General features: G+C 45.6%; 5 protein-coding genes across 8 annotated transcripts; 2 read left to right on the forward strand and 3 right to left on the reverse strand.

The window, feature by feature from the left end:
• Positions 1–4,506: 4,506 nt before the first annotated feature.
• Positions 4,507–10,065, reverse strand: LOC116948595 (uncharacterized). The gene is made up of 4 exons (XM_032965413.2): positions 9,981–10,065; positions 5,670–6,277; positions 5,339–5,501; positions 4,507–5,133 (listed from the first exon to the last, which is right to left on the reverse strand). The coding sequence occupies exons 2-4, from the start codon at positions 6,203–6,205 to the stop codon at positions 4,714–4,716; spliced, it is 1,119 nt and encodes a 372-aa protein (XP_032821304.2). The 5' UTR covers positions 6,206–6,277; positions 9,981–10,065; the 3' UTR covers positions 4,507–4,713.
• Positions 10,066–13,635: 3,570 nt separating this feature from the next.
• On the reverse strand, positions 13,636–25,714 carry LOC116948596 (uncharacterized). 2 transcript variants are annotated; one of them, XM_076071637.1, is made up of 4 exons: positions 24,416–25,714; positions 21,731–21,898; positions 20,466–20,740; positions 13,636–19,709 (listed from the first exon to the last, which is right to left on the reverse strand). In XM_076071637.1, the coding sequence occupies exons 1-4, from the start codon at positions 24,940–24,942 to the stop codon at positions 18,346–18,348; spliced, it is 2,334 nt and encodes a 777-aa protein (XP_075927752.1). In that variant the 5' UTR covers positions 24,943–25,714; the 3' UTR covers positions 13,636–18,345. The 2 variants fall into 2 exon arrangements, with proteins under 2 accessions (XP_075927752.1, XP_032821307.1); XM_032965416.2 differs by lacking the exon at positions 13,636–19,709 and having other exon boundaries at positions 20,661–21,898.
• Positions 25,715–28,917: 3,203 nt separating this feature from the next.
• Positions 28,918–45,707, reverse strand: LOC116948597 (uncharacterized). Of its 3 annotated transcripts, XM_032965420.2 has the most exons (6): positions 45,484–45,697; positions 39,106–39,752; positions 35,909–36,071; positions 35,408–35,681; positions 34,760–34,837; positions 28,918–34,626 (listed from the first exon to the last, which is right to left on the reverse strand). In XM_032965420.2, the coding sequence occupies exons 2-6, from the start codon at positions 39,639–39,641 to the stop codon at positions 34,484–34,486; spliced, it is 1,194 nt and encodes a 397-aa protein (XP_032821311.1). In that variant the 5' UTR covers positions 39,642–39,752; positions 45,484–45,697; the 3' UTR covers positions 28,918–34,483. The 3 variants fall into 3 exon arrangements, 2 of the variants coding, with proteins under 2 accessions (XP_032821311.1, XP_032821310.2); XR_012945916.1 differs by having other exon boundaries at positions 28,918–34,837; positions 39,177–39,752; positions 45,484–45,682; XM_032965419.2 differs by having other exon boundaries at positions 28,918–34,837; positions 35,593–35,681; positions 45,484–45,707.
• A 3,709-nt stretch (positions 45,708–49,416) lies between these two features.
• DNAJB11 (DnaJ heat shock protein family (Hsp40) member B11) lies at positions 49,417–59,396 on the forward strand. Its single transcript, XM_032965422.2, has 10 exons — positions 49,417–49,721; positions 49,853–50,009; positions 53,765–53,862; positions 54,991–55,126; positions 55,725–55,867; positions 56,340–56,422; positions 56,638–56,695; positions 57,693–57,804; positions 58,147–58,306; positions 58,871–59,396. Exons 1-10 carry the CDS (start codon positions 49,432–49,434, stop codon positions 58,933–58,935), a joined length of 1,302 nt encoding a protein of 433 aa, XP_032821313.2. The 5' UTR covers positions 49,417–49,431; the 3' UTR covers positions 58,936–59,396.
• A 4,235-nt stretch (positions 59,397–63,631) lies between these two features.
• Positions 63,632–95,589, forward strand: ARMC8 (armadillo repeat containing 8). Its single transcript, XM_032965425.2, has 22 exons — positions 63,632–63,848; positions 68,706–68,782; positions 70,783–70,854; positions 71,755–71,897; positions 72,659–72,756; positions 73,804–73,896; positions 74,605–74,685; positions 76,181–76,256; positions 76,876–76,966; positions 77,767–77,827; positions 78,655–78,855; positions 79,227–79,322; positions 82,425–82,507; positions 84,199–84,280; positions 85,388–85,474; positions 85,926–86,018; positions 88,829–88,978; positions 89,859–89,954; positions 90,553–90,648; positions 91,238–91,310; positions 93,400–93,493; positions 95,234–95,589. The coding sequence occupies exons 1-22, from the start codon at positions 63,762–63,764 to the stop codon at positions 95,262–95,264; spliced, it is 2,061 nt and encodes a 686-aa protein (XP_032821316.1). The 5' UTR covers positions 63,632–63,761; the 3' UTR covers positions 95,265–95,589.
• Positions 95,590–103,993: the final 8,404 nt, after the last annotated feature.

The following is a 103,993-nucleotide window of genomic DNA, read 5'->3' on the forward strand; positions in this document are numbered from 1 at the left end:
CCCACAGGTCATTAATCTGCATCTTGGCGGAGATTCAGTCCAGGTGGGTGAAGTACTCTGGGTTCCTCTAATTTGTCTCAACACTTATTCACGGAGTTTAAAGTTTCAAGGTTATTTTGTTTAACCGGATGAGAAACTCAAGATACCAGGATTGAGTCTCATCCCTGAGAGTGACCCAGACCACCAAAAATACAAAGGTAAAACAAAGAGAGTTCAGCGATGAAGCAAATATAAATCAGGACGAAAAACAATTGCGTCTTCTGATAAATCCAAAATATTGCGCGCGAACATAAATCAATGTTAATATATTTCCTGCCGCATAAGTTGGCTCTGGTATATTTTTTTCAGACTGATCATAGTACAATTACAAATAAGTTGCATTAACTTTACACATATGACTGATACTCATTTAGAAACAGAAAAGGATATGTCATACATGAGCCAAATATATATAATTCCGTTTTTTATGTGGGTGCCAGTGCCTCTGAATCTAACATAAACTGCACATTACAATTGGTGAAAATTTTTTTTATATTGTGACCTTCAACTGCTATACCATGGCCTTTTCACAGCCCGATGCACATTTTCCAATGCTGCCAACAGGTGACCCGTCAGTTCCAAGCAGAACACAGCTCGCACTTGCATAGCAGCCACCACAGTGGTGCATGGCTCTCCACTCACACAGTTTCTCAAGTCGCCACTAGCTTCCTCCAGTGCAGCGCCCTGCCACCTTCCAGGTAACCTCTCACTGCGCCTCAGGCAGCCTCTCTTCTGTCCCACATCTCTCCACGAGTGGCTCCTCACCAAGCCTCGAAACTTCTGCCCGATCCAAAGGTGGCACGCTTGGATTACGTTGCTCGGCTAACCAGCGCTTCCACAAAGCTCCAAGTTATCGCTTCTTCTCGGGTAGATCCCATGGCAGATTTTCTCCATTGGTGAGCGGCACCGCTAACTACTTACAGGGATGGGTGCTGGTCTGCTATCGCTGTGCCCAATCAATTAAATCCTCAAAACGGCCTCAGCTACAGACTCTGCAAATGAAACAGGTCGTTGATCAGCAACGCCTGTATTTCTCAGCCAAATAGCAGAGAGGACACTTGCTGTGCCCAACTCTTATTGTCAAATGGTATAAAAATGTGTTGGTTTCTGAAAAAAATCCGTATACTGTGGTTAAATTAACAGTTCGCCACAGATCCTGGGATGTCATAGAACTACCGAGCTAACATTAAAATCGTCGCTGAAACGCAATATTGTTTCTAAAACACTTTTTTTCCCCTGCAAATATTGTAGTTCTTGGCAGACACCATTGCTTTGCTGCAAAAACTGGTTTGCTATGAGCATGTGAAAGGTTTGCCTTGCAGTATTTACCATTGTGCGAAGGTGGTATGTGACTCATTGTGTCTCACATCCCAAAAACTTGGCATAAGTCTTCAAGATCCTCCGTGGACTCATCCCTGTTGACCCTCCCCTTCTCATCTCACAGCTCGTTTCCACTCTCCACCGGTACAACCAAAGATTAATGTGGAAGCCCTCAGCCAATCTTCATTCAATGGGGTATCGCTCAAGCTCTTCTGCTGCCTCAAAATTTGGAATGACCTTTCGCCAGCCATCCGTGCTTTTTGGATGCCCTGCCCATGTGAAAAGTCCAGGATTAAGATGTATTTTGTTTTCCTCTGGCTATGAATGACTGTCTATTAAAATAATACATGGCCACTGCAACTCAGTATAATTGTGAGATGCAATCACATTTAGGGAGTACGTACAGTAAATCAACTTTGTATTGGATACATTCCTTTTGTCTATTGCCATTGATAATAATTTAATGACTTTATCATCAGCAGGTCTGAGATCTTTCATATCGTCTCAGTTTATGTTTATACCTTATGAAATCTAATTTGCATAAATCATTGACTAACGTCAGTGAAATCTGATGAAAGCACCTCTGTCGAAATCCCCTTCAAATGTGAACTGTGTTACTCCATGCAATCTGCATAGCTATTCCAATTTGTTTAAATAATTTGTTTAACGGTCTTCCAAATATATTTTATTATAATTATTTAGTCCTTGAGTTTGCGAGGGGTTGAGTGACTGCATCAATGGGCCACAGTTTTTTCCCTGTGGTTTGAACATAAATCCTTAAACATTGCCTCAAAAGCTTTTCCAATAACTCCCCTTTACCTTTTCGGTTTTGAAATAAAGCAACTTTGTTCACCATGGCAACGCACGGCACGACTATTTATCCCTCTTCGAATATATTTTACAGTTTCGATTGAAAGCTTTCGTGACTGCAGGGATTCATATTCTTGGATCTTTCGGTAAAGTCACGTTTAAGTGAAATAATAAAAATAAAACATAAAATTCTCACGACGTTTCGGCCACAACACAAGCAGCCGTCCTCAGGTGAAGAACAGAGCTGTCGGAAGCTAAGCTTAGCAGTGTTCATTAGGACGCTGTCTTTCCGACAGCTCTGTTCTTCACCTGAGGACGGCTGCTTGTGTTGTGGCCGAAACGTCGTGAGAATTTTATGTTTTATTTTTATCATTTTATTATTTCCCTTTTACGTGACTTTACCGAAAGATCCAAGAATATTTTACAGTTGTTGTCAACAGCTACTTTAGGTTTTGAAGTATTTTTGATCTCAAACATCAAAGTCCAAGAAAGATATATAGGTTTTGATAGATACATATTTTTTGCCTATCGATTTACGTTCAACGTTTAGGAAAATGTAAGTGGGCCTTTTAACAACTTGTACTTTAAGTGATTTTAGCATGATCTTTAGCAGCTAGCAAATGATAAAAGATTTCTCTCCAAATGCGTAATTTTTCAACTGAATCCCTTTTTTCTGTAAAATCTGCGCAGTGGAATCTCTCAGGGATAATTGCTCGATAGGTAAGTCGAAGCGTGGTGGGAATTTGCTCTTTGATAACGGAGGAAGGGCACAGGCACAGCAAGACACAGGGCCTCTCTATGAGGTATTTGCAAAGCTTCATTCTTACATGATCGGCAATAAAATCTGGAGTCAGTATGATCAAAACTGCATCGAAGTTATTCACTATTTCTTCCATGATGTCTAGGAAAAGTGTGCCAGCAGGCTGGTCATCGAGGGTCTCGCACTCGACCTGCCCTACCTCTTTGGCCAAGCGCTGAATGTGCACAGCCAGCTGCGAGTCAGCCTTTGAATTGTTTGCATGAAATATGAATACATCTTGTGAATTCCCTTGCGGCTTTGTAGGATTTCTGAGTAGGCATTCATAAGTGTCCCGTAAGCCAATGAGTGAGAGTGTGTCCGGATTCCGCTCGGCTGCCCCAAAGCATATTTCAACTTGGAGCGCTGGATCAATCATCTCATCCGAACCTTCTGTGTGTTGTAGGATGGCCAGGTACATGCGAGCTAACTCGTATTGCTTTTCTGCAGCCAAGTTCTTGATGAGGCCGGACAGAGTATCTGGATTATCTGGGCTCTCTTTGTCTGCTTCCCACAGTAAACTGAGAGCCTCTTGGTGCCGCCCCACGAGCTGGCAAAGTTCCGATTGACTGCGAAGCTGCTCTGGTTTCGGGATCTGGGGCTCCATCATATCACGCATTAAGCACTGAAACGCTACCTTCACTGGAACTTTGGCCTTGGCCGCGTGCTCAATAGCCATTCGGAAGTAATCCTGGCTCTTTTCCTTCTCACCTCGATTTTTCATGGCAAACCCCCACTTTTCATATGTCAGGGCATAACTGAAATTACCGATGTAATTATGTTGTTGCAATGACTTAATGAAGCATTCGTCTGCTTCCTCATGTTTACCAAGTGATGTGTAAATGTCGGCCAGAGTCACGAAGAGTGGATTACCACTCTCACTTGATAATTCAACAGCATCTTTAATGCACTTTATTGCCATTTCCAAATATTCTATTATCATCGGATCATCAGTATTTGCATATACATTAAAGTAGAAATTCTGTGAATTCATTCCTGATGCCTCTCTCTGAATGACAAAAGGAGTCTCCCCTTGACTCGGTTTAGTTTTAGATGCTGCATTCTCCTTTGCAATAGTGGCACACCTCTCTCTGTATTGCCCATATTGTTCTTGGCTACTCTTTCTCCTGAACTGATCTGGAAGAGCACGGTACGTTGCGCTTCCATTGCCCTGTGTGGTCGAGGTTTTATATCCAGATGCACCATAATTGGGAGTGACGCATCCTTCCCGTTCTCTTCTTGTGTCATTCCGATCGTATCTCGGCTGACTTTGGCTCCTCCATTCCCTGGAATTTGCTAAATTGAAAACAAAAATCAGCATTGGGAAATTTGTCAAATGTTCACGATTTATTGTAAAGCCATTTCTTGCAGTATCGTTTCATGACGTTAACATTCACAAGCATTATTCTTAGTTTTTTCGGTAAAGTCACGTTGAATATATATATATTTTGTTATTTTGTTGTTTCTCTTCAACGTGACTTTACCGAAAAAACTAAGAATATGAATTACTGCAGTCACGAAAGCTTTAAATCAAAATTCACAAGCATTGTTATTTTTCCCCATTGCGAACGTTAAAATGAGTAACAATTTCAATAATTGCTTCGTCTGTCGCCAAATATATAGTGTGTCCTTTGCCACATGCAAAATATATTTTCAAGAATAGTTCACCAAGTGGCAAGTGCTGGCATGCAAACCCTGATTAATATACAAATTGTAATGTGGTAAAAATATGAAACTAGTGGAAATTATTAAAACAAGTTCAAACACAATGTGGCTGCTACGTCATAGGTGCTGCTACCCCACAACTTGTAAATTCTATTTGAAGACATTTGATATGCAAAAAATATGAAACTTCCTTTGCTATGTTGCCAAAAGGCCTCACTCTTCTTACCTGTCTTATAGGCATTCCATGCGAGGCTTCTGTAGGTCAAGCCCAGGTGGTGGAGGTTAAATGCTGTTGGGTAAAATGAGTGTGCCTTCCACAGCAGTTCCAGGGCCTTCAAAAAATCACGTCTGTGTCTCTGGTGTTTGCCGGCCCTCTCCAGCACCCAGTAGTCCGAGGAGCCCCACTCACATGCCAGTTCGAAGCACTGTGACGTAGTAATCGTCTCATCTGTCACGTCAATGACCCTGTCCATGTCATAGTTGAGTAGTCTGTGCATGAATTCCTGAAAATTAGAAATGAATTCACTCTGATGGTCCGACATATACCTGAGCTTTTCCAAAATGATGCGATATCAATCCATTAATGTAAAAAATACTGTTATTATATAAATTACGTTGCTATATACACATTTAAATATATTATTGTAATGACCACGATATTAAAGGTAATGCGATGCAGTGAATGCACAATGCAATGATGTGGTTTACCGTGAAATAGATTTTGGTCAACTCCCCCAAAACGATGTACGCTTTGGCTTTTAAGGCTCTTTTGGCTGTATTGATAACAAACAACAATGCTTGACGTCCTTTTACAAAGTGCTCATGAATGTTGAGATCTGGGAACTCTTTCACAATCTGCTTTGCCATAATCCTGCAAAAATAATTAAACAGTTATCTCTCTCATCAACACTGAAATGCTAAAAGTACTGTGTTCTATTTATTTAATATCAACCTGAAATTAATATCCACATAACGATCAACTTATTAATCTTTAATAATGAAAGAATGATACATTCTCATCGGGAAAACATAAACAAACCTGCTGCAATTTGAAGCAACGCTAAAATTCCAGGAGGCCATCTTGTCTGCAGAGCAGTGACCATGGCCCATCGTGATGGCCTGCGTGAACTTGGCGATGGCCTTCATGTAGGCAGTGGGGCCCATTCTTGAGTAGCAGTAGCCCTGCTCGGCCAGCGCTGTGACGATTGCCTCCTTGTTTTCGCTCTCCTCTTCCATGGCACACACTGCCTTCTCCGCCTCGGGGAACTTGAACTGGATCAGGAACATCTCGCACTGGTTGGCCAGGGCCGTGAGGCTGTGCGGCTCCTTGGCCAAGGCCTCCTCCACCAAGGGCTTGGCATCTTTATACTTGTTCCGACGGAGGTAGAAGTACGCTAGACTGTTGAGCAAATTCAAGTCGTTGCCAAATTCCTCGGCCAAGTTCGGGCATTCATGTTCACGCTTCAGCTTAGCAATGGCACTCTCCACTTGTATGACATCCACGGATACATCCAGGTTAAAGAGAGTTGGGAACTTCCTGCACCTCTCCCTGATCAATGCACGTTTCTTTTCCATTGGGCCGGTTTTGGAGTCACTATTCCCGAGTATCAGCTGAGTGGGTTTAGCGCATCAACTCACATAAAATAGCTGTAAGCAAACAAAATCCATCTGTTAAATGGTGACGTTGTCAACATGTAATGTATTGTAACTGGTCATATTTGTGACAGACACGTAAAAAAACATTTCAATTGTTGCCATTGTAGTTTAATAACGCTGGCTGCTGATGGAAAAGTGTTACTGACAGCAGAGGGAGTGCTGTCTATACGGGGGTGAGGGGATCTTAAAAGAAGCTCAGGAAGGGGTCCATCTGGAACCCCGGGAACCTGCTAGGAGGTTCCAAATAGGTTGGCGTGGCGAGGGCGGTGCGAGGCCACGCCGGGGAGGATAAAAGGGGGGCCCGGGGCGAGAGCTCGAGGCTGTTGCTGGAAGTGGATCCCCCCTCGCCGTGTCCCCACCTTCGTCGCCGCCGTCTCGACCACCCTGAGACGCAGCTAGCCAGTACAGCCTGCCGACTGTACTAGCTAGGCAGTGCCGTCAAAAGAGACGGATTGTGTCTAGCGTGTAAGCACGTAGAGTGTCTGCAGTTCCCTGACGTGTAGAAACACATTCCTGCGGAGGGAGTTGGTAAGAACGTTGGGTTGCTCGGTCAATGCCCAGGGTCAACGGCGACACCACGTGGTCTATTCCGCAAATATGCCCGACTGCGAGGGCGGGCACAAGCCGGCTTGAGTAGGTTAAACGTTGAGTTTTATAAGGGCACCACGGGGTGACCAGCCCCTCCCCACCCAGCCCAACCCCTCCCACCCCCCACCCAGCCCCACCCTCCCCTCTCCACCCAGCCCCTCCCCACCCTCCCCTCTCCACCCAGCCCCACCCCTCCCATGTTTGGATGCACGACGGACGGACGGACACAATAATCCCCTGTGGGCTGGTGGAACCAGGAGGTTCCTACCAGTATAAAGAAGGCGCCTTAACGAACCCTGTCTCCGAGTGAGTCACTGCACAATTATATATCAGTGACTGAAGACGCGTGTAACATGTGCATCTAGAAAGGTCCTGTTTATCTTTCATATGTGCGACAGTAAGATCGCTCACTGCCGTGGCAGTTGCAAATACAATCAAATCAAACTTTGCTTATATAGCACGTTTTGTGCAAAGAATGCAATAAAAATGTTTTACATGACTGAATAAAAGCGACTGAAAAAATGTAAACAAGAATGATACATTTAAAATGACGTAACAATAAACTAAAATCTTGATTTGAAGGCTTTCGTGACTGCAGGAATCCATACTCTTTGGTTCTTTCGGTAAAGTCACGTAGAAGGGAAAATAAAATAATAAATATATGAAACGATAAAATTCTCACGACGTTTCGACTGCAACACAAGGAATCATCATCAGGTGTGAAAACGACAGCAATAAAATTTGAAAAAAGTGGCGTTTTTTTTAACGTTAGCACCACGGATAGCGATATGGCAGTTGTTCAGATGGACGAGTCCATCTATGTTCGGAAAAGAGGAGGGGGGAGACGAAAATGATGGATGCGGTCTGAAAGCCACCGTAAACGTGAACAATCAATTAAGACCCAAAATGGTTTATCAAATCCTTCCAATGATCGTGAGAATTTTATTGTTTTATTTTTTATTATTTTATTTTTCCCTTCTACGTGACTTTACCGAAAGAACCAAGAATATGAATCCCTGCAGTCACGAAAGCATTAAATCAAAATTATTTCACGTTTTTATAACGTATGATGTATTGAAAAGAGTTTCAAATTTGAAGCCTATTTTAAGTAGGGCCCCCAAGTCCAAATACTCTAGACCAGTCACCACTGCAGTGAGAATTTTCTTTTATGTTTTCCTTCGTACAGTGAGGGAAAAAAGTATTTGATCCCCTGCTGATTTTGTACGTTTGCCTACTGACAAAGAAATGATCAGCCTATAATTTTAATGGTAGGTTTATTTGAACAGTGAGAGACAGAATAACAACAAAAATCCAGAAAAACGCATGTCAAAAATGTTATAAGTTGATTTGCATTTTAATGAGGGAAATAAGTATTTGACCCCCTCTAAATCAGAAAGATTTCTGGCTCCCAGGTGTCTTTTATACAGGTAACGAGCTGAGATTAGGAGCACACTCTTAAAGGGAGTGCTCCTAATCTCAGCTTGTTATCTGTATAAAAGACACCTGTCCACAGAAGCAATAAATCGATCAGATTCCAAACTCTCCACGATGGATAAGACCAAAGAGCTCTCCAAGGATGTCAGGGACAAGATTGTAGACCTACACAAGGCTGGAATGGGCTATAAGACCATTTCCAAGCAGCTTGGTGAGAAGGTGGCAACAGTTGGTGTGATTATTCGCAAATGGAAGAAACACAAAAGAACTGTCAATCTCCCTCGGCCTGGGGCTCCATGCAAGATCTCACCTCGTGGAGTTGCAATGATCATTAGAACGGTGAGGAATCAGCCCAAAACTACATCTTGTCAATGATCTCAAGGCAGCTGGGACCATAGTCACCAAGAAAACAATTGATAACACACTACGCCGTGAAGGACTGAAATCCTGCAGCGCCCGCAAGGTCCCCCTGCTCAAGAATGCACATATACATGCCCGTCTGAAGTTTGCCAATGAACATCTGAATGATTCAGAGGACAACTGGGTGAAAGTGTTGTGGTCAGATGAAACCAAAATGGAGCTCTTTGGCATCAACTCAACTCGCCGTGTTTGGAGGAGGAGGAATGCTGCCTATGACCCCAAGAACACCATCCCCACCATCAAACATGGAGGTGGAAACATTATGCTTTGGGGGGTGTTTTTCTGCTAAGGGGACAGTACAACTTCACCGCATCAAAGGGACGATGGACGGGGCCATGTACCGTCAAATCTTGGGTGAGAACCTCTTTCCCTCAGCCAGGGCATTGAAAATGGGTCGTGGATGGGTATTCCAGCATGACAATGACCCAAAACACACGGCCAAGGCAACAAAGGAGTGGCTCAAGAAGAAGCACATTAAGGTCCTGGAGTGGCCTAGCCAGTCTCCAGACCTTAATCCCGTAGAAAATCTGTGGAGGGAGCTGAAGGTTCGAGTTACCAAACGTCAGCCTGGAAACCTTAATGACTTGGAGAAGATCTGCAAAGAGGAGTGGGACAAAATCCCTCCTGAGATGTGTGCAAACCTGGTGGCCAACTACAAGAAACGCCTGACCTCTGTGATTGCCACCAAGGGTTTTGCCACCAAGTATAAGTCATGTTTTGCAAAGGGGTCAAATACTTATTTCCCTCATTAAAATGCCAATCAATTTATAACATTTTGACATGCGTTTTTCTGGATTTTTTGTTGTTGTTATTCTGTCTCTCACTGTTCAAATAAACCTACCATTAAAATTATAGACTGATCATTTCTTTGTCAGTGGGCAAACGTACAAAATCAGCAGGGGATCAAATACTTTTTTCCCTCACTGTACATTCTCAAATTCAGTGCTGATATTTTTTTTAAAGGACTTTTTCTTAATGGTAAAATAATATGCCTACTAGAATGAGCCAACTCTCAAATGCAGCCTTGATGTGCACCGTCAAATTAGTTGAAATACATTTGTAAGAACTCGGCCTGCTCTCCCGCAAACTGTCATCGCACATTTCAAAGCCTCATTCTCTTCATTGAACTTATAAGTTCGTGATAAAGATTCTTACTTCTATACAATCATCAATGTAAAGGTTCATCCAACTAAAAAATATCCAGCTAAAATGCTCTCAGATGCTCGACATGTAATTGTACCGTGTAACTCACGAATATGCCGTTGAGATGTCTTCCCCAAGCACCATGCTCATCAGCGCCTGATTACTACGAGCCGACCACACACCACATGAACGTGAATTCTTTAAAGGAGCCTGACCTCTTTATCTGGTCATGATGTACCTGCGTCATACAATATTCAAAAGAACCTTGACGCAAGGCTACTTACGTCATGAAACGTTTACATTCTGTAGTGAACAAAAGAACTGGTTTGACTACGTTGTTGGCCATATTTAGGTTATTGCAATAACAGCCATCGGAAAATCTGAGACGTTAACATTTTGTCCATTTACATATATGCCTTTGTTTTTCAATCCAATTTTACAGAAATATATTTTTATGTTGCCGTGAATAACTTTGGTAAAAGTGTGTCTCCCTGACTCCCAAGTAAGGCCCACTGAGCTATATAGCTCTTTTTCAGAAGCAACCTGACCACAATTGGTAGTTCAACGAAGTGGCTTACCACGTGGAAATGTATAGCAGCCGAATACTCTAAACGCGTGATTCTAAATGTGGAGGGAAAAATCCAAAGGACCTGGAAAATGTTCACACGACCACGAGGAGAACATGCAAACTCCAAATACAATATACAGACGTCAGGGTCGGGATCGAACCCACCTCCTCCTATATACCGGGCGAGGTAGTTAACATCGCTCTTAATCATACAGCAATCTTTTCTAAATCCAGCTTGCATATGGTGGTATAATGTCCGTGATGCAGTCATTTTAGTCTGTTGATGGTCGGCGATGCGGCAATCGACTCATCTCGACGAGCTGTACACGATGCAATATTCAAAGTTAAAATTTTCGATGACGGATTGCTTTTGTATGTTAATGTTCGGCGTTTCGACATCGTGGAGTGGCACTGATTTCGGATTGATTGGTACCCCAGTCACAAAGTTAAGTAACATCCCTGGGAAAAATACTGTCCCAGAAATAAAATATTTAATTGCCTCGCCCATTTTGTATAACTGTGGAACAAATATTTGTTTTTTTCCTGAGCAGTGTTATTTCCTAATTGTTTATGCCTCAAAAGTACAGAAAATGGCTATTATTTTGTGACCAGGACACAAAAGCAAAGTTAATAATCCACTCCATTAATAAAAGTTGAACAAATGTATTCATTTTTTCTTCCTGGGTAGTGTTATTTCCTAATTGCTTATGCCTCAAAAGTACAGAAAATGGCTATTATTCCCCACAAACTTTGCTTTTGTGACCAGGACACAAAAGCAAAGTTAATAATCCACTCCATTAATAATTATTTGGTACCCCGGGGTACCGACATGATGATCAAATATCCGCATAGTGCGGCCGTTATCTCCTCCCGCCCCCCATGTTACGCTTAACGTCACTCCTCTAAAATCACGATGACACTGCCACAATTTCTGGTTTCTTGACCGCAGGGCAACAGTCGCAGTAGGCGCAGGGTGTGTTCGTGCTGCCGAAAGCGCTTCCCGGCCGTCACGTGGGCAGCTGACGGCAGCCTCAGCTCGGAACGAGGAGCGGCAAACTCCTTTTTTGTTGTAAGATAAGCGTGATATGCTGGTGACAAATACCACCGCCCCCGACCCTTCCGATGTTTGAACGCCCACACACACACACAGCGCAATGGGGAGACGTTTTGTGAGTGCGCCATTTGTTTTGATGTACTGCACCGTGTACAGTCCCGCGATTCGAATGTTGGTCAAGTGGCTGCTGACCAGCACCAGGAGTCGGAGCCATTCCCTTTTCACCTTGGGGTGCGACAGGGATATCCTCTGGCTCCCACATTATTTAACATCATCTTTGACCACGTAGTTCGAGAAGTGTTCCATGCCTGTACCGAAGAAAATTTCCATCTGGTACTGATACAATGGGAGGGCTGAACGAGGTCCAAGGGCGGTTAGAACTTTTGGTCAACCATGTTACAAACCTGTCAACCCCTTGTCAGTGCCTCCCTTATTACAGACCACTTCAGATCTTACTGGTCACCCCGTGCCCTTATAAATCTCAACGTTCATCCTACAAAGTCCCATCACAAGGGAGAAGCACAAATAGACAAAACAATGTCGCCCGTATTAAAATGGCCATGCGCCTGGGTCTGTTCCGTGACCTCCTGTCAGCGAGCCTTCAACACTTCACGTTGACTCAAAGTGCACCTGGCCTGGCACAGGCGCCGTGGTGACATCACCGTCACTTGGCGGCGTATGGCGGGTATTGGTATTGGTTCTGTTTTCAGGAGAGGTTGAGACAGCATATGAATGATGATCAAGGTAAACAAGTACGAGGTACAGGTGTAGTGTCAACGATTCAGAGACAGAGTTTCTAGGAGGCACTTTCTTTATTAACAACTTCCACGGTCTCGTCCACACACTCTCCGCAGTAGTTCAGCCTAGCCTGTACACAACACTAGCCGTCTAACACTGACGGCGCTGACTGAGATAGCCAAGTACTCTCCTTCCTAACGCAATATCTAGCGGAGACGGCAGCGACGACGAGACAGGTCCACTCCCAGAACCGGCAGCCTCGAGCTCCCGCTCTCGCCTCCTTTTATGCTGCCAGCGCGGTCTGGCTCCGCCCTGACCGCGCCTCCCTTCTCGAACCTGCTAGCAGGTTCCAGTGGCCTCCAGATGGGGTCCTCCGTGACTCTTGTCCTATTTCCTCCGCTCTGCCAACACACCCTCACCGGCATGTGGACTATCTGTCCACCGCAGTTGCCGCTGCTGTACACCGGCCGGCGCTATTACACTACACGTGTATAAACAGAGGCCTTTCTACAAATTACCACGTGAACCTGAATAAGACGAGCAAAGATTCCTGGACATGCTGTACCGGGATCCACTGTCCCGTGACACTGGGAGCAACGCGACCCAGCCTCTTAGATGCGAACCTCACACACTCCTCCCCCTTCGGCCGCACCTCTTCTGGGAGTTGCCACCCCCACCCCCAGCTAGGAGGGTTTAAAACCAGGGCATTTGGGTCCACTTAGCAGACGGATTCTTATTACGCCGATCGACTGTGTGAAACTTTCCTTAGGCGCCATCATTTAAGAATAATATTCAGTCCTTGCTGGATAAATGCCTCCCCATGCTTTGAAAATCATGGGAGTTATTTGACCATACTTCTTCACAATGATCAGTACAAAACACTTTCAGCACGTGTCGTGACGGGTACGGCACGATCCAACCGTGTCCGTCCAATGTTCACCAAGCTGCATTAGCTTGCGGTTGCCGAAATAATACATTTTAAAGTCGCACTCATTACACACAAGGTGCTTTCTGACAATGAACCTCGTCAAGAAGCATAAACCATCACACGAACTCCGGTCATCCTCGCAGCGGCTTTTGGCTGACCATCGAACAAATACGGTCACTGCATCGCGCGCTTTCAGATGCGCTTCTCCGGCCGTCCGGAAAGCTCTTCCTTCCGATATTAGAAAGCCACTGGAGCTATGCACTTTTAAATCTAGATTGAAAACTCATTTTTTTAAAACTTTTTTGTGTTTATTTTATTGTCCTCCCGCACCTCCGATTTTCGTGGTTGGCTACGTACGGTGCAAAAAAAGTTCAACATACACTGCGTCAACGCCATACGCTCCAACCCCGCTTGGCTTGGGGACTTGAGTTAATGAGCAAAATATTTTCCTGAAACAAACACACTGGGGTAACAGCTCGAGTCATCAGATAGATTTTATTGCACACTTGAAAAATCATACAGCACAGTAATAACCCCCAAAAAAACATAATTGTGCATGCACCAGCAACGTCTCAACTCACACAAAGGAAATTAAATTCCACAGTGAACACTTGTAAATCAATCGTGTTTCTAATACTATATATATTTTAAACCTGATTAAAGTTCAAGAAAAATTGGCCAAAGTATTACATTTTCTTTAATGAAATCGTAACGAATTGCATCAAAAGACAATTACAGTTACACCGTGCAAACTCCTTTAAACATAAGAAAATGCTTTTATAAGTAAGCGCATGCACGCAAGATTAACAATACGTTCTTGTATGTTAAAAAGTTGAACATCTATGAAATGACGCTTAGCACAAATATCGCGCAAGGCGTGCGCGAATGTCATATACTGCAGATAATTGTCACAGATGCTCTCTTTTTAGTTAGTGATGACCTCTACATTTAATAACAAATCTCCATCTGCACTTCTTCTTGCATATGGCCGATTAAATAGCAACATGCATGCTGAGCAAAGATGAGCGTTTTGAATTATATAAATAAAAAAAAGAGGGATGACATTGTCATCCTCTCAGCCGACAAGGGCAATGCCACTGTCATCATGGATAAAATAGAATATAACAACAAAATTCAAGAATTACTCAACGATGGCAGCTATACAAAAATAAAAAGAGATCCCACCAACAGCCTCATCATACAAACCAATAAAATCATTTCTGATTCAACCGTACTAATTGCTCAAACCAAACAGTTCTCGTTGAAATCTTCTGCTGCCAGGCCACCAAGATTACCAAAACACATAAAGTAGATACACCCCTTCGTCCCATCGTCTCTACTATCAACTCCCCCACCTACAAACTGGCTCGTTTTCTGTCTGAAATCCTGCGGCCTTTCACTGGAAAAACCACCTCTGCGGTACAAAATTCTACTCACCTGGTATCGACAATCACGGGTATTTCCCTGTCCCCAGACGACCTGCTTGTCAGTTTTGATGTAGTTTCCTTATTCCCAAAGTTCCTGTACCTGACACCATCGCAATCATTGAAGACTTGGTTCATCAAGGACTAAACACTGAGGTACCCCCCCCTGGTGAAACACTGCTTAACCAATACATACTTCACTTGGAATGGAACTTTCTACAAACTGAGGGCACCCCAATGGGCTCCCCCCTATCTCCGGTTATAGCTAACATTTTCATGGAGAAATTTGAGACTGGCGCCATCCAGACTGCCACTCTGCGCCCAACCTTATGGAAGAGGTACGTGGATGACACTTTTGTCATCTGGCCACATGGCCGGCCTGCTCTAGACCAATTCCTCGACCACATCAATTCCATACACCCAGCCATCAGATTTACCATGGAAGTCGAAAAAGATGGCAAGCTACCTTTTTTGGATGTCCTAATAAAAAAGAGACCTGATGGTTCAATGAGCCACTCTGTCTACAGGAAAGCTACCCATACGGATGCTTACCTGAAACCGGATTCCCACCACCATCCATCTCAGAAGAATTCCCTCATCAAGACTCTGCACCATAGAGCCCAATGCATATCCGACCAGGAACACATAGCCAGTGTACTCAAGCACGTACATCAAGCTCTTAAGGCTAATGGTTATTCTGACTACACAATCCGCAAAGCTATCACTCCAACCATGAAGAAGGACCCTCTTGAGGAGCCTTTCAAAACCATCACTTTACCCTACATTGCGGTGATCACAAAAAAGATCTCCAAAATCTTGAATAAAGACAAGATCCAGGTCCGATTCAACACATTACATAAAATCCGTGATCTGGTTCCGTCTGTAAAAGATGTGATTCCGGACATACAGTACCCTGGCGTCTACAAACTAAGTTGCCACTGTGGTAGTAGTTACATTGGAGAAACCAAACGACATGTCTCGGATTGCATTCGTGAACACACGGTAGGACCAACACCTCCGCCGTGGCAGATCACTGTTATAATTCAGTAGGCTCACATGACATTGACTTCTCCAAGACAGAGGTTCTTTGCAAGCCATCTGGCTACCATGAGAGATTCGTTCATGAGGCTATCCACATATACAAACACAGAGACAATTTCAACCGAGAAGATGGATTCTGGCTTAGCAATCATTGGAAGGATTTGATCAACCATTTTGGGTCTTAATTGATTCTTCACGCTTATGGTGACTTTCAGACCGCATCCATTATTTTTGTCTCCCCCCTCCTCTTTTCCGAACATAGATGGACTCGTCCATCTGAACAACTGCCAAATCGCTCTCCGTGGTGCTACGTTAAAAAAACCGCCACTTTTTTCAAATTTTCTTGCTGTGGTTTTCACACCTGATGATGATTGCTTGTGTTGCAGTCGAAACGTCGTGATAATTTTATTGTTTTATATTTTTATTATATTATTGTTTCCCTTCTACGTGGTGACTTTACCGAAAGAACCAAGAATTTGTATGCCTTTGTACAGATTAGTTTGATAGAACATGGCCTCTAAGCCTCCGCTGAATGTGCAGACAGCGCAGTATTTGAATTTATTTCATTTGTTACACGAATGATCCTATCTTGATTTTAAGCTTTGGTGACTGCAGGAATCCATACTCTTTGGCTCTTTCGGTAAAGTCACGTAGTTTGTTTTATTTCTAACTACGTGACTTTACCGAAAGAATCAAAGAGTACAAATGATCCTTTTTAGCCAGTTTACCAACTATTTCGTGGTGCGTGGGCACAGCAGCAACAAAAGACAAAAAACACCAATATTGCACACAACATTGTAGATGGTGTCACAATAATCAAGTATATACAGGATGGTGGCCTAAACTATGTTCAGGTGGAGTTGAGGTCGCATACAGCGTTTGTTTCTGTAGAGGAATTCAATTTATTTTTATCTTATTGGCCACAGGATCCATGTGGGTCTTGAAAGATAGTCTTTAAGTCCACCGAGATATTTGTAGTTGTCAACCTGCTCATACGGGTGCGGGTCCAGAGGCACAGTGTACATCGGTGGCAAGAGATGTTTTGGGACCGCTGGAGAATAACATAACTTTGGTCTTTGTAGATTTGAGAGTCAGATTTAAGGCATGAAGTTTAATTAAGGCATGAAGTTGAGGACGAAGATCATTGAAGTTCTGTTGTAGATGCTGTTGAAACTCCTCCATGGAATTGGTTTTGGAGCCATCAGGGTTGTGTCATCAGCAAAATAGCTTTTTTGTGTCAGAATTATGGTTCACTTCTTGGTGTTTACAATCCCACAAACCCACGCCGGGGTTATCTATGAGTTTCTACCTGTGAAGGATGATCTGCTGCGATACACACAGATTCGATGTACAGTAATACATTGAATCTGTAACACGTGTTTGGAATGTTGATGTTTGACCAAATCTGTTTCCATTTGCATGAACTCTGGTTGTGATGAAGAACAATGTGTGATTTTTAGGCGCTGGTTCTGTAGATTTTGTAAATATTTGTGGGTGGGTAGACTTTAATTGGCTTGGATGCAGGTGTATTCATTGAAAATGTTCTCTGCTGTGTATCTCATGGGGAGGGATGCCTGATAGTACAGATAGTCAGGGTGAAGGAGTTGATATTTGAATACTGATGACAATTTAAGATGGGGCCCATTTGTTTGGTGTGGCAGCCTAGAAGCCAGTATGGGAGTGCAGTACTGTGGAGTAGTACACTTATGTCCAAGGAAGCAATATGGAATGTATTTATGTTCCCAACCGAGTCCCTGTGAGTTTCTGGATGAGGTTTGTCCTAATTTTTGTCTTTTTGCTGACCTTACATATTCCGAGTCGTTCTTGATTTGATCCGTAGTTAGTCCGAGATATATGTATGGTTCATTCTGGACTTTCTTGCCACGAAAAGGCCGGTTGTTCAAGTAGAAATCAGTAGTTTGGATGGATTTGGATGAAGTTGTCAAAATGAATCCATCACTTTTAGGTCCTTAGTGATGGCATGGCCTTTCTCGTCAAGGCATAATGCTTGGGAAGCAAAAGCAATATCATCTTCACAGAGAATTCTGCGATGTTGTGTGCGGCGTGAAATCCAAACTTGTAGAAGATGATGGCCAGATGTTAAATTACGACGATGCTTGTTGAAAATATTGTTAAACGTTTTAATGATGCAATTGTGTTGGCACTGCTAATGGTACTGAGCAAAGTGTACATTTTCAAAACATGTGTTGAGCATGCTCTTCTAAGAGCTCATGTTGAAGATATATCACTCACAATTATGTATATTATTTTAAAGAGCAGTATTTGAGACAGATTTCCACTAGGACCTTGGTCATGCTCCGCTCTTTCACGGGTTGAGGTTGACTGGGTTTGAGAGAGTGACACTTTACGAGGATGCACTCCTGCATCGCATGTCATCAAATTCTTCAATCGTAACATTTTAAGTAATGCAATTCAAATAATAGTTTTTTGTGACTTTTTGCATTGTCTAGGGAGAAGGAAGGTATAATGGGTGCTGCTGATATGTATTTTATATATAGTGGCCTTTGTTATTGTAATCTATTCATAATAACTACTGTTCTTTTTGGTTTTATTAAATTTCTGTTTCTTAAAATATATTTTTCATGAGAAATTTGGCAATGACGTAATATGTAAAATGCTTAGAAGAAATTGTGTCTTCAAGTCATGAAGATACATTTTTGTAAGCAATTAAACTCCCATGACATTGACCTTCAAGGAAAGTTATTTCACCCCTGCCTTGTCTTTGGCAACCAGCAAATGATCAAAGATCTCCCTCCACATGTGCAATTTTTCGATTGAATCTTTGTTTTTTGTAAAACCTTTACAGCTCAATCTCTCTGGGAAGGGTGCCTGATGAATATCTTGAAACTTGGGGGAAATTTGATCCTTGGAAATTGAGGTGCTCAAACACAGCAAGACACAGGGCTTCTGTAGGAGATATATGCAGAGATTCAATGTTGGTTCATGATCAACAAATTCAGGGGTTATCAGCAATACGATTGCATTGTGTGTATCAACCGCCTCCGATATTGTATTCACTAAAAAAGTACCAGCAGGTTTTTCACTGAAAAGCTCACACTGGACCCCCCCTATATTTGTGGCCAACTGCTGGAAGTGCTCAGCCAGCGTTGAGTCTTCGTCTGAGTTAATGGTGTGAAGCATTAATATGCTCTGTTGCTTCTCTTGGTTTTCCATGAGTTCCTCATACAGATCTCGTAGTACCGTTTTACTGTCCACAGAAAGCGTTTTCATGTTCACCTCTGCTGCCCCAAAGCATATTTCAACTTGGAGATCACGACTGATCTTATCGTGCCCCTCGTTAGTACTCTTCAGGATCGCCAGATACATGTGAGCCGTGCCGTAGTCCTTTTCAGCAGCCAGGCTCTTGATGAGCCGACACAGTATTTCTGGATCATTAGAATTCTGTTTGTATGCTTCTCGCAGTAGGATCAAAGCCTCTCTGTGGTTCCCTACAAGTTGGTGAAGATCCGATTGCTCCATTGTGTCATTGCACTTCACGAGCTCCTGAATCAATTTCTCAAATGCCACCTTGCGTGTCGTGTTCACCGTGGCTGCCTCTTCAATAGCCATACGTAAGAGGTGCTGGCTCTTAGTTTGGTCTCCACATGCATGCTGAGCCAAGCCCCACTTCTCCAGTGTAAAGGCACGGGAGTGATGGGTAACTTTTCGATCTTCTTGCAAAGCGTTAATGTAGCACTCATCTGCTTTTGCGTGCATGCCACATGCAGAGTACATTCCTGCCAGGTCCACGCGCAGCTTGTGGGCTGTGTCTTCGGACAGCTGAATGGCGCTTTCAAAGCAATCGATAGCCTTGCTTACATATTCATTCACTTTTGGGTTGGTGCAGTTTTCGTAAGCACCGGCATATGTTACTCTTTTACTGCTTTTCCATGAAGGTGCACAACCTTTAGTTGGAGAGCTTCTTTTCTTGCAAGTGACTGGGCATATTACTCGCAGAATGAATTTAGAGTTGTCTTCTCCGATTATAACCGACGAAGCAACATCGATATTTTGACCCTCACTTAGGGTCTTGTATTTCCTGAATCTAGGTTTTTCCTGACGACCTAGATGTAATGTACAGCATGAGAAGCGATTAGCACAAGTAACTGTTCCTGTTGTATCTGTTGTCAAATAAATATATTTACATTTTTACGATTAATAAATACATAGCATTTTACAGATTTGTATAAATTATGATGGTAGTTTAATTTCATAAGTTTTTTTGTTAAGCCGCATAATAATCTGATCATATATGTGTTGGGAAACCCTCCACCAACCCGACACAGCCAAACAAATAAAATTGCCACGTCTACACGTGTTTATATATGTAAATTATTATCGTTTCAGCTCACCGGCTTGTGGAAGAGCAATTCTCGAGACCAAATTTTAAGCGAAAGACACGTTTCATTTGAAAATACACCCAACACCACTAGGGGGCGAACCTCCACGCCTCAAAAAATGATTCTCACTTTCTGGATTTTCATTTTGAAGCCTGGAAAATCCCCCCCCCACCTCAACTTGATCAGGTTTGGCATATTTCCAAATTAAATGTCTCTTGATAAAAATTTTTTTTGAGAATTGCTTAAATGAAATCATTTTCATAATTGGCACGCTATAACGCTTTTATACGTGACATGTTTATTTGTTTGGCTATGTTGGGTTTGTGCGGGATATCCCAACACGTATATAAATAATATCATTACATAGCCTCAACCAAAACATTATATTACGAATCGTAATGTTGGCTACGAAAACCGTTTAAGTTGCTTATACACGACGCACAAAGCAATGTAAAGTGACATTCGGGTCATTGCACTCACTCTGATTGTTGGCTTCTGCTGCTGCGAGGGTACGGTAAGTCAAACCGAGGTGGTGGAGAGCAAACTCAGACGGGCAGCGGTCATGTGACTTTTGGAGCAACTCCAGGGCCCTCTCGTTCTGTTTAATGTGCCTGTAGTGGCGCCCCACGCGTCCCAGCACCCAAGGGTCATCAGGTGCCAGCTGACTTGCCCGATTAAAACAATCTGACATTGTCATCGGTTTGAACCCAGTCACCTCCAAGATCTTCGTTGTATCATAATCTACGTGACATTTCCTGCGATTGTAATAACATAAAAAAGTACCTTTGAAACACATTCGAACGAAGCACCGAATATTTAGAACGTTTCAAATTAAAATGTTCTTCCAAATTACATCATGTAAGTACGATTGCAATGGTAATGCAGTCATATATTAAAGCAATAATAGCAAGCATGCCATTTTACGAGATATAGCTAGCACGAATGAAGAGAAAATAGTGTTCCCTTATAAGCAGCGAATTTCAAATGAACAAAAATGAGGTGTCCTTTATTTACCAGCACAAACGTCACTATACTTGCACGTGTGAAAAACGCAAAACACACGAAAAGCCCTGCGTTAGTGATACACTTTTGTAATACAGGGTGCTTAAAAATGTTTTTAATACTTACATGGGACTATCGTTTTAAATGGAAAAAGAATGGATAATACACTGTAACATGATAACAAATGTATGTTAATAGCTTCAAACAGTCAACAAATCTCCACTTGTTCGCCATCGTTGTCAACACGTGGCCTGAAATCTACTCCAGGTGGTCTCCAGAGCCTGGAGGCAGCAGCACATGTCACGTGGTATCGTTGCAAATTCTCGGAAGTGTTTACAATTTTGTTTTAAGCACCCTGTACATTCATGGACAGGTATATAACGTGCACAATTTTATTTTAACCAATTTATCACCTTGAAATTACAACCGGCAATGCTCGTTTCACGGAGAACAGAAAAAAAACAGAAAAACCAAATGTAGAATGGAATAAAAAAAACGCGTCAATTAAAGTTTGAGTAATGCAATTACGCGTTTAACACGTATGCTTTTGCATGTACAATCTGAACACTTTTGTGGATTTACTCTCCAACACAGCGGTGTGCTGTACAAGTAACGAATTGGCATGTTGTTAACTTGACAAACGTTTACTTAAAGGCCGTGTCGGGTGGTGGCGGGTTTAACGACACATGTATATTTACACGATCTAACAACAACAAAAAAACCTGTATTACGAATGCAATTACATGATCCGAAAATATTCCTTCGCCGTCTCGGCCAAAACGATCCAAGCTTTGGGCTCATAAATCTTGTGCTTCGCGCACATGACGTGCGCGAGTGTTTGCACCACTTTTTTTAAACATTCTGCCATCGAGAAACCGGGGTTCTCCCTCACGAACTCCATTTTCGAAATCCTGAAAAAAGAAATAACTGATCAGAAGAGAGCACGTATTTCACTGACATTTCGTTAATAAGGCAGTGGGGGCGAGAGGAGGGGGCTTTGTCCCAGCCCAGTAACCTTAGTCGACTTCTGCCTACCAGTATCCGCCAATGCGTCCACATGTCACCCGAGGTCTACTGTCAGCATATTTGGTGACCGCAGCTTTCCCATCGCTTGCCCACATGCCTGGAGCAGTCTGCCTCAGGCACAAGCCCGAGCCGCCGAGGCATTGTCGTCTTTTATTAAAAGCTCAATCAAAAAAACGACATTTCTCATTACAATGTACTCGCGGCTAATGTTTAATTTTTTTTGCGATTTATTTAGCATCTTCATTTATTCAGCACCCCTTTTAATCGATGTCATTATTATTTTCATCCAGTTGTCGAAAAAGCATTGACGATGATGATGATAGCCAAAACGGTCGCGTTTGGTGGGTCATGTGACAATTGTGACAATCGTAACCTGACCCACCAAACGTTACTGTCAGGAGCTGCTACAATACTTTTTTTTGTGAGCGCTTTTCTGAATACTCAAAGACACTTTACATAAAATCATAAAAGCAGAAAAAACAACATCAAATGGTAAAAACACTAAAAACACATCAAACTTAACTAAACATTAAAAGTAATTTTAAAAAGGTGAGTTTTAGTCAATGATTTGAACGCTGGAAGATCGGTGCAGTCACGGATTTGTTTTTGGAGAGAGTTCCAAAATGATGGGGCAGCTATAGAGAAGGCTCTGTCGCCCCAGGTTCGATGCTTGGTCCTGAGAGGTGGAGCCAGGAGGTTGGCGTCAGATGAGCGAAGGCTACGGGATGGGTTGTGGCGGTGGAGCAGGTCAGTGAGGTAGGAAGGGGCCTGGTTATGAAGGGCTTTGTGTGTGAGGAGGAGGATTTTGAATTGAATTCGTTCTGGGACCGGGAGCCAATGGAGGTGCTGGAGGACAGGGGTAATGTGGTCACCGGTGCGGATGTGAGTGAGCAGACGAGCAGCAGAGTTCTGGATGTACTGGAGTTTATTTAATGTTTTGGTTGAGATGCCGTATAGGATGCTGTTGCAGTAATCGATTCTGGAGGTGATGAAGGCGTGGATTAGGGTTTCTGCAGCGGAGAAAGAGAGTGATGGGTGAAGTCCGGAGATGTTTTTGAGGTGAAGAAAGGCAGCTCTGGTGATTTGTTTTATGTGGTGTTCAAAGGAGAGGTTATTGTCAAAAATTACTCCAAGGTTGCGACTTTGAAGGGATGGAGACAGGGTGAAGGTGTCGACAGTGATGGAGAAACTGCGAATGGATTTAGTGATAGATTTGGGACCGATGATGATCATATCTGTTTTGTCGCAGTTAAGTTTAAGGAAATCGGTGTGCATCCACGATTTAATGTCAGCGAGGCAGTTAGAGAGAGTGGAGTGGGTGGCGGAGGTGATGGATTTGGTGGAGATATAGAGCTGGACATCATCGGCATAGCAGTATGCGTGCCACTGAATCTTGCAGAACAATTGCCAGGGGTTTTTGTGCTCTGCACACACGGCATTGTATTGGTACAACTATCGTATTATGCGCTCTCATGTACACCTTGGGCAGGGTCTACTGTGGGGAAAAAGCACAAGCACTCATACATTATCACGCCTTTATAGCTACGAATGATGAGTTTCATATTGTATTTGTAAATTTCAGATATTCACATTTAAATCAATGCAGTAGGAATATCTTTCCCTGTGTACGCATCAACTGCAAACGTTTAAGTAAACGTAAATGTTAATCAATGACTGGACATAGAATTACTCAAAAGAATCGGTAGTGAAAAATTATTACATTTATGTAAGTTCGATCGAGGATGAACAATAGTTTATGGACGACAGTTAGATTTGTAAAAAAAAAAACGAAACACTGGTCATGCGGCATTTTGCACAATTTAAACTGGTCAATGTTACATAACTTTGAACAAGTGTAGAATAGTTTGATGCGTCATGTCATCACACTACCTTCGGGAAAAGGGGCGGGTCCGAGTGAAGGGGAGGTGCCGCCCAAGGGGTACTTAACGGGGACCCCGTGACGAAGGCGGGGTCGTTGTGGGAGCCCGGAGTGTGGATTGGCTGCGGGAGGTCTCTCCTGCTCGTGACTGGACGGTGTTGGCTGAACCCCCATCCGGGGTCGACGAGTGGGAGAGCCGAAGAGATAGCGGAGAGAAGGGCTCCAAGAAGTCTGTGAGAATCGGCTGAGAGTGAGTGGGGTTCTTCTCTCCTCGGCCGGGCGGTGTTGGATCAACCCCCGTCCCGGCCCGAGTGAGAGAGCCAAAGGGATAGCCGAGGTTAGGACGAGTAGAGCTCGGGGGTCCATGGGAAGGGCCGAGTATAGAGAACACCTACACCTGGTGTGAGCCTGAGTGTTTAAACAGTGTTAACAAATGGCGAAATCCCTTACAAGGAGTTCCGTCTCCGCGTGGTTCTACGACACAACACAAGAACTAGATTTAATAAACAGCATACATACACACCTGTCATAGTTTAAGGCTATGTTGTAATTCCAGATGATTATTTTGTCTTGGGAGCAGTGGCCTCGACCCTTCTTGATGGCTTGCTCGAACTTTTCGATGGCCTGCAGGTAAACGTGGGGGCCCATGCGGGACAGGAAGTAGCCCTGCTCGGCGAGAGCCGTTGCATTCGCTCCCTCGTTGTCCCTCTGCGCCTCCAGCTCACTGAGTGCCTCGGCGGCTTCCTTAAACTCGTAGGTCAGCAGGAGGAGCTCGCACCGGTTGGCCAGCGCCGTTATGTTCTGAGGATCCTTGGCCAGGACCTCGGCCACTATCGGCTTGGCCCTGTCAGGCATTTGGCGCTTCAAGTGCAGAAAGGCGAGGCAGTTCAGATTGCATACATCGCTTAAAAATTCATCTGCTGTGGCGGAACAACTCTTCTTCCGCTCGAGCTTTGCCATCACTTGCTTTTCAAGCTGTTTGTAGTACTCCAGTTGAAAAAGATTTGGAAACTTCATGTACCTCTCCTGTATTTCTTTTTTCTTTTCCATCCTGCAAGTGTTACTTCGCACCTGTGGGTCCGTGTGTGCTAAGAACTGAAACAACCCGATAGTGGGCCGCAATCTGTCAGCCTTAACAAAACAGTCAGCGGAAACATATTACAGACGTACGGGATATTTGTATACAGCACGAGAGTTTTTAAATTAGAATGTTTTAAGTTGAATTAATGTAATGCTATCGGTACTTTAAAGTTATATATGTATGTAGCGTACACCTCGACCTACACGTTACACTGGGGAAGAGCATACATCTGCCACGTCACTCTCCATGAACTCTCCTACCTCTCCTCTCTCATTTCACTCTACTCGCCTCAACACACTCTCCTACCCCTCCCCTCTCATCTCACTCCACTCCCCTCCACACACTCTCCTACCTCTCCCCTCTCATCTCACTCTACTCCCCTCAACCCACTCTCCCCTCTCATCTCACTCTACTCCCCTCCACGCACTCTCCTACCCCTCCCCTCTCATCTCACTCCACTCCCCTCCACGCACTCTCCTACCTCTCCCATCTCATCTCACTCTACTCCCCTCCACGCTCTCTCCTACCCCTCCCCTCTCATCTCACTCTACTCCCCTCCACACACTCTCCTACCCCTCCCCTCTCATCTCACTCTACTCCCCTCCACACACTCTCCTACCTCTCATCTCACTCTACTCCCCTCCACGCCCTCTCCTACCTCTCCCCTCTCATCTCACTCTACTCCCCTCCACGCTCTCTCCTACCTCTCCCCTCTCATCTCACTCTACTCCCCTCCACACACTCTCCTACCTCTCATCTCACTCTACTCCCCTCCACGCTCTCCCCTACCTCTCCCCTCTCAGCTCACTCTACTCCCCTCCACGCTCTCTCCTACCCTCCCCTCTCATCTCACTCTACTCCCCTCCACACACTCTCCTACCTCTCATCTCACTCTACTCCCCTCCACGCTCTCCCCTACCTCTCCCCTCTCAGCTCACTCTACTCCCCTCCACGCACTCTCCTACCTCTCCCCTCTCACTCTACTTCCTCCGCGCACTGTCCCGAACTCTCACGCTCTTATTTCATCTCACTCGACCCTTTTCATGTCATCTCACTATTTTCCACTGCCTTTAACAAACTCTAAACGACCGTAAACCACGTTTCCATCCGGTCTTGAGATGCGGTCGCAATTAGACGCGGCATACAAAAGATTTGTTTTTACCGTACGGTCCAACATTGAATAACGCAGTTGCAATAAAACACGTTCTCACGTAACGAATACTTTAACTATTTACGTATATATCACGCAGTAAAGTAGGCCGATACACATTTTATTGTAGGCATTTCAGATAATTTCACAGGGCAACCCACCTGTAAGACAATAGGAAGTGGAATGACAGACGACGTCTCTGAGTGACCCTGATCTTTTGATCACATACGCACGAGGCGTTTCGTTAATGTCACCTCCGAGCAATGTGACACGTTTGGGCCCCTCCCTATTAAGATATCGTTCTACTCGTCTTGTTTGTGCTGCGCGCGTGCGTGTGTGTGTGTTAACTATAAAAAAACAAAAATGGGGTTTAAAAAACTTTTCAACGTACGCACTTTGATTTGCACCCAAAAGTGGACAGCGCATTATCTTGACCCCAGAATTAATCACATTCGATGTTCTGAATAAAAGTGGGTGACTTGCATAAAGCAATTTAAACGTATCGAAAAGGAAACCATCCACTTTTTATTTAGCACATCGGATGCGATTAATTCTGGGTAAAACGTGTTTTTTTAACTTTTGAGTGCAAATAAAAGTATACATTGAAAAAGCTTGTTTTTTTACCAATTGTTTTTACTGTGAAAACTATTATAACTATTTAACTACTCTTTGTTTCACCAGGTAAGGCCCATTGAGCTACATAGCTCTTTTTCAGAAGCGACCTGGCTACAAATAATAGCTCAACGAAGTGGCTTATCACGTATGGAAGTTTACAGCAGCCAAACACTCTAAGCACACGATGACAAATGTGGAGGGAAAATTCCGGAGGACCCCGAGAAAAATCCACGCGACCAAGGGGAAGGAACAAGCAAACTCCAAAAATACAGACGTCAGGGTCGCGATCAAACACCATGACCTCCCGCATACCGAGGGAGGTAGTTAACATCTCGCCACCGTGGCGCTCACAGTCACGATGCGATAGAGCCGGACTATCCGGTTATTTAAAGTATTAAATCACACGGCAAATGATTTGTTCGGCGAATCGACGAATGAGACAACGCGAAAAATGGTCCCGCTTGTGACGCTGGACAGGGGATGACGATGATGATGAGTTGTCAAGTCTCACGAGAGAAATCCAGCACTGCCTTTCAAAACAGCAACCCATTTCAGGGTGTTTTTACAATTTTCCGTAACTTTTTTTGTAATAGTTTTGCTGCATGCATAAAAGTTACACGTTAAATGTATTGCAAATAATAACGTTGTGCGTACGTTATTGCATTGTGGGGAAAAAAAATCGCTTTTGTACATGGAAGTATTTGAAGCACAACCAATAGCTTCAAGCACACTAAAAAAAACTCTGCTTGGTTGAGATATGTGGATGACACATGCTGACGAGTGATCATCATGAGACTAAAAGAACACCAGAGGAATATTAAATACTCCTAAATACATCTGTCGGCAGTTGCAGAACACGCGTGGCAATGGGGACACTCAATTGATTTTGAAAATGTTGAAGTTCGTGCAAAACTAGTTATGACTGGCCAAGGCGAGTTAGATTATAATCTATCGAATTTGAGAGAAATAAACACATTCCTGCGGCGGGAGCTGGTAGGAACGTTAACATAGGTGTATACATACAGTGTAGTTAACATAAGTGTACACACACAGCATAGTTAACATAGGTGTACACACACACAGCGTGGTTAACATAGGTGTATACATACAAGCGCCGTAGTTGATACAGCACACGTGTGTACAGTGCCCTGTGCAGAAATGTGTACAGTGCTCAACCAAATGTTTTATTTTGACCGGGTAGGGCCCACTGAGCTGTATACGATTCCGAAGTGACCTTTCCTCGAATGATGGCTCAACGAATTGGCGGCTTATAATGTAGAGATTGAGAGCAGCCGCAAACTCCAAACGCATGTTGTTGATTCTCCACGTGGAGGGGAAAATGTCGTGAAGATGGCCGGACGTGGTTGGTGGTCACCCACCCCCACAACGTGTGTGCCGTGACCGCCTTCACCACCCAGCCCCTCCCCTCCCCACCCAGCCCCTCCCCTCCCCACCCAGCCCCTCCCCTCCCCACCCAGCCCCTCCCCTCCCCACCCAGCCTCCTCCCCTCCCCACCCAGCCCCTCCCCTCCCCACCCAGCCTCCTCCCCTCCCCACCCAGCCCCCTCCCCTCCCCACCCAGCCCCTCCCCTCCCCACCCACCCAGCCCCCTCCCCACCCAGCCCCCTCCCCTCCCCACCCAGCCCCACCCCTCCCATTTTTGGATGCACGACGGACGGACGGACACAATAATCCCCTGTGGGCTGTTGGTGTAACCGGGAGGTTCCTACCAGTAAGATTTTTAACCGTTCGGATAGCTGTAGGCCGAGTGCTGCTTTGAAGCGAATCATCAAGTAACAAATTGTTTAACTGCATGCCTATACGTCGATGGGATTACCTGTGAGCAGACAAGAACAGGTACTGCTATTTTCGTGCACACAAACAACAGGATATGCAAGAATAATGTGCGTGCATAATGTACGTTGCTTACCATATTAATAACCCAACCGGTAATGGATACCCATTTTAATGTATATGCATTCATTGGGCCCAACCGGTCTTCCCACAAGAATGGCTCAGAAGAAACGAAATAGGATTTCTCCACAAATCTGGCCGTCGCCTGATGACGCTGATTGTAATCACCAGCAAGACATCGTACTCAGATTGTAAATGTTGTGGATTTACCCTCCAACACACCGGTGTGCTGTACTAGTGTAGTGAGACTCACTCAGAGGCACTAATAGTAGGACGCAACTATTTATTATCGCCTTCACAGGTACGGGGAGCAACTAAACCATAGTCAGGACAGTGAACAGGCTGCCTGACTAACAACGCCGAGGAGGTGAAGACGGTGACAAAGACTCCAGCAGCACGACGGGTTCCACTCCAAACAACAACCCCGAACCTTGCTCGGGGCCCACCTTTTATCCACCCAGCGTGGCCTCGCTCCGCCCTCGGCCACGCCCCCCCCTTCTAGAACCCATCAGAAGGTTCCTGGGCTTTTGCTCACTTGCCACTTCTGTGGCCTTTTCCCCACATCCCTTTCTCCGGCTTATCGCGTGACCTGCTGGCAGACAGGGCTGCTACAACAGCAAGCTCCCCCTTCTCTGCCAGCAACCAGCGCTACGCGCCCTAGTGACCCATTCCGTGTCACTGCACTAGTAACAAATCGGCATGTTCTGTTTACGTGACAAACCTTACTAATTGGCTGTGTCGCGTGGTGGCGAAAAGCCTACGTGTTAAAACTGATGTGCATGCAGTGTACATCGACAACAATCACCGACAACAGCAGCCAGCATTCGCCACTAAGTGGCGGTGACGGCACCAACAGCGCCTTTGCCAGGCCAGGTGCACTTTGAGGCCACCTGAAGTGTCGAAGGTTCGCCTGGCAGGCGGTGACCCGCGGCGACCCGATCGACTGAGATGACTGTCACATGCAAAAGCCATGCCCCCCCCCCTAACTGTGCCAAAGTTTGATGCGTTTAAGCCGCCCGGCGTTTCCTCTGCTCGTTGTTGCCACAAGCACTCCTGCTAAACATTGTTTAAACTGCCGACTTTGTGTTGAAGTCACCGATTACAACAAAGTCCAAAATAGGCGACGTCTAAACAAAGCAAGCCCAAAAACCGCAATCCGTGATAAAATAAAAAATAAACAAGTCCAAGTTCGCTCACGCTAAGCGAACTTTGGAACACTGGAGGGGTGATTTACCTGGACGTGGAGACATCATCATCCACGTCACGCTGGCCCTGGCTGGTAGAGGGATTTTCACGAGGTAGGATGTCGGGTCGACCATGAAAGTTTAAACTTTAAAGGTTTAAAGCAGTAGCGTGACTAGCGTTGGGGGCAGTGGAGCAGTGCCTTGCTCCCCCTCTCTGGTGGCCAAAGCTACGATTTGGGGCCCCCTTTGAAAAGTACCATGAGATGTGTTTTCAACAGTTTAGTATTGGAAGTACTGTAATCGTTGTTTTTTACCTTAAAGAAACGTAATGTAACTTAACGAAACGTAATTCGCTTTGACAGTAACTCGAGTAAAATAACATTGGACATCGGACTCCACAATCTTATTTCAATACGTATTAAAGACATTCCAAATGCAGTAAAATAACTGTAGGCAAGGTCAAGTGATCTCGACAAGATACAATTGCTTCCTTGTGTTTGTTGTCATAACGTTCGTACACGTCCTTAGTGGGCATTTTTTTTATCAGATTCCTCCAGTATAAATAGATATTCTAATTCTAAATGCAGTGCAATAATGAGCAATAAAGTTGCATTTTTATTATTTTTATTTTCAGTATTCATTTACTTTCAGTGTATATTGCTGAGATTTAATAAACACAAGGGCATATTGGGTTACATGAAGTAATTTTAAGTCAATGGTTGTTTTAAAACGTGTAACAAATCAAGACTAAATCGAACAAGAATGTACAGTAATTCAACTTAAAGAAAGTTAACTGTGCCTCCAAATTTTAGACACGCAAGAACTATAAGGTATTTTATGGAAATGAAAATTAACATTTCAGGCAAGTAGAGGTAACTGCGTCTCAGCGTGAAAGGCAATAGATGAACATCCATTTACATTAAACAGGAGTGCCCAATGAGATATCCAAGGGAGACCCAAAATTATTGGCCAGCCAATACACAATATTAAGTAGACAATTCAGTGTCACACAGTTGTGGTGAATTCAAAATATTCATGGTTGCTGAAAACTAAACATGTCTTGAGTTTGAAAAAGCAAACATTTGCTGTAGAAACGGGAAGTCCCACCATCTGTACAGTACTTTCCCAGAAACGCCATTATAAGGCACAACTTTTGGCAGAAATCCAGCAGTTTTTGATTGACAGATCTTTCACATTGCCTTTGGGTGATAATGCAGCATCATTTTCCATTCCGTCACATTTCACGACGATGTGCATGTTTACAGCCAATGCGCCCTTTATAGTTTTTATGTCTGTCCACAACCCGCGACTGGATTGAGAGCCAGTAAAAGGACTAAAGCACGGCAAACCCCTTGACTTTCGCGGGTTATCGTTCTTGATTTCGACCTACCACAGGCAATCTCTCTGCATTCCAATTTAATCATCGCGTGGGTTAGTTTTGGCTTTTCGTGGCTGATACCATGGTGTTTATTTGGCATACAGTACAGTACTTATTTCAATTGTCACGTGTCTATTTTCCTATTTTTTGTCTATTTTAGATTTTGGCTTTCGCGGCACTTTCCAAGAACGTAACCCCCGCGTTTTTCAAGGGTCTCCTGTTCGGTAAATCCATGCTTAACGCATGTTCACACGATGCGTTTTCGCTTTAACGCTGTTTTTCTTCTGTGGAACGTTTTTCACTTAATGCACATTCCGCCCGCAATGACGCGAGTCTAGCGTGTGATGGACTATTTTTCTGAGCAGTGTGGGTGTTGGCAGCGTTGTTAGGTGATGCTGGGAGCTGGCACTTCGCTGATGCCCTCTGTGCCTTCCTCTTCATCAGTCTTTGCTCCAGCATCTGTGTTGCTTAGCGTCACCTTGATCTCTTTCACTCGCCACCTCGTTCTCTCTCTCACACACACTTTATATTTAAATGACTTTCACACGTAGCATATTTATGGAAATGCTATATAAACACAATACATTTTAAAATAAACATGCAAAACAATGTACTGCACCGTCAAAATAAAAACAAGAACATTACGGGATGGAAAGGCACCCCGGCCTTTACCATGATCCCTCATGGGTATATGACTCCGGCTTAACGCGAATACGCTTTATGCTGCAATTTCAGGAACGCAAACGTCCGTGTTTAGCGAGGGACTTGCTGTAATGCGGTAACATTTATGAGTGCAGATAAGGAGTGTGGCACAAACATTTTGGATCCTCCGAGGTTTGGTTAGGAGAGAGTTGCAACAGTGACGTCAGGATGTGATGGGAGGCGTGGATGGGGGTCTAGGGGGCAGAGATCCTTTGGTGTTAATATGTGGGCTTTGCACACTCGTCACCAGTGTAGAGTGGATCTTGGCCGTCTCTATCATGGCATCGACCAGTCAGTCATCCCAAGGGACTCATTGGTTCACACAGATCTGCCGTGACACGTGCTTAACCTTGCAGGAGGCCTAACACGTGGTGGGAAGTGAACAATGGTTGGCTCAACAAGTCTTCGTGGCATACGCATTTCCGATGATGACGAGTCTAATTTGCCGCATTTATTTTTGTTGGACGACTCCTGTACCTGCACCAGCAACAACAGCAGCCTCTCTTGGGCCGACTTTAATTCTTCCTTCACCAGCTGTCAATAGCTTTCTCTTAGCCTAGTGCATTTGGTAGTGCGAATGACGGCGCTTGCCTCGTGCCAGCCTGGAAATAGATATGGTAGCTGCCCTCTGAAAGAGCTGCCCAGGCGGCCGTAGGCATTACCTGGCCGCCAGATTGCCAAGCAGGTGTGGACACTTTGCCCTGATGAGCCTCCGTGGCTCATTGGAGGTATTGTAAATACTAAATGATTGCAGATGAGAAGAGTCGCGTGACCAAAAACTCCCCCCGATCGCAATACAATCGTGGATTTTAGTACGTTTTCATGAATTCAGAACAGGTACACATACCTGTCAACCCCTTATCAATGCCTGTCTTATTACAGACCAATTATGACCGTATTGGTCACCCCGTGCCCTTATAAATCTCAACGTTCATCCTACAAAGCCCCATCACAAGGGAGACATACAAACAAATAGACAACATTTATTTTCCCCGTATTGAAACGTCTGTACGCCGTATGGGTTGACAGGTATGTGTATAGTATGTCTACACATACATAGTCTAAACATATACATATATACTGTACATGAATGTAAAAGGCTCAATTCCATAAAAGTCTGCGAATCATTCTCAGATTTCGGGAATGGCATGGCAAAAAAACGCCTCTCTCCTCTGCGATGTTTTCTCTTGAGGAGGAAAGTCGTGTCTTTTTCCTGGCAAATCGCAAATGGGAGGATCTACAAACAGCATCACCTACGCCCGACGTGGACTGGCGCAGTTTCACTGCAGCAACAATTCTCAGTACTGTCCATCATTTATGCAGCATTTTTAGCGGCCCATAAATGGTCAAAGATGTTTCTCCACACGTCGAGCTTTTGCAATGGATCGATGTCTTTGAAAGCTTCGCAGCACAGACCCTGAGGAAGTAACGCGCGGTGCGCTGCCTGCAGGGCCTTAGGAATGTCGTCTTCGGAGACGCAGGGCGCACACAGGCACAGCAGGACGCAAGACCCCTGCAGCAGGAAAAGGCAGAGCCTCTTCGCTGCATCGTTTCTAACAAACTCTGGAGTCACCATCACAATGATCGCGTCATAACTTTCTGGTACCTCCGCGATACTTTGTACCAATATCTGGCCACCTGGCACACAGCAAAGGGGGACACACTCAACCTGTGCCATTTCTTTTGCGAGCTCCTGAACATTTTCAGCCAAAGCTACACTTTTATCGTCCTCGTTATGGAAGATGAACACCTCGTGCTCTTTGCACGAATTCCTTAGCAGGCGGTCATAGATGTTCCGCAGTACTTGCGAATTCTGCAGAGAAAGATCCGCCATCCTCTGCTTGGCAGCGCCAAAAGAGATGTCTACCAGGTCACGGTCATCTATAACGTCTGCAGAATCCGTGCATTGCAGCATAACGCAAGAGGTCAGCGCCTTCTGGTACTCTTTCTTTGCGGCCAGGTTCTTGATGATGCTATATTGTACTTCTGGATCCTGTTTCATGCTGTGCGCTTCATAAAGTAACTTGAGAGCATCGCCGTGGCGGCCTACAAGCTCAAAAAATTTTGATTGGTACAGAAGGTCTTTGTGTGTCGGGTCACGACAATCCCTCAGTTGGTGCATAAATAATTGAAAGGCCACCCTCTGTGTAATTTTTACTTTGGCTGCATATTCAATAGCCATGCGAAAGTAATTATGGCTTTTCTCCAACATTCCACGCTTCTTCGTGGCCAGGCCCCATGCCTCCAGTGTCCGAGCACGGGAAAGGTGTGTGACATATTGATCTTCTTGCAGTGACTTACGGAAACACTCATCAGCTTCCTCATGCTTGCCCAATGATAAGTAAATTTCAGCTAAAGTCCCCAGCAAGGCGTGGGCCGTTTCATTTGACAGTTCTATGCCCTTTTTGATGCATTCAATGGCAAGATCCATATAATATTTTGCCCGAGGATCTGTGACATGGGTAAAGGTTGCCCGCTCTGGCAAGGGCCTGTATGGTGGATATCCAGAAGATGTGTTGCAATTGCTTAAAACTTGGTCCTGTCTTTGGTAACTACGTCCGTCATGACCTAATTTGTTCCATCCTCGGTAATCCTGCAGAGCGACTGTGTTACCTCTGCCTCTTCTTTGTTCATTATCACTGCGAGTGCCAGTATAATATTGTAAACGACCTGGTGTTCGTGAACAGTGATGTCTTCCCATTCTCCTCCCTCTGCGTGGAACAGAGAAAAGAGGTGACACAATGGACTGCTCACTATGAGCTGGTCGCTGGTCTTTGTTTTCAAGGCTTATTGCAGAAAACGAATCATAGATATCTGCCTCTGCAGTTAATCCACCATGCGCACCTCTTCCTTCACTGTCTCGTCGTTGATATCCCCTGCTTCTGGGATGTCCTCTGTGGCTTGTGCCTCGACCTGCATTAACTGTAAAATAAAATGCGGAAAAGATTATCAGGTGGAATTGTGATGCACTCAGGCTACATATTTATTTCCACATTCCTACTTCACGATATACTTCATGAACATTACAATGAGAAATTTATATTTTTGTGTCCTGCCCACGACGTTTGCTCGCACACATTTATACATAAGATATATTTTCTAAGATACATTTAGAAATCTGAAATGGGTTGAAGATACTGTAATTCATCACTTGTAAACTGTCTTTAGAGCCTGAAATTGTGACCATATTACTTCTGCTGCCAATATAGAAATAAGTGCACCAATATAAACCTCACACGATCATCACCCACAATTAACACTTTGATTTAGTTTTTTATGTAACATAGCAAACTATAAAAGTATTACACGAACATCCTCTTGATTTATCGGCGAAAAGGTCAGTTAGGACCACTTAACACTCCCTGTGAATTGATATGCGATTATATTCAGACGACTTGATAGTAACAGAGAAGTCTCGTTTATCACGTATTGTTATCAACTCCAACCAAGTATGTACATTTAAATTTGTATTAAATACGTTACCACCTTTACCATTATTATCAGCCTCATATGCCATGGAGCGGTACACAAGTCCCTGGTGGTGGTGGGCAAAGGCCGAGGGGCAGAGGTCGCATGCCCTGTTTAACATCTCCAGAGCCCGCTCGTGTTGCTTTATGTGTCGCAGGTGCCTTCCGAATCGCCCCAGGACCCAGTGGTCATCAGGCGCCAGTTCGTACGCTCTTTCGAAGCACTCAAAGACTTTCAGGCTTTCCTCGGGCAGCTTCACAATTGCGTCCGATATGTTGCGTTTGACGCGCTTGACATCCTGATGGGAGAGCAATCAAGAAATGTTTTCCCTTGTTATAACAGGCACACTCAAATGCGTTATGAAAGGCTCTTTAAAAAACACACACACACAAGTCAGTCTATTCTCGCACACCAGGCTAACACAAAGTGTGCACATTTTTCTTTAACGAACCATATGAAAGAAGTACAATGAACCATAAATGAAACTCAAATCATCTAAAAATATACGGATATAAAAATACGTACTCTCCAATACTTGTTTGTGATTTCACCCAGAGTCACGTACGCTTTAGCCTTCAGAAACTTGTGATCTGACTTAACGACGTAGGCAAGTGCCGTAATTGCCATTTGAAAGTTTTCTTCCACATCAACGCTTGGATTTTCCAAAATGTGTTCCAGAACCAAACTCCTGCATGGAAAGAACCGTTTTCACGTTAAGTTCACTAAACAATACATTCAAGGCATTAAACACTTCAAAGCCTTTTGGCGTCTTCTGGTCCAACACCAGTGGAGACTAGGCTCTAAGAAAAGCCGTCTCGGGTGTGGACCAATCAAATTCAAGTACAGTGCATATTATTATCAGAGTTGTCTTTTTTGTTTGCATTTTGACTGCTTGTGTTGTGGTTATTGCAAACATGATGCCTTGAATAAAGGTGTCAGTTTTTGTGTCAGTTAAAAGGGTAAAACCTATTACTACTACTTCAAAGCCATTATTAAAGTTATAATGCTCGTTTACCAGAGAAAGCTGCACGGAGTCCTTAAAACTCTTTTTTAAGAGAGTCCTGCCAAGTTTTCGCAGTAGGGGGGCTATTTTGCTGTTAGGTGAAATCCCAATTGACAATTTTTCAGCATTATGTTTGGCCAATAACAGTTACTTCAGTGTTCTTCATTGCAAGGTTCGTGGGCCACTGGCGGCCACTGGTGGCCTTTGGTGTGGCCCCCAACACAAACACAACATCTAAAAACACCCCACCCCCGCCCCCCCATCATCGTGACACTGTCAAACCCCCAATGGTTTCAAATGTGTGGTGGCCCTCACGCTGCTGATGTCTTATCGGCGAAAGTGCCCCCCCCCCTCTCTGAAAATTGGTGAAGAACACGGAGTCACATTGTTTTAGCTATGGGAGGAAATCCAGATGAAACACCACGTAGAGCAGGGGAGGAGTTACGTAGATAGAAAAAAAGTGAATAAAAATACGTTTAGATCGAAACACAAGCGGTCGTCATCAGGAAAAGGCGTTAGCCTGTAAAGGCAAACTGTTTATAAAAGTTTGGAGATGGGCGTAGCCCAAGTGTATCACCAGCACCAGCAGCATGAGCGGGGCTGCAATGTCAATGCAGCAACAATGCCAATGCAGCAGCAATGCAACAACAATGCCAATGCAGCAGTAATGCCAATGCAGCAGCAATGCCAATACAGCAAAGGGCCGCCAGGAAATCACTGCACCCCGCTCCACACACCACACTGCTGACGGTGGAGGTTGATTGACAAGAAAACACAAGTCAAGTCATGACCCAAAGTGGTTGATGACATCTTTCCAATTATTGCTGAGCCTATAACCATTCCTCGGTGGAAATTGTGTCTGTATCTGTATATATGGATGGCTTCATGAACGAATCTCTGTTGATAGCCAGGAGGCTTGCAAAGTACCATCGTCTTAAAGAAATTAATTTCGTGTGAGCCAGCCGCATTAAAATAATGATCAGCCACTGCAGAAGTATTGGTCCTGCCGTGTTTCAAATCTGCCTTATGCTCACGAACACAGTCCGAGACATGTCGCTTAGTTTCCCCAATGTAACTGCTTCCGCAGATACAGCTTAGTTTGTAGACGCCGGGATATTGCATTCAGGAATCTTGTCCTTCACATATGGGATCAGATCACGAATTTCCCATCCCATCTGTTAAGAACAAGATTCCTGACATGCAATATCCCGGCGTCTACAAACTTAGCTGAAAATTGTACTTTGCAAGCCTACTGGCTATCAACAAAGATTAATTCATGAAGCCATCCATATATACAGACAGACACAATTTCAACCGAGAGGATGGTTATAGACTCAACAATCATTGGAAAGATGTCATCAACCACTTTGGGTCATGACTTGACTTGTGTTTTCTTGTCAATCAACCTCCACCGTCAGCAGTGTGGTGTGTGGAGCGGGGTGCAGTCATTTCCTTGGCGGTCCGCTGCTGCATTGGCATTGCTGCTGCATTGGCATTGCTGCTGCATTGGCAATTCTGGTGCTTCTGCATTGGCATTGTTGGTGCTGCTGATACACTTGGGCTACGCCCATCTCCAAACCTTTATAAAACAGTTTGCCTTTACAGGCTAATTTGGAGAGCCTCTCGGGTTATGGGAGTGTCTGGCAATCCACAAACATGAAACCATTTTTCATATCTATTCTTATTTCATGCGTATACATGTAATTGATACCTACCTTTTTTGTTTTGTTTACACTTCATGACGTAATCATTACCCAAAAATGTTAAACTTCATAACACTTAAAATATCCCGATGTGGTTTTATTATTTGTCGCCATCACTATGAAGAGGGAGGTGGATGGCTGAGGTTTACTGGGTGTGGAAGGCCGAGGGGATTTTCTGATCAGCTTGATTTTTATTTGTAATATTCATATATATATCTGTTTCAAATGAGCGCGTGCGAGTTGTTTCCATAAAACAGGTGAGTGCCATAGCCTTAGAAATGCTCGTGCACAAACGCAAATCAACTGACTTTATTTACAATGGTCGTGGACAACGTCTTACGTTTCCTGTTTCCTAGTGTTGACAAGCCATGTCCTAGCGCCCATCTTAAGTGCCACACGTAAGCAGTGTTCCTGTTTTTTTTCTTTTCTTTTAAAATGTGTAATTATTTTGGTTTGCCTCTCCTGCTTACCCAAAATTCAAGTTGACTCGAGTCTGGCTCTGAGAGGTTTTACTGATGTTATAGGCTGATAGCACCTTGTCAATTCACTGCGGGATGAAGGCCTCGACACGCCTTGTCAAATCATGGGGGTTATTTGACCATATTTCGCCACGTTGGTCAGTTTAGGTTGAAGCGACGGGGGTGGGGGGTCCAGGTTGAAAGTTCAGCTTATTGGTGCATTATAAGAGGCTTAATTGAGCGTCCGCTTTGTAATTAATTCGAACTATAATTTGTATTGTTTGGGATGTAATTAAAGAAATTGTTACATGAATAGCAAACCTATTCAATAACCAATGTGAAAACCCATCACCTGGAAACAAAAGTATTAATCATATAAATGTGTTTAATACAGTAAAAGCACAACAGGAAATCCAGGAATACTTTGCATTTCAAGCTGACAGCAGCATCATGACAAATATCACAGACTGTGTGCAGAATTATGCCAGAAAGCATACTGGAACCTCCTGTTATTTGTTAGTCATCTAAAACCTCTTTTGTTACGTATCAAAAACCAACCTGTTGTAGCTCAAAGCCATTCCATAATGCCAAGCCACGAGCTTATCAGGCAAGCATCGACTCTGACCCACCTCGATGGCCTCTGCAAACTTTGTGGCTGCCGACAGATGCGAGCAAGGCCCACATCGAGACAGGCTGTAAGCCACCTCTGACAAAGCGATGGCGAATGACTCCTTGTTTTCGCTTTCCCTCTCCAAAGTTTGCAATGCTGCTTCCGCTTCTGTAATTTCAAAGTACTGCAGATGCAATTCACACTTGTTGGCAAGGGCCGTCACGTTGCGTGGCTCCTTCTGTAGGGCGCCCTCCACTAAGGGCTTGGCCTTGTCAGGCTGGAGTTGACGCAGGTACAAATAGGCAAGGAAATTGAGAGAGCGGACGTCACTCTCAAATTCTTCCACGGTGGCTGGAGCCTCTTTTTCTCGTTCCATTTTGGCAATGATACAGTCCACTTCTGCAATAGCCAGCTTCACATTTTGCAATTCAAAAAGAGTGGGAAATGTTCTGTATCTCGCACGGACAATTTTCACAGAAGCCATGATGACAGATACCGAAGCCACTGCTGAATCAAGTTCTTGCAATTACATTTCAGCTCCTTGCCTTTAGTTTGCTCAGAAACCACAGTATTGTTGTCCTCTTGTGACGAAACCCTGATACATAACACAAAACGATAAAAAAATGTTATCAGTTCAACTGCATATTGTCTTTGTATTTTAATCATGTTCTTTTTGCATATCTGTCCTCTACAGGAAAATGTAGTTTTCAGGTCCATACGGAGTACAACCATTTCAATACGGGGAAATATTTGTGTCTATTTGTTTGTGTTTCTCCCTTGTGATGGGACTTTGTAGGATGAACGTTGAGATTTATAAGGGCACGGGGTGACCAATAAGGTATGAATTGGACTGTAATAAGGTAGACACTTTCTCAGTCTCATCAGCAGGGTCCGGGGTATTCCTGCTACAGCAAATGTTGCTGGAAAACTTGTCCAGAACGCCCAAGGGGTTGATGGACCAAAACGTGACTTTATTTTTTACTCGTGAAACGGTCCAATGTTCATGCCTTTCCTACTACTTACAATTCAACCAGATAACATTTATGATACGGTACCATTTGAAAATGTTTTTTTTCGGTTAATACCATTAGTATCGTATGGAACCTTCTTTAAAAGGGATATGTTTCTACACGTACTGTACTGTTATGCATGTTTAACCACTTTCTGTATCGAGACATTTCCTTCTCTCTATTTCACGCACGACTTCCTTTGACCCGCTCTTCTCCTTGCATGTGCAGTGAGTCACTTCGGAGAGTTGGAGGCACATACGTTTATTCTACACTTAAACACTTTTGTTCTCACACGGGATAACTACAGACGGGTCAGGACAGCCTGACCCATGACGCCGAGGAGACGCAGACGTCACATGACGGGTTCCATACCAAACGACAGCCTCGATCCCGCCTCGGGACCTCCCTTTTATGCCCCCCAGCGTGCCCTGGCTCCGCCCTCGGCCACGCCCCTTCTGGAACCTACCATAAGGTTCTAGGCTATACCCCACGTGTCCCCTCTGCCATCTTTGCCCTATAACCCTTACTCCGGCCTATCACGTGCCCTGTTAGCCGGCCAGGCTGCTCCATCCTCAGATCCCCTCTCTCTGCCAGCAACCAGCGCTACACACCCTAGTGACCCATTCAATCACAATGCATGCTCTGCTGGCAGATCCGCTGCTACACCCACAATTCCCCTCTCTGTCAGGAACCAGCGCTACGCGCCGTAGTGACCCATTCTATGTCACTACACATGTACAGTCATTTGTTTATTACTTTGTTTACTTTTCGATTTAAAGCTTTCGTGACTGCAAGGATTCATCTTCTTTGGTTCTTTCGGTAAAGTCACGTAGAATGAGAATAAAATAATAAATTGATAAAATAAAATAACACAATAATATTCTCACGACGTTTCGGCCACAACACAAGCGGCCTTCGGCCACAACACAAGCGGCCTTGATGAAGGCCGCTTGTGTTGTGGCCGAAACGTCGTGAGAATATTATTGTGTTATTTTATTTTATCAATTTATTATTTTATTCTCATTCTACGTGACTTTACCGAAATAACCAAAGAAGATACTTTGTTTACTGTATGTGCTTGCTAATTTAACATTTTAAGTAGTGAAATGTAAAACAGTGGTACCTCGGTATACGACCGCTTTGAAATACGTAGAATTTGGTACACGTCGTGTTGTGACGAGAAAAAAATGTCTTGGGATACGACGCGCTTGCTAGAACTTGTATGGGTCGGGATGAGTCACCGCGTACCCGCGTATACCCCATTCATGACTGAAACAAAACGCCGCTCCTCAGTCTGCCTGTACAGTAGATCTCGTTCAGTGCACAACCCTTGCTATAACTCTCTGTGTAACAGTATTGTGTGTAATGACCAGACAATGTCACACTTCAGGAACATTCTTATAACAAGGCAAAAACAAACTTCAGTGGACAGGTTTTTTAGTAAAACTCAAACCTAGTGAGCCTCAACCAGGTCTAAGTAAAAAAAAGACAGAAAAGAGAGACAGAATTTCAGCTTCCTGAAGTTTTAATGGAAGGGGATTCTCCTTCCAGAAAATAACATCTCCTCCTGCTCCCCTTCCTCACCACCATCCTCGTAGACTATCAACTCCTCTCAGCAAGGTAAAGTGATGTTAAATTGTATTTGTATTCTTTGGTTCTTTCGGTAAAGTCACGTAGAAATAGAAAATAATAAATTACATAATATCATACGACGTTTCGATTGCAAAGCAAGCAATCGTCATCAGGTACAAATGAAAGAGAAACAAACCTAGTGAACTTAGAAATATAATGCAATACAGCGCAGAAAGTCGGCTGACATGACAGTCAACACCCTACCTGGTTGATTACGTTTAAGAGAGAGATAAGACACAGAACCGGAGACACATATACAGACACATAAGCGGAAAGAGTTAACACAGAGACACAGAGAGAGAGACACATGTATGGGCACACAGAGAAACAGCGTCTCTGTGTTGAGGCCTTAAATAGCTAGAGAGGGGGTATAGAGAGGGGGGGGTTAGAAGACTTAGCATGTCAATGTTAGAAGACTTAGCATGTCAATGGGAGATCCTGCAATGAGAGATCAACTGACAACGCTATTTGTATTTCAATGTATGTTTATATATTTATGCATTTATTTTAATGTATGTATGCATTTTAGTAATAAGTAGTGTCTACATTATTATATACAACCACATTAATGTATAATATGCCATATAAAATATAATATATTATACTCTGGAACGGATTATTTCCTTTATTTCTTATGGGAAAAATTCGTTTGGTATTCGTCATTTTCGATGTAAGTCCTCCTACCTTCTGGAACGAATTAACGAGGTATACCGAGGTACCACTGTATCTGTACGGAGTGTAAACCACATAGGATGAGAATGGGTTATTTTTTGTTTTGTGTTTTTTGCGTTATCTGAATAAAGACATTGTATTTATTTGAAGTGGAGGTTGATAATAGTTCCACTTTTGTTTTAACCTAGGAGAGTCTTACTGAATCTCAAGCCTCGTTTTTCATAAGGCTGAGGAATTGAGACGTTTAGCCAAGACCAGGAGAAACCCTATTTATGTGAAGGGTGACACTACATTTCCATCTCCTTACAGCCGCACAACCTACACCACCTGGCAAGCCTCGGGTTGTCACCAGTCTGCACGCGAATCAGGCTCAACCATGCTTCACTTTCGAGATCGGGCACAAGTGGGTGATTATTCAGAGATCACAATGCAAGATGTAAGGTTAACTGTACACCACAATACATGGGAAATACAAACTGTACATGGTACTTTGTGTAATTCAATTACTAAATTAAAATAACCCTGGTGAGTGCAACACAAATGGTTGCTAGGCACGGGACATATTTATGTCTGAGTGGTTATCACAGTCCAAATGAACCGCTGCAGTTTATCAATCGTGTATACGATCCGCTCCACTGTAATTATTTGGCCATTCAAATAAAGACCGTGTCCAGTCCATTGATGCCTACAGGATATACTCCTGAATAACGTTAGTCATCTATTACTAGTACAGTATTTACCATGAGCAACGTTTGTTGCCGTTTTAAAGACGTAACAAACAAATAACTCACATGCCATTTTTGTCTTGGGCAGTCCGACGCGAGTTTGAAACTTGATTAATTTAAATAAAGACTTTGTAGTAATTTTCAGATTTGCTGCATGAGCGAGCGGTCATTATGATGCCAATGCAGTACAACTATTGCACATTTGTAAAGATGAATGTAGCTTCAGGCTCATGATCATCATGATCCATTGTCTATCTACTGATGGATTAAAAAAAAACTTTCCAACGCCCCCATCATCATCATCACGACCCATATGTTATCCTCTGCTGAATGAAGCCCGTTCGTACAATCGTTTTGTTATCTCGAGTCTATCCACTGCTGTACATCTGCCCTTTTGTACACGAGCCGATGGAATCGCTTCATCTCCACCACGGTGGTCGCCCTCTCGGGCATGGCTCTCTCTCTCTCGCCTTTGGCTGGCGTTTCGTCCATCGGCTATAATCCATCCTTTAGCCATCATGCGCTCTGCCCAAGCCCACCAATTCATGTCATTAACAATGCGATGTCAATAAATTGCCCTCTGGACGATGTGCTCCTCCGAAGCCTTATCTCTCGGTGTGCCTTTCACCCTAACCTGTCCCGTATTAAGAAGTTCACCAATTTGAGTCCGTTGAGCCTAACCCGGTTTTCTGATTCGCAAGTCACCGTTGGCAACGCGGCACCACGACTAGGGGACATCCATTTAGTACGTACGCATGGAGGGGGGTTAACCCAAACGCGTACGCTTGCGTATGGGGGGCTCTACTGACAATGTACGTACGCATAGGAAACGGGGGTGGGGGGGGGGGGGTTGAAGCCTCGATAAACAAATTCCTGCGGAATTCCTGCGGAGGGAGCTGGTAGGAACGTTGGGCAAATATGCCCGACTGTGAGGGCGGGCACAATCCGGCGTGAGTAGGTTAAACGTTGAGTTTTATAACGGCACCACGGGGTGACCAGCCCCTCCCCTCCCCACCCAGCCCCACCCCTCCTACCCCCCATCCAGCCCCACCATCGACACCCAGCCCCTCCCCACCCTCCCCACCCAGCCCCACCCTCCCCACCCCACCCAGCCCCTCCCCACCCTCCCCTCTCCACCCAGCCCCACCCCTCCCATTTTTGGAGGCACGACGGACGCACGGACGGACACAATAATCCCCTGTGGGCTGGTGTAACCAGGAGGTTCCCACCAGTAAAATTTGTCGACATTGACCTTCAAATTAGCCACAGTTCAGTTTCTTCAGCTGTTTGACAACAAGTACTGCCGGTAGAAGTGGGACTGTGGGAGAGGTGCCACTCGTGTGCCACCGTGCCCCCCTGACTGCGAGCTATCACGCAGCTCAGCAAAAATAAGTGGCCAAGGAACGCGACTTAATTCTTTAATGCAGCCGGCGGTGGATTATCTGGTTGCTTAAACACGTTAATATTATTCATCCTTGATCGTCTCTGCGTGGATTAAATATCGGCCGTTCTATAGGATTCGGGGGTGCGTACGCAGGTTGGGGGGGGCGGGGTGTAAAAAGTTCGCGTGTGGCCAGGGAGGAGGTCAGGGGTCAAGTTTTGACAGATTTTTGCGTACGCACGAAATGGGTGGCCCCCTATCTACGGCACCGATGGTTTCACTTCGGTCACGCCGCTGTGTTCATTTTCGTTATCAACGCAGCCTCCCTAACCAGACTCGTTACCGTTTAAAAAAAACAAAGAGAGAGCTGCTGCTGCTGCTAAACAATTGTTACAGTACAGTTAGTACATTTTTCGTCTTTAAGCGTCTTCAGTCACGCACTACATTTTTCAACACTTTTTTTTTTAAATGTGTGCCTTTCGGGACGAGTTGACGCTCGCTGGTGACTTCGCCCATCCGTTTGAGCGTTGCTCGACGAAGTCTCAATTGCTCCCATGGAAGGGGCCAATTTTTCCCAAAACGTCGCCCAATTATGTTTCCCTTTTGAGACCCCCCCCCCCACCCCCCCACGTGCCGGCACGCAGAGTCTCTCGAACAGAGGTGACAGCCAATTAAAAAAAAACTGCAGGGCAAAACAAACGAATGACTAAAACTCTCATCGGGGCTGCGCGATGCGCACAAAGACATCCGCGGGGACTCGGAACGACGGGGAGAGGTCGTAGAGTGGCTCGCGAGTAACGTTCTGCAAACGTCTCAAAGAACTCGCGGCATTACAGCGGCGATCCCCGCTCATAGTGAATGAAGCAACGCCGACGAATATTCCGTGCTGGCGTCGTCTTTCCCTACCGTACGACGGACTGCGTTGTCTCGATCGTCCGTCGCCGCTGCTTGAAGGGAGTGAAAAAATAAAGGTGTATCTGCTCCGCTCGATCGCACGAAAATACACGCCCAGTTAGACTGAATCGGGTTACTACTACTTATTCTTTATACGCCACCTTGTGGTAATGAAGAATATATTAAATTAAACCATTGAAAATTTGGCTCAAAAAGAAGGCTGTCTTCTGGTGTAGGTCAATCGATATCAAGGACAATGCCAAATATTATCGGGACATTTTTGTTTGCACGTGAAGCACAATTACTGTGTGTGTGTGGTTAATGCAGGCTTGATTGCTTGCAAAGGGTTTCTATTTGGTGTTTGAATATCTTAATACCTGTTTTATTGCCAGAAAGGGGTAAAACTTAATCTTATTTTACCAGCCAGGGGCCCATTTTTGGCCAGGTCAAAATTGACCAGGTCAAAATTGACCTGGCCAAAAATGTTAGCTTAACGTCATGGCTTATCGTGTGGACATTTATAGCAGCCAAATACTCGTGATGTTGATTCTAAAAAAGTGTGGTGATTCGTTGATTTCCGATTTGTGGAAAACAACGTGTACGACGCACATCCTCCCCTTATGCGTCCGAGCCAGGTTCAGTGTGGTCCACAGCCTTCAGGTCCTCAACGTTGTTTCTTTATTTGCCACGTTCGTAGCTGCCTCAACCTTCAGACCATCAAGTGCCGGATGTCTTCATTTTCAGTTGCCAGAGTGGAGGCACGTTTCGAGAAAGGTCAACTTGATTTGTGCGGGTCCCTTTGTGTTTTGGTGGAGTGGCAGGGCGAAGTTTTCCACGATCTTGTTGTACTACCGGATCATCGCGGCATTACATCGTATGTTGGTTGGAGCGATGTTCTCCGGTGCAGGAAGCCATGGCAGTGGACTTCAGGGTGCTGCTGATGATACGAAGTGCGGTGTTGATTTTGACATCGACAAAGTTTGGCTGAGGGCTGGCCACTCCACGTTGGGGCCCAGTGCTCCGCTGTGGAGTGGACAAGGGCCTGTGCCGATATCTTCAACGTACGGGAGTCGCTTCCCCACGTTCCCGCAAGTCTCTGGATAATGTTCACGGCAGGCTTTTGTCTTCATTTTGCCTTGTTTAAGGTGGTGCCGGCAGTTGAGCGCCCGGTCTAGGGTAACTTCCTAGATACCGAGGGTGGTGGTCGTGTGTTAGTGGTGTTGACATCTAATGTTTTCGTGGCTTGCCTGTTGTTCAGGTGGAAGACAGATGCGACGCTCTTGTAAGTGTTTGGCTTGAGGCTTCAATTTGTAAAGTATGCTTCTAGGGTCTTGAGATCTTTTTCGAAAACTTTTCCAGTGTCCACTATTGTCCGGGCTTGGGTTGCCACGTGCAATGACGTCCACGTATGTTAGCTTACGGGAGGATGTCGCTGGTGAAGAGAGTGAACAGGGCTTTTATTGAGGGACTGTGTGTCGCCTCGGTGTGGTCTGGGATTATTTTTGCTGTTGTTTTGCTGCCTTACCCAACTTTGAGAATTGGTGTACTTATCAATTTGAACTTGGATACCTTATCTATTTTATGTATTTATTTTTAGCGATTTGCTTACCTTTTCTAATGTTTGTACTCATATCGTTGTTTGTATTGTTTGTCTGTTGTAACTTTCTCACCCGCCCCGATGGGATATCTGTGAAACAGATGATAACGAATAAAAACCTTTCACTCTCTCTTGCTTAACTCTGCTATAGCTATAGCGCTGTTTCCACTTTCCACGGTATCCGTGTGGCAGCAGCTCTCCGCATTGAACCCGCGGAGAACACCGCACAGTAAGTGCCACTGTTTTCCATGGACTCGCCTGTGGCACCGAAGTTGTACGCAACGTGGCCAATACGGTGGCACTAAACCGCCAACCCGCGATTTCACTTCCATGCGGTGGCATCGCGTAGTGAGACGGAGATGCGGCCACGGGTTTTGTTGGCTCTGGTCGTGCTGTGACCACAGACGCTCGAACCTGTCAACCCATACGGTTTACCCTGTATTCTTGTACAGGGAAATTGAGTTTGTCAGGGCCATACGGCGTACAGCCATTTCAATACGGGCACAAAACAATTGTGTGTTTGTGTTTCTCCCTTGTGATGGGACTTTGTAGGATGAATGTTGAGATTTATAAGGGCACGGGGTGACCAATAAGGTATGAATTGGACTGTAATAAGGTAGGCACTATATTCTTAGCTCTTTCGGTAAAGTCACGTTGAAGGGAAACAATAAAATAATATATAAAACAATAAAAGGTAGGCACTGATAAGGGGTTGACAGGTATGGACGCTGGAGGGCTCGACAACCTGCAGCTCCGAAGCCGCATGCGACTCATAAGGGACTGTCTTGTATTCACATGCATTTCGGCTTTTGAAATATTTAGTTTTTTTTATTGAATTATAAAGAAATTCATATTCTTGTTATTTTGGTTGCCGACCCCTGCGCTAGAGGGACTCTGTAGCGACGCGCCGACTCATTGCCCCAAACTACCGACCCGACTTCTATGCGGTGGCGAGATGTTAACTACATCGCCTGGTATACAGGAGGTCGTGGGTTGGATCCCGACCTTGACACCTGTATCTTAAGAGTTTGCATGTTCTCCCCGTGGTCGCGTAGACTTTTTTTCCTGGTCCTCCGTTTTTTTTTCCCCTTCACATTTACAAGTTTAGAGTATTTGCCTGCAATACATTTCCACATGATAAGCCACTTCGTAAAGCTATCATTTGTAGCTAGGTCGCTTCTGAAAAAGAGCTATATAGCTCAGTGAGCATACAAAAACTGAGACCACACAACTGTTAAGGTTAATTGTCACGTACTGACGTCAGTACATCCCGGGATGTCAGTACGTGTACAAGTGATCACCCACGCACCCGTAGACGCAACTGTGTGGCCAGCAGGTGCATTTGAATCGAAACCGGCCCGCTGTTCGATTGAGTTTAACACCCATGAACTTACCCTATAACCATAGCTCTATAACCCTAACCAAGATCCACCCCGAAATCACCACAGACCCCGCCGCCCCACCAGGACAACCTCGAACACCCCACCTCCGCACCCACCACGACCTGGACCTCTTCCCCCCCAAGACCAACCCCGGACCCCCACAGGACCCACCCCGGACCCCCACAGGACCCACGCCGAACCGCCACAGGACCCACGATTGACCCCCACAGGACCCACGATTGACCCCCACAGGACCCACCCCGGACCCCCACAGGACCCACCCCGGACCCCCACAGGACCCACGCCGAACCGCCACAGGACCCACGATTGACCCCCACAGGACCCACGATTGACCCCCACAGGACCCACGCCGGACCGCCACAGGACCCACACCGGACCGCCACAGGACCTATCCCAGACCCCTCCCCACACATGGCCCCTCCCTCTCTCCGCACGTGGCGTGCGAGTGCACGAGACGCCGAGCGGAGGGACGCCACGCGCAGGGGGTGCGTGGTGACGCCACGCACAGTGGGTTAGGTGATGACGCCACGCGCAGGGGGTGCGTGGTGACGCCACGCACAGTGGGTTAGGTGATGACGCCGCGCGCAGGGGGTGCGTGGTGACGCCACGCGCAGGGGTGCGTGGTGACGCCACGCGCAGGGGTGCGTGGTGACGTCACGCGCAGGGGTGCGTGGTGACGCCACGCACAGTGGGTTAGGTGATGACGCCGCGCGCAGGGGGTGCGTGGTGACGCCACGCGCAGGGGGTGCGTGGTGACGCCACGCGCAGGGGTGCGTGGTGACGTCACGCGCAGGGGGTGCGTGGTGACGCCACGCGCAGGGGTGCGTGGTAACGCCACGCGCAGGGGTGCGAGGTGACGTCACGCGCAGGGGGTTAGGTGATGACGTCGCGCGCAGGGGGTGCGTGGTGACGTTACGCGCAGGGGGTTAGGTGATGACGTCGCGCGCAGGGGGTTAGGTGATGACGTCGCGCGCAGGGGGTTACGTGGTGACGTCGCGCGTAGGGGGTTACGTGGTGACGTCGCGCGCAGAGAGCCGCGAAGAGGAAGCAGCAGTCGCTGCTGCTGCGAGTGGCGAACTCGTGGAGCCGCGAGAAGATCGCGCGCACCAGAGAGGGCCATTCAACAACAACAGCGGCAGCGACGACGGCGGCGGCGAATACAGCCTACTGCGGTGCGCTACAATGAAGCTACAGCCGCCCTGGGCCGTGCTGCTGCTGTCTCTGCACTTGTGCGCCCAGGCGCTGGCAGGGTGAGTTTGGCGGCGGCGGCGGGGGGTCGCGTCCTCTTTGCGAGCAAGCGAGATGCCACTGCTTGCCCCTTGTCGGTGAGTGTCGTCCCCCTTAACGAGTGCCGGTTGTTTCGTCCCTTCCCCCTCGGCAGACGCGACTTCTACAAGATCCTGGGGGTGTCTCGCTCAGCCTCCACGCGGGAGATCAAGAAGGCGTACAGGAAACTCGCCATGCAGCTGCACCCCGACAAGAACCCCGACGACCCGCAGGCGGCCGACAAGTTCCAGGACCTGGGCGCTGCCTACGAGGTGCGTGGCCGTTGCCAAGTTCCGTGTCGGTGACCCCCTCGAGCTCTCGATCGGCTTGCGGGGGAACACAGCGGGGGTTTCGTGTTCAATAGCGGGGACGGGATTGCGCGCGGGTGTCGTTCGAGTAGGCTCCGTGGTCAGCTGTGGAAGGCCTGGTATCACACTCGTGGTGGTTGAAGGTGGATGGGGATGTCTTTGTCCGGCCACGGGGGATCAGCGGTCGAGCGAGCGGCTCGCAATCTGAAGGGGGCGAGTTCGGATCCTGGTTGCGGGGTTGACTCAACCCCAACGATCTCCCTTTCTCCGGAGTTGATCAAACGAGGGCAGTGCCTGTTCGTGGGGAAGTTCAATCGTAACTTGCTCCTGCCATAGGAATGTGTGATTTCCACCATTAGCTTAGGGCTGGAATCAAGTGTTGAGCACTGCCTAAATGTCGATTTGAGCAGGACACATACATTACGACAAGCCTGAGTTGTTAACATAGCCTCTACTTACACTAGCTTGTGTTATTAAAACACGCGCCTGTGTTATTAGCACAGCCTTGTGGTGTAGGTACAGGCTGTTGTGATGTGTACGAGCTGTTATTAACAAACGCGTGTAGTGTAGGCACAGGCAGTGTTATTAACACAGACATAGGGTGTGCGTACAGGCGGAGTGGTTTAGGCACACGCTGCGTGTTATTAACACAGGCTGTGGTCTAGGTACAGGCTGTTGTTGTGATGTGGCTACAGGCTTGGGTGGCGTTAACACACGCCCGTGGTGTGTGAAAGACCGCGGCTGACACTACCCCGCAAGTGCATGTCGTACAGTGCGTTTTGCCGGTGTGCTGGCCACCCTGGATTGGCTGCCAGTGTCCCCGCGTCACGCGAGTTCCGCACTCACACGTGGCGCTGGCCGCACCGGATTGGCTGGAGCGACGTCACGCGAACTTTCGGTGTCATTGGCAGCTGTTGTGAAGCTCGCAAAGCCACGCCTCTCACACGCCACTCTGGCACTCCCGCACAACCCAAATACACACAACCCAGATACACACAACCCAGCTACACACAACCCAGATACACACAACCCAGCTACACACAACCCAGATACACACAACCCAGATACACACAACCCAGATACACACAACCCAGATACACACAACCCAGCTACACACAACCCAGATACACACAACCCAGCTACACACAACCCAGATACACACAACCCAGATACACACAACCCAGATACACACAACCCAGATACACACAACCCAGATACACACAACCCAGATACACACAACCCAGATACACACAACCCAGATACACACAACCCAGATACACACAACCCAGATACACACAACCCAGATACACACAACCCAGCTACACACAACCCAGCTACACACAACCCAGCTACACACAACCCAGATACACACAACCCAGATACACACAACCCAGATACACACAACCCAGCTACACACAACCCAGCTACACACAACCCAGCTACACACAACCCAGATACACACAACCCAGATACACACAACCCAGCTACACACAACCCAGCTACACACAACCCAGCTACACACAACCCAGATACACACAACCCAGATACACACAACCCAGATACACACAACCCAGATACACACAACCCAGCTACACACAACCCAGCTACACACAACCCAGCTACACACAACCCAGATACACACAACCCAGATACACACAACCCAGCTACACACAACCCAGCTACACACAACCCAGATACACACAACCCAGCTACACACAACCCAGATACACACAACCCAGCTCCACACAACCCAGATACACACAACCCAGATACACACAACCCAGATACACACAACCCAGCTACACACAACCCAGCTACACACAACCCAGCTACACACAACCCAGCTACACACAACCCAGATACACACAACCCAGCTACACACAACCCAGCTACACACAACCCAGCTACACACAACCCAGATACACACAACCCAGCTACACACAACCCAGATACACACAACCCAGCTCCACACAACCCAGATACACACAACCCAGATACACACAACCCAGATACACACAACCCAGCTACACACAACCCAGCTACACACAACCCAGCTACACACAACCCAGCTACACACAACCCAGCTACACACAACCCAGCTACACACAACCCAGCTACACACAACCCAGCTACACACAACCCAGATACACACAACCCAGATACACACAACCCAGATACACAAAACCCAGATACACACAACCCAGCTACACACAACCCAGCTGCACACAACCCAGATGCACACAACCCAGATGCACACAACCCAGATGCACACAACCCAGCTCCACACAACCCAGATACACACAACCCAGATACACACAACCCAGATACACACAACCCAGCTACACACAACCCAGCTACACACAACCCAGCTACACACAACCCAGCTACACACAACCAAGCTGCACACAACCCAGCTGCACACAACCCAGCTGCACACATCCCAGCTGCACACAACCCAGCTGCACACAACCCAGCTGCACACAACCCAGATGCACACAACCCAGCTGCACACAACCCAGCTGCACACAACCCAGCTGCACACAACCCAGCTGCACACAACCCAGATGCACACAACCCAGAATCCCAGATGCACACAACCCAGATGCACACAACCCAGATGCACACAACCCAGATGCACACAACCCAGATGCACACAACCCAGATGCACACAACCCAGATGCACACAACCCAGATGCACCCAACCCAGATGCACCCAACCCAAATGCACACAACCCAGATGCACACAACCCAGATGCACACAACCCAGGTACACACAACCCAGCTCATACCACTAACTTTCTCAACACGTCACATACACACAACCCAGTTACACACAACCCAGTTACACACAACCCAGATACACACAACCCAGCTACACACAACCCAGATACACACAACCCAGCTCATACCACTGTGTAACTCTCGCTACACAACCCAGCTCATACCACTAACTTTCTCGACACAAGCCACATATACACAAAGCAGCTCATACCACTGTGTAACTCTCGCTACATAAGCCAGCTCAACTCTCTCTACACAAGCCAGCTTGCTACACACAACCCAGCTTGTACCACTGTGTACTCTCCACACAACCCAGCTTATACCACTGTGTAACTATTTCTAGAAAAAAGGGAAAACCCTATTCTCATATTTCTATACAACCCAGCTTATCTCATTGTATAAATGAATGTTGACCTTCCTTCCCCACTGTGCGAAGCCTACCGTGCGAAACGGTAGGTGAGGAAATTTGCGTCATCACTACACACAACCCAACTTATACTATTGTGTGCTCTCTATACACAACCCAGATACACACAACCCAACTCATACCACTGTGTTCTCACTACGCAACCCAATTGAACACAACCCAGCGACGCATAACCCAACTCGTACAACTGTGTATTCTCTCTACACAACCCAGATACACACAACCCAGCTCATACCACTGTGTTCTCACTACGCAACCCAATTGAACACAACCCAGCGACGCATAACCCAACTCGTACAACTGTGTATTCTCTCTACACAACCCAGCTGCACACAACCCAGCTCATGCCGCTGAGCTTCATTGTTATACTGCTTTTATCGTATTAGGTTTTTTTTTACTCAGATCACTGGTGCGAATGAGACTCATGGTTGCTTGAATCCTCACCTGGTGGTTAATTAGAAACGAACTTGAGACTAAACGTGCGCACTTGGCATGCATTTTGCTGCTGCAGGTGCTGTCAAATGAAGAAAAGCGGAAGACATACGATCGTCACGGAGAGGAAGGGCTCAAGGAAGGCGGCCATGGCTCCCATGCCGATGCGTTCTCACAGTACGTTCACCAGAGAGCGCTTCGGTGCAGTCGCAGAAGCGTGGAGGTTATAACCTAATGATATCATCCGAGTAAAGCAATTGAAATGTAACTTTTCAGTTTATTCCAGTGGAGTTTGTGCATTCGTTGTGTATGTTCCCGGTGTGTAAGAGCTCAGAAAACTGATGACAAAGGGACATTGCGATAAATTGTGTTGGCTGAATGTCGGAGAGCTTCAGGTATTTAGATTTAATGTACACGTATGTATGTTGAACTTCTTCCGCACAGTACGTAGCCAACACAATATGTAGCCTATGATTGCAGTCATTTTGCAATCGCAGGCCACTGCATACACACTGCCTTTTTGCATCCTTTTGATCTCGTGAAAACTATTAACGATGTTGATATGTATGTGTTGTTGTGACAATTTGTATTGTTGTAAAGTTCTTACCCACAACAACTGGACATCTGTGAAAAAGAGCGTGATAGCTCATCGGATTCCTCCAGTAAAAATAAATATTCAGTCTGATTTAGTACTGGGCAACTGTCTTGAGACTCCTGGTAAAACTGCTCCTATTCGCAGAGAGGATACTGCCTTTCCTATCTGTGCCAGACAGACCAATTGAGCATCTTGAGCAATTCTGGCTGTTTTAATTGGGGCTATTAAAAAAACACACACACACATGCAACATGAGCTTCTGTGGTGTATTGATCAGCACACTGGACCTGCAATGCAGAGGTCGCCAGTTCCATTCCATCTTCCGGTGAAGTGGTTGAAGCGATGGTGCAAATTCGCTAAATATTCCCCCACCTCTGTTCACCCACAAAATAAATTGGTAAACCATAGTTTGTGGGTTGGGGTAACGTGTGGGTGGGTACACCCATCTCTTCCAATACATATAGAGTATATAGTTAGAGCATGCAAATATCGGTGGGAATGTGACAGGTGGGGGTTTACCCGGCCATTGGTCCATCTGTGGTCAATACAATAAGCAGCACTTAGTACCACGGTAGCGGTTACCCTATCGACTCACTGCCAACATGTGATTGTATAAGTTTCACCTTTCTTGAGAGCTCTAAACATGATCTTATAATATCCTTATATTTTACTGTGTTTTAGCTCTTTTTGTTGTTATTTCTTGTCTGTAGCTTTTTTGGAGATTTTGGATTTGAATTCTTTGGGGGAGGAAGCAGACAGCAAGACCGTAACATCCCCCGAGGAAGTGATGTTGTCATGGAGCTTGAGGTCACCCTTGAAGAAGTTTATTCAGGAAACTTTGTTGAGGTGAGATTGACAAAGGCTCGGTGCAATGGCAAGGTTGCGTGCAATGTGAATTCGGCGTCCGTTTAAACTCCTGCAGCATTGTAATGCTTAGTAATACTCGTTGTAATAGAGTCCTACTCCAGAGGAGTATTCATCTTACAGACTTTACATTATATTCTTGGTTCTTTCGGTAAACTCACGTAGAAGGGAAACAATAAAATAATAAAAATATATGTTTAAGGGAATAATAAAAATGTATTTTTAAGGGAAACAATAAAATAATGAAAACATTTTTTTATTATTTTATTGTTTCCCTTCTACGTGACTTTACCGAAAGAACCAAGAATATAAATCCCTGCAGTCACGAAAGCTTTCAATCAAAATTTAGACTTTACATTGCTGTGGGGTTCCTGAAATCTTCATGGTCACCTCACCAAATAGCAACTCTGCTCAAAATGTAATGTCTGATAAGATTCTGTCTTCTCTGTTGGTTTGTATGAGGTCAATAAAGATTGTTGCAGTAATAGTTTTGTATTGTACCCAAATTAAGTTTATAGATGTTCAGGACTGTTTTTTTTCCATTGCATTTTTTTGTTATGACTATATTTCTTTTTAAAAGGTTGTAAGGAACAAGCCGGTGGCAAAACAGACTTCGGGGAAACGGCGGTGTAACTGCCGACAGGAGATGCGAACAACGCAGCTGGGACCTGGGCGCTTCCAGATGACACAGGAAACTGTCTGTGATGAGTGCCCGAATGTCAAGTAAGTGATGTAATTTTCAGTGGTAAAAAAAAATCCGTTTAATTTTTCTGTGTAAATGGCGGAATTATGTGGTCGTCATTAATTGTGGTAAATGTGATCCGAATGGCGTTTTTTATACATGTTGCACAATCAGGTAGCAGTTGGTAGTCGTGAAACGTAGGGTCACCTTTCAGTGCAAAACTTTAATATTTAATTTAGAGGGGGTGCTGGCTGGGGAACGGTACCGTGTTTTAGAAATGATAATACTACGATTGCAAAAAGTTTTAAGCTATACACCCCATATCTTTATTACGATATGTTTATAGGAATGGTAAATTTGCGCCCACCACAGCCCCGACACAATACAACTGGGATACATTAGCAGCTGCCAGAGCATGAATGTATTTTCTGCATGATAACTCTCGTACGAGTTGTGCATCTCAACGTGGGAAAAACTGCTGCTTGGACCAACTGTGCCGTCGACTTTCTGCAGGCTGGTCAATGAGGAGAGAACTTTGGAGGTGGAGATAGAGCCAGGTGTTCGGGACGGCATGGAATACCCATTTCTGGGAGAAGGTGAGGGGAGACTGCACTGCAATATTTTTTTTTTAAACACAAAGTCTGGCTCTTTCGATTTCATTGCATTAAAAAAATGTGCATGACTGTCTCCTTGGAAATTATTCTAAAGATATATTTTATATCTAATTTTTATATTTCGTGGTGAAATGTTTTTTCACAAAGAGACGTAATTGTTAAAGTACTTTTTTTTTTTAATCCCTTTACCACCCTAGGCGAACCTCACATTGACGGAGAGCCCGGAGATCTCCGCTTCAGAATAAAAGTTCTCAAGTAAGTTATCAACGCGCACGCCTTGATCGCTGTTGTTGCAATTAAAGTGAATCAGAATCAGAAAGGGTTTTATTCGCCATGAAAGTTCACACCGACACGGAATTTACTTTGGCAGGATGGTGCATACATTCAACATATAGGAATCTAAAATCTTAAATAAGTTTTAAACAAGTCTTACTGTAATAATAAGGGTTAAAAGTCTAACTAACACCAAGGGGCTGAAGTATATAAAATTGAATAAATATCGAATATAAAATAGCTTTAAGATATAATTAAAAAATAAAAAATACACAAAGATTAACATAGTTAATATCGGCAAGGTGTCATTATGTAGGAACTGCATTGGCAGTGGCATTAATTAAACCGAAGAACCTTTTTACCTTAAATTTGTAAGAGTTTTTTTTTTTATACAACTATATACTGTCGTCACATCTGGGATGCAGCATCCAGTTCTTACCTCACTGCACTTGGTAGCATTAAATGTAAAAAAACATTAGTTGATCTAACACTCACTGATTCACTCCAGTCACCTGCTCGCCGGCTATTAACATAGTAACTGTTACTCATTTAGTCAATGTTGAGGACTCGTTCTAACAGACTGTTCCATCTCATCAGCACCTTGTTCAATCGCCACACTGCAGGTCACAGCACTTCTCTCTCTGCGTCTTGCTGCTACACTTTGAAATTTGCGCCTCTTGTCTCTTTTACAAAGCTCTTATAACCTTGCTCAAGTCAAGGAACGTGCAACTTGTCGTTACAACTTTAACTGTCGTGTTTAATGATGGATGCTTAGCATTGGACCTTTGTCGTCCTTCCCCTGCACCTCCCATTGGCAATGGTGGGATGCGTACGGTGTAAAAGAAGTTCAACACACACACATAAGATACATACATTTGGGCCTGTGCCCAGAAACTTTGTAAACAAATATATAGGAAGCTTGTGTTTTAGTTAATTGGCCCTTCCCTATCGCTGGTGTGTTTCTTGCCTTCTGTGTCAGGCACCCAGTCTTTGAGAGGCGAGGAGATGACCTCTACACAAACATCACCATCTCATTAGTGGATGCACTTGTTGGGTTTGAGATGGATATCATTCATCTGGATGGACATAAGGTAATTACTTCGTGGTCACATTTCAAAACTGCCATATGTACAATCGTATGTTTAAAATAAACGAACGTTTATGTTGCATTGCACGTCATGAAATTTGCCTGCAGTTCAGTTTGGTGGAGTTATTTATTCTGGAAAGCAATTTTTTGTCCGACTGCATTGCTGATAGTGAATGTACTATTTGGTTTTATTAAAAGTGCGCGCAAGAGCAATAAAATGACTGCCTCGATTAATGGGAAAGATGCACATAACGGCAATGTTAAATAATTAGTAATGGAAAACTTGACACCAATGTTGAATGCTAATTAGAAAGTGTGCTGTAAGGGAATCTCTTTTGTGTTGCAGGTAAAGATCGTCCGAGACAAAGTGACGTGGCCTGGTGCCCGGATAAGGAAGAAGGAAGAAGGGCTGCCTAACTTTGACAACAACCACCATCGTGGTTCACTCATCATAACTTTCGATGTCGACTTCCCAAAGGGGGAGCTCACCATCCAGCAGAAAGATGGTAAGCCACTAAATGGTCTTCACTTTTCGTTTTGTGTGTAAACAAGAGGGTATTTGAGACAGGAGTGATATCTATTACTGTATGGATCAGAGAACTGGACTTGTAAGTCAGCAGATCGAAAAGAAGTTGTTGGAATTTGAGTACAGGTGTGTGAGATGGATGCTAGGAGCGTCATGGCAATACAGGATGAAGCAATGCAGAAGTCCGGAAGAGAACGTGGCAGGTGAGTGTTGTGTAGATACATTGAGACAAAATATAGCTGTGCTGGGTGAGACGTTTGTGCAGGACTGGGTAGGGCCAATTGTCATGAGACGCATTGGAGGGGGAAGACCTAAGGGAAGAGAGTGGTAGACTGATGGGGCACATTGTGGAGGGAAGATCGTGTTACTACTGTGCAGCATCTGTGAGATCCGGTAGAGGGTAGAGAGCATTGGTGAGGTGTGGCTAGCATTGGTGACCTTAGCCATGATCACATTTTGGTATTTGAGGTTTTTGTTGAGCCTGGCCTTGCTCCAAAATTTGTATTTTTATTGTGTTCTTAATGAGATTATTTGTGTCGTGCAGATTTGAAAGAGCTTCTGAAGCAAGAATCAGCTCAAAATGTATACAACGGACTTCAGGGATATTAATCCTTAAAAATGAGTTTGCCACTTTTTGAAATGTCTCACGCTGTATTTATAATTTATGTATAGGTTGAGAATTTTTCCTCAAATAAAAGGATTACATTTCACCTTGTGGTCAATTACATCCATAAAGGATTACTACAAAGGGGTGTTAAAACATGTCAACATTCTGACAAAAATATACAATCCTAAAATCTTGCCACTCTTATTAATGCCTTATGCACATGTGCTGTGTCACTAAGTACCATTGTGCGCATAATTCTCCGGCAGCTTATTAACATTTAGTAAAACAATAGAAGCAAAGTTTGGTCAACCCTCTTAAAATATTAACAGTAAATGCCATTGTGCTAGTTTTCACATGTCACCTGTTTAAGGCTTCAGTGGCAAAATGTAAAATTATAAATTGCTGTAATTAATGCATCAACGTCAACAAATTGAGCAACTTGGTATAAAATACAGTACTTTCATTTATGGATTCCGTGTGCCTAATTTTTTTAGACTTTTTTTCTACCCACATGCACCTGTGCTGAATGAGTTTGAGTACATTTTCTCCAAGTTGTGTGGAAGTACTTAGGTTCCATTACTAAAGCTACAGATCTGCTGCCAATTGGGAAATGACTTCGAAAAATATTTGAGTCACTTGTAGTTGATGCTAGTGCCATGGAAGGCACACATTAATATAAAGGAAGATAAGAAGCCCTTGAACTTTATACTAAAAGTAGTTGAATGGACTGAATTGCTTGTTTTTTTGTTTTCCTTTGGTCTTCCTATTATATTCAAATGTAGTAATGACTATCATGCAATTTCCACGTGGAATATGAAAAGAATAGTGAACAGATATTTCTAAAAGCCCTGCAATCGTCTCTTATCAGCACGAGGTGTTTTTTATTTGGCAAATGCTTTTTCATGTGACTTATACACAGAGCTTTAAATGCAGCTAGCTACGTTCTTGTCGTGTCCCCTGCGAGAGTACCCAGCCATGTAGAACATGTCTGGGGAAAAACAGGTCCCTGCAGGGTGGGCTGGTAGGAACATTGGAATTTTTTTACACCCAACAGCACGAGATTTCACTTCGTTAAAGTATTGAAAGGGGACGGACGGACGGACACATTAATCTATTGCAGGCTGGTACACTCAGTTTACAACTTCGTTCCTACCAGTAATAGCTGCAGCTAGCTGATGGAATCGTCATGATCCCGGCCAACACGTGACTGCAGCACAAGGTGGTGCAAGTCTCGTATGCCCTGCTATAGAGGCATTTGTTACACGGCAAACCACATTTTGTTAAGTCTTCAAAGCTGGAGTAAATCTGAATTAAGTAAACACTACTGAACAGAGGATTATTTGTGCATCCATTGGTTATCAGGCTCCGCCCATCTACCACTAAGACTGAGAAAGGTGTATGACCACGGGTGGGTCGCTGAATTCCAAGGCAAAATCTCAGCAGTACTGACTCGGTGCCCTGATATAGTACTATGTATGTGTTATGTTTAAGCTGCCCCCTATCCACCTTTATATATGGATTTACATTGACATTTGAAGAAGACTACATTTTCACCCAGATAACCCAAGTTTAGAGACGTTTAAATTCTGCATAAAAATATCTCAACTGCAATAATGTATCTTGTTGTGTGATGGGTGGGTTCTTTAATAACATTTGTGGAATATCATTGGTAAGGGTAACTAGTGAAAAACAAATGTAATTTCCCTTTTTAAAACCGTGGGTACCCTTAACAGTCCTGCATCACTTTGTGATTTATATATTAAAACTTATGCTTTTGTTGGGTTATCTTAAATTTTACAGGGTAATTTATGGGAATTGTTTTAATGTACTGTATGAATTTTGCCCCAGCTGTGGATAAACTCTTGTCGCCAGATGCTCAAGGCAGGCCCCGTCAATGATGGTTTGACAGTATTGTGCCCACGGGGGAAAATCCCATCCTTTGTCTCGTGGAGGTATTGTTTACCCCTCTTGTAATAAAGTGTTTTTCACACCTTGGTGCTGTACTTGTTTAGTTTGGCTGCAAAGTTGTCATGCTTTGTGGCATTTCTCTGCTGTAGGATGTACAAACACATGTTAATGCCTGTCTTTAATTAGGATAGTCCCTAGAGAAATTTATGAAGCACCTGATTACAGATCCACCAAATATTTAGCGACTACCTGTAAGTTTGCATTCTGAAATTAAAATACATTAATAAACAACTGCTCGTCAATGCGACACGATAAAAATAATGCCACGTATGTATCCAAGTAAGCCTCGTTAAGTCTCAGCTTTTCAGAAGGGTTTTGTATTGGGATGTTTTGAAAAGTACAGGAATGTATGGCTTCATGTTGTTGAAAATCTGAAAACTCGGACAAAACCCATGGATAAAAGGGGAAACGCTCAACACCACCGCCTCAGCCACTTGGCATCCCTACGATTATAGCACGTGGCAAACCTTGGCCGTCACCCATCCCCAAGTATTACATTTCAAAACTCATCGTTTAGAGAGTGAAGCTCTGTCTCATGTTTTACTGTGTAAACACTGGGTAACCCCCCGGCGGTGGCAACCCCCCCCCCCCGTCAAAGCCAGGGGGAGAGGTGAAGAAGGCCCAGCCACGGCGACCGCAGCAGACGGTGGTGGCTTTTCGACCCTTAGTGGGTCCGCAATACCAGGAGCCAGGTAACCTTTACACACCTGCCGGAGTTTGTTCATCATGACCTAGAAACTCCTGGAAAGCCCAAGAGTGGGAGGGGCTGCGGGGTTTCCAGGCTCCCACGCAGCCCCCCCCTCGATGGCAAGGTGCACAAAGGGGGACCTCCCCAGTAGCTCGGGACCAGTCGCAGACCGAAGCAAGAAGACCAGCCAGCTTAGGACCCTGGACCACATCGCCCCACTGTCCTTGTAAGGGCCGGGGCGCTGTGCGGGCCAGTGGTGAGACTGGGCCAGTGGTGAGACTCTGGGCCAGTGGTGGGACTCTGGGCCAGTGGTGAAACTCTGGGACAGTGGTGGGACTCTGGGCCAGTGGTGAAACTCTGGGCCAGTGGTGGGACTCTGGGCCAGTGGTGGGACTCTGGGCCAGTGGTGAGACTCTGGGCCAGTGGTGGGACTCTGGGCCAGTGATGAGACTCTGGGCCAGTGGTGGGACTCTGGGCCAGTGGTGGGACTCTGGGACACCCGACCCGACGCCCTTGTAAGGGCGAGGTCCGAGGAAGCCAGAGGTCTGGACCCGCAACTTGGCTGGGTTGGGTCAGGTAGCCTCCCCTAGGGTAATCATAGCCGGAGGACCTGGGAACGTAGGCGAAGCTAGGCACGCTACGTAGATAGGCTGTGTAGAAGACCTGTGTGAATAGGCTGGGAATAAAGTGTATAAGTACGTGGTGTGTGTGGAAATAAAGACGTGCCCTCTACAAGTGTCTCCGGAACCCATTACAAATGGGAGATTCACACCTCGCCACCACCCTAGTGGCTGGCTTGCTCTCCTCGCAATTTTTGGGACACTGTGTGTGGGGGGGGGTCTCGGGGCTGCCTCCTCTCTCTAACTGACCTCTGCTGCTTGGTCGCCCCAAGGCTGGAGGAACGCCGCCCCCATATCTTGCCCCGACATCAGGAATCGTGACTGCCAAGCAAGCGGCTCTTCTTTAAATCCGACTTGAACGTGAACTGTTATTCATTAGCTTTTCCTGGAGTCTGATCGGACGTCATCTATAGTTGGGTGTAGTAATCTATTATTGTTGCGTGCAGTTGGGAATGTGGACAATAAAATGCATGTCGATTACGTCGTTTCAAAAGGCCCTTTATAACGTAAATATTATGAATGTGCCTGGAAGAAAGAAAAATAGACAACACATCTCACGTACATTGCATCTTAAACGTCTGGATGTTCGCCAGCATTGTCTCAACCTAATCTATGGACTTGCTGATTTCTCCGTCAAAACCGTTCCAGAGGGGGTTGTTGCTTTGTGTTGGTGGCGAGATGTTAACTACGTCCCCTGTTTATGCAAAGGAGGTCGTGGGGTTAAATCCCGACCCTGACGCCTGCTGTGTATTTCAAATGTGCATGTTCTCCACCGGGGTCGCGTCGAATTTTAATCTGGGCCCTCCGGTTTTTTGTTCCTCCTCCTCCACCACATTGAGAAACATTCGTTTGGAGTATCCGCTTATAAATTTCCACGTGATAAGCCCCAATCTCCATTTTTGGGGGGCTATCGTTTGTGGCCATGTCGCTTCTGAAAAAAATAGTTACGTGAGTTCAGTTGGGCCTTACCTGATTAAAACAAAAATATACGCAAAATAGTTGAGTATTTTTAGTTTGATGTTATGCAAGCTCTTGATGGACCGTGCGTCGCGTGCGTGGCCGATGGGATGAGCCAAAACTACTTATGAGTGTCTCTGTGTGTGTGTGGAGGAGAGGGGGGGTAGCGGTAGTGTAGCGGTGAGCACTGCGCTGCGAACGCGAAATCGATTGCCACTCACGGCCCAACACCCAGTGGCGATTATCTGAACCGGTCGTGGGCCTCCCCTAGGTCGGCACAGCCTCAAATGAGTACCCGGTGCGGTGTGTAGTAAACATCGCCACTGGGGGAGAGAACGGCGGGCTGGTGTGGTGCTGGCCACCCACCCCGTCGTGTGCCACAGTCCCGGCCTTCACAGGCGCTGCTCGCTAACAGCGCTTGCCCCAACAGTCTGTTAAGGCTACACGGGGGATCTTTGTCTTGGTGGGGGGGGGGGGGATGTGCCTGTGTGAATGAGGAAGAGGTAGGAGGCGAACTTCCACGCCGGGTCGATGTTTGTTGTCTCGGGCTGCGCTCGACTTAGTCTGCCCCCCCCCACCTCCCCCCAACGTGGGGATGAAACCTAAGGATCCGAGTCTGCCACAGAGTTCCCGGGGCCCCATGGCGTGCGCAGAGTCGCCAATGCGGACGGGCGTCCTCTCCGTGAGTCCTCCTCCACCTCCTCCTCCACCTCCTCCTCGCCACCACCCCCCCCCCCACACAAACCCCGCAGCACCGATCACTTGCGAGCAGCGGTGGTGTTGGGGTTGGTGGGACGCTTCGATGTTCCAGGGAGGGGGAACCGAGCGGGCGAGAGGCCGCCGACTTTGACGAGGGGAGGAGGGCGGCGGGGGCGAGGAGAGAGGCGGGATGACGGAGAGGCCTAGCTGGCGGAGACAGATGTAGAGAGACACGGGGACATGTAGAGAGACACGGGGACATGTAGAGAGACACGGAGACATGTAGAGAGACACGGGGACAGATGTAGAGAGACACGGGGGCAGATGTAGAGAGACACGGGGACATGTAGAGAGACACGGGGACATGTAGAGAGACACGGGGACAGATGTAGAGAGACACGGAGACGGATGTAGAGAGACACGGGGACAGATGTAGAGAGACACGGGGACATGTAGAGAGACACGGAGACAGGTTTAGAGAGACACTGAGACAGATGTAGAGAGACACGGGGACATGTAGAGGGAAACTGAGACAGATGTAGAGAGACACTGAGACAGATGTAGAGAGACACGGGGACAGATGTAGAGAGATACGGGGACATGTAGAGAGACACGGGGACAGATGTAGAGAGACAAGGGGACATGTAGAGAGACACGGGGACAGATGTAGAGAGACACGGAGACATGTAGAGAGACACGGGGACAGATGTAGAGAGACACTGAGACAGATGTAGAGAGACACGGGGACAGATGTAGAGAGACACTGAGACAGATGTTGAGAGACACTGAGACAGATGTAGAGAGACACGGGGACAGATGTAGAGAGACACGGAGACAGATGTAGAGAGACACGGGGACATGTAGAGAGACACGGAGACATGTAGAGAGACACGGAGACATGTAGAGAGACACGGGGACAGATGTAGAGAGACACGGGGGCAGATGTAGAGAGACACGGGGACATGTAGAGAGACACGGGGACATGTAGAGAGACACGGAGACGGATGTAGAGAGACACGGGGACAGATGTAGAGAGACACGGGGACATGTAGAGAGACACGGAGACAGGTTTAGAGAGACACTGAGACAGATGTAGAGAGACACGGGGACAGATGTAGAGGGAAACTGAGACAGATGTAGAGAGACACTGAGACAGATGTAGAGAGACACGGGGACAGATGTAGAGAGACACGGGGACATGTAGAGAGACACGGGGACAGATGTAGAGAGACAAGGGGACATGTAGAGAGACACGGGGACAGATGTAGAGAGACACGGAGACATGTAGAGAGACACGGGGACAGATGTAGAGAGACACTGAGACAGATGTAGAGAGACACGGGGACAGATGTAGAGAGACACTGAGACAGATGTTGAGAGACACTGAGACAGATGTAGAGAGACACGGAGACATATGTAGAGAGACACGGGGACATGTAGAGAGACACGGGGACAGATGTAGAGAGACACTGAGACATGTAGAGAGACACGGGGACAGATGTAGAAAGACAAGGGGACAGATGTAGAGAGACACGGGTAAGATGTAGAGAGACACGGTGACAGATGTAGAGAGACACGGGGACAGATGTAGAGTGGTAGAGAGACACGGGGACATGTAGAGAGACACGGGGACAGATGTAGAGTGGTAGAGAGACACGGGGACAGATGTAGAGTGGTAGAGAGACACGGGGACATGTAGAGAGACACGGGGACAGATGTAGAGAGACACGGGGACATGTAGAGAGACAAGGGGACAGATGTAGAGAGACACGGAGACATGTAGAGAGACACGGAGACAGATGTAGAGAGACACGGGGACAGATGTAGAGAGACACGGGGACAGATGTAGAGAGACATGGGGACAGATGTAGAGAGACAAGGGGACAGATGTAGAGAGACACGGAGACATGTAGAGAGACACGGGGACAGATGCAGAGAGACACGGGGACAGATGTAGAGAGACACTGAGACAGATGTAGAGAGACATGGAGACATGTAGAGAGACATGGAGACAGATGTAGAGAGACACGGGGACAGGTGTAGAGAGACACGGGGACAGATGTAGAGAGACACGGGGACATGTAGAGAGACACTGAGACAGTAGTATAGAGACAAGGGGACAGATGTAGAGAGACAAGGGGACAGATGTAGAGAGACACTGAGACAGATGTAGAGAGACACGGGGACATGTAGAGAGACACGGGGACAGATGTAGAGAGACAAGGGGACAGATGTAGAGAGACACGGGGACATGTAGAGAGACACGGGGACAGATGTAGAGAGACACGGGGACAGATGTAGAGAGACATGGAGACAGATGTAGAGTAGTAGAGAGACATGGAGACAGATGTAGAGTGGTAGAGAGACACAGAGACAGATGTAGAGTGGTAGAAAGACATGGAGACAGATGTAGAGTGATAGAGAGACACGGAGACAGATGTAGAGTGGTAGAGACACATGGAGACAGATGTAGAGTGATAGAGAGACACGGAGACAGATGTAGAGTGGTAGAGAGACATGGAGACAGATGTAGAGTGGTAGAGAGACATGGAGACAGATGTAGAGTGGTAGAGACACATGGAGACAGATGTAGAGTGGTAGAGACACATGGAGACAGATGTAGAGTGGTAGAGAGACATGGAGACAGATGTAGAGTGGTAGAGAGACATGGAGACAGATGTAGAGTGGTAGAGAGACATGGAGACATGGAGACATGTAGAGTGGTAGAGAGACATGGAGACATGTAGAGTGGTAGAGACACACGGAGACAGATGTAGAGTGGTAGAGAGACATGGAGACAGATGTAGAGTGGTAGAGAGACATGGAGACAGATGTAGAGTGATAGAGAGACATGTAGACAGATGTAGAGTGATAGAGAGACATGGAGACAGATGTAGAGTGGTAGAGAGACATGGAGACAGATGTAGAGTGGTAGAGACACATGGAGACAGATGTAGAGTGGTCGAGAGACACGGGGACAGATGTAGAGTGGTAGAGAGACATGGAGACATGTAGAGTGGTAGAGACACATGGAGACAGATGTAGAGTGGTAGAGACACATGGAGACAGATGTAGAGTGGTAGAGACACATTGAGACAGATGTAGAGTGGTAGAGACACATGGAGACAGATGTAGAGGGATAGAGAGACGGGGGGACATGGAAAGGTCGTAAACAGACACGGGAACACGGCCACAGATGGGAGACATCGGGAAACTGTGACAACATGTGTACCCAAACACGGGATGAAGTGGGATGGGATAAAGCAGGGTTAGAGGGACACGGGGACGGATATGTGGGGATTGAGAGACTGAGACACGGTGTAGTGGCAGACGAATGAAGACAAAGAAATAGGTACAGAGACCCGGGGACAAAGACACCGAGACACCCTACAGAGATCACATGGGGGGGGTGGGATAGAGACGTCGATTCTGTGGCTGGGAGCAACACTCTGGACGCGACAAGGAGTCTAACGCTTTGGGTTTGTGAATAGTTTCGTTTTTCGTCGAAATCGGAGGGACCCCCATGGTTGAACTTGGAGAGAGGGTGCTCAGCTGATACACATCTGGCAGATCGTCAGCATTGTTGGCTCGGCAGGCCTGACTGCTGATGAGACATGAAATTTGTGTTAGGGGCCGTCCATAAATGACGTTACGCACCTGGGGGGGGGGGGGTCAAATATTTGTGATGAGGGGGGGGGGGGTTTGAGAAATGTGACGTCACATCACAATGCGCAACTTTAAATAAATAGACAACACGTTCTACTTAATTAAATAGACTTTTTAATTAAAGTTTTCTCCTACAACATCAGAGTGCAGCGCTACATTAAATAGGCACTACAATGACAATAGTTTAAAGCGATTTAAGCATTTTTTGGGGGGGGGGGGCAGAGCTTTGTGACGTCATATTTGAGGGGGGGTCTGGCTTTTTGTGACGCCGTGTGACGAAGGGGGGGGGCGTCAAAAATCGTCCAAAATCGTGTGACGTCATTTTTTTGGGACGGCCCCTTACCTTATAAGTTCACAGTTTGCTTGTGTGAGACAAATGGGATGGGTAGTATGTACTCGCAGAAGGGATGTGTCAACAAAAAGTGCTTTAAATTTTTAGTTCGAGGGACAGAGATGGGAAGCAGGTGTATTGTCAGGTTATTTTGCTTAAAATTTAGTTTAAAATGCAGAACGTATCCATGAAATTCACAAGTGTCTGGTCCGTTTCGGAGGGAGGGAATAATCCAAAAACTAAAAAAAATGTTTCTCATGCCGAGGACATTACCCTCCAAAAATGTTGTCCCTTACTGAATTTCCAGCATTTTCTTCCCCCCAGAAAATTCGACAAAAAACCCTTCGGAAGGCCGACCTATGTAAATGAACGCAACACGGCGTTTTGGCGAGTGCGAATTTTGTCGGTGAAAACGTTCACAACAGCAACGCAAAATAGCAACGCTGAAAACTTCTAATTTGTAGTCTAATTTGAACCGAAGTTTGCAGGAGAGTTCAAACGTCACTCTTCGACACTCAGTTGCATCACCTTTACAATAATTTCTCCAAGGTGACAATCTATCAAATTTCGCAGGGTTTTCATTCGAATTCCATATCGCTTGCATTTATCCCGCTCAAATGCACAGGCAGTGTTCGTGTCCATCAACGTCTATTGGAGCGACTTGTTTTAGTAATTGTGTCCATATCTGCATGCGTTTATCATTGTTGACATGTGTTTTTAAATTCGACATTTGTATTGATGAAGCGACGTGTGTGTGCCAGCCATGCCATCCAGGCCATGCTTGATATGCAGTGTGGCTAATGGTGTGAGATGAGAATGTAACCTTGTTTTGTATAATTTCAGGAGGTGACGGCTTCGAGCAGACATTATGTCGACCGCCTGTTCGACCATGATCCTGGAAACGTTCTGCAGGGTGTCATGTGAGACCTTTTCTCAAAATACATCAGAGTATGACTTACTAACGTATGGCGTACCTTCAGGGCACTTGTCATTATCGTCAACCCTGATCAATCCACTTGCTGACGAAGGCCGGCCTCCCCAAGCCGACACCACATCCCACAATTCTGCGATGCAACGTTCCGCCTGGCACGTGGACCTACACTGACTGCGTCCACTCCTCTCCTCGACGGACGCCCTCCCGGCCAGATTCCATTCCTTGGCTGTTACTTTGTGTTCTTGACGAATGACCAACATCCCCATTCTTGACCAACATCCCCATTCTTGACCATCATCCCTGACGATGTGCCGTACCGAACACCACTTCTCTATGCGATTCAGATGACGTCAATAACCTGCATGTTTTCTCCAATCCACGAGTTCTGTCTCCCAGTGTAATTCCAAGCACGCTTCTCTGCACGCTTTTGCGCACTTTTCAGTTTTTGTTCTGCATTTTTCATCAGTGACCATGATTCTGAACCTTATTTCGCGGTAGGTAGGACACGTTCATTCGAAAAACACTTCTAGTTTGTGGAAAAAAATGTTAGCTTTTTAAAAAGTGAATTTATACAAAATCGGCCATGAAAATATTGTGATTAAATTTCGATTTAAAGCTTTCGTGACTGCAAGGATTCATCTTCTTTGGTTCTTTCGGTAAAGTCACGTCGAATGAGAATAAAATAATAAATTGATAAAATAACACAATAATATTCTCACGACGTTTCGGCCACAACACAAGCGGCCTTCATCAGGTGAAGCGCTGTCCTACCAGACAGTCTCGTCCCTTCTCCTGATGAAGGCCGCTTGCGTTGTCGCCGAAACGTCGTGAGAATATTATTGTGTTATTTTATTTTATCAATTTATTATTGTGATTAAATTAAGAAATTATGCTGCTGCACAGATACACGACCTCCAAGATCTGGCCTCACAGTATCCCACCATCTCCTCTTGGGTCTTCCTCTCAAGACTAGATGGTGGGATGATGGTGGATTGAGAAAAAATTCATACTGAAGAAGAATAAGCCTAACTTTATATTTGATTGTGGAGTGTGTACAAAGGATTTGCTAAACAATTGTATATAGAAATTAAAAGGACACAACTGAGAACCAGCAAGACTGTGTACTGAGGACAGTTATTCAATTGAGATGATAAAAGTTATGAAATAAAGAGATAGATCAGAGTTAGTTGGAGTGCTTATGAAAAATTGGCTTTGATCATGACAAGTAACGCAGCAATACGTAGTGAGTGTGTATTTACTGTTATTGCACATTATTTCAAAACAAAACATATGGACCAAAAACACTGGCAAGCAGGAGGGAGATGTGCTCGCTTCGAATTACAGAGAAACATCGAAGGAACACGTGCATGGATAAGAGAACTTAGGCAAGTTAAGAGACAACATCCGGACTGTTAAGTAAAGTGGGCCTGGGCAGGATGCGTCACGGCCAGAAGGGATGATGATGGCCGATGGCGAAGAGTAATAACGGAGTGGCAGCCAAGGAATGACACACGTCAGAGAGGGCGGCCGCCGAGGAGGAGGAGGTGGAACGATGATATTGGCTCCATGTGTGCAGGGGCTCGGTCGACGATTATACGGCAGGATTGTGAGGGATGGCGGTGGCAGCGACTTTTTGAGGCCTTCATCCAGCAGTGGGTTGACCATGGCTCATAATGAGGGTGACTATGATGGGCTTTTGCGTGAGAAGGCGATGGAATGTTGGCATGTAAAAATGCGCTTGTGCTTGTTGCATTTTAAAATATTATATTTCCAAAATTCTGACTGTGCCAAGAATAAAAGTAAGACATGTCAAAACTATTCATGCATTTTCTTTGTGTAATTGACAATTATATCCTGCAGTCATATGCATTTGAAATGTTTATGCAGACTTTCAATTCTCAATGGCACAATCCAACTCTGCAAGGGATACGTGTTGTTTGTAGATTGTAAGCGTTAAGCGTGCAGTGCTGATTTCTTGTGATGCAGTGACATGAAGAACGCAGTTATTGGCAATAACAAGCAGAAGGCCAACTTGATCGTGCTGGGAGCGGTACCCAGGCAAGTCTCCCTTTCATTCAAAAACATTCTCGCTTTTCCGCTTATGCACACACGGATTTCCTCAACCGCCAACACAAAACTATAATCAATTACGTACGTTTCAAAGTGTTGTGGTGGGCGGTATATCCGTTTATTCTGCAAACGCTTGGACAGCACCGTGCGTTCTGACCACATTCTAAATGCACCCAATTCCATTAGATGTTGTAAGCTACGCAGGATTGAGTTTGATCAGTGCTTGCTTGGGAGCTGACTGCAAATGCCATCGATTGAACTGAGGTTGGTCCAGAGATAGAAGCAGCACCGCAATGGATTCTTGACTTGGGGCCCTTGAATGTCATGCTCTTGTATATGTCGGATTGATAAAAGTACGATACTCTCGTCCGACCACTCGTTGATGGAATTGGTCAAGCATCCCCAAGTCGGATCTTCCTGGTATCTTGAGATTGAGTGAGGCGTCCCTGTGTTGATAATTATTCAGCACTGCAGTGTCATATGATTACAGCATTACTGTTACTTTTATCATATGTGGACTTTATTTAAACGTTTTTCACGCATTGCAGTATGTTTTTTAAGAAGTTTAATCTCTTATTGCGCTGGGATATGCAGATTGATTATTTGTGTTTTGGCAGAAACCACCTTCTGCACTTAGAGGGCAGGAAAATTGTACTTTTTTCAGGTTCTTTTATCACCGAATTTGAGGTCAAGCTGGTTGCCGCAAAAATATTATTGGACCCTTGCGGCAGGAATTCACGGTGAGCAGCAGGGGGGACCCACAGCTCCGGTGGGGCACCTGGACAGTGGCACGAGGGGGAAACAAATGGACTGGCAGCATAGGCGTCACGTTTTTTTTTCCAATCCAATGTCACATTGAAGGTTTACAGTCACCGATGTCACCTGTAGGCTCCTCTACCTGCTGCAACAAGAAAACTCCAGCCTACAATTGAAGACGGAGTGTGCGATTGTGCTTGGGAGTTTAGCTATGGGCACGGAGACCAATATCAAGTCCCTCTTGGATTGCCAGACCGTGCCGGTCTTGTTACAAGGTCAGCTCGCACCCTCCACAGCCAATTATAACTGTTAAACAGTGGCAGATATCGTGTGTTAGTTGCACATATTAACAGTGCGCTAAAGTTTTGTTTTTAATTAGCATTCTGCAATGCCAGAACATAGCTTTGCACCACTGCATACAGGTTTTTGAAAGTAAAACAAAAATGTATAACACATGTGTTTCATGCATTGCTTATTTACTTTATTTACCCATTTTTTTTGCATTTTTCCAATTGTATTGCTAACATTTGACCGATGTGATTTTGATAGTATGTAAAATAGGTTTTAAAGAACTCACAGGCATAGTTTTCCAAGTTTCAAGTTGATGTTCTTTAACTGGGAGAGCCCAGCATTGGTTTCATTTGCAACAGTGGCCGACGTCATTGAAATGACAAAACCACAATTAAAAAAACAAGTACAACAATGAAGAAGATCTTCTTTGGTTCTTTCGGTAAAGTCACGTAGAATGAGAATAAATTAATAAAATAAAATAACACAATTAAATTCTCACGACGTTTCGGCCACAACGCAAGTGGCCTTCTTGTGTTGTGGCCGAAACGTCGTGAGAATTTTATTGTGTTATATAATTAATTTATTATTATTTTCTCATTCTACGTGGCTTTACCGAAAGAACCAAAGAAGATGAATCCTTGCAGTCACGAAAGCTTTAAATCGAAAAATGAAGAAGATATAAATGAGCACAAACTCAACCACTGTGCTGCTATATCTGTTCCTTCTGCCGTGTGTCAATGTGCAGGTCTTGTGCATCCAGATTTGAACTTCATCAAGGCGTGTTTACGCTGCCTTCGGACGATCTTCACCAGCCCCGTGACTCCCGTGGAGTTATTCTACACGGTACGAACTCAGGATGCTTGCATTTAATTTACAACCCTCGTGATGTGACATTGAATCGAAATTATCACTTGCACATTCAACTACAAGTCGTTCTCTGGTGCTGTCTAGTGATAAAGGTGAAAAAAGTGAAAATACTATATTATTGTAATACTATACTCTTTGGTTCTTTCGGTAAAGTCACGTAGGCATAAAAATAAAATTCATAAAAATAATACTATATTATTTTATATGGATTATTTTCAGATTTTAAAAGTAAGGGGGAATGTGCACCTAGTATCTGTTTTCGTGGAAACATTAAACGTTGCAAAATAAAACTTTATATCAGCTGAAGTAACTGCAAAAGGGATGGAAACACGATTTAGAAGTATATATATACTTGGTTCTTTCGGTAAAGTCACGTAGAAGGGAAACAATAAAATAATAACGTGACTTTACCGAAAGAAACAAGAATATGAATCCCTGCAGTCACGAAAGCTTTAAATCAACGATTTAGAAGTGTTTGTTGAAAGCCTCTTATCCGATTAAAGTAATGCGTGAGACCCAGACACGAGCCGCTCAGTAGACATTGGGTCTCCCTTCAGGAAGATGCCAGGATGCAACATGCATAGCCAGCATGCAATGCGCCAGGAAATGTAACTTTTTAACTTTTAATATAAATGAGTATATAAGTAAATTTTGAAGAGTTCGTCTGTTACTCAATATCTACTGATGGCCAACTTAAGACTTAAGTTGATAATATTCTGAAAAGTAATTTTCTATCAGGGCCCCATGGAGTATATGGTGCAACAGTGCAGTCTCCAACTATCATTCACTCCATCTGTGGCCCCTCTGTGTGCTCTGAAGAAAGGCCGTTGCCTGAAACGTTGCATCATATTTTTACTGAAAAATGTGTTGTGTTTCTTGTTATTTAGAAGCATAACGCGACATTCATTTGTAATTAGAAATCAGCTAAATATGTAGCGATGCTTTGTTCTTACCATAGAGATGCGGTCGCACGTGGTGTCAATCCAAATAATTTATCTCTGCTGCGTGTGTGTGTATGTTTAGGATCACACCGTGGTTCCTCATCTCATGGGCCTCCTCAACAAGACCCGCTTCACTCAGGAGTTCATCTGCCAGATCTTCGCTCACTGCTGCAAGGTTTGTGTCTCATACACAGCCTAATGGCAACCGCGCAAGGGAGATGGCAACAATCATCGAGTCAAAATAATTAAAGGGTCAACTGGGGATGATTAAAATACTTAGTAAAGCAGAATATTAGGTGACCGTTGGATTTCATGCCACCCATTTAGTGTGTGACGCACCGTCAATATTAGGTGATCGCCAGCAGAAATTGCCCCAATGGTCTGTGTGGGCTATGAGGGTGATCTTTGTCTCATTACATGTCTATAGCGCAATTGAACATAATTGGGAGGAGGAAAAAAACATTTCTCTGACAGGACTTCAATCTGCCCTATAAACCACAGCAGTGAACTTTATATCAACTACAGACTGCGTCCACGTGAAATGGGTTGGCGGTACAAACCGGTCATGTACGTGTGCAGCCCGTTTGTCAATCCACTGCTGGATGAAGATCTCCCCGCACCACGGAAGGCAGTGGTTATTCAACCATAATTCGCCACGCTGGTCAGTGTCGGCTGGTGAAGCGAACAACAATATATTTTTTGTTCACTGCCCCCTGCTAACCAACAACGCCCGTAACACCTGCTCTTCACTTGGTGATCGCCCGTCCGAGCGCCGTAGATTCGCTTAGCATCTCAGCTCTCGTGAGATCCGGTGCATTCCGGCCGGTGTGGTCGTAGGCTTCCCATTAATATGAAGTGTAAATGTCTGATTTTTTTTTTTTAGAGTGCTGAGCATCAGACGTTTTTGTTCAACAGCGGAGCAGTGCCCACCATCGCCCCCTTGCTTGCCTCCTCCATCTACCGGGTATGCCCTCTCGCTGGTGCTTCTCAGTGCGTATCTTTGCTGTCCTGATCGTTACTGCACTGAACGTTCGTCAAGTCGTTTCCAGTTGTGATAAAGCGCTTTTGTGAGTGTGAGAAAACAAAAAGGCCGTGCAGTGGGGTGGGATGACGTCCACCTGTAGTCCAGCACTGGATGTGAGCGTTGGCGGATCACACAGATGTTTTGACACCCCCTTCCCATGGCTGTCATAACCCTGGTTCGCCAGAAGGCAATACAGCAAGTGGAAAAATCTGTTTACATTTATAAAAGGGATAGAGTGTTACCCCCTCGATAAGTGGGTTTTCTCCAGTTGCTCTGGTTTTCTCCCACCTGTTAACTTTCCCACAAATTGGTATCGTTTTATGGACCCTGAGGTGGATGGGTGGGATGAGTTAACGCCCCCCAATCAGGGTTATTAACTTGCAACCTTCTGACTGTGATCCACCCGCTCTGCCACCATACCACGCGGCCGGTTTGAGTGTGAGTAGCGATGAATGTTCGTCGCCAGTGCTGCAGCGAGATGCATATGTGCTGTGGAAACAGCTTTGCGCACCGCAGTGAACAAAGATTTATCAGGGTAAAAATGTTGATCACTTTTATTGAACAGTATTGTAAGATCTCTAGCTGAATATAATTGGGTAAAATTGTTGCTGTAAATAATATTAAAAAAAAGTACATTTTATATATTAATTCCCCCCACAAAACGTTTACTAAGAATGTTTTGAAGAAAGTAATTTAAACAAATGAATTGTGGTCTTTGTCAAAGGCAAACCGCGTGATCCAAAATATTACATTAAACACAACACATTTAGGATAATGATTGGCTCTAGTCTTGCGTGTATATTTTGAACCACTGCCTATGAGGCTTTTAATTAATACACAAAATGACTGTTCAGTAAATGTCTCTTGAGGCAGAGTGTCTTGATATGTTTATTTTTATTTTATCTGTTAAAATGTTTCATCTGCAAAATCCCTTGAGATGAAACCTCTCATTTGCAAGGGTGTCCAGAGTGTCGATTGACACACATACACGTATAACTACAGACACATATATACTTGTACACATCTACACGTACACACACAAATATACAGAAACAAAAACCATCAAAAAATCCCCACAGTCTTAACAGACTGTTAAGGCCAATGTTGTAAGTGAGCACCTATGGAGGCCGGCATGGCACACAAGGGGGTGGGTGGCCAGCACCAAGCCCGGCTGCATTTGTCTCCCCAGTGGCGATGTTTACACACTTCACCAGGTATTCATTTGAGGCTGAAACGACCTAGGGGAGGTCCAGGACCGGTTCAGATAATTGTCACTGGTGTTGGCTGTGAGCGGCAATCGAACTCGGGTCGCTGGGTGCGTAGCGCAGTGCGCTAACCGCTGCACGACTGCTCCACACACACATACAGAGGAAACATGTCATGACATGTATACAAACACGTGTGTGCATTATGGCCACCGGTCCGCTCTGTGCAGGTGAAGATGCAGGCCATCAAGTGCTTTGCCGTGCTCACCTACGAGAACCCGCAGGTGGCGCTGGCCTTGGTTGACGGTAATGTTGGCCATGCGGCCACGTGTCCTTCGCGCTGCTGCCACCACTGCCCAAGTTTGTTGACTGTCGATGCTCCATTCGTCTATAAAAGCCAACGCAAACTTTATTCCAAGTGACGTGTGTGTATTCAGCGTGAAGACTTCAGGTTTGCTTTTGTGCTGCTGTTATAATTTTTTTATTCTGCAAAATGGTAAAACGATATATGGAAGTTTTTTCTTGATTTATTTTCACTTTCGCCAAATGAATGTCCTTGTGTTGAGGGTTTTCTTCTTCGGTCCCCGCGGCCTCAGGAACCGGCTTTGCCATGAAATAGCGCAAGTCAGAGTCTGATTCGATACAAACAACAATACAGTTTAGTTTTAATTATATTAAATTGTTTTATTATTGCGTATAGTTTTTTGTATCATTTGTACAATTATCTTCTCTCAACATAAATGTGTGCTTATATTTTACTTTATTCTTCCTCGCCTGCATAATTTGACGCACGTAGGAGAAGCATAAGGTGAAAATTAATTAATCGATGCATCATTATTTGCGTCACAACTCATGGTATTTAGGTAAGTTGCCGCTATAGCAGCCTCCTGCCAATCAGCTAAAATTGACTGTTGTGATTTTGCAGTGATTGTAGATGGAGAGACGCTGCCGCAGGTGTTTGTGAAGATGATGCGCAGGGATCAGCCAATCGAAATGCAACTCACCGCCGCCAAATGGTAGGCAACTGTGCGCTTTGTTGTCCAGTGGTGTAGCGTTTATCCGTGGCCATGAATGCAGGCCCTTTTATGGACAACACATGGGCCTGTAGGACTTCACAGGCCAGCAGAGTTCATAACACCATCAGGATCCTGAGGTGTCTCAATAGGAGTCACGTTTGCCTGCCACCCTATAACAAAGATCATCCAGATTCTTAGAAAAATACCATAACACATGCTGTGCCTCTCCCTTGCTTGCTCCGTTCCATGCACACGATCGTCACTGCCTTACTCTCCTGTCGCCACTACCATGGCTACTGTCTCCCTAATATTAATTATCTGCGATTCCCCCACCCATGTTGAGGACTCGATCTAACAGACCAACTGTTCCATCTCATCCACACTTTGTGCAACCACCACACAGTAGGTCACAACAACACACTCACACGAACTAACACATTAACCTACTCGCTCACTCACTCCCTAACCACTTCTGCTCAGCAACTATAAAACAAGGTGAAAGTTCCACTCATGCTGTGCCATGCAAGCACGTGGGATGCACCCAATGCGGCAATTTCAATTCACAAACTGAACACGTGTAACAACAAAGCTTCTGAATGAAAATTGTACGCTGTGAATGTATTTAAGCGTAAAAATTATATAATGTTTTAAACTATGCTCTATATTACGTACATATAATGTGTCCTTTTGCATGCATTTATTGTCTTGTTGTTTGACCTGGACTCGTGTAAAATGTGTTGCTGTCACACATCCATTGCTCTGAGTAAACGCCAACGAACATCTGTCCCCCCCGCCGACAGCTTGACGTACATGTGCAGGGCCGGGGCACTGCGCACAGATGACGCCATCATCGCTCTCAAGGTACACGCTAGACCTTTTCACAGATACCATCTTCAACGGATATGATGATCATCAGTTACATATCCTACGGAGCTGACATTTTCCATTAATGACGGCTGTTAGTTTTCACTTTGCAAATGTGAGTGCTTCTGTTACCGCCAACTCCCATTTTATTTGTTTTTATGATCGAGTGTTTTGGACTGTTATACCTTGCTGGGCTTGGCTGTTAGTTTTCACTTTGCAAATGTGAGTGCTTCTGTTACCGCCAACTCCATTTTATTTGTTTTTATGATCGAGTGTTTTGGACTGTTATACCTTGCTGGGCTTGCATTCATGACTCGGTTCTCCCCCTGAAAAAGATTGTTCATCTCAGTGGACCCTTACCTGGTGACAAAGATTGTACTTGCCGCTTGCATAGTAAATCATATTCATTCTGAAGATGTTAAAATGTATGTTGGGTTCCCCAGGAGTGCATGGGTCAGGTCTCCCAGCCTCTACTTTAATCATACAGTGATTTGGGCCATCATTTTCAAGACAACCACCGAAGTTGCGGTGTGTAACATAGGATGCGTTACAGTATGTGGAGTATGCAACACGGTCACATGCAGTAAATTGAACCGTTAAGCTTAAGACTGTAAACTGGCCACGTGGCATGCACCTGGCCTACCTTGGTGGTGGCGCATTCTTTCTGAGTCATGAGCAGTGGTTAAATGTCCTTGCGTGACCTACATAGTTCATCAGTGGCTTCCTACTGGCCGTGACAAACATCTGGCCTGTTGGCACACCGATACACCTCGCACGCAAACTATTGAGACCTCCTGGCCACCAGTGTCTGCTTTGCGTTGCAGACCCTGCCGTGCCTGGTGCGGATGTGCAACAAGGAGCGCCTGCTAGAGGAGCGAGTGGAAGGGGCCGAGACGCTGGCATACCTCATAGAGATGGACATCGAGCTGCAGAGGCTCGCCAGCATCACCGACCAGCTCATCACCATGCTGGCCGACTACTTTAAATACCCGACACCCGTCAGCCCCATCACTGACATCAAACGGGTACGACCACTGACAGCGCTGCAAGTTGAGTAGTTTAAACTTAAGAAGATTTCTGATGTTTCTTTTGATGCATTGAGAGGGATTATTTTTTTAAATGTGTATTTCGGCGTTGCGACCGATGTAAGGTCGTTTCCAGTTTAACTACCGTGTATTTGCACCTGCTTTGTAATCCAAGCGTGCTTTTTGGTTGTTTTTCTGCTTGTGTTCAGCACTTTATCCTGTGAAGGCTTTTTGCCACGCTGCTTACCGATGGCGTTTGTTAGGAGTTGAAATTAGATGCCCACAGTAGTGCGTGGGAAGGGGCTTTGTTGCATCACTTTTGCATGTTTACATCCGCGCTGTGTTCCCCCTGCATTGCCTGTTCCTGTCAGCTGGACCACGATCTGAAGCATTCTCACGAGCTCCGGCAAGCGGCTTTCAAGCTCTATGCGGCGCTGGGGGCTAACGACGAGGAAATCCGGAAAAAGGTGAATGAGGCAAAAGCGGCCTGCTTGTGCCAGAAATAACACGAGCCTAACAACCCCCTTAAAGGAGCCGTACGAAGCAGCGGCAGCAGCAACGGCAGCAGCAGCAGCAGCAGCGTTACCCCCTCGGTAGCAGCTTGCCAACATCTGTTACTTGACAGCTTGGGCCGCCACTCGTTTATCTGCTACAGTTGACCCTGCTTAAGTTTAATTGTGAATAAAAAAAAAACGATTTGTACCAAGTTACGGAGATTACAGTTATTCATTTTTCCAAAGATGCTCGCGATGATGTCGTTATTGGCAACCACAGTGTTAGTCTCGGGAGTTCCTCCTTCAGAGCACAGTAGGTGTCGTGTGCTTGCTCGACAAGGAAGTGCTTCTTTACGGCAGCACTGAGTAACCTTGTAACAACCCCTTTTGTTTATTGACGAAATGGATTTCTGTTGCTAATCATCACTGAATTTGGACTAACTACCTGGTCCTCAGAATTTTACTTTTAAACCCGCCAAATATATATTGCTTAAAGCATTTTCAGTCCTCTCATTTTAATAAATCGGCGCTGAGCAAATAAAAGTGTTAACTGTTCCAAGACTAGTGGATTGCTCCTTGGTGAATATGCTGCACTGCGCCGGGTGGATCAGGCGTTCAACTCTGCGCACAGATTTAGTTGCCGAATGCCAGCAAATGTCTTAACTCGGTGATGCCTCGTTATGGGAGAAAAAACAAATCACGAACATGATACACTGCACTTATTTTCTTCAATAAAATGTAACGTGGTGCTGCTTCTGCATTTCAAAAGGAAGGTAGTTTGCATTTTAAAAATAATTATTGTCAGGTATTTGATGTGTAACGTTCAAAACCCTGTCGCGTTGTCCAACACACTCAAGTGAATGCTTCTTGCACGGTTTGAACCGCGTGTCCTGTGTGGTAATGGTGTCAGCTGCTACGACACAAACACTGCGTTCTCGTTGAGGAATCTCTCGTGCTGTGCCATGTCGATCGTCCCGAATGAATGGCATCTGTCTCTATTTTCACTTTGTATTTTGAACTGCGAGGAAGCCACACAATTCGATCGTTGCTGGGTGACGTGGCATGCCATGGGGTGGTGGTCTATGCACCAACGCAGTGCATGAAATTTGAGCCTTTTTGTCCGAAAAATACAGGTCTCCCTTCTCTAAGCAAAGCGTTAATTTAGAGGATTTTTCCGAAGTAGTTTGAGCACACCCTCATATTTTTCTCGATGTATCCGAGCGCTGGGCTTCTGTTTTCCCGTGGACGTAAACAACATGAATTGAGTGTGCATGGTGTCGACCTGAAGCGAGTGTGTCCCTGTGACTGCCATGGGAACATTTCCAGCACTTAATTGCTGTTCTGTTTCTCACTGTGAAGGTGTCATCAATAAAGTGTGAAAAACAACCAGGTAGCTTGTTCTGTTGTTTGTTAATTAGAGACTGTAATTATGCATTATTGCCTGAGTCGTGGCAGGTCTGAGTGGGTTGAAGGTTTTGCAGACTTGCACCGTTTTGAGAACACTCACCCAAAACATTATGCATAGGGCAGCACATGCCTTCCAAGAGTCATCGTCCTGGTACTATCTTGGTATTTAACCACACACATCAGCGATTGTGTTCCATTGTAAAGTAAATGCATTTGTCATAAAAAAGCACACGAAGTGAAAACTAAGATATCGTTGAGCGAAGGTTAAGCGAGGTGTAAAGAATGCGTGTGGTGAGAGGACGCTGGCTGAGTGGACACGGCTCTGCGTCTCTACCATGCTCCCGTGCTCCGTGGCACTAGAAAACACTGGCACAACAAAAAAACCCCCGGTGAATTATCAGACCAAAACGTGAGCACAGATGCGCAATATAAACTCCCAGTGCTCTTTTAAGGGTACGGCAACCACAAGACTATGTATCAGCGCTGTTACATTCAAAAGTTAAATGTGCTGCACACGAGTTGTTAGTCAATGTAAAAATACTGGAATTCATATTTCAAATCACATAATGCTGTCATCATGTATTGGTCACAATCAGTAAACACGTCGGCTGCTATAGAAGTCCAAGTGAGATTAGTTGGCAATCCATCCTGTGTGTGTGTTTACAGTGCTGTACACTTACATTGTTCGCAGCCGCACAAGACACGCCTCTCGGTCCATGTCGGCACATATGCTGGGATGCTTCACGTTGAGGTTGCATTAGGATAGTTCGCGTTAACGTTGTGTGTGGATATGGGTCCTTACGAGGCAGTGTTGCGGTGGGTCTCGTCAATCTCGTGCTACGGCGGCTCATGTGCAGAACAGAGCACCCCCTGATGATGCTGCTGCAATACACAGATCACTCTGCGCTTAATGCATTAATGCGACTACACCGTTCTGATGGATGAGTGTCCTTGTATGATCAGGAAAAAGTAGTTGCAGTATGTGTTGTGCAAGGCTTCAAAAATAACGATATAAGACATGTACTATTTAAGTGTCCTAATCATCAGAAGGCTGGATATTAGTATGCTGAGTTTTTGATTGACATTGATGTCTCTGGCGGTGGAAATGTTTAAGATTCTGGATATTTCGTGCGTGTTTCTTCCACTAGCAGTCATTAACACGCAGTGTTTTATTTCCTTTGCGTTAGACCTTCCAGGTTGCTCTTGGCATCAGCATTTCCCTCCGTCGTTTGTCTTGGGCTGTCGCGATGACGCGACACCCCGGTGTGCGGTGGCGCGGCTGGAGTTTCTTCGCCCCCCCGTGGCCTTTGATGTTCCGCGTGCGTTGTGAGGCCTGCGACGTGAAGATGACACGGAATGAAAATAGCAGGCTCCGATGTGTTTCTGTTTCGCTCGTGCAGGCAGTGAATGCGTACTCCTCAGGCTGTTGTCAGTTTAGGGCGGTCTACCACTCGCACGCATGGCACGACCTCCTGGCTTGATGTTGCTCTTTCGAAAACAAAGCTGAAAATGATTAGTTGTTTTGCATTTATAAACTGTAGCATTTGCCGATTGGTGTATGAATCACGTGTTTATCCTCTTGTTAGCGGTAGAATATGGAACCAGTTACATGTTTGTTACGATTTCTCAACCTCTCAGTGACTGGATGTCCAAATTGTTTTGTTGCAGGTAATTGAGACAGAGAGTATGATGGACCAGATTGTAACTGGTTTAGCAGATCCAGTCGTCAAGGTGCAGTTGGCTTCTGTCAGGTACGAGATGCTGTGTGCAGCTTTGCTTTCTAGTCGAGGCTTTACCCATGGACGCCGCACGACATTTCTCTCTAACACGACTAATGACAGTAATCACTGAACGAGGTGTAATGTCTGCCTATTTATCTTCATTCAATTCTCCGCAACGACGCTAAATTATTATGTTTGAGTTGTGCATCACGTAGCTTTGTTTGGAACGAGGACCCGTGTCTTAACGGAGACGGTCCTTGCCTTTAAATATCTGGCAGTTCAGCAGCATTGGTTCGAGTGAACTTGACTTTGCTGATGAAACGCCAAACGTCAAAACCATACCTGTCAACCCATACGGTTTACCCGTATTTTTGTGCAGGGAAATTGAGTTTTCAGGTCCATACGGCGTACAGCCGTTTCATTATGGGCAAAAAAATGTTTTATTTGGTTTGTGTTTCTCCCTTGCGATGGGACTTTGTAGGATGAACGTTGAGATTTATAAGGGCACGGGGTGACCAAATAAGGTCTGAATTGGTCTGTAATAAGGTAGGGCACTGATAAGGGGTTGACAGGTTTGCGAAACTGATCCAGAGTTTGCTTGCGTTGAACCAATGCTGCTGGAATTGTGCAACCCCATGAGGCCATGTGGCTGATGGGATGTGCACATTTGGTTTTATGAGGAGGGACAGATATACGTGAAGGAGGCGTGTTGCCTGCTTATTGTATCACGTTCTCCACAACGACGCTAGTGATTCTACTGTGCTGTGTACTAATTACATCGGTGCCTTGGGCGAGCTACTCCGTAATGTTCTTGTGCAATGATTTTGCGAGCACCTTTGGTTGTAAACATTGTAATCCTCGTTGATTGCCTTTCTTCAACTGTTTTAAAATAACGCTCGTATCCATAATAGAGGTTTCTGGGTGAGATCTCGTAAATGTACAGTAAATGTGTATTTACACGATCTAACTCAGAAACGTCCATTATGGATAATTTTGGTCGCGAAAGCCTACATGTTAAACTGATTAACACTCATGTTGTATTGTTAAGTGGAGATGTGTGGCACTTGCTTGTTCCACCGTGGCACGCCTGGTAATTGCAATTAGTATGATTTTGACGTGAAATGCACTTTTCACGTTGAGTGCTTGCTTTGTTTGCCACAAGTGTAGCTGTGCGACATACACTCAGATATGCACACGTGCACAAGTCATGTTGGTTAAACGGTTTTGAAACCAAGAGTAGGATCCGACAGTGGAATCGTTTTCTGGTTGATGTGGTTTAAAAAGGGTTAGAGATATTTCTCCAAGATATTCATAAAGCACCGGGTATCAAGGTATCCGTGACACCGGGAGGAACGGTCGTAAGGGGTTAAATGAAGAAGATGGAATTGACAAACACCATGCATCCCTGCAGCAGTGGGAAATAAACACACCGTGGGTCCTTACGTGCAGTGTAATTGTTAGCTATGAAGAGCACTGCTCATTACATTCATGATAAATAAAGAGCGATCCTGGAGGGTTAGAGAGTCGATTTGCCTGATGGGGAGAAACCAACGACCCTGCTCACGATGACAAATCATGCTCGTCCAGTGAAGAAACATTCACTGGGGGACGGTTCCCTGCTCTGCCCGGCTACTGACCGCGCGTGCGGGGTAAGGCCGGTCGTGGCGTCCACCTTGCCTCTGGCTGCCCCTCATGCCCACGCTGCCATGTCGGACGTGTAGGTGTCTGCACAGCCTCTCCCGTTCTGTCCAACAACTGAGAACGAGCTTTCAGGACCACGCTGTCTGGAAGCCACTGATGAAGGTGAGCATTCCGGGTCGGCACACTGCCGTGCGTGTGGGGGTGGGGGGGGGTCACTCACGTGCGGTCACTCTCCGTCAACGCGGTCACTCCCCGTCAACGTGGTCACCCTGTGAATTCTCTCTCCTCGTGTGTGGTCACTCGCCCCATTGTGGTCTGTCACCGCTCTCTGCCGATTCTTCACCAATGATTCTGAGTGGATACGAGCGTTATTTTAAAGCAATTTTCAGACTCTTATTATTTGTGATTATGTAGATAAGCCGAATTGTTATTTTTCACAATGCGCAATGGTGCAGGGAAACCCCGACAAGTCGGATTTCACATCTAGCTGTTCCGAGGCCGGCCAAATAAATAAACATCTCTCATCGATTTAAAATCTACGAACAATATACAATGCATAATAAAGTACACAATATCATGTTAATTTATGTGAAATATGTAATTGAAGTGTATTAAAAGTGATGAAAGCGTATGTACTGGCTTAGCATGTGGGTTGCTGTTGTGTTTGATGCCGATTTTAATAAAAATTGCGGATGGCCGGACTTCTTCAGTGAGCAGGACCAGGTCTGCCCCCTAGAATCAGAATCTTGATTTAGACTAGAGGAGGAGGAATCCGATGAGCTATGAAGCTCTTTTTCGCAGATGTCCAGCAGGGGCAGGGTCAGCAAGTTATAACAACAAACAATACAAAAAAACCGCTAGGAGTGAAAAGTAGAAAAAAGTCGCTAAAACTAAATAAATATATATGAAACTATTTCAGTACAAATTGCATAAGTACATAGATTCCTGCCGATTGTTCAACACTTTGTGCAAGCTCGGGCAAGGCAACAACAAAAACAGTCCCAGAACACACCAAGACAATAAAATTGCACGTAAAAAATGTAACTTTGATACACAGTTAACTATCGATACGTGGGTAGTCCGGCTATCCGGGGTTGTGCTGTCGTGCACACGCCGTGGTGTTTTGCTACATGATACTTGGGCTGTCTCGGCAGTGTGAGGCTCAGAGGGTCGAACAGGAGGCGAACTCGAAACGGGTTCATCTGAAATGTTCTTTGTTCGTAAACAGGGCCGATAGCCCGATGTTAAAATGGGCTTCTCTGTTTCCAGCTGTTGCAGAACGCTCCAGATGACGTGCTGATGGTGGCCTCCTCAACACTCTGTAACCTCCTGCTCGAGTTTTCGCCCAGCAAAGAGGTGTGGGGGCTCGACAGACACAAAGTGACTCGTGCCACCGCTCCGTTTCCCCTAAGCCTTCCTGGTCCATGGCGTCCTGGTCAATGTCGGAAGAATGAGGCAGTGGTGCTATTTTTCTCAAGGAGTGGGAGAAACAGATGTGAAGGAACCATGATGCACTCTTGTCGTTTTGTGACGAAACTCAACCCATATCTAACGGAGAAGGTCCTTGTTTATCAATATTTGTTGTCCACCAAGCCTCACTGCTGCTGAAACACTGAATATGTATCACCGATCCAGAATTTGCTTGTATTGAACTAATGGCGCTGAACAAATGCACTTCCAGAAGACCACGTGACCAATGGGAATGGGTGAAAATATTTGATATTAATGTGGAGGTAACACATTTGGTAGGGAGGCAAATGATCTTAATTAATGTTGCCAATTATCAATTGAGTTCTGTGTTTTTCAGCCGATCCTGGAGTCCGGTGCAGTGGAGCTGCTGTGCAGCCTAACGCGCAGTGAGAACTCCGCACTCCGTGTCAATGGCATCTGGGCCCTCATGGTAAAGTCTGTTTGAATTTCGTCATCACTCAATGAAGCCTTGTTGAAATTAAATAATGCTGCTGTTAAAAATAATCCATGCGTCGATTTTCCTGGCCGGCTGCTGTGCTGGGCTCCTCTGCCCTGAAAAGTCTCCCACAATTTGGGTTTAGGTCTTGTCTTCCCCTTGGTCGCCGGACTCACGGAGACCACCCCAGTGCCCGTCTCGCCAGTTGGCCCTTAGTACCAAAAATAAAGGGTTTCCCTGATTTGCCCGTAGTATTTTTGATGCCGGTAAGTTGCTCCACCTGGGCAAACCTCTAGGTGAGTTGATGTTTCCAAATAGGGTGACGATGAGCGTTATTGTGTGTACATAAACATACTTGTGAAATGTTTCTGTTTTTATTGCCATGAATGTGACATTGATTAGTTCTGCATTGGTTTGTGATTTTATTCAAGAAACAATAGTTTTTTTGTTATAGTGAGGTGTTTTGTAGAACATGTATTTGATACAACGGTGACGAGATATTACACACATCATATACACATCAAGAATAATCAATATTCACACGCCAGATTTGATGCGTGTACCACAACTAAGAATCATTTACCAGAGAATTGATGCAGGTCATCTCGATATACTGCGCTGTATTGAACGTCCCTGTAACAGGCAAACGATGGCTGTGGCAGACAGCTGTGTGTAATCGGTTCTTTCCTACATCTCTGAATATTTTTTGTGACAATATTGGATTTGTCTGGTGTTTAGACAGTAAACAACACTCTATTCTAACTTTTTTACGTCTTTTTTTATGTATATACTATTTATCAAAAACGCCTTCTAGTTTGTTATTGATGGGCTGAGCGTGGACTTTATCCTGCCTACATCCCTACTGGGTTTGAGTTTCAGCCCCTTGTGCCATGTGTCCAGGAACAATATGTACAGTGAGGGAAAAAAGTATTTGATCCCCTGCTGATTTTGTACGTTTGGCCACTGACAAAGAAATGATCAGTCTATAATTTTAATGGTAGGTTTATTTGAACAGTGAGAGACAGAATAACAACAACAAAATCCAGAAAAACGCATGTAAAAATGTTACAAATTGATTTGCATTTTAATGAGGGAAATAAGTATTTGACCCCTCTGCAAAACATGACTTAGTACTTGGTGGCAAAACCCTTTTTGGCAATCACAGAGGTCAGACGTTTCTTGTAGTTGGCCACCAGGTTTGCACACATCTCAGGATGTATTTTGTCCCACTCCTCTTTGCAAATCTTCTCCAAGTCATTAAGGTTTCGAGGCTGACGTTTGGCAACTCGAACTTTCAGCTCCCTCCACAGATTTTCCATGGGATTAAGGTCTGGAGACTGGCTAGGCCACTCCAGACCTTAATGTGCTTCTTCTTGAGCCACTCCTTTGTTGCCTTGGCCGTGTGTTTTGTGTCATTGTCATGCTGGAATACCCATCCACGACCCATTTTCAATGCCCTGGCTGAGGGAAGGAGGTTCTCACCCAAGATTTGACGGTACATGGCCCCGTCCATCGTCCCTTTGATGCGGTGAAGTTTTCCTGTTCCCTTAGCAGAAAAACACCCCCAAAGCATAATGTGTTCCACCTTCATGTTTGACGGTGGGGATGGTGTTCTTGGGGTCATAGGCAGCATTCCTCCTCCTCCAAACACGGCGAGTTGAGTTGATGCCAAAGAGCTCCATTTTGGTCTCATCTGACCACAACACTTTCACCCAGTTGTCCTCTGAATCATTCAAATGTTCATTGGCAAACTTCAGACGGGCATGTATATGTGCTTTCTTGAGCAGGGGGACCTTGCGGGCACTGCAGGATTTCAGTTCTTCACGGCGTAGTGTGTTACCAATTGTTTTCTTGGTGACTATGGTCCCAGCTGCCTTGAGATCATTGACAAGATCCTCCCGTGTAGTTCTGGGCTGATTCCTCACCGTTCTCATGATCATTGCAACTCCACGAGGTGAGATCTTGCATGGAGCCCCAGGCCGAGGGAGATTGACAGTTCTTTTGTGTTTCTTCCATTTGCGAATAATCGCACCAACTGTTGTCGCCTTCTCACCAAGCTGCTTGGCTGTGGTCTTGTAGCCCATTCCAGCCTTGTGTAGGTCTACAATCTTGTCCCTGACATCCTTGGAGAGCTCTTTGGTCTTGGCCATGGTGGAGAGTTTGGAATCTGATTGATTGATTGCTTCTGTGGACAGGTGTCTTTTATACAGGTAACAAGCTGAGATTAGGAGCACTCCCTTTAAGAGTGTGCTCCTCAACTCAGCTCGTTACCTGTATGCAAGACAACTGGGAGCCAGAAAGCTCTCTGATTGAGAGGGGGTATAATACTTATTTCCCTCATTAAAATGCAAATCAATTTATAACATTTTTGGCATGCGTTTTTCTGGATTTTTGTTGTTGTTATTCTGTCTCTCCCTGTTCAAATAAACCTACCATTAAAATTATAGACTGATAATTTCTTTGTCAGTGGGCAAACGTACAAAATCAGCAGGGGATCAAATACTTTTTTCCCTCACTGTATGTACGTACGTCGTCAAGCTGGGAGTGGGGTATTCAGGTGTGAGCCTTTCCAAGACTCTACTTGGATTTTGATTGACCGCATTATCTTAGTAGCATGTGCTTGTATTGCAAAGTGGAATAGAATCTAGTTTTTTGTCAATTAATTTTGCGCAATACTTTTTAAAAGAGCGTAAAAGTTACGCAAGAAAATTCGCACCGTTCATTTAAGTTCAGAATTGTTTGCTGCATGTCAGGGGTGGCGATGTTCTTGAAACAAATCGACAGTCGATGCCTCTGTTGTGCAGAATATGGCTTTTCAGGCAGAGCAGAAGATTAAAGTGGACATACTCCAGGGTCTGGGCACCACGCAGCTCTTTCGACTGCTTTCAGACTCCGATACAAATGTCCTCATGAAGACTCTCGGACTGCTGCGCAACCTTCTGTCCACTAAGCCGGTGGGTGCCACGTTTCCCCCCTTACCACATGCAGCTCCACGCTATCTGACGGACACATGGTGTGTACCGGTCCACTCCATTGTCAATAGTCGCCATCTCCGTTCGGCAGCTCATGGCGACACTGATCATTCTTTGCACTCGGACAGTGAGATTTGAACCTCGCAGCTCTGTGGTTAGCGGTCCATCGGTTTGGAACTCGCCTACCTATTCACTCACCTACTCACCCACCCATTCACCTACTCAGCGGTCCGACGGCCTGGATCACAATGCCACTGCACTTTCGAGACTCTTCAGAGACATTTAACCAGTTCAGTAGAAAATGCAAAACAATGGTTTAATAGACCTTACAATGTATGAATATTGCACATTTGTGATAACCTATCTGATAAGAGTTGCGCGTTTATAAATGTACTTAAATTCACACGGAAACCATTGCAGGTTGCGAGTTCAAATCCCATGTGGGGGGTTGACTCAACCCATCATCCCCCCAGGATCAATAAAGTTGGTACCACTTTGTGGGGACGTCGGCAGTGGTTGTCCTATGTATAGACTCGCCCCAGCCACAGAAAGGAGTTATGCATTTCCTCATTTGAGCAAGAACCCACTTAGATTCTTTTTTTGCAAGATACGCTTAATCCTCAGACTGTTTAAAAAATTGTTTCTCTTTTAGTATAAGACATCGGAGAGCTGACCCAGTGGCTAAAGGGTCAGGAGTTTAGAAAGGATACTTTGTTTGTGGCTTGAGGCCGATGATACAATAACATTTAAGAAGATTAAACAGACATGACCTGTGAATGTATATTTCAGTAAGCGAAAGTCGACTGAAGAACTTCCAATTTTAGTGCAAAATGACTTTGTCACCTGCCGGCTCTTTCCACAGCACATTGATCAGATCATGAACAGCTACGGCACGCACATCATGCAAGCGGTGACTCTCATTCTGGATGGGGAACACAACAGCGACATCACGGAGCAGGTGTGGGCAGGTGTACCTCTGCTTTCATTCGTGTTTTCGGTTCTGCTCGTGTTTACACGGCTATACGTGCAAATCCTTGTTTTCAACAAGAGCGGTATTATCTGGCCCGCGAGAGTAAGTGTGCTGAAGTCTTGCAATGGCATTGTCGAACTCGCGCTGAATGCGTGCGTGGTATTGTCAATGCATTGTTTATCTGTAAAACAATATGATATCCGTCGTGTGTCGTGATCTCCCAATTGTGAACGTGCAGAGTATCTGATATCAGTGGTTGCCAGCCTGTGCTCCACAGACCACTGGTGGAAGTGGGCCACGGCTCGAGAAACGTTGGGATTTACTGCAAATTAGGAGCCAAGCACCATGCTGAAAATGTTTCCCAACAAGGTGTTAAAGTATGCCTGTTGGAATTTAAAATTACTGCTCAATATGTCAATCTTTGCTGTTGTAATTCATTTTCTATAATGGCACAAAGAGGTGAACCGTTGCCAAACGCAGTTCCAGAGGTTAAAGTCTCATCTTCTGTTCAACTTACGCAATGATATTTAGTAATTGCTATGGAGATGATTTTACGTCATCTCCACTATTAATGTTTACTCTGCAGACTTTGTGCATCCTCGCCAACATCGCAGATGGCACCGTGGCAAAGGAATGTATTATGTCGCACTCAGACATACTACAGAAAATAAAGCACTACATGGTGAGCATTGCCAGAGAGAAGCACGTGGATAACATTCTTCCCTGAACCCATTATTCGGGATACACAACAGTTGGTGTATGTGTGTATGAATATGCGTTGCAAGTTGCAAATATACGCTGCAAGATCATCAGAATTATTGGGTTGTAACAATGGGTGGGATTAAAGGAAATGTGCAATTTAAAGTACTGATTCAATAATTCAGACTTGCACTTATTCAAGTAAACCCAAAGTCACTCCAAAATGTCAGAAGCGGTTTGTCATCAGTCTGTGCATTAAGTGTAAATGTACGTAGCGACGCGATTCGTACGGTTGGCCTACGTATGGTGAGAAAGAAGTTCAACATACATATAAATGTACATACCTAAGTGCATGCATATTCATTTACTGCTTTCTGTCAGTGTCACTCTTTTGTATTGCGATACGATGCAGCTATATTAATTCACAAAATATTCTAATGCAAATGAACTAACTTGACAATTATTATACGGTGATGATAAAATGTTAATTGTATTGAACTGTAGTCTCTTGTAATGCTGCTTTGTATATAAAATAATGACCTTTTAGCTTATATATTTTTTACGGATTGCAGTCTCATGCAAACGTGAAGCTGCAGATTGCTGCAACATTTTGCGTCTCCAACTTGGCGTGGTCGGAGGAGGAAGGTAATGTGCACTGTGTTTCCGTCTTACCCCACTTCGCAGTGACTTCTCATCTTCACCCCTATTCAACTTCTCGTCTTCACTACTATCGCTCCTGGTTTTCAACAATGACATCAATCAGCATGTACAATGAGGGAAAAAAAGTATTTGATCCCCTGCTGATTTTGTACGTTTGCCCACTGACAAAGAAATGATCAGTCTATCATTTAATGGTAGGTTTATTTGAACAGTGAGAGACAGAATAACAACAACAAAATCCAGAAAAACGCATGTCAAAAATGTTATAAATTGATTTGCATTTTAATGAGGGAAGTAAGTATTTGACTCCCTCTCAATCAGAAAGATTTCTGGCTCCCAGGTGTCTTTTATACAGGTAACGAGCTGAGATTAGGAGCACACTCTTAAAGGGAGTGCTCCTAATCTCAGATTGTTACCTGTATAAAAGACACCTGTCCACAGAAGCAATCAATCAATCAGATTCGAAACTTTCCAGCATGGCCAAGACCAAAGAGCTCTCCAAGGATGTCAGGGACAAGATTGTAGACCTACACAAGGCTGGAATGGGCTACAAGACCATTGCCAAGCAGCTTGGTGAGAAGGTGACAACAGTTGGTGCGATTATTCGCAAATGGAAGAAACACAAAAGAACTGTCAATATCCCTTGGCCTGGAGCTCCATGCAAGATCTCACCTCATGGAGTTGCAATGATCATGAGAACGGTGAGGAATCAGCCCAGAACTACACGGGAGGATCTTGTCAATGATCTCAAGGCAGCTGGGACCATAGTCACCAAGAGAACAATTGGTAACACACTACGCCGTGAAGGACTGAAATCCTGCAGCGCCCGCAAGGTCCCCCTGCTCAAGAAAGCACATATACATGCCCGTCTGAAGTTTGCCAATGAACATCTGAATGATTCAGGGGACAACTGGGTGAAAGTGTTGTGGTCAGATGAGACCAAAATGGAGCTCTTTGGCATCAACTCAACTAGCCGTGTTTGGAGGAGAAGGAATACTGCCCATGACCCCAAGAACACCATCACCACCGTCAAACATGGAGGTGGAAACATTATGCTTTGGGGGTGTTTTTCTGCTAAGGGGACAGGACAACATCACCGCATCAAAGGGACGATGGACGGGGCCATGTACCGTCAAATCTTGGGTGAGAACCTCCTTCCCTCAGCCAGGGCATTGAAAATGGGTCGTGGATGGGTGTTCCAGCATGACAATGACCCAAAACACACGGCCAAGGCAACAAAGGAGTGGCTCAAGAAGAAGCACATTACGGTCCTGGAGTGGCCTAGCCAGTCTCCAGACCTTAATCCCATAGAAAATCTGTGGAGGGAGCTGAAGGTTCGAGTTGCCAAACGTCAGCCTCGAAACCTTAATGACTTGGAGAAGATCTGCAAAGAGGAGTAGGACAAAATCCCTCATGAGATGTGTGCAAACCTGGTGGCCAACTACAAGAAACGTCTGACCTCTGTGATTGCCAACAAGGGTTTTGCCACCAAGTACTAAGTCATGTTTTGCAGAGGGGTCAAATACTTATTTCCCTCATTAAAATGCAAATCAAGTTATAAAATTTTTGACATGCGTTTTTCAGGATTTTTTTGTTGTTATTCTGTCTCTCACTGTTCAAATAAACCTACCATTAAAATTATAGACTGATAATTTCTTTGTCAGTGGGCAAACGTACAAAATCAGCAGGGGATCAAATACTTTTTTCCCTCACTGTATTGCTGTAATTCGTCAAACATCCCAATGTAGGACCACGGAGCTTGGGAAATGATTGGCCCCGGTTCTTGCTGCCTTTCCGCTTGCCTGTTGTTTTCTTGCGCCAACGTGTGAACACTGTGCGTGTTTCAACATACAGTGCGCATGACTGACGCTGCATACGAATACAACACTTATTTTACACCTCATGGAATTGCCAAAGTTTTGGTTAAACCCTAAGATACCCTCTGCTCCTGGAGTTCAGTATCCAGAATTAATGTTGTCTGAAATGTGCCAGCTGCGTACGGGATCGTCGCCAGCGTGAGCGATAGCGGGATGATGACTGCGGTGTGTGAACCCTGTGCGGTTGCGGGGGGCAGGGTTTTTCGAGAGGCAGGAGCGGCTCCGTTCTCTCGGCTTCCTGGAGGTCCTGCAGAGGTTGGCGCAGGCGCCGGACGTGGCGCTTGCAGAGAAGTGAGACCCATGTGGCACGGTGGCGGCAGCTCAGGGTGTTGCGTTCCACGTTTATTAACTTTGGGAAAATGATTCATTTCATAAATCTAATCATTTAAAACTGCTTTTTGTGTTTAGTTTGTTGTCCTTCCCGCACACCTCCAATTAGCGCAGTTGGCTATGTATGGTGTGTAAGAAGTTCAACGTTCAACGACCATCCTCTCTGTATTCTTGGTTCTTTCGGTAAAGTCACGTAGAAGGGACACAATAAAATAAGAAAAATATAAAACAATAAAATTCTCACGACGTTTCGACTGCAACACAAACAATCATCATCAGGTGTGAAAAGCCACAGCAAGAAAATTTGAAAAAAGTGGCGGTTTTTTTAACGTTAGCACCACGGAGAGCGATTTGGCAGTTATTCAGATGGACGAGTCCATCTGTGTTCGGAAAAGAGGAGGGGGGAGACGAAAATAACGGATGCGGTCTGAAAGCCAACGTAAGCGTGAATAATCAATTAATCGTGAGAATTTTATAATCAATTAATTTATTGCTCACGCTTACGGTGGCTTTGAGACTGCATCCATTATTTTCGTCTCCCCCCTCCTCTTTTCCGAACATAGATGGACTCGTCCATCTGAATAACTGCCAAATCGCTCTCCGTGGTGCTAATGTTTAAAAAAAACGCCACTTTTTTCAAATTTTCTTGCTGTGGTTTTCACACCTGATGATGATTGCTTGTGTTGCAGTCGAAACGTCGTGATAATTTTATTGTTTTATATTTTTATTATTTTATTGTTTCTCTCCTACGTGACTTTACCGAAAGAACCAAGAATATGAATCCCTGCAGTCACGAAAGCTTTAAATCAAAACATCCTCTCTGTGTTTGGCCTACCAATCCTGCTGCGTAAACTGTGCGATGCCACCCCCGCGGCGCAACGCTTACCACACTGGACCTGCGGTCCAAATATTGCCGGGTTCACTCTCCTGGTGTGACATTTGAAACGACGGTTCAAGTTTCTTAAATCGGTTTGCCTCTATCCAACCAGCGGTGTCAATGGGTTCATCGCAGTCCAGTTGATCAGCAGGTCACACATGTTGAGCAAAGTGTGGGTACTCTTACCTCTTCCAAGGTGTTTGGCCAGTGTGGAAGAGTAGGCCAAACTCTCCTCTATTGGACACCATTATGCCAGCAGTGGCATGATAAAAGAAATCACAGGGCCCCACCGTTATCCTTCGTTTTATGGAGTTGTCACTTGTCTATGAGAAAATGGGAAATGTGGCGGTGCTCATCTCCATTGGCATCCCTGAGTCAGTGGTGGGGAAGAGCCACATTTTCATGGCCAAGGCCACCATTAACTTGATGACCATGTTTAACGTTCCACGGTGGGGTACTGTTATCACCTCCAGAGGGATGATTGGCTCAGGGCAGCATTTTGACTGTCTTAAGTGCAGCTGATTCTCGGAAGTTTGGTAGATTTCTTAACTAGTCCATGTTTATATAGTACAGGCCGTTTAAATATCCCTGGTTGTTGAAAATTACCACAGAACTCTGAACAGTGTAATCGAACCACAGGTGTTATCCGTATAGGGCCCTTTTGCTCATTCAAGTAAACGTTTGTATATATATAATTCGTCACTTTTCACAAACTATACTTTTGATCCATTTAACATATGATTATGCCATACTTATCAAGTTGTATTTGAAATCTTAAGTGTGACATGTCTTAATTAAAATATTGTGTTTGTCTTCATTGACAGGGTGAAGATGACTCTACAGCATTTCTCTTAATGTTGGAGGCTAAAGGTTTTCATATATATGTACTTTCATATTCTTTGTACATACGACTTAATGACCGTATTGTCAATTAAATACTGTAAAGTTTATGGTTCATTTATTCTACATCTTCGACGATTCACTTGTCAGAAGCTGTTGATTTATTGTCAAGGTAATGTGCACAGAATCCGTATAAAGGTATTTTCAGCTTGTTTGAAATACCTATTTGGCATTGATAGGATATATGGTATTTATCCATTTGCCTTCATATTATTTACCACTGATACTTTCAAGTGTAAACGAATTGTAATATTGATGTAATAAAAATGATCTACTTTAATGTTTGTTATAAACATATTTTGGAATTGCATGTATTTACCTTAATAGATAAAAAAAATCAACGTAAATGATGAATTCAGTAAATTCCCGATGTCAGGTGGACGTCGGAGGCCGTGAGTTCTCAGCTACCCCTAAATTATTGTGGAAGAAGCATCTGTGTCTGTCTCTGTCTCCATGTGTGTCTCCGTGTCTTTGTGTGAGTGTATAGGGGAGCAGTAGTGCAGCGGTTAATGTGCTGCGCTACAAATCCAGCAACCCGAGTTCGATTCCCGCTCAAGGCCAACGTTGACGATTATCTGAACCGGTCCTGGACCTCCCCTAGGTTGACTCCGCTTCAAATGAGTACCTGATACGATGTGTAAACATCCCTTCTGGGGAGACAAAGGCAGCCAGGCGTGGTGCTGGCCACTCGCCCCCTCGTGTGCCGTGCCGGCCTTCACAGGTGCTCGCTAACAGCACTTGCCCCAAAAGTCTGTTAAGGCTATACGGGGGGCATCTTTGTCATGTCTGTCAGTGTCTCCGCGTCTGTGTTTATCCACGTATCCATGTCTGTCTCTCCGTACCTCTGTGCATATCCGTTTGCCCAACTGCACGTGCACGACCGAGGGAATTGAGATGGCCGGGGATGGCAGCTGATGGTCACTGAGCACCTGGGACTCTGCCGCGGCAGTGTTACACCAGTTGTGAAGCACCGACCTGCACGATCAACAAACATTACTTTCTGCAGAGTCGTGACAGAAGGAGGCCAGCACACGTGGGTAGTGTCTTTAGGTGGGTGTTTCAGAATCGGAATCTTTATTTAGACTGGAGGAATCCGATGAGCTGTGCTCTTTTCAACGGTTTTATTCAACATATTATCAGTGTTGTTTTTTGTAAGCATTTTGACCACAAGTATTGCGGTTAATGCAGACATGATTCCTTGTAAAAAGGTTTCAGTTTTATTGCCAGAAAAAATGGGAAAAACCTATTATATTTTGGTACTGGCAAAGGAGGTCTCATGATATATACAGTACACACACATATACAGTGAGGGAAACAAGTATCTGATCCCCTGCTGATTTTGTACGTTTGCGCACTGACAAAGAAATGATCAGTCTATAATTTTAATGGTAGGTTTATTTGAACAGTGAGAGACAGAATAACAACAAAAAAAATCCTGAAAAACGCATGTCAAAAATGTTATAAATTGATTTGCATTTTAATGAGGGAAATAAGTATTTGACCCCTCTGCAAAACATGACTTAGTACTTGGTGGCAAAACCCTTGTTGGCAATCACAGAGGTCAGACGTTTCTTGTAGTTGGCCACCAGGTTTGCACATATCTCAGGAGGGATTTTGTCCCACTCCTCTTTGCAGATCTTCTCCAAGTCATTAAGATTTCGAGGCTGACGTTTGGCAACTCGAACCTTCAGCTCCCTCCACAGATTTTCTATGGGATTAAGGTCTGAAGACTGGCTAGGCCACTCCAGGACCTTAATGTGCTTCTTCTTGAGCCACTCTTTTGTTGCCTTGGCCGTGTGTTTTGGGTCATTGTCATGCTGGAATACCCATCCACGACCCATGTTCAATGCCCTGGCTGAGGGAAGGAGGTTCTCACCCAAGATTTGACGGTACATGACCCTGTCCATCGTCCCTTTGATGCGGTGAAGTTGTCCTGTCCCCTTAGCAGAAAAACACCCCCAAAGCATAATATTTCCACCTCCATGTTTGACGGTGGGGATGGTGTTCTTGGGGTCAAAGGCAGCATTCCTCCTCCAAACAGCGAGTTGAGTTGATGCCAAAGAGCTTCATTTTGGTCTCATCTGACCACAACACTTTCACCCAGTTGTCCTCTGAATCATTCAGATGTTCATTGGCGAACTTCAAACGGGCATGTATATGTGCTTTCTTAAGCAGGGGGACCTTGCGGGCGCTGCAGGATTTCAGTCCTTCACGGCGTAGTGTTACTAATTGTTTTCTTGGTGACTATGGTCTCAGCTGCCTTGAGATCATTGACAAGATCCTCCCGTGTAGTTCTGGGCTGATTCCTCACCGTTCTCATGATCATTGCAACTCCACGAGGTGAGATCTTGCATGGAGCCCCAAGCCGAGGGAGATTGACAGTTCTCTTGTGTTTCTTCCATTTTTTGAATGATCGCACCAACTGTTATCACCTTCTCACCAAGCTGCTTGGCAATGGTCGTGTAGCCCATTCCAGCCTTGTGTAGGTCTACAATCTTGTCCCTGACATCCTTGGAGAGCTCTTTGGTCTTGGCCATGGTGGAGAGTTTGGAATCTGATTGATTGATTCTGTGGACAGGTGCCTTTTATACAGGTAACGAGCTAAGATTAGGAGCACTCCCTTTAAGAGTGTGCTCAAAATCTCAGCTCGTTACCTGTATAGAAGACACCTGGGAGCCAGAAATCTTTCTGATTGAGAGGGGGTCAAATAATTATTTCCCTAATTAAAATGCAAATCAATTTATATTTTTACATACGTTTTTCTGGATTTTTTTGTTGTTCTGTCTCTCACTGTTCAAATAAACCTACCATTAAAATTATAGATTGATCATTTCTTTGTCAGTGGGCAAACGTACAAAATCAGCAGGGGATCAAATACTTTTTTCCCTCGCTGTACGCGCCACACACAGCAAACACATAAAGGCACGTTTTAGAAACAGTTTAAATCAATAACTCGGGGAGAGTCTACACTCCATATGAATACCACAGCCAGACAAAGACACATTTGAATGGTGAATACCACTGGTTCGTATTGATTGTTTAGAATGTAGCAGTTATGCGAGTGAGTTGAATGAGAGATGTAAATAAATTGAGACTGGTGGTGTGTTTGAGCATGTCTAGGTAGATCATTGCACCATGTTAAGGGGCCGTCCATAAATGACGTCACGCATCTGGGGGGGGGGGGGGGTGGGGTCAGACCAGACATTTGTGCCGATGTGTGACGAGGGGGGCTTTGAGAAATGTGACGTCACATCAAAATCCGAAACTTTAAATAAATGTAGACAACAGGTTCTACATAATTAAATATACTTTTTAATAAGTGTTTTCTCCTACAACATCAGAGTGCAGCGCCACATTACGCACTACAATGACAATAGTTTAACGCGATTTGAAGCATATATTTGTTGGGGGGGGGCAGAGCTTTGTGACGTCATTTGATGGGGGGGGGTCTGACTTTTTGTGACGCCGTGTGACGGTGGAGGGTGGGGGGTCAAAAAACGTCCAAAATCGCATGACGTCATTTATGGACGGCCCCTTAGTGGTTGACAGAAAACTATGTATTTCACAGTTATCAGAACTATATGTATGTTGAGCTGCTTTCGCACAGTACGTCGACAACCGTGCTGATCGGAGTTGAAGCTGCATTTAAACATGATGACCTGGCCAAGGTCTATGATACCATTAGTAGGCTGGGGCTCTGGGTTCTTCGTGCTTTCTGAGTCCCTGACTCTGCTCACGATCATTAAAGACAGGCCAAGGTAAAGCTACATGGCCGGGAGTCAGAACCATTCCCTGTTCACCTTGGGGGTGCGACAGGGATGTCCTCTGTCTCCTACATTATTTAGCATTTTTGGACCACGTAGTTCGAGAAGCTGGTATAGATACAATGGGAGGCTGATCGATGCCCGGTTGCAGTCGAGGGATGGCTCCCTATTGGCCAACCATGTTATGTAATGCTGATGATCTGGTGATTGCTCCTCAGAGGAGGAGTTGGAGGCGCTTCTGCTGGAACTGAATCCTGTCAGCCTTACCATCAGCTCCACCAAAACTTAGCACCTGTCTGGGTATTTTGTGCCATCAAAAACTCCACCCCCTCAAATCCCCATTAGTGATGGGGCAGTTGTGGAGAGAATGGAGAAGTTTCCTACCTGGGCAGTGTGCTTATGACCAGCTTCGGTTTGGCAGCAGAGGTCTCACTCCGAATCAGTCGAGCGGCATTATCTTTTCATCGGCAGCGTAGCGCTGTGTGGAAGCTTCCTGATCTGTCGCTCCACACGAAGCTTCGGGTCCTCTCGGTCACGGTCCCTTCTCTACACTTGAGAAATGTGGACCCCCCCCTAATGGATCATCTTCACCTGTTTGAAATATTTAGACTGGCCTGCCTACGATCCATCCTGGGTTTAACCAGGCTGGATTATGTGAGGAGCTCACAAATGCTTGAAAGACCTGGATTCAGTCCCATCGGTGAGCTACTCCGGTAGGCAAGGCTGCGTTGGCTGGGTCATGGAGCCCGCATGCCCAGCCACCGCATGCCCAAGCAGCTTTTGTTCAGCCGGATAGAGGAGGCTAAACGGACGTGGGACAGGATAGAGAAGAGATGGAGTGATGTGGCACGATAGGATGTGGAGCTGAGTGGACTTGCCGATGACCGGTACCAGCGGTGTCAAGATCGGCCTCTGTGGAGGAGGCTCGTGAAGGATGCTGCTGGGCAGTCGTCCTCCAGCAACAACGGAGGGCGGAGGAGCGACACTCACAACGAGTGGAGCGCTGGGTGGCTAAAACACAGCAAGTTGGCACAGTAAGGGGCACAGGTGGTGCATCGACCAGTCATCTTAGTCGACCCGTGGCACCTGGGTCTGCCCTTTGACCTCCTGCTAGCGGGCGTTCGACGCTTCACGTGGCCTCAACGTGCACATCAGGGACGTGCGGTCAGGGGAGGCAGAGCCTCACCTGTCATACTCCAATGAAAATAGCTGTTACCAAAAGTAAAAAAAAGAAAAGTCAAAATCGCCAAATTTGCGGAGCTCCGCTGAAAATACCGGAAAAGACAAGAGGTGAGGCAGCGACGAGCTCAGCCTCCCCTCTGATTGCGGAACCCCTCAGTAACTGGATGGAGCGCGGGCAATAAGCGCGTGCCTGTTACTATCTCAGTATGTGACCAATGTAATGTTTGTAGACCCCTTCATTTCATGTCCTCGCCTTCCATACTCCAGGTAACTTATTTCACGTATGTGTATAAAGATATTTAGGCTCGCTGGTCTCGTCATGAAACTGCAATGAAAAAGCACCAGGGGAGGCAGCTATGACATCTGCCTCACTGAGGGGGACGTGTCTAACACGCCCCCCTCAGTGAGGCCACGCCCCCCTCTGTGTGAATCTGGCTCGGACACTTGCCAGTGCCACCCCAGCCATTGACCTCACCGCACGTCACTGGTGCACATAGCCTGGCACAAGCGCCGTGGTAACGTCACTGCCACTTAGTGGCGAATGGCGGTTGTTGTGTGTTGTGATCTGCAGTGTGGTGAGTGTGTGGATGAGTGTGTTGTTATCTTCAGTGTGGTGAGTGAGTGGGTGAGTGAGTGAGTAGGTGAGTGTGTTGTGACTGCAGCGTAGCGAGTGGGTGAGTGAGTGGGAGAGTGAGTGGGTGAGTAGGTGAGTGTGCTGTGATCTGCAGTGTGGTGAGTGGGTGAGTGAGTGGGTAAGTGAGTGGGAGAGTAGGTGAGTGAGTGAGTGGGTGAGTAGGTGAGTGTGTTGTGATCTGCAGTGTGGTGAGTAGGTGAGTGTGTCGTCATCTGCAGCGTGGTGAGTGGGTGAGTGAGTGGGTGAGTAGGTGAGTGTGTTGTGATCTGCAGCGTGGTGAGTGGGTGAGTGAGTGGGTGAATAGGTGAGTGTGTTGTGATCTGCAGTGTGGTGAGTGGGTGAGTGTGTTGTGATCTGCAGTGTGGTGAGTGGGTGAGTGAGTGGGTGAGTAGGTGAGTGTGTCGTCATCTGCAGTGTGGTGAGTGGGTAAGTGAGTGGGAGAGTAGGTGAGTGTGTTGTGATCTGCAGTGTGGTGAGTGTGTGAGTGAGTGGGTGATTAGGTGAGTGTGTTGTCATCTGCAGCGTGGTGAGTGGGTGAGTGAGTGGGTGAGTGTGTTGTGATCTGCAGTGTAGTGAGTGGGTGGGTGAGTGGGAGAGTAGGTGAGAGAGTGGGTGAGTGAGTGAGTGGGTGAGTAGGTGAGTGTATTTTGATCTGCAGTGTGGTGAGTGTGTGAGTGGGTGAGTAGGTGAGTGTGTTGTGATCTGCAGCGTGGTGAGTGGGTGAGTGAGTGGGTGAGCAGGTGAGTGTATTTTGATCTGCAGTGTGGTGAGTGTGTGAGTGGGTGAGTAGGTGAGTGTTGTGATCTGCAGTGTGGTGAGTGAGTGAGTGGGTGAGTAGGTGAGTGTGTTGTGATCTGCAGTGTGGTGAGTGAGTGGGTGAGTGAGTGGGTGAGTAGGTGAGTGTGTTGTCATCTGCAGTGTGGGTGAGTGAGTGGGTGAGTAGGTGAGTGTGTCGTCATCTGCAGTGTGGTGAGTGGGTAAGTGAGTGGGAGAGTAGGTGAGTGTGTTGTGATCTGCAGTGTGGTGAGTGTGTGAGTGAGTGGGAGAGTGAGTGGGTGATTAGGTGAGTGTGTTGTCATCTGCAGCGTGGTGAGTGGGTGAGTGAGTGGGTGAGTGTGTTGTGATCTGCAGTGTAGTGAGTGGGTGGGTGAGTGGGAGAGTAGGTGAGAGAGTGGGTGAGTGAGTGAGTGGGTGAGTAGGTGAGTGTATTTTGATCTGCAGTGTGGTGAGTGTGTGAGTGGGTGAGTAGGTGAGTGTGTTGTGATCTGCAGCGTGGTGAGTGGGTGAGCAGGTGAGTGTATTTTGATCTGCAGTGTGGTGAGTGTGTGAGTGGGTGAGTAGGTGAGTGTGTTGTGATCTGCAGTGTGGTGAGTGAGTGAGTGGGTGAGTAGGTGAGTGTGTTGTGATCTGCAGTGTGGTGAGTGAGTGGGTGAGTAGGTGAGTGTGTTGTCATCTGCAGTGTGGTGAGTGGGTGAGTGAGTGGGTGAGTAGGTGAGTGTGTTGTGATCTCCAGCGTGGTGAGTGGGTGAGTGGGTGAGTAGGTGAGTGTGTTGTGATCTCCAGCGTGGTGAGTGGGTGAGTGAGTGGGTGAGTAGGTGAGTGTGTTGTGATCTGCAGTGTGGTGAGTGGGTGAGTGTGTTGTGATCTCCAGCGTGGTGAGTGGGTGAGTGGGTGAGTAGGTGAGTGTGTTGTGATCTCCAGCGTGGTCAGTGAGTGAGTGAGTGGGTGAGTAGGTGAGTGTGTTGTGATCTGCAGTGTGGTGAGTGAGTGGGTGAGTAGGTGAGTGTGTTGTAATCTGCAGTGTGGTGAGTGGGTGAGTGAGTGGGTGAGTAGGTGAGTGTGTTGTGATCTGCAGTGTGGTGAGTGGGTGAGTGAGTGGGTGAGTGTATTGTGATCTGCAGTGTGGTGAGTGGGTGAGTGAGTGGGTGAGTAGGTGAGTAGGTGAGTGTGTTGTGATCTGCAGTGTGGTGAGTGGGTGAGTAGGTGAGTAGGTGAGTGTGTTGTGATCTGCAGTGTGGTGAGTGGGTGGGAGAGTGGGTGAGTAGGTGAGTGTGTTTTGATCTGCAGTGTGGTGAGTGGGTGAGTGAGTGGGTGAATAGGTGAGTGTGTTGTGATCTGCAGTGTTGTGAGTGGGTGAGTGAGTGGGTGAGTGGGTGAGTGTATTTTGATCTGCAGTGTGGTGAGTGGGTGGGTGAGTGGGAGTGTAGGTGAGAGAGTGGGTGAGTGAGTGAGTGGGTGAGTAGGTGAGTGTGTTGTGATCTGCAGTGTAGTGAGTGGGTGGGTGAGTGGGAGAGTAGGTGAGAGAGTGGGTGAGTGAATGAGTGGGTGAGTGTGTTGTGATCTGCAGCGTGGTGAGTGGGTGAGTGAGTGGGTGAGCAGGTGAGTGTATTTTGATCTGCAGTGTGGGGAGTGTGTGAGTGTGTGAGTGGGTGAGTAGGCGAGTGTGTTGTGATCTGCAGTGTGGTGAGTGAGTGAGTGGGTGAGTAGGTGAGTGTGTTGTGATCTGCAGTGTGGTGAGTGAGTGGGTGAGTGGGTGAGTAGGTGAGTGTGTTGTGATCTGCAGTGTGGTGAGTGGGTGAGTGAGTGGGTGAGTAGGTGAGTGTGTTGTGATCTGCAGTGTGGTGAGTGAGTGGGTGAGTAGGTGAGTAGGTGAGTGTGTTGTGATCTCCAGCGTGGTGAGTGGGTGAGTGAGTGGGTGAGTAGGTGAGTGTGTTGTGATCTCCAGCGTGGTGAGTGGGTGAGTGAGTGGGTGAGTAGGTGAGTGTGTTGTGATCTGCAGTGTGGTGAGTGGGTGAGTGAGTGGGTGAGTAGGTGAGTGTGTTGTGATCTCCAGCGTGGTGAGTGAGTGAGTGGGTGAGTAGGTGAGTGTGTTGTGATCTGCAGTGTGGTGAGTGAGTGGGTGAGTAGGTGAGTGTGTTGTGATCCGCAGTGTGGTGAGTGGGTGAGTGAGTGGGTGAGTAGGTGAGTGTGTTGTGATCTCCAGCATGGCGAGTGAGTGGGTGAGTAGGTGAGTGTGTTGTGATCTCCAGCGTGGTGAGTGGGTGAGTGAGTGGGTGAGTAGGTGAGTGTATTGTGATCTGCAGTGTGGTGAGTGGGTGAGTGAG

Source organism: Petromyzon marinus, chromosome 34 (assembly GCF_048934315.1).
Source record: "Petromyzon marinus isolate PM22_M1 ecotype Great Lakes invasive population chromosome 34, UKy_Petmar_22M1.pri1.0, whole genome shotgun sequence".
NCBI lineage: Eukaryota > Metazoa > Chordata > Hyperoartia > Petromyzontiformes > Petromyzontidae > Petromyzon > Petromyzon marinus.

Bases quoted from the DNA above. Each gene is read 5' to 3' on its own strand.
- LOC116948595 (XM_032965413.2), bottom strand. From the start codon at position 6,205: ATGGAAAAGAAACGTGCATTGATCAGGGAGAGGTGCAGGAAGTTCCCA. The intron at 5,502-5,669 runs GTTTGTTTATGT...TTATTTTTGCAG, and splicing joins GTTGCTTCAAATTGCAGCAG to GATTATGGCAAAGCAGATTG. The intron at 5,134-5,338 runs GTAAACCACATC...TCTAATTTTCAG, and splicing joins TGACCAAAATCTATTTCACG to GAATTCATGCACAGACTACT.
- LOC116948596 (XM_076071637.1), bottom strand. From the start codon at position 24,942: ATGGAAAAGAAAAAAGAAATACAGGAGAGGTACATGAAGTTTCCAAAT. The intron at 21,899-24,415 runs GTGTGTATGTAT...TTCTTTTTTCAG, and splicing joins ATAGCCTTAAACTATGACAG to GATTTCGAAAATGGAGTTCG. The intron at 20,741-21,730 runs GTAATTGCATTC...TTACAATCGCAG, and splicing joins AAGGAATATTTTCGGATCAT to GAAATGTCACGTAGATTATG.
- ARMC8 (XM_032965425.2), top strand. From the start codon at position 63,762: ATGAAACCTAAGGATCCGAGTCTGCCACAGAGTTCCCGGGGCCCCATG. The intron at 76,967-77,766 runs GTAGGCAACTGT...CCCCGCCGACAG, and splicing joins CAACTCACCGCCGCCAAATG to CTTGACGTACATGTGCAGGG. The intron at 78,856-79,226 runs GTACGACCACTG...TGTTCCTGTCAG, and splicing joins CCATCACTGACATCAAACGG to CTGGACCACGATCTGAAGCA.
- LOC116948597 (XM_032965420.2), bottom strand. From the start codon at position 39,641: ATGGCTTCTGTGAAAATTGTCCGTGCGAGATACAGAACATTTCCCACT. The intron at 36,072-39,105 runs GTTGGTTTTTGA...CTTTCCATGCAG, and splicing joins ATGGCTTTGAGCTACAACAG to GAGTTTGGTTCTGGAACACA. The intron at 34,627-34,759 runs GTGCGCATGGTG...TGTTCCACGCAG, and splicing joins ACGAGACAGTGAAGGAAGAG to AGGGAGGAGAATGGGAAGAC.
- DNAJB11 (XM_032965422.2), top strand. From the start codon at position 49,432: ATGACGTCGCGCGCAGGGGGTTACGTGGTGACGTCGCGCGTAGGGGGT. The intron at 49,722-49,852 runs GTGAGTTTGGCG...CCCCCTCGGCAG, and splicing joins TGCGCCCAGGCGCTGGCAGG to ACGCGACTTCTACAAGATCC. The intron at 56,423-56,637 runs GTGAGGGGAGAC...TTACCACCCTAG, and splicing joins ATACCCATTTCTGGGAGAAG to GCGAACCTCACATTGACGGA.